Source organism: Emydura macquarii, unplaced genomic scaffold, assembly GCF_026122565.2.
Source record: "Emydura macquarii macquarii isolate MOO-44397 ecotype Brisbane River unplaced genomic scaffold, CSIRO-AGI_Emac_v2 contig_2897, whole genome shotgun sequence".
Taxonomy (NCBI): domain Eukaryota; kingdom Metazoa; phylum Chordata; order Testudines; family Chelidae; genus Emydura; species Emydura macquarii.
This window is the reverse complement of record NW_027133034.1, coordinates 19,105,613-19,249,791: the sequence shown is the minus strand read 5'-3', so window position 1 is coordinate 19,249,791 and position 144,179 is coordinate 19,105,613. Positions and strand designations below refer to the sequence as shown.

Below are 144,179 nucleotides of genomic sequence, written 5' to 3'. Positions count from 1 at the left end.
TTAAAATCTGGAAATACCTTCGATGTAACCTGGTGTGTGGCTAACAAAGTTACGTGCATACTCCATCATTAGGTAAGACTGGGACGCTGAATGTCAGGGTATATCTATAAATGTATGCAGTCCTGAGTTTTGCTGAGTGTATTAAATATATCAATTCCAAGCTGCACCTTAGCAACTATTTATAAAGTGAGTTTTCTTTTTATTTACTGGATGTGTTAGGCAGATGAGCATCCATATCTAACAAATCATTAAACAAGAAAAATTAATAAGCAACTATGAAATATCAGGGCAAAGAATGGTAACAGAGACATGCTCCCTAGAAATTTTGCCTACACTAACAAGATGCTAACTACTGTTTGGACACCTAGTGTGTCTGAAATAGGACAGACCAGAAAACAAGTTGAAAAATTTAGAGGTTGTGACATCTGTTTTATGGAAACAAAACCTAGACCTTTTGAAATGGGTGTAAAAACAAAGCCTGATCCACTTCAGTGATTATGGCACTCCCTTGAAATGTGCAAGGCTCAGGTTCATGTCCTTACTCTGTCTGATTGGGAACAGAGACTTAACCTGGATCTTCCACCTCCCAGATGAATGCTATAATAACGAGGTTATTGGCTATTCTGGGGTGTGTTTCACAAAATTCCATCCTGGACCTAAGAAACCTTTTTGATTTAAAAAAAAAATTGTCAAATTCCCAAACAGCTCTAGTTTGAAATACACCAACTGTCCACGCAAAATATGCATCCCAGTGGTACACAAGTGTTCACTCCACCGTTTGGACTGCACTTACAGCAAGCTAAGTTAGCCACCAACCACATCATCTACATCCACCAGGACAAAATACCAGAGCAGACAACAAGTGCTTGCATAATAACTCAGGTAGCGCGATTAGTCTTGTCCACACAGTGCACTTCATAGCAGAGCACAAGTACATGCTGCTTAGGGGACTTATCTGATCAGTTTTTATACTCTTCTGGCCCAATGTCACACTTTTCTTAAGCCCTTTACTTATACAAGTAGCAGAGATCTCATTGTGCACTATTTTTCATTGGTATCCACTTCTTTGTGATCACTGTGTGTTAGCAAAGCCACTTTTGTAGCATGTCTCAGAAGACGCTGTTGTATGAGCATACTGCCAGCTGCATGTTGGCAGACATCTGAGCAGTTGTGAATATGTAGAGCAAAGAGGTGATGTAGTCCCAGCTGAACTCTGTAATTTGGAGCATCCTGGCTTAAATGAGGTGTCCGAATATCTTGCCAAACAGGCTATCATTTATTCGGAAAATCAGTGCAGGGAGAAACTGACTGAATTGTAGATACACTATAAGAAGACCTACGGCACCAGTATCTGCCCCAGGGCATGTAGGTGGATTCTTTTGGACAGAAACAAGATACTTTTGGACTGCACCAAGGCACCAGGTTGCTGATGAACTAGCAGGAAGGGAGGAGAATGCTGCCACAGTGATCTTGTGAAAGCCAGAGATGGGGACCAGGAACTGGAGGACCTGGAGGCTCTGTCAGGATGCCAAATCCTCTGCAACAAGTCTCTGACTCTAGAATTAGCAGCTGAGAAGATGCAGAAGGAGAGAGACAAAAAGATTTCTTCACGAGGTATATTGCTTTTTCCTACCTTTACCAGCCAGTGGCTAGTTTTGTATTCTCAGTAGCTGAGGGAAAAGCTTTCTGAATATTTCTGAACACTACCATTTTGGTTGTGAAATGAGGAGATGCCTCATCACATGATAGCAGAAGTCCACTTTCCCCTCCAGCTCGACCAGCACAGCATAAGTGGCAGCTCCCCAACCCCTCTCTGGTTCCCATGGACACAGCAAAGTCTGTCAGCCTTTTCTGCACCCTTCTACCAGCACTGACCTTCCATAGTAGGCTGTGTGGCCTATTGTTCCAAGTAAAGCAGCAGTTCATAACAAGCTGTTCAGAGCAGCTGACAAATATGCCATATGACTGGTTTAAAAATGGTATCCAAAAATGGAAAAAAAATGTGTAAAAGTCCAACCATGAGCAAATATACTAAAAATCTCATAGCAAACTGTCTCCCAGCAACCACAGACAAGGCAAATAGGAGAGAGAGTGTTGAATCATGGCTATGTCCAACACCATGCTGACCGTGAGCAAATGCGGGGCAGCAATCTAATGGAGAAAACAACTTCTCAGATTTAATTGTCCTCCAGTCCTCTGGAGTATTCTCAGAAAATCTTTGATAGAGCCATTGCTTTAATTTGTCAGTCCCATTATTAGGTGATGCTAATTTTCCTACACCCCCACTGAAGTCTACAATAGTTTTCCTGTTTTGAAGTGTGTCATCTCATATTTGTGAAAATAAATTAAATGAAACTTATCAGCCGTGCCCCACAAATCACTTAAAAAGGGCCTTCCTTTTCCCAGATGGAGACATAGATCAAGAATCTAAAAGTTAACAGTACACACACATACCCCTCACTGATCCTCTCAATTTGATTTGAATATATTTTGCATGTTTTAGGTTTGGATACCAAAAGCAACCCACATTTTTTTTTTTGTTTGTTTTGTTCCTGGAAGGCGGTTGGCCCTTATGGCAGACAGGAGGTTTGGTCTTGTTCTTGGTCAATCTCTAATAGCATAGAAAAATCCCTTCAAGTCCAACAACAGTTGAGAGAATTGTTGTAGAGATTGAATTCCTAACAAAACTTAATCCAGATTTCTGTTAGGACTAATATTTTAAAACAATAGGCACTTAAGTTATGCCTGCTCAGAGAGAAAAATAGTTTCCTGAGTATGCAATTACCTATTTCTTTATGCAAATACCCATTATGAGCATGCAAGTATATATACTGTAGTTGTGGCTTTTTGCAGCATAACCCAAGTTGTTATTTCTTTATCTATACACACCAATACTGTGGATAGGTGTTTTACTTTGGAGAATACCATACTTTTTAAAATTGTCAAACTGTGAGTGAGCTTCCACTGCAACTGCCTGAGATATACATTGTAGTCTATAGGAATACGGTTATATCCCTTTAAATAGTTTGTGAGCCCTATTTTCTGAGTGGCGCTTGAGGCATTATGTGTTTTAGAAGAGTCTAGAAACTATTCAGAGCAGCACTATGCAAATAGGTAGGCCTTGCACGTTTGTGTATAGTTAGTGAACATTGTTTTTTGGAACTCAGCTGTGCCTTCATGGTTTCTTCATGTTCTTGTTGTTGTGTAAAGAGCAAAAGACACAGCCTTCTGTTTCATGACTCATGTTCCTAAAATCTCATATTTTAGGGCTTCAGCTGGTCTCCTGTAGGTGTTAGGAAGGGAATTTCTCTCCCCCACCCCAGTATATTCTGGAGGCTTTTTGTCTCCTGCCTCTGAAATATCAGCGATGCTTATGGTGGGACATTGGACAGGATGTGCCCATGCTCTGAGGTGATAGAGAGAATTCTCTTTCTCGGGTGCTTGGCTGGTGAGTCTTGCTCTCACGCTTAGGGTCTAACTGATCACCATATTCAGGTTTCGGGTGGAATTTTCCTCAAAACTAGATGGACAGAGACATTGGGGGGTTTTCGCCTTCCTCTGCAGCATGGGGCGTGGATCATTTGCTAGGATCATCAGGGTATATCTCACTAAATTAATTCCCTGACATTGCAGAGGGCTCAGGCATTGGTGCATCTTGGCCCCTCCTGTTCTCTGCCTGTGGCTGATGGTAATCTAGTCTCTTGTAGGCCGTAATACTTTGGTCTAATTCTGGTTGTTAGGCTTAGTACAGGGGTGGTTGGGTGGCGATTAATGACCTGTGATACACAGTAGGTCAGAGTAGATGACATGGTGGCCATGGTCCCTTCTGGCCTTAAACTTTATGACTCTATAACATATTTATTCTATGTACAAGCTGAACTTCAGTCTTCAGGGCTGTCATACATTCTTGCACACACATCAAAAGCACAAGTTTTAAAATTTGATCTAATAAAATAAAATCCACTGACACGTGAAGTTATGCAAATGAAACTTAAAACTAATAGGCTCAGATTCACATAATCAACTCCAGCAAATAAAAGCTGATCTGATTCATAAATATCCATATGCTGTGGTGGTGGTATTGCAATATCAAGGTCACCCAACAATTAACACTAGAATCACTGTGTAAATGGGTAACTTGTGGTGTGTTTCAAAATATCTCTGTGAAAAACCTCTTTGCCAGCACTCTTTTCCAAATGTGCTTATGATAACATAATTTGCACTTACATGATTTTCTTCTGTAGATCTACAGAGTGTTTAACAACCACTAATTAAGCTTCACAACGTCTCCTTGAAGTGTCAGGAGCATTTTGCAGACACATGTTCTGAGGTATAGAGAAGATGATGCTAACATTGTCAAAAGGGGATGATGCTAGCATTGTCAAAAGTGTCCATTAAATTTGGGTGATTGAATTTTTGGGTGCTCAGCTTAAGAGGCCTGGCACCTGACTTGCAGAGGTGCAGGACCGTGAAACTCTTATTGAAGTGGATGGGAGCTGTGCATTGTCCTCACCTGATAACAAGACTCTAGATGTCTGAAATTGAGCATGCTAGATTAGTAGATACTAAAATTTTGACACAAGTGATTTGCTTGAGGTCAGATAGTGGCAGAGCTGGGAACTGAGACCAGAAGTCCTTGCTCCCATCCCAGTCCCTGTTCTAATTCCTTTTTTCCTGGTTCCTATACATACCATTCTACCCTATAACTATAAGCATCATAATTAAAAAATACTTCACTTTATCATCACCACCTTATTTCTTGCTAAATGTAGATCATATGTCACCTCTAATGCACTCTGGGAACTCCCACAGATATCAATGGAAGCTCTACATATGGATCAAAAGCAGTATTTGGCTCTAAATGCCACTATAGTTCAGTAGTCTTTCTCTCAAAAATCCTGATTTGAAAGATTTCAAAAATCCTGATTTTTAATTCCTTATCTTTGCTGAAAGAAAGCTGCATCTATTTGCTCAGTGCAAAAGCCTTAGGGCTAAATCATGGCCTTGCTAGTGCAGCAGCAAAAAGGTGTAAGGAGGTACAAGTCTCCATCCCACATAGACTCATATCATGGGTAGCAAGAGGAGAAGGAAGCTCTACAGAGCTGCTGCTGCTTCTCCTCCTCCCAGGTGGTTGGCAGGGGTCAGGAACAGGGAAGAGCCATGGTGACATGTTCAGACACAGCACACTTCAGTCCCTTTTTGGAGTAGTGTGCAAGCAAGTCCCTGAGTCACGGTCGTCTTGATTGGGGACAGCACAGCAATGCCCTGCCCCTTACACTGGGGGAGGAGGGGATCATAATGTCATGATCTAGCCCTAAAAGTGCATGTGATGAGAAGCACTTATAACATTTAGGAAATGTGAATTATAATTGTTCAAGTTTTTAATTGTAATGATTATTTCTAAGCCACCTGTCATCTTGCTTAAAAGCGACCTCATCAGAGAAGCCTGCAGCACTGGGGCCCCCAAGGTCCAAAAATGCAATCAGACTATGAACATACAAGTTTAATATTTACTTAGCAGTTTTAAATAGAACATCTATTCTGATGTAAAGACACAGCAGAGAAACAAAGGGCGAACGCGTTTCCTGGGTGGAATCAATGCTCTGAGCAACATGAAAAAGGCTTAACTTTTATTCTGTAGTACTTCACATTCTGACTTTCAGTTTGAAGGACCATTGTTCAGCTTCACTCCTATATTACGTACAACTGTGAGTCTCTACAGGTACATACCTCCGTACAGTCACATTATGTTTGTAATAGACATATTTTTCCTTTTTCCAAACTGCTAGCCAAATGAAGGATGAGGGGAAGTATGTGCAATGTAATATGTCTACAGATTCCTAAGAGTTAAATAGGCTTTTGTTTATGCTTCTCATATCTATTTCAGTAATTGTTTGCTTGGAAATGAACCAGGGTTAGTACAATTAAAATACAAATATCATGAGTAGACACAACCACATATCCTAATTTATATCCTTTTCAGCTCTAAAGTTTTCGTGTATAATTATTGCTTTGGAACTTTATATCATTGTAGGTATTGGGTATTCTCAACATTTTTCATCCTCTAGATGACAAATATATGTTCCAAAATTTTAAAAAAATAGAAACTTAAATATAGGTGTCCTGAATGGGAGCCTATAGATGTAGTTTAAAACGTTGAAAGAAAAATAAATAAATATATAGGCCCTTAAATACGTTGATTTTCAAAAACGCCAAGTACTCAACAATTCCCATTGAGAAAAAGCATGCTACTAATTTACGTGCTTAAATATGGATTTAGGATCCTTGCTTTAGGCTCCTGTTTGGAAAATCTTGGCCACAAACATTAAAACAACCTTTTCTAATAGGTTAAATTAAATTGATCTCTTTTCTATATTCTAGGAATATGGATCAAGCTAATGTACTTTAATGTTTGTGGATGAAAATAAAATGTGTAATTTTTATTATAATTTGCATGCCATCCCATTTTCAGTATGTTATTATTAATAATCATCATCATCATCATGTTTATTACAGTAGTGCCTCAAGACCAAACAAGAATAGGGCCTTGTACACACACAATAGTAGTAGAAAGTCCCTGCATCAAACAGCTTACAATCGAAATAATTCTATTGCAAATTTGATGACATTATAAAATAGTGGCTAATAATTGTGAAGTCATTATAAAATTTTATCAAAATAATTGATACCATTAAAAGAAGGCTACATTATTTTCCATTAGCAATATGAACTTTGTTGCTTAATAGTTACATACATTATTTAATGATTATAATAAAATGTGATTTTTACAGTGCTTTTCATCCTGAATTTATTGCAAAACACTCTCAGATAAATAATTTCAGGGCTGTGACTGAACAGGCAACAGATTGAGCAACCAGTAGGTATTGCTCAGATTCACCATGTTTGTATAGCTTATATTTACATTGCGCCTTTCATCTTGGAGGATCCCAAAGCACTTTACAAATATATAAAACTGGACCTGAATCTGATGGAGAATGAGACCCACAAACTCTAAAGTGTGGAATCATTCTAGCTAGTCAACAGGAACTAAAAGTTTGCTCATTCCTCACCAAGCAGCCTTTCTGAGTGCTTGCTACTACTTCTGACAGGGTGTCTCCTATGTGCTTCAGCTGCAGGTGATTTTTCCATTATTTTATTCCATTCCATTCCATCTTATTTTAGCTTGTGTTCCTGTTTCTCTGGCTCCATCACCATTTGACTTGCTTTGGGTGGCTAGTGCCCCCAGTGTTGCTCCAGACATAAGTTCATAGATCTCAAGCTAATGTAGGTTCTCTTCTCTTCTCCCAGAATTGTTCTGTTTCTGAGTGATAATTCCAGGTCTTACTATGATTTCCATTTCTGCAGTTAGTTAGGAAATCATTGTGCAGCATATAAAGTGCCTACACAAGGATCTGCAAAATTCCCCACAATTTTCACCATTTGTTTTCAATGTCTGGTAATAAAGGTGTAATTTAGTAATGTTTTCATAGTATGAACATATGTCAAGAGACAGCTATGTCATCTGTATAAAAAAGAAGCCCCAAACACAATATCTAATAAAGTTCAGACAGGCTACCAGCTTTGTATAAGACATTGGGTATTGAAAATGTATTCCTGCCCTGTAGAATGTACAAACTCATGAAGCTATTTCAGAAATGGTTTTTATTTTAGAGTATAATATGAATTCTACTGTTAAAGATGACTATATAAGAATGCTGTCAGTATAGAAATAAAAAAGAATCATGCAAGATATATCAAGCTAATTGTTCACATTTGGGTCATAGCAATAGAGTTAGACTGACTCATGGTTCAGAAATCAGCAGAATACTGAAAAATACTGAAAGTTCTGCCTGAAAGAGGTATTTATAACTCGCTTCTTCTTCTGCATTTGTGATGGTTTGTCCTCTTCCTTTCACATGGAAAACAAACCAGATAGAACCAAAAACCCAGAGGGTGCAAATGCAAGACAGCAAATTTAGAGGTGTTTATGTACATGTATATGTATGCATGGGAAGGAGAGCATGACATCTGCTTTGGTAGTTGTGAAAACAGGTATTCAAGTGTTTAGCCATTCAGACCTTGATTCAGCAAAGCTGGTGAGCACATGCTTAATTTCAGTGGTACTGAAGCATGTGCTTGAAATTATGCATGTGCTTAAGTGCTTTGCTGAATCAGGTTTCTTGGTTCAACACTGAATTTTAACACATCTGAATTGAAACTGCATCTTTTAGAAGGAAATGTGCTTCTTATTTCACCATACTAGTTTTATTAATAGATCATTTTAGCACTGACTACTTATTTTTAAATGCCTTATTCTACAGCATTTAGGGGTTCATTCTGCTTCCACTGGAGACAATAGCATTGATGGATAGTGGGAGCAGGAGTTAAATCCTTCATCCAAGTTTGTAACAGAACTCAAGCTGTGTGTGCCTCTTTGACTTTAAATGTCATTTTCAAACAACTTACAAAAGCTGCTAAGCACTCACAAATATTGCACTACTGCTAATGAGTAAATGTTCCATATGATGTATGGAGAAACTGGTTACAGATCTCCAATTTTCAATAATATTATTGGGGTTTTATCTAATTCCTATAGATTCCTAAAAATGTGTTCCTAGCTGTCAGAAAATCCTGTCCCCAAAATGCTAATAATCAAAGTGCTTCAGTGCCAGAGAAATACTCCTTCAGCTGTATTAACCTATAAAGCAAATGACATCTGCTGGCTATTTATGATAATTATAGTTTTGAATTGCCGATGGCTACATCAGAGGATCTATTCTAGGCTCTGACTTCTATTTATAGATGGCTATCTTGGTAGTATCAAAAGCCTGTCCTGCTTAGCACCTCTAATATGTATGATATGAAGCCTGGCTCTTTTTGATCTGCTAGTCTAAAAATTGCCAGTGGTAGTGCAGTTAAATTAAGATTGGATATTTTTCTAAAGGATAGATCTAGTTCAAATAGGAATTAATTTAGAGAATTCATAAGGCTTGTTTTATACAGGAGGTCAGACTAGATGATCACAGTGGTTCCTTCTGGCTTTATACACTTTGAATCTATTACATTGGCTCACTCTATTTGCATATTTGGAATACTGTACTAATCTTAATGTAGAGTAGTCATTCATCTATGTTTTTTGTCAAGCCACTGTTGAGTGTGAAAGAAATATGTTAAATCCTCACTATTCTGATCACCGTTCTGGATGAATACTGTATTCTACTCTTCTCCTAGACTGCAGTGTTTTACAATGTTTCGTAAATATCAGTACTGGAACTAAGGGTGCCACCACACCCCTGGCTTGAAGTGGTTTTCATCATATACAGGATTTAGTTTTGTTCAATGGTTCTCCGCGCCCCCACTATGCAAATTGTTCCAACACCCCAGTAAATATTTTAGAATAGTTCTTGCCCAAGCTAAAAATTGTATTAAAATGTGAAATTCTTCTCCTTTCTTGGTGAAACATTCTGCCATTACATAAGTCAAATCTGCTCAAGTCCCATTGTTGTTACTGGTAGTTATGCTGAAACAGCTGAGGGCAGAATTTGGGCCTTGGAAATGACAACTTTCATTTTTGTTATGGTGAACAAAAAATCAGGCTGTTCCATTGGCTCAGTGATAAATCAACACCATATCACATGTAAATCCCAGTTTGGTACTTATGTTGGGATTTGTTTCTCCATTTGTGTGTTCCAGGAGCATCATTAAAGGGATTTTTTAAAAACTTCCAAGAGTAAGGAGAGGGTTAACATTAACATGTGTCCATCCTGGAAAGCTCCCTGACACTGATTGTAGAGTGCTATGGGCATAAGTAAGAAGCTGAATTGGGATTTTACTGGAGAAATAGTTATTTAGAATGAAAGGAAGCTTGAATTAGTGATAGTGGTATGTCAAAGGGTTCTGTTTGCAGTGGAAACCAATAGATGCTTATCTGAATTACCATAACTTCTTAAGACAGAAAGACTAGGCTGTCAGTATCATAATAGGGTTTCTTGCAAGATTTCTACAAATTCCTGTTTCTAGTGAGTCAGAAAAGAGTAGCCAAAGTCTGATTCAGAACCTGAATGTGTAGTCATGAAAACTGAAACAATGATTTTGAAAGGATTAACCAACCTGCATTTCAGAAAAGGTTCTGGATGAAAGTTCAGGTCAGTTTATATTTTACTCCTACAAGTTTATGCAACTCATTGCAGCTGAGCAAGGGGTCGGTTATGGGTAAAGTGGCTCTAATCCACCTTTACGTTTCCCCAGTCCTGGGAACACTTAATGCCTAAGGGCTGCTCTAAGTTACACAAACTGTAACAGTTCTCCCTGCTATCTTGTTATGCCCTTTCCATGCCTCCTACCCCTGATGGACGGTACAACTGAGGTTCTAACCTCAGAGCAGGGTGGGGACTACACCTGCTTCCAACAGAAAATATAAATTGAATATGTAAGAAAACAAGAAAAATACATGATATAACTGTGACAGATATTATGGACACATGGAATATTCAAAGACTATTGTATCAACTTTATAAATTTAGGAATTGTATTCTGGCTCCATAAAGGAAGTTACTAAGGGGGTGGGCAGGAAATTGGATAGACAAGTTTGCACTGATTTAAGAGGCTGGAAAACAAAGAAACTAAACGTTGTTTAAAAGTGATCACCCTGATTCAAAGGGACTTAGGTGTTGCAATGCTGTGCATCACAATGGCTAACTTGTAGGTGCCGAGGAAATCACAGGAACAACACTGGGATCCACAAAGCCTGAGATATGTTCCTAGGCTCCTCTACAATGAATGGGGAGAGATAGGTGCTAAGAATGCAATCCACAAAAGCCTGCATGCTAGGTGGGGAACCACCTTAACTAGCCAGTGGGAGATACCATGGATGCGGGGCCGTGGGTGTCCTAAGCCCCACTCCTTTCATGGAGACGAGCACCTATCTCTGCTAGCAATCCACAGTAGGGAGTCCCTCTTCTGGAGTCAGATGGCTGTGGGTACATCTACACTGCAAAAGAGATGTGCGGCTGTGAGTCTAAGAGCCCAAACCAACTGACTCAGCCTGCTGAGGCATGCACCATGAGCTAAAAATACCAATGTAGAGGTTCAGGGTCAGGCTGGAGCCAGGCTCTGAAACCAATGGGGTGGGACTCTGGAACCCAAGCTCCAGCCTAAGCCTGCATGTCTACACTGCTATTTTTAGCCCTGTAGTGCAAGCTCCACAAACCCATGTCAGCTGACCAGGGCTCTGCTACTTGCTGCCATGGGTCTTTTTTGCAGCATAAACATACCTTTAATCCATTAAGTCATCCTGGGGAGTTTAAGTGCCTATGTCCTGGTGCCTGCCTCATTCCACACAAAGAGGAGGAGTTGGTGGTGGTGTTGGTGCCCATCTTGTAACTGAAACAGCTTCAACGGGACAGATTCAGGGAGCCATGCCTCAGAATATCGCTAGCTTGGTGGTTAGAACACTCTCCTGAGAGGTAGGAGATTCTTGCTCAAATCTTTTTTTCTGTCAGGCAAAGGGAGGACTTGAACCTGAGTTTTCCACATCCCAAAGGAGTGCTCTAACCACAGAACAAGGTAGACATCAACTCCACCATCCTCCTCCTCCCGACAGATTTTGAATGGGACCCAATCTGGTAGGCAGCCTCTAAGCATGCCTACCAGATTTGGCACTGCACATAAGATAGGAGAGTGAACATCTATTTTCCTCTGGTTCCTGAATCACTTTGGGGCTTAGATGGGAGATAGGCATCTGAATGCCTACAGGGAGGAAAAAGTGCGCATGCCTGGAGGCAGAAACTTAGCGCCTAAGAAACGTATACCCTAGAGACGAAGGCACTGAGTGAATCTAGGCATCTACAGAGTTAGGCAGGAGTTTTGAGGATCACAGTGGATAAAACAGGGATTTGGGAACTTAAATCCCAGACTTAGGTGTCTAAGTAAGTATCTTTGTGGATCTGGACCAATAGCACTCTCACTTGATCCAAGAATTGACAAAGAGAGACTGATTCTGGACAGGGCCTGAAGTACTTTGTTCCTGTCAGGGTCTCCATGTGGAAGATGGATGATTGCCTAATAAGCTAGACCTGCATGTAAGCTGTTTATTGTTTTTAAGGTATGCTTTCTCTGCAATGATTTTGTTTTGAATAAATAATATTTTGCTTTATGAAGACTGGTTGGTCACTGGTTACCCTGGTTACCCTGCCATTGCTCCTGGGAGAACAGGACTCTGGGTGCTAAACTAAAGTCAGACTTGTTAATGTGATCACAGTGAATTGCAGCCTAAATTCCCATGTCTAGAAAGAGAGAGAGACGTAGGACTCTGCCCCAAGAAAGATGATGGTAAGAGGCCTGAAACCTAAGTGGGGTGCTCTCACGGAGGCCACAAAGGGATCAGAGGTGCAGTTACCTCAAGAACTGTGATCTCTTTAATATGCAGTATTGCCATGACAAAACCAAGAAACACAATACAAGTACTGGAAGCTAGTGGTATTGGAAGATGCTGTCCTTTTTGATTATTTAACAAGGAAATGGCCTCTTGAGATGTCTTGTTCTTTGTTTCAAGAATGTCCTTGAAAAGTGTTTACTTAGTGCAGAGGCAAACATTTACAAGTTCATTAGTATAGATAAAAAAGTCCGTAAAAATGTATTATGCACATATCTGTGAGGCTGATAAGAATATAGGGCCAGATCTAGCAAAATATATCTACCACGTTGGGGGTTGGATAAGCTCAGCACACCACCTGACCTGTCCAGGTGAACAATTAGCTAGACATGAAAAGGCAGAACAAATCCTAAAAGCAAAACTTTGACTTGAGGACTTGTGGAGCTGTGCAGTGTAGGGATGAGGAGGATGGAGAATGCCCATGCAAATGAGCTCTCCATTTCCAGAGCTCCATAGTTCTCTCTTCTGACCGTCCTGTCTTTCGAGGATTTATACAGCCAATGCAAGTTATGGCCAGAGTAACGTTGCATTTCCTCGAGGAAGGGAAAGAATAAAGGTGAACTCCTGACCCCACTGATGTCAGTGTCAAATCTCCCATTTTTTGTGGTGGACCCCTGTGTGAAGCACCTCTCTATTCTAACATGCAGGAGGATATGTGCCACTCCAAACCTCTACTCTCTGATGGTCTCCAAACCCCAGTATAGTAGTCCTGAGCTCCTTCCTTAGAGGGCACATAGTTAATAAGTGGGTGATAGCAGACAAAGTCTTATAGTTTGGTAAATTGGTGCAGCTTCCTGAAAGAGATGGGAACAGTGAAACTAAAGGACTCTCTGAGTTAGCCTTTTAGTTGTTTGGCTAATCCAGGTATTTTACCACCTTGGGGATAGGGTAGTTACCAGGGTTGCAGTTAGTAGAGTGGGACAGGCTCTATGCAGGGAGTGGGGATGCAGCTATTGGCATAGGGAGGTAGGACCAGATCAAGATTCTTGCTTAAAGTCTGTTCTGACATGATGTACCCCCTGCTTGAACCCCACAGCCTACTCCTTTTATAGGCTGCGGTACAGACATGTCCAGCATCCCCTGGTTGCAGATTTTAGACCATTTCCTCAGGCAGGATCCTGAAGCTGGGAGGCAGGTTGCATTATGAGATGAGGCCATATTTAGGGAAGAATCAGCATGGAAGTAGCAGCAGATAGATGCAGAGAATTATGTGTAAGGACTGCTCTCTGCCTACAGGAGGTTGTGTTTGTGCTGGTGGCTTGGTGTGAGAGCAACAGGGAAAGGAAGGGCTTCTGTTGATTTAAGAGGAAGGAGAAGGAGGGAAGGAAGGAAGGAAAAGAAGAGGTGGAAGCAGGTTTCCTTCTGACAGGAAAAGAGGGGGAGAGAGGGACTAGAAAAGAGATGTCTCTGAATCTTTTCCTGAGTAAAAAGCAGGAGTCTATATGTCCTCAGTGTAAGAACACACAGACCTAGAACTAAGGTCTGTGAGGTTCAAGGGAAGCACTGCTTCTGTCTCACCATCAGGGTTGGATTGCCACTAAGAGGAACAGGGAGACTGAGCCTTGCAGGACGTCTCACCCTAACAGGCCTGAGCAACAGCCCTCTGTGATTCCCTGATTGGCTTGCAGTCCCCATATAAATTAGGAAGCCCTTGCTGGGAGTAATGCAGACCTCTGGTGTGTTTCTTCCGTAGACCCTGCTTCTTGCTGCTACTTGCTGTGACTTGCCTTGATCCCAAACTTCCAATTCTCGACCTACGCTCAGCTCTGGTGATTCTGATCGTGGTTTCCTGTCTCCAGCTTAAGACAATTGTTGACCCTGGTGAAAGACCCTGGCCAGGCCTGACCCCAGTTCTTGCCTCATGCTCTCAGTTTGGTAACGTACTCTGACTCTGTGGTTTTGATTGGCCCCAGAATGATCTCTGATCTTTGGCACCAATACTGAGAGGTTCCCTCCGTGCCCACTGGCCACTCATGACTTGACCCTAACATTCAGTGCACTAAAGGTTAACACTATTCTCATCACTTGATTTAAGTACTGCAGAATCCCTTGTGATCATTTGGGACGTAGGACAATTAAACTTTTTCTTACTGTAGATAAAATCTCTGAGTGAAGTTCAGAAGACAACAGTGCTACTTACCAAACTGGTTATAACCTTCCGCCAAGAAGTATACCAATGGCATACACTATGGTAGTTTTCCAATACAATACTATTCAAGTCAATATTACAATATATATAACTAAGTAATGAAGAGTAATTTCTAATAATATTTAGCTAAGGAATCCTCATTTTCTTGCAGTGTCCAAGTCTGTTGGTCATAAAAACCAAACATTCAAATTGTCCTTCAGGTGGAGTCCAGCAATCTGTGATTGGTGGGAAGGTCACTCTGCTGTGGTGTCTTTAAGGGGGAAACAGTTTAGAGGGGAGAAAGTCCCTTCCAAAAGAGTAAGTTCCTTTGAGTTCATATTTCATAGGGAGATTTTTAATACAAAATACCTGTGATTTCTTTCCCCTTTTTAACAGTTATTGTCTATTCAGCATCTATATGTGTTTTGTTTGCTATATTTAGATGAACTATCTTTAAACTTGCTGGTGTGAAAAAAATATATTCAAGTTTAGAGACAGTTCTCATGAACTCAAGATTACATAAATCTGTAGACTTATGTAAACATACGTTTCAGATTCAGAATTAGATACAAGAATATCTACTAACAAGAAAGTCTATGTATCTCAAGAGAATTTGAATAGTGATTGTAATATTTCACATGTAGAGCAGGAGAAAAAAGATCAGCAATTGATTAAACAATCACATCTAGGTCTTACTTGATAACAAATTAGTTAGGGAATTTAGCATTGATCATTTTACACCCACAAGATAAATAAAGCAGCACTCTGACAAATTGCAATATTGGTTAAAACTGAATGAGATTAAAGACAGAATGATAGAAAAATCAGCAGGCTGAGACAGTTTCTTCTCTTAATACTGTTCTCTTTCTAATATCTACAGCATAGCTTGATTAATAAAAATAGCCCACAACTTTGACTCATCTCCAAGTCAAAATGCAGGTGATGAAATCAAGACAGTATTCCCAACTGTGTATGAAATGTTTAATGTACAATCTGACATTTGCCGGATAAAGTGTGAATTTTGGTACAGCTGGCTATTATATAAATAGGGACAGCAACAGCTGCAAAACTTAAAAAAAAAACCCCAAAAACTTGGAGACATGAATTGTCTTCATGGACTTCTTAACTTTCTGCCTTTGGCCCTAAGCTGTACTTCCTGTGCATATTGTACAAATGTCAGAGATAAAGCATAGCTTGTACTGTAGAACTCTTAACAAATCATATCTGGGTTTACAAGCGAAAGCTAACTTAAATGAGCTTTGATACATAAAAAAGGCTTTGTTCATCAGGAAGGTCACTTTGTTCACAAAGGTAAAGATTAGAGGTAATAAAATATTTGTAAAATTTTTCATTATTAAAATTTTAAAGGCTTTATTTAATTTAATTAGAAATTCAACTATTGTTTTTAATGGAAATGTCACCACAGTATGTGTTTCAAACAAAAACTGCCCATTTCCTAGTGAATATGGACCCAATTTTGGAGGAAAGGTGACTATTGTATTAAAAACAAAACAAAAAAGTCATCACAGGTTTGAATGAAGCAACAGCTGGGTTGAAAAAAGGGTGAAAAATTATGCAAACTATCAAAAATGTTAATATTGTGAAACAAAAAGATTTGTGGAAACAAATTTTATGAATTTCACACAACATGAGTGAGGACAGGTTTTCAGACAACTCCATAATAGGGTCATGCCTGTAGTAATTCCCTTTAATGTTCATTACACATTTAATACTATCTATGCTTGAGTCCCATTTGTGAAGATGACACTGTAACCCTTCATAAATTGATAGACCACTCATTTAGAACATAGTTGACAAATGCCAGATTTGTCTACACTTTATCAGTGACTCAGTGCCAAAGAAAGAGTGGAGTGACTTGTTATCTTCCAAAAATGGTAAACAAATGCATTACCTCATGTGATACTGTAAGAAAAGAAAACACCTGTTATCTTGTTGTAACACAGAAATTGGCATATCAATATTGTACCTAAATATAAACAGCTTGCAAATTGAGAAAAAAATGCTGAATCAATGTTTTAGCAAACATGCCATTTTTGAATTTCTATTTTTATTTTTTGCTTGCTGCAATATTGTTCAAAATGATCTTTTACTGAAAAAGCAATCTTCGATATGTGTTCATATACTTAAGTCACCATGGTGTAATCATGTGCCATTAGAAGTCAACATTTACCAGTGTTCCCACAAAATGGTGTCTGAGATACTGTAGTATTTAGAACAGGAATTAGCTGCTCTACTTTACATACCTCTATGTGATAAATAATGATGAATGTTTATTTTAATGGCAACAACTAAACGATCTCAGTTTCAAAAACTGAGCAATCTTGTGCCATGCACAAAATGTGTGTGAAGTCACTTAACTGATTTAAATTGCCACATGAACCTTATAAACAAGGCCCTTCATTTTCAGTTTTTATCTATTTATTTTTTATTTATTACTGAAAAATCCTGGGTTTTTCAAAAGCTATGATTCAGATTTTACCAATATATTTTCACCCAAATTTTGGGCCACTCAAGTACATGAAAATACTGACTGTGTTAAGAAAATTCACTACATTATGTATATGTTTTTATGTTACTAACAAATTAATCAAGATGTAAATGTGAGGCTGTCTTTTAAAGTAAGGAAATGTAGTGGAATACACACACACACATGCATGTATACACGTGCATATTTGTTCATCAGTGGTCAAGTCCTAAAAGAAGTGCCACAGCTCCTCAGACCTTATTCCCTACTCTGGAAGGAGAGATGGTGGCTCAGTTATCTGCACAGCCCAGGTTATTGAGTCACCATCTCTCCTGCTTGAATGGGAAGCCAGATCAGAAATACTCACACTTTCCTCTAGGTGTTGCTTTTTTTTCTGTCCTCCCATTCCCCCAATATTAACCCCAATATTTACCCAGAAAACTGTGGTGTCAATTTTTTGCACCAATTTTCACCATTTTTTATTTTTAATAAACTCTGATAGATCCTCAGGAAATCTTAAACAAAATAAAAACTGAAAATGAAGGGCCTTGGTTATAATTTCTGACTTTGGTGTGGGCAATCATGGTAATTGTATGTACAAATTGGGGATACAGTTCCATACAGCCCTGAGCATCAGTTCTTTTGAAAATAAGATTTGTAATATTTAAACAATAAAAGCATAGTACAAACCAAGTATACCCAAAAGCTGAGTGTTATTGGTAGCAGAACTCCATAATGCAACTCAAGAATTAAATTAAATCATCCAGAAGCGTAGCAAAGTGTAGTCTATTGATTTAGTTTTCAATTTATAAAAATGTCATACTATGGCCTTGTCTACACTACAGAGTTTTGTCAATGCAAGTTATGCCAATGATCAAAAAGCGCTATAATTACATCGCTTGTGCATGTTCACACAACTCTCTTTCTGTCAGCGGAGTGTATCCGCAGTTGGTCCGCTAGCATTGACAGTGAGAGCAGTGCACTGTGGGTAGCAAGCTCAATGTCCCATGATGCATGAAGTATATCATGAACTCCCAATCTGAACAGGAATCAGAGGTGCCCTTGACCTGCTGTGTGCCATGAAAAGTAACACTAGATTACTTTTGGCATTCATGGAGCAGCTACATACAGTGGACCATCACTATCGGCCTTGGGAAACAAGCACTGAGTGGTGGGATCGCATCATTATTCAGGTCTGGGATGATGGCAGCAGCTGCAGAATTTTTGGATGCAGAAAGCTACCTTCCTGGAATTGTGTGTGGAGTTCGCCTCCGCACTGCGGCTCAAGCTGCCCACTTGGTGGAGAAGCGTGTGGCAATCACTGTGTGAAAGCTACTACCAGTCAGTCACAATCAGTTTGGAGTTGGGAAATGCGCTGTTGGGGCTGTATTAATGCAAGTATGCAGGACCATTAATTGCATTCTGCTACAAAGGACTGTTACTCTTGGAAATGTGTGTAAAATAGTAGATGGCTTTGCAGCAATGCAATTCCCTAACTGTGGCGGGGCATTAGATGGCATGCATATCCCAATATTGGTCCCGAACCATCTTGCAACAGCATACATCAATAGAAAGGGTTACTTCTCTATGGTATTGCAGGCACTTGTGGATTACTGTGGGCATTTCACCGACATCAATGCGGGGTGTTCAGGGAAGGTGCATGATGCACGCCTCTTCAGGAACACTAGCCTGTACAGAAAGATGCAAGCAAGGACTTTATTTCCAGAACAGAAGATTCCAATGGGGGATATTGAAATGCCCATAGTGAGCCTGGGAGACCCACGTATCCTTTACTCCCATGGCTCATGAAGCCTTATACAGGAAACCTGGACAGCAGCAAAGAGCGCTTCAACAATAGGCTGAGCAGATGCAGAATGACAGTAAAATGTGTGATTTGGCAGATTAAAAGCACGCTGGTGCTGCCTTTAGGGCAGGTTTGACCTAAATTAAATATTCCCATATTCATAGCAGCCTGCTGTGCACTCCATAATATTTGTGAGTCAAACGGTAAAAAGTTTTCCCTCGGGTGGAGTGTGAAGGCAGTGCCTGGTGGTTGATTTTGAGCAGCCAAATATCAGGGCTATTAGATGGGCATAATGGGGCTGTTCGAACCAGGGAGGTCTTGAGGCACCATTTTGACAATGAGCACAAGTAATGTGTTTTTCTATACTGCACTCTGCCATGCTTTGTTAAGTTGCCACCTTCATGAAAATTTTGATGATTCCTGACCATGATTTATGGTTTGCAAATGATCCAGTTGCCACTGTGTATTAATTTCAGTAGGAACCATGTGTGGAGGAGACAGAGTGATTATCTTTCAGACTATGTTTTTATTAAATACCAATTAACAATACACACTAAACATTTGGGAGTGGGGGAGGAGAGAGGAATAACAGTGAAGGGCAGGGTAGGCTCTCATAGCTGTGTGTAAGATCAGCTATCATTTTGGAAGCTGTCCAAGAGGGTGGAGTAAATGGGGTACTGAGACAGGCCAGGATGTTGGAAGGAATGTATGGCAGGAGTTTGGGAAGAGCATGGCAAGCAGTTCTATATCAGCTGCAGAGAGGGGCACGCATGCATGAATTCTTCCTGAAGCATGATTAGGAACTTCAACATCTTGGTTTGGTCCTCCATCACTTTTATCATTTGCTCCTGGCCCATTAAAATTTGCTCCTGGATCTCCTTTCTGTCCTGCCTATCTATTTTATAATTTTAATTTAAAATCTCTCTAAATGCCCTGCATTCTTGATTTTTGGCTCCTGAAATTTGGAGCACCTCTCGAAACATGTTCTCCTTGCTTCTTCTTGGTCACTTCCTTATCTTGCAGAAGCACTCTGCCAGTGTGTAGTGGTTACCCCTGAAGGCCACATCTGCAGAAGCACACGAAACAATAAACAGAAGCATGATTGTTAGTGCATTCACAGCAGCGAATCATTATAGTAAAATACACCTCTTTTTAAATACAAATCAATTTCTTACTGTCCCTTGGCACGCACACATATCGATGAACGCCTTAAATATGGTGAGTTCAGCCTGAGGGAAGGTGCTCAAGATGGGGCAAAGGATCTAGGTGTTTTTTTAAGTGGATCACTGCAGGCAACTAGGGACAGAATTGTAAATTCTGTCACCATTTTCCATAAGTGGGAGTCACAAAAGCAGATATCTCACTCCTGAGGGTAAGCAAGGATGCAAGGGTGCATCTCCTTCACGCAAGTGACTTCAGACCAGGTCCATATGCTGCTTGCCTGCTGCTTTGGTCCCTGTACAAGTGATTGCCGATTGGCACAGGAGAATTTCCTATAATGGGGGAAGGAATAAAGTAGCTCTGCCAAAGGTTCTTTGGCAGAAGATTGATGAATCCTTCCAGGAAAGTTTCCTAGAGATCTCTCTGGAGGATTCCTGTGAAATCTTGGTGTGTGTTAACACACCTTTCTGCCACACTGCTTAGTTGCACAGAGGAATGTGAAGGACATGCAAACACAGCTAGTCTTGTACATTTCTATCCTTTCACCCACTTCCAGAATATAACGAAGCAAAAGACATCTCTACCTCATATAGCCGGGCAGCATCAACTCAAAAAGATCACTTACCAGAGTTCCCCTCTCCTGCATCATGTGCACCAGACATGATGGAGTGCTGGGACTGGGTCTAACCCTTCAGGGTCGAGAAGGGATCCGGGTTCCCCGTGGTACTGGATGACCCTGTCACCTGGTCCATCTCGTCCTCCAACTCAACCTCCTCGTTCACAACTTCATCCTTGGGGTTGAGTCCATTGTCCACTGTATCCAGCCACACTGAAGTATCCCTGGGACTCTTCAGTGTGGAGATTGAGTCACTGCTGATGATGCCATCCAGCTCCTCATAGAAGCAGCAGGTCTTTGGCACAGCACCAGAGCAACGGTTTGACTCCCTTGCTTTCTGGTACGCCTGCCTCATCTCCTTTATCTTCACATGGCACCGATGTGTGTCCTTTTTGTAGCCTTTCTCCAACATGCTACAAGAAATCTGACCACGGATATCGAAGTTCCTACAGCTGAAGCAGAGCTGGGACTGCACAGCCTCCTCTCTCCATCGACTCAGCAGATCCAATAGCTCCAATGTGCTCCAAGTGGGAGAGTGTTTGATGCGTGGAGCTGCTATGGGCAGCTGGGAAGATGTGATGTGAGCTTTCCATGCTGAGAAAACAGGAAGTGGAATTTCAAAAATGCCTGGGCCTTTAAAGGGGGAAGGGTGGATGCCGTGTACTTGGATGCAGGGCAGCTGAGTTCAAACTGCTGACCAGAGCAGTCAGGATGGGCATTGTGGGACAGCTCCTGGAGGCCATTTACAGTGACATAACCAAGCACAGTGTCTAGACTGACACTTTGCCACAAAAAATTCTACGCCTATCGTTGAGGTGGTTTTATTTTGTCAGCAAAGCAGTAGAGTTTTGTCGGCAGAAGGAGCATTACAGTGTGTATACTTCCACTCTTTTGTCAATGAAAGATGATTTTTGCCAACAAGAATTTGTAGTATAAACAAGCCTGTCTTTCATGCACAAGATACAATAAATAACTATAAAATCACGTACATGTGTTAATTGAATCAATATCAACTAATGGTTAAAAAAAATCGCTGTTAAAGAATCCCTCAGATCCACCTCTCAAGCTATCTATTCAGGAACAGCCTGAGTGGGAAAAAAAAATCAGTTTTGTAACATACCTAGAGACCAGTAAATTTGGGCTGCATCAGACCAAGGGGAAAAGTGAATTCTAATGATAAGTCATCAACACTGCAGCATTCTGAGCCTACCCCACGGACATAAACATCCAGGAAATGTTGGCTTGCTTACCCGTGCTGATTGCAACGTCCTGATTGAATTTAATGCATATTTGCATAAAAATTTAATTTCAATGAGACAATGAAAGCATTGTCTGATAACCTCTAAATATGAATTAATGGCATAATCCTGTTGGAAAAAAAAGCAAACATCATTCTCGGATGCATTAGCAGGAGTATTGTAAGACAGACATGAGAAGTAATTCTTGTGCTCTACTCCACACTGATTAGGCCTGAGCTGGAGTATTGTGTGCAGTTTTTGGCACCACATTTCAGGAAAAATGTGGACAAATAGGAGATAGTCCAGAGAAGAGCAACACAAATGATTAAAAGTCTAGAAAATATGACCTATGAGGGAAGATTGAAAAAACTGGGTTTGTTTAGTTTGGAGAAGAGAAGACTGAGGGGGTCATAACAGTTTTCAAATACGTAAAAGGTTGTTACAAGGAGGAGGGAGAAAAAATGTTCTTGTTAACCTCTGAAGATAGGACAAGAATCAATGGGTTTAAACTGCAGCAAAGGCAGTTTAGGTTGGACATTAGAAAAAACTTCCGAACTGTCAGGGTAATTAAGCACTGGAATAAATTGCTTAGGGAGATTGCAGAATCTGTCATTAGATTTTTAAGAGCAGGTTAGACAAACACCTGTTAGGAATGGTCACTCTAGATAATATTTAGTCCTGCCTTGAGTGCAGGGGACTGACTAGAAGACCTCTCAAGGTTCCTTCCAGTCCTACACTTCTATGATTCTATGCCTTTTATATAGTATAACATTTAAACTGTACCTGCCTATTTAAAACCTTCCTTCCTTCCACTACAGTCAGAAGTGTACCAATTGTAAAATACAGTGCTCACCAGCCCTTGTTCATCAGTCCATCCCTATTCAGCAAAGTACTTAAGCATCTGCTGAACTCCAATAGGTTTTATGAACATATTTAAAGTTAAACACACGCTTAAGTGCTTTGCTGAACAGGGTGGAGTTAAGCATATACTTAAATGGTTTGCTGAACTGTGTCTAGATTTGTAAAACACCATCTGATATGCATCAATTTATTTTAATACAGTTACACCTTTTGACTTTGGCAGTTAGCCAAAATTTGGGGTCCTGTGAGTTGTTTCCATTAGGAGGAAAAAATGATAATGGAGTCAGGTATGTCTATGATACAATCTTGTTTATTTACAGAGAATTTACATAAAGTCCTGTTTGCCTGACAGAATAAGAATTAAATAGGAGACTGTTTCTTTGCTCACATTTCTAAGCCTCTTTCCAGCCACCACTTTACCTAAAAGCTGTCTCCCTTAGGTTTTGCTTGAGATCATGCTAGAAGTCCTTCTCTGTCCTAGGCTTTTTGCTCCCTTCTTTCTCAGCTTCTCTGGCATTTCTGCTGCTCCTGTCCCACTCACATAGGCAGATTATCAGCAATACCTAATCTCTAGTGGAACCCCTCCACTCACATAGTTCAGATTTCATCATGTGACCTGCATTTTGGGAAGTGGCTTCTATTGTTTTAGCTGTATATTCCATAGAAGAGATTGTTTTTCCACATTTATGCTGAATAAAGGAAGTTATGCTCACCAGCCACAATGAAATTTCACCTAACTCTGAGCATGACAATACAGAATATTAAATAGGTTCTTGACCCAATAACCTGCAGCAGTATTGAGGAATTATATTGTGAGAATCACTACTTTTCAATCTGTCAAGACCCAAATTGCAGGAACATTACTGAATAAAGACCTAAAGTGACAGACACAAGCAAAAAAACAATACAAGAAGTGTAAAATAATAGATTATAATAAATAACCTTTTTATTATCACAGTTTGGGATTTGGAATTTCTCATGCTAATGACTTTCCATAATAATGAAATGTAATGGATGTAAGCTTGGTTCTAAGAGGAAGACTGCACCCTTTTAATGTGGGACAGTTAGGTAGACAAATAATGGCATACTAACACTTGTCATTATAGTGTCAATTAATAGCACCATAATAGTTAAAAGTCAATTGTCATTTTCATTGCAAAAAAAAAAAAAATCTTCAGCTACTCTTCCTGTGGATATCTACACAGAAACAAGAGGAAACCTATTGCTTGTTGGCAGACGCTGTTGATATATGAAGAGATAGCAGCAAGAAAATGTTTTGCTGTGGAAAAAGAGTTCTTAGGTTTGCTCATTTTGATGTGTTAGTTGAGAAGACTAACCAGGATTAACAATCGGAGGATGTCCAGAGACAGCTGTAGGAAAGTATTTCTTATACATTTCCTTCCAGCCTATGTCTAAGAGAATTAAGGAGTGCCTAAGATATTTGTTCCCTTTGGCATAGCAGGATGATAACAATAGACAGCAATGTGTAGGGGAGACGTTTGCCATATGGTTTTTCAGGCACAATTGAAGAGGGTTTTTTGTGAAACTGATACCCAAGCTTTACGGCTTGATATATAAGACAAAGAGGAGCTGCAATTATAGTAATGTTCTACCTAGTGGCCTAAACAAACTGTTTACAGTATATGTTGTGAAGGTATCCTTGAACTATGACTCATATGAATCAGCTAATAGATGAAAGAAAGGTCAATGGGAAACCAAGAGGAAGTTGGTGTACATTTAGTCCGTTACTGACCCAACTTTCAACAAGGGTAAAAATTAAGAATGCAGAACATATTTTGGTCATACCTACCAAAAGAATCCATGGACCAGATCTTGAGCACTTGCCAGGCTGCACCTGGACAATTCTCGATAGCTTACAGCCACATTTGCATTGCTCCATGGTTCCTGGTTGCAAAGTCACAATTGAACAAGATACCAGAGCCTCAGGACTGCCTGCTTAACTTATGTCTGGCTGCATCACCCATTCCAGCAGATGAACAGGTGGAAGTTGTGACTCTTTGACCATACTTTTTTTTTCCTCAGCCATATTCCCATGTGAGCAACAGGTAGTATATTTAGATACTATGTAAAAGTAAGATATTACAAGTATTGTCTGGAAACCTAGTCTCTTAACAGTTGCCTGTGCTAGATCATAGAAGGAGATTCAGAGATGCTTCAGAGGAAGGTAGAAGAAAGTTCAAAGTATCAATTTAGAATAACCTTGCTCTGTGGAAGATTCTTTTCCTAATCCATATCATATAGAGATTGGCTTATACTGTGAAGCAAAAAGGTTTATATCCCTTATAATTTTTTATTCCGTCTAATTTAACTCTTGACATTTAAATGTCTAAAGTTTGGGGGTTTTTTTGCTCAATCTTATGGTAATGAGGTCCACAGATTAATTATGCATGATGTGAAAAGCATTTTCTTTTATCACTTTTAAATTTTCTGCTTTTCAATTCCATCAAATGCCCATTCTCGTATTATGAGAAAGGATAAATAGGAGTTGTCCATTTTAACTTCCCCACCCCATTCATTATTTTGTATATACCTACTATGTCCCCTTTAATTTCTCTCCTCTAAATTAAAGAACCACAATCGTCTCAACCTCTCATTTCCATGCCTCTATTTATTTTAGCCATCTATTACTTGAAATCCTTCTCTATTTCTGCTATTTTCTTTTGAGGCAGTGTAACCAGAACTCAATGTAATATTCCAAGTGAAGATGTACCATTCATTTTATTTAATGCCATTATAATATTTTTAGTATTATTTTCTAACCCATCCATTATGCACGCTACACTTGTTTTCTCTTTTAACCATTTCTGCACATTGAAAAGCTGCCCTCAGTGACACTCAGATCTTTTTTTCATGACATGGTGACAGTTAATTTAGAATGCAGTATGTGTAGTTCAAATTATTCCTTAAAATATGTATTTGTTAACACCAAATTTCATCTGTCATCATGCTGACCATTCACCTAGCTTTGTTAGATCCTGAATTTATCCTAGAAAAGTTCAATGAAATTTTTAATGAATGGAAGGAAAACGGCTGTTTACCTTATACAGTGGACATTACAGGGCTTCTCTTGTTTGGAATGATTTGCCAGTGCTTTCAGTAACCTAGTGTCCAATTCTTTGAATGGATGCAGGTGAGCCACTACCTAAGCACTAAAATTCTTCAAAACTCATTTTAAAAAATAAATTAAAAAAACCTCTCAACTATAATATTTAGCATTGTTCAAGGATACAATAATTTACATAGCATCTAATCCTGCCAGCATATCTTGAGAGAGCCCCACAAAAGACATATAATTAATACCTGCAATACAATCTGTATTCCCACGATAAGGACTGAAAGCAAGGAGAAACAAATGCATTAGTACAAACTTATACTTTCAGCTTCTATTACTTAACTGCCTTTGGTATTAGTAATGTCCTGGGTTAGTCTGTGGGAGGAAGACAAATGTGGTACTGAAAACTGTAAGGCTATTGTATGTTTTAAAATGTGTATCTCCACTTACACACAAGAATTTCAACTCAAGCTGTTTTCTCTCCCCCATTATTATGTAAAGTAAAACCTTGTTGTCCTTGCTTTGTGAGACTGTATAGGTATAGATTTACATTATAGTCCTGCTTTCAACTGCATATAATGTTGTTTTTTCCTTTTATGATGAAATTGCTCATGTTTCATTTCACCCAAAGGAATCGTTCCTGCAGCTGGAATTCGCTGGGTTGTAAAAGAGCCCTGATTATACCCCCTTTTAACTGGCCATGCCCTCTACACCAGCTGCTGAAAGGTGTGGAGATACAGGAGACTATGGTGGCTTTACACTACCCAGGGATTCTATGCTGCAGGAAGCCAGCTAAACCAGATTTACAACTACTTTGTGCTGCCAGAGTTGTGCAAAGCTTCACCGGTGCACCAAAGCACAATCTTTTTTTCTTCCCCCCTAAGTTAATTAAAAAGTGACTTCATCTTAAAACTTCATACTTGGTATCTACATGGTCCTCAGTGAGGAATGCATGCTTTTCTAAATTGGAAAGTATTTGTTTGAGAAATATTGGCATTAGAAGAAATAAGGCCATGTACAATACTTAATTTTCCATAATGAAGACTCAAATCTTGGACCCTACACAAAGCTTTGGGGGCTAGGGAGAATCCGATTCCCCTGGCTGTGCTCTCCAAACACCTCAGGGCTACAGTAGCCTCCCTTCTCTCCTCCCACCTCACTCTACTCTTTACCATCTCTTAGCAGGCTGAAAGGAGAGGAATGGCCAGTGAGTCTGCATATTAACAGATCCATCTGATCCTGCTTCACATCTCCCCATTTAATGATGCTCCTAAATCTCCCTGCATGCTGGGCACGGAGCCCTGTGGACCTGTATTCAATGGTGTGCAAAGGATCTACACTCCCTGAATGGAATCTCAGAATCCTGACATTCCCCATACCCTCTATAGAACTGCCGAAGTCCCACAACACCTGGGGTCCTCCGTACCCAAAGAAGCCATGTGCAGGGCTTTGTGCCAAAAAAATCCCAAATGCCACAAATTGAAGTGCAGACACAAGCTTTAGTGACTAATAAAAGGACATTGCTAACATATAACAAAGGTAGTGCGTGTTGCCTCTTCCTTGTGTTTCACTTAATTTGAACAATTCACCTTCTCTTTTCAAATGCCTGGGAAAAATGATGAGTCTTGCAGCAAGCCCAGAAAGGCTATGTCAGACCAAAGGAGGGAAGCTAATTCCATAGCTGTAGGGCCCTTGCAGTCAATGCCCTGCCATCAGCCCCCTCATTTATACCATGGGGCTCCACTTTGGAGTCCTCTGTTGATTTCAACTGTGCTGGTAGAATAGGGGGAGAGAGATGGTCTTTTGGGTGCTAAGTCAAACTGAAAACTCTCAGACAGCCCGTGCAAGGCATGGAACACAGGTTGAATATGCTCACAGTCCGATACTCCATTTACCAAACAGGCTGCCACATCTTGCATCAGCTTTGGTTTCCTGATGGATGTCAGGTGAAGCCCTCAAATAGATTGCACTGCTATTATAGTATTATAGAAAAGAAATTCCTGGGAAAGGACATCATTAATCTCCCTTAAAGGACAACATTCAAACATAGTAGATGCATTTTGGTAATATCCAGATTCTTTTTAATCGCACCATTGAAAGCAGCCTGGTTGCAAAAAATGGCAAAAACAGAATATGTGTAGAAAAGTACGGGTAATGGAAAGCTAAAGGTATACAAGGACACATAAAAAAGCTTGTAGAAAACAAGCAAGTACCCTGAAACAAATTGTTGCACCTTTACAGCCAGCTGACAGTACAGCTTTCCCAAAGTGTTTCAGTCCAGAGGTCCTGTAGCAAGGCGCTGTGGCCTTCCTCAGAGCCTGGGCGGAAAGAAGGGTCGCAACCCCCCTGCTGGGCAGACCAGGGCCCTACAGGCCAAACTGCCTGGAAACAGAGGGGTGAAGCCAAGGCAGGACGGGACTATAAAAGGCCAGCCTAGGAGCTCAGTAGAGGGGAAGCTGCTGCTGGAGGCAGATGTGTCTTCCCAGAGGCCCAGGCCCAGCGGCTGTTTGGAACAACCACCCCACCGAGTAGAGCATCCAAAATCTGCTTGGATTGCTGGGCCCTAGTGACTGGAGAGGGCCGCCGGGCCCTAGTGATTGGGTGGGGCCGCCGGGCCCTAGTAGCTGGAATGAGCCACCCGAGACTCCAGGGTGGGAAATACCCCCCTGAGACCAGCCCTGACCTGGAGGAGCTGCTTGATGCCAGGGACTTCCGGGAGCTGACTGAACCCTGTGGACCGGAGGAACCCCTGGGACCTGGAGGAGCTGCCCTCCGCTTATGATGCAGAGGAGTTCCCGGACCTGCCACCGGTCGATGGGGAGGGACTTGTGAGTCTGCCGCTCGCAGTGTATCCCAGTGATCCAGAGGGAGACTAATGCCTGCAGGTACCCGGGGACAGTGTGGGAGGAAGTGGCCCGGGGACAGCCAACTAGCAAGTGACTGAGTCAGGGGCTAAACCTCGTCAGTGTGTTGTGGCTGGAGCTCCGCTGAAATAGGGCCCTGGGCTGGGACGCAGTGGAGTTGGATGGGCCTGCGTCCCCCTTCCCTAATCACCCCGGGAGTGCTTGATATTCTCTGCATGTGGCTGGCAGAGGATACCGAGCTGTACTGGCCCTGCCTGCCTGCAAGGCCGGGGGCTCCAGACTATTTTGCTAGCCCCGCCTGTGGGAAGGCCGGGTGCTATTGACTGCCCCATCAGCCCTGCCCGGCTTGTGGGCCAGGGACTATAGACTACTTGCCTGCCCCACCCTGCCTAAGGAAGGCCGGGGGCTATAGACTGCTTGCCTGCCCTGCCCTGCCTGAGGGCTGGGGGCACCAGACCACTGCACTAGCCCGCCTGTTGGAAGGCCAGTGGGCTACAGACTAGGAAGGAAGCCCACCCCACTGGGGGTCGGAGCTAAAGACTTGTAAACGGGCACTGTTTATTCCCCTAAAGGAGGGCGCTGTGGCCTTCCTCAGAGCCTGGGCCTGAGGAAGGGTCGTGACGCTCCAGCCGGACCGTGCCACTGGTTTACAGGTCCTTAATCATGGGATTTGACTGGCAATCTTTCAGAAGTGTGGTCCTATAATTAACTTCTTTTCCCTGGTGGCTAGGATTAGTTTAATCCAAATACAGGTAAATGGCCATATGACTATATGATAATTGATCAGGAATTCATCCAGTAATCTGGGAAGAGAAATACAGTATAACTTAATGCATTCATTTGAACAGACAACTGCAATAGATGCAAAGGACAAAACAAAGAAGACAATAGCAGAATATTAATACTAGGTGTGCCTGCCTTTGTAGTGGAACAGAAGGGAGAGTAGAAAGGGTGAATGTAGGGGATAAAAACCTGTGCTCCATACTCAACATCCTCAAGTTCAGGATATCAGATGTGGCCAAAATATACATGAGCCTCAGTCTCCATTTTGTTACACCAGTCTCACACCGATGTGACTCCATTATGTGAATGGAGTCACATCAACATAAAGCTGGTGTAGGGATGGAGGATCAAAACCATATAAAATAATGTAGGTGCAAATATTTATGTATTAGATTTTATTATTTAATTATAACAATGAGAGTGGAATATAATTTTCTTGAATATTATAACTCTTGAAATAAAAAATGTTTAAGAAACTTAGCTGTTCATTTAATTACATGCATCAAATAATGTATATTGGTAATAAAACCTTGACATTTAGATCAGTAACAAATATAGCCATTCCTCAAGGAAGTTTATGGATCTTTGAACTATTTCATACGTAGTGAACAACATATTTTCCTCCACCCACTCATTAGTTTATAATATGGCAAGTGAAATCTCATTTCCTTCTACTAATGAGAGCCACTTCAACTTTGAATATATTTCTGATTCCTGCCAACATCAAAACAAAATATATCGGGTAATAAGAAGGCCATTATCCAATACTGTCCTATTATTTTTCCATGTGTGCATATTTTTGACTCATTCCTTTGCTTTCTAACCTTCCAACCAAAGTTGGATTTTTCTGTTTTATAATCTTGACAGGATTTTGAAGCAACTCCCCCACAAGTCTTTAGCTGCATCACATTTTGAGAAAATATTTTGTATGTAATACACTGTGATTAAATATTATTTTCCAGAACTTCAGTTGTGCATTAATGCCATTTTGATTTTGAGATTAGTATGTTATACTTACATAATGATTTGTTCGCCAATTATACCTGCAATTCAGTATAGTCATAAAGTAAGTGGCAATGTATTAGAAAACATTTACTTAACTATTTCAATTGATACACCACTTTCTGAATTATTGTACAGTATTTCTGTGCACTGTTACATAACTGCTGTATTCCACCCCAAGAGGTAGCTGCATTTCATCCAGTAATGAATTAAGTCCTTGCTATATATTCCATGCAGTGTGTAAACTGTATCAAGTGTTTTAGGAAGAAATAAGCTACTATAAATGAAAAATGATATATAGTAATATTTGCTATTTGTAATAGATTATTAAATAAGTACTTTGGAATACTGTTTGACTTCTAACAGATGAGAAATTGATTAAAGTAATGTAAATTGAATTAATATATTACAGGATTCGTGAATAGTTCTGTATCATGACTATAATATGACTTGACAGGTTACATCTTTTTTATATATATATATATATATATATACATATATACGAAAACATTTGCTTATTTAAACCAGAAACAGGTGTTAAGCTACTGATAATAATAATTTCCAAATAGAAAAAGTTTACAAATGCCATAAGAACATCTGAGCAGTTCTTTTGAGGTGATCATGTGATATTTATGCCTGTTTATGTAAGATATATGGTGCAGAGATTTTTTTGTGAATGAGATCTTTACTGCTTAAAGGGAATATCATGCTATTGGCTTCAACAACTTAAGTCAACTATTCTGAGAAAAAAAATAGACACTGCTCCTAGGGTTTCTCCCAGATCTAGCTTGAGATTCTTTATTCTGACATTGTTTTCTGCATGATCCACTGTTTCTCAAGCTCTTATCCTTTGAACAAAGTCAAAATTTCACTGTATCTTAACATTATATTTTCCAGTTCAATTACTTTCTTTTATGTTCATCCCATGTATTTTGGAAGAAATGTCCTGCATTCTGTCTCTTATAATCCATTCCTTTCAAGAAGTACTGGAGACCTTCAAGAAATTTATAGACTAAACCCAAGATATGTGATGTAAACCAAGCTATGTGGATTAAGCCTAAAATATGTTTATGGACTGAACACAAGCTAAGTGAACTAAAATCAAACTATTTAGGTTCACTTCCAGCGAAGTCCTCTGGTAGACAGGAGTTAAGAAAGAATCAGTATCCACAACTTTTGAATCCATTGTGGGCTCTTTCTTACTACTACTAAAATTAGACATTTCTAAATCAGCAGATCCAGATAACTTGCATCCAAGAGTTTTAGAAGAGGTGGCTGATGAGATCAGTGGACTATTAATGTTGATTTTCAATAAGTCTCGGAGCCGTGGGTCAGTTCCAGAAGACTGGAAGACAGTTGTGTCAATTTTTAAAAAAGGTATTTGACCCAGTTAATTATAGGCCTGTCAGCCTGACGTTGATTCCGGGCAAGATAATGGAGCAGCTAATACGGGACTTGATTAATAAAGAATTAAAGGAGGGTAATGTAATTAATGCAAATCAACATGGATTATGGAAAATAAATTCTGCCAACATAACTCAATATCTTTTTTATGAGATTACAAGTTTGATTAATAAAGGTAATAGTGTTGATGTAATATACTTAAACTTCTATAAGGCATTTGACTTGGCACCTCATGCCATTTTGAATTAAAAACTAGAACACTATAAAATTAACATGGCACACATTAAATTGATTAAAAACTTGGTGCCTATTGTCATAATTCACACCTCTTTCTTTCGGGTCTATCATCCCAAATACAAACAGAAACAAACAGTCTATGCATTCAGACTTTTAAACAGCACTCATCACAGTAGTACTGGAGTACGTAAGCCGTTTTCTGTCACCTTGCAAAAAATATCTACTATGTTTCTCCTATAAGAGAAATTGTGGGTGTATTCTTCCTGGGAATTTCTTTTTATAATATTGTAATAGTAGTGCATTCTACTTGGGGACTATACCTTACATCCATCCGGAAACCAAAGCCAATGAAAGATGTGGTAACCTGTTTAATAAATTGTGTTATCTGACTGTGAGCACATTCAACCTGTGTTCCATGCTCTGTGCTAACTGGCTGTGAGTTTCCAGGTGAAGTTTAAGGTTATTGTTTTGACATTTAAAGTCCAGCAAAGCTATGTATCATGCAAACCAGTATCTTCAACCCAAAGAAGCCACTAGATTTCAAATTTGCACTAGTGAGAGTTTGTAAAGGAAAATAAAAACAACTAAAATCTTCATTTTCTGGTTTTATTTCTTGATAATACAGAAGCAGAAAAGTTATTCATTCACGCCTCTGCCTCTCGTCCACTGTCTAAGCAGAAACTGGTGACTGGTAGTGGGACAAGCTGCTGCCTCCCCTCCAAGTTTGAGGGTAGAAGGTGTTATCAGTGGGTCCTGCTTCATTCGTTCCATGGCTCAGGATGGTTGATGGGGAGAAAAGAAATAGAATGACTATACTTTCAAAATGAAAAATTGGGCCATAGGGAGAGGGGAGAGAAGGGAAACATCTGTGACATAGGAAGGAAAGAGGGATATCTTTCATACAAGGAGGGAGAGAATTGTACTGCTTGCATAGAAGGGATTTGGAAGCTGCGGTGGGGAAAATGATACCCACTCTACCCTCCTCAACCAGCCACTCCCTCCTTCATTTATCATTCACTCATACCCAGTGCCCACCCATTCTCTACTCATGCACTCCAGTGATATTTATTTCCTTCTCAATCTGACAGGAGAGCAGGTATGGAGGGAGGGGGACCCATCCTCAGAAGCAGAAGGGAAAAAAGGATACTTTTAGAGCTGGTCAAAAGAATTTTGTAAAAACTTTTCATACATTACAAAAATGGCTTTTTAAAAAAACTGAACAATTATATTGAAATGTTCCTTTTTTGTGAAATTTCTGCAATTTTTAAAATCAATGTTACTGAAATTTTCATAATTAAAAAAAAAAATCATTTACCAACACCTAATTTTTAGTAAAAGTCACATGGAATATTCCACAGAAGACAGATCCATTTTAAACCCTGCATAATGGAAACTGAATATTTTTGTGAAATTGTTTTACCATTTTTTTTGCCATGTCTAGATGCTTTCAAGTCAGTCGTAGGCTACGGCTATACTGACGAAGTCACTGCCATCTGATCGATTTCTCTGGATCGACTGAGCAGTCAGTGAAGACCTGCTCAGTCGATCCAGAAATCGACATACTAAGACCACTTCCACAAGTAGTGTAGCACTGTCGACGGGAATGCGTTTCCTGTCGGCGCAGTGCAGTGAAGCCAACGGAGCAGAGAAGAGGAGCAGAGAAGTTGATGGGAGTTACGCAAGTTTTTTGCGTAGCTTGCTTAACTCCCATCGACTGCCGCCGAATCTCAGAGGTAAGCGTAGGCAGGGTCTTAGGGGTAGAGTATGAAATCTTCCCCTATGGGTGGTGATTGTCTCTCTACTCAGAGGAAGACCTACGCATATTGCATGGAGTTTCCCCTTGAAGACAGAAACAACACACTGCCCATCATGGAATTGAGCTTCCTCCAAGTCCTGCTTATAAAAGGTAGAGTCAAGGTCTTTAATGTCAACAGAGCTCCTGTCGTCCAGTGGAAGAGGAGCAAAGACATCTGAAGATCTCAGAGCCCCCAAGGACTGGAAAAAGGAGAGGAGCAAACCTCTTGGCAGTGCCTGAAGACTCAGAATGAGGGGCCATCTTAACAGGCTACCTGAGCTACTTTTTCAGGTATGAGGAGCCAGGGCCTGTGAAGCGAAATGGGGAGACCCCATGCAGGCATTGGCATAGAAATGGACAGGGCCATTGGGACAGCAAGGGAGGCTGGGGATCAGCAGCCAGGAGATATGGCGGGGAAGAACTGGAGCAGGTGACTGGGAGGGTGACGTAGGTGAGAGCAAAAGGGTGAGCTGGTGCGTTGAGGGGGTTTGGAAGAAGCAAGCTTGAGTAAATGTGATGAGCTGGTGTCATGGTGCGTGGAGAAGCAGGCAGGTCTGGTAACCCTCATGCTGACACGGGGGCAGGCTCCGCTCTTTGCTTCAGGTGTCACACACCTGCACGACATCAGGTCTGCAGGGACTCCTCGCCTCTGCACCTCTCCCCCCAGCTCGGACAGACTGTCAGGCAGAGATCAAGACTTAGGCTATTGGACTCGTCACTCCTCCCCGCCACCGCTCAGGTTGCTCTCTACACCCTTGCCGTTCTCATCACCCAGGCAGCATGGGGCAGCTGCAGCTGGAGGGAGGCGGTGATCTAAAGGCGGTCGGGCTGTGAGGATACGGAGCTAATGGGGCTGGTCCGATAGGGGACGCACTGGCAAGAGGAACGAATGGGGGCACAGGACGGGGGAGAGGAGCAGAATGTCAGAACTGAGCCGGCTGAATGAGACACACTAACGGGAACAGGGGCAGCAGCGGGGGCATCCCCAGCCCCGCACGACAGGCCAGGCTGTCCCGGTTTCCGCGGTGCCCTCCAGCCCTAGCAACGCTCAGATTCACTCCCGGAACCCCCAGACTCCCACTGCTCAGCATCATCCCGACCTACCCCTCCCCCCCGTCTCCAGCTCCGAGCGGTCTCCTCCGACCCCCTCTCGGCCCGCGGGGACGCGCCCACGCCTCCCCGACCATCACCCTGAGGAGCTGCTGCGCCCGCGGCTCTTCTCGCGAGATTTGCCGCCGCGCCGCGCCGCAGCCTGCGGGCTGACAACTTTCAAACCGGCAGAGCGAAGGAAGGAGCGCGAGGCTAGGCCCAGGGGGCGGGGGCGGACGGACTGAGCCGGCTGCCGGCACTAACTGCCACCGCCAGGCCTGGCTGAGAGGCTGCTGGGGCAGCGCTCGCTCGCTCGCTCACTCGCTCGCAGCCTGCCTGCTGCCCTCCCCTCGAGGCTGAGGCGAAGGCGGCGGCGGCTGGCGTGGCAGACGCAGCAGGAGCGGCGCTAGCATCCGCTAGAGCGAGAGCAGGGTGTCTCCTCCTGCTGCAGCGCGGCCGGCGACGGGACGGGGCAGGAGGAGCCTCGGAGACAGGCGGCGCCCACCGCTGCCGCTGCCGCACCCGCCCCGGGGAAGGGAAGCGAAGCGAAGTGGAGCAAGGCTTGAGGAGTCCGAAGGCGAGCGAGTCCCGGTGGCCGGGCCGCCAGCAGCCCCCGGGAGAGGGTCTGGAAGCCACTTCCGCCGCCGCCGCCAGCCCGGCCTCGTGTTGCTTTAAAGACCCAGCCCCGAGCTGAGCCGCGATTGGCTGAGCCCGGCCCGCTCTGCCGGCCGGCTGCTCGCCGCGCGGCGCCGTCAGTGGCTCTCTTGGGGCCGGGCGAGCGCCGCTCCGCTTCCTGCTCGGCGTGTCCGTGCCGCGGCGTCGGGCCCTTGCTCGGGGTGTAGGTGCGGGGGGCTCGCTGCGCCGAGGGCTGCCGGTGTGGGGGGAAGCGGGCGAGTTGGCCCGCGGTCAGGCGGCTCTGTCGCGAGCGGGCACCGCGTGTGCCCTCAGCCGGGGCGGCCTAGGGGGAGCAGGGGCCGGGGTGTCAGGGCAGGAGGGGTGCTGGTGCGGGGCGCGCAGGAAGGGGGCTGGTGCTGCTCCTCTCTCTGGGGCCAGGGGCTTGTGGCGGGCGGGCGGGCAAGCGGACGAGACAGAACAGCTGCTCCGGCGGCGGCAGTAGCAGCAGCAGCATCATCACCTGGCGCTGCGGCAGAGGCGGAGGGAGGGGAGCGGCGAGGCGGGGCGGGCGCGGGCGCGGCGCGTTGCGTGGTCTCGGGGCAGCCCGGCTGCTGGTGGTTGGACGTTTAAAGCTGCGGAGCCGCCGCTGGGTTTCAGAGGCAGCCGGGGACGTCGCGGGGCTTGTTAGTTCGCTGCCGCGCGTGAGCCGGAGCCATGGAGGGGAGGCATCCGCACACGCCGGCCGGCTCCACCCGGCAGCAAGCGGCAGAGACGGCGGCAGGCGCTGAGGAAACGCTGCGGTTGCCGGCTGGCGTTGGGGATGCGCCGGCCGGCAGCGCCGAGCCCGAAGCTGGGCTGTCTCCCGCGGCAGCCGCCGGTGATGCGCAGTGCAGACCGCTGGGTCCCACCCCGAGCCAGAGCCGCTTCCAAGTGGACCTGGTAGCGGAGGGCTCTGGCCGAGCGGCGGCGGACGAGAAACCTGGAGGGCAGGGCGGCGCGGCGGCGAAGGGCAGCGAGGAAGCCAAGGGCAGGTTTCGGGTGAACTTTGTGGACCCATCGGCCGGTGATGAGAGCCCGGCCGAGCCCGGCGGGGGCCCGGAGGGTGGCAGTGTCAGCTTCCAGAACGGCGGCGACACGGTACTGAGCGAGGGCAGCCTTCACTCCGGGGGGCATCACCACTACTACTACGATACCCACACTAACACCTACTACCTACGCACCTTCGGACACAACACCATGGATGCTGTGCCCAGGATAGACCACTACCGGCACACCGCCGCCGAGCTGGGCGAGAAGCTCATCCGGCCCAGCCTGGCCGAGCTGCACGATGAACTGGATAAGGTAAGAGGCTGCAGGCATCTCCATTGCTCAGCCCAGGTGCTTCAGGGTCCTGATGGTGCCTATGCTTAGAGTTTCTCTGCTTCCTTCCTTTTCCCACGTGGGGGGCTAGATTCTTTCAGATTTGCGTTGAGCAGAGAGCCCCTGGTTTGAAATAGGAAGCCTTTGCTATTCCCCCAGGTCTGAATTTGGCCAACAGAGAAACACTTTGAAGACTTCTTTTCTTGGCATCTGTTGCAGTTGTCCACAAGTCTGCTTGAGATAAATGTAGATTTGTATTTGAAAGAAAACAGCAACTTGCCACTCAAAGATATAAAGGTGTGCAGGATTTGGACACGGAGGAGTGGGAGCCAGTCACCATTATGAATTTAAGTACGAATGTACTATCACAGTTCTATTACAACCGAGAAGAGAATCTATGCTCCTGCAGATAGGAAAAGGTAATTCATAAGTAAGAGATTCTCTCTTGATTCCCAAGTGTAGCATGCCAGTCGTCATTAAATCATCAAAGCTGCTTCTACTCTCCTTCCTTGCACAAAAAATAGAAAAGCCCACATGGAACACTCTTTACCCCCTGTTTTGAATTAAACAGTGTTTCGGTAGGGGAGGAGAAGGCAGTTCCATTATTGTAACTGAGTCTCTTTCTTGTTTACCTTCTTCACAGATTCCTTTAAATTCTATTGAGTACTAGATATAGGGACTTTGAAAACAAGAGTTAAACTCAGAACTGTAAACTTCTGCCACCTTTTGGAGTAGTCAGTATTTTGTTGGAGATGTAATAGTTGATATTTCTGCACAGTGTATAGATATGCTTTTCTAAAAGAGATACTGTAGTTCAAACAGGAATCAAGGAAAGTTCTATGATCTGTTCAATTCTGGGGTCAAACTAAAGTATAGCAATGGCCCATTCTGGTTTTATAATCTCTAAATATCTTCACATGCTGATTTCTTGCTGAATGTAATCCTGTCTCTTGGTTGGGGTGTGGATGTGGATTAGACTTTTTAAATTTTAAATACTGATTTAAAGACTATTTCTGGTCTAGGTAAAACTTAGAAAATGTGGGTTACGTTCTGTTAAGATTCTTTGGAGGAGATAAAAATAAGGGAACTTGGGTTTTCTGACCTCTTTCTGGCCCATTTCTCAATGCTTTATATTAGCAGTTGTGCTTAATTGCATTGTTTTGTCTTCAGAAACCTTTCCACCTTTGTACTACTGATTACTGCATATCATAAAGATGTAGTTGTATCTATTACCTTTTTTCATATATTTCTAATAGAATTTCACCTAAATTCCTTTAGGGCGCAGCCTATTTTAGATTCAGGCTGCATTGTATTTGATGCTAGCTAATATAGTCTGCATCATTGATCCACTTGCTTCTGAATTCTGAATACTTAATTTAAAAATTCTTATTGAATGCACTACATAACTCCTGCCAAGATTAGCAGGAGAAGCACAAAGGCTGAACGTACTATATGGTATAATTCTCAAGTCATAACTTCATAAAAAATAGTCAAATATTTGACCCAAGGCAGTGGAAAGAAGCAAAGACAGGAGGTTATAGATCCATAGATTTCAACAGGTGAAATCCTGATCCTATTGAAGTCAGTGGGTAAAACTCTCATTGACTTCAGTGGGATCAGACTTTTATCTTAAATGTTTTGCTGTGTTTCATGCAGTTAGAACAGGTTTGTTGAGTCCTGTTAAAACCTTGAATTTAGGGCCACTTAACTGGACCATTGTATCATCAAAAGTGCTGAAATTTCCATATATCAAATGTAAAAGTTAAAACACTTCTTGGAAATGTGATGTGTTTTTCTGTTTCTTTAATAAAACTTTATTTTGTTTGTGCTTTCTATCTTATCTGTAGTGATTACTGTTATTCCTATCATCTTTCTTGTCTTATCTCATTCATGTTTCTCTCCCTTAGAATCCTGTTTATAAATTTATGTGGAACACGAGTGGTCATTTACCATTGTTTTGGTCTCTTTCAGGTTTACTAGAATATATAGAGTATGTAAAGCAACATATAGAATGGGGGGAAAAGATCTTTTTTTGGGGGGGAGGATGGGAAGAGGGATAGTGCTTAAGTGTTCTTTCCATCACAAGCCAAGGTCATTTTGAACTTTAAGACTTAGAAGTTGAACCTCAGAGCTTCATCAACAGGATTCATGGCTTTGATTACAGCATAGCAATTTAATTCTAAGCCTCTGACTTCATGAACTTTTCAACTTTCTTAGACTACATTTTGGGCTGAAACTTTACATGTTGGTTCTAAACAAGCATGATCCCTTAAACATATCTTATTAGGAAGCTTAGTAAAACACTGCTCGAGTTATTATTCTGGGTGGGTGGAAGGCAGGAGAGATGTGTATAAGTAGATAGTACTTCACAACTTAACCATTTTTTAATTTTTAAAATGCTTTTTTTTTTTTTTTTTTAAAAAAGCATCTATCTCAAGCTTAGTAATTTTAAAACTTGTCACAGATTTGTTTCTTCATCAAGTAGGGTAGTATCTTCAGTTTTAGAGAGACCCTCACTGTTTCACTTTCCGCAAGTCTGACACAGGTGGTGTGATAAAGGAACTCACTCATTCTAAATACATATATATGTTACGTATAGCTGCATCTTGTGCCTCTGTCTTTACATCTCTATAAGTACAACAACAGGATGCTTCAATTATCTACCCATTTGGAGGCAACACACTGCTACCATTTCTTAAATCATTGGGGTGTCAAGTTTAGAAACAGATAGCACAACATGGCCATGTGAATCTCACCTGTTTTTGTTTTGTTTAAAAAAAAAAAAAAAACCCTACAAAAATAAATACCCTTCTCCCCCAACAACTGTAGGTGCTTTTGACATCCCGTCATGGGCTCAGACCATTAAACAATGCCTTTATTACATCTGCATGTTCAAGTGTGCAATCAGTGAAGGATGTTCTTCAGCTTTTTTAATACAAACAGGAGATTAATCTAATACAGTTAAAATTTAACTTTCTTATAATTCTCACAATATCTGTAACTATCTTCATATGCATGTGCACATGTCAAAAACATAGTAGTGCAGCTGGTGTAAATTGTCATATTGCTTTTTTGTATGTCTACACTGCAGCCTCTTCACTTAGATTTGCACTAGCGGAGCTTGAGCTAGCGTGTTTAAAAGTAAGTGTTGACATTGCTGCACTGGTTGAAATTCAGGCTAGCTGCCTGAGCTCAGACCCGGGGGACTGGGTGAGTCCAAGTTTGGGTGGCTAGCCTGAGTGTCTGCCTATGCAGCAATGACCACACTGCTGGTTTTCAGTGTGCAGATTTGAAACACAGTAGCACAAGTCTGTCTACCTGGGCTGGGGTGCTTGCTGCCAGCTATAGTGTAGACATGCTCATTGAGGTCATTATTGGCCTGTTGCTTCTAATTGAAAGATTAGTTTGGAGGGGACATTTTTGTCTTGTCTTATTTTAGTTCATTGTATTTTACAATACTTTGTATAGTTTTCATTGTATCCCATTTTGCTTATGTGGTTCTGATATCAATTACTTGGTGGGTGGAGGAAGACACAATTTAAAAGACCATTTTTGTGGTTTTTATAATTTCAGTGTAACTGGGGTAGGGGGAAAGGTGTAGTACCTGAAACTATTTGTTTAAAATTCATACCATTAATTTGAACAGTTGCACTGATGTGGCATCTGGATGGTACTTGAGTTGATCAAGATAGCGTTTTACTAATGGAAACAGGCTCAGCTGTAATTTAGAGATGTTTGAAGCTGGAAACAGCTCTATCACTGGGGGAGAGGGTGCTAGGAATTAATACATTGAAATAGATGAGTTGCTTTCTGATGTATTCAGAGTCTCATATTGAAACTGACATACAGGGTGCTACATGCTGAATTTGTCAGATGTTTGTGTTCAGATAATGACTGGTCAGAGGGTGAGTGAGATAATCAAGCTCAACTTTGGGTGGATCAGTCTGTCCTTTGCTGATCTGATTAGTGACTTGATCCTTCCCCATGAGTTACTGTAAGGTGCAAGAAAAATTACTTCAGTGCTGCCTGTTCCTATGTCTATCGCTAAAATGCTGCTTAGCATAAGTACCAGTCCCTGTTGAACAGAGGTCTAGAATTGGAATGAGGGGTTATGGGGTGGATGGGCGGGAGAGAATGTGAAGAAAACTGCAGAGAAATTCTGTTCTGTAAATCTATTTGGTGGTGTCCATTTTTCGCTGTGTCTTTTTTTAAAACCACATAAGAGCCAATGTGTGTTACCTATATGCCACTTGGGGGCAGGGGATTTGGTCTCGAAGAACATGGAGTGATGATCTAAATCCTAAGATGAAGACTTCATCATGCTATAATACAGTGCTTGATTAACCCTCTTCCTGAACTTGAACATTTCCAGTTAAGGGTACTCAAAACTAGATAGCATTGCAGGTGAAGGATTGCCATGACTATGTAAATATATTTATAACTTCACCTGGGGTATGTATAGATTCCATTGGCACAGCTATGGCCGATGTAGCACCATAGTGCAGATGCTATCTACATTGACGGAAGGGTTTTTTTTCCATCTCTGTAGTTAATCTAACCTCTCTGAGAAGTGGTAATTAGGTCAACAGAAGACTTCTTTCATCAATCTAGCCGTGTCGGCACTAGGGGCTAGGTCAACCTAACTATGGTATTCAGGGTGTGACATTTTTCACTGCCCTTTCATGATGTAGCCTTGAAGGCAATAGTAGGTTGTGAGCCAAGCCTCCTCCTGATAGCTGTTCTCTACTCTCTAGCAAGTATAAATGCTACTTTCTGAACATTCTATTCAGTTCTTTTGGTGAAGGGGCAAAGCTCTAAAGGGGGGAAAAAGCTCTAAAGGGGGATCAACAGGAAAGCAGAATTATGCCTATAATGAAAATAGTGTGGGGAGGGGAAAAAGGAAACCAGGTCTATGAGAGATGCCTCCAAACTCAGAGAAACGGTTGGGTGAGTAAATGGGAATCTAGAATTGTGATAGTATCAGGGAAGCAGAATTGGAAGCTAAATAACATTCCTCTCTTTGGAAGGTAAATAACATTAATCTGAGTGATGCTGTTATATCAACCAAACACCCAGTGTAGACAGTGCTGTGTTGATGGGGAGGGCTTCTCCCATCAACATAGCTACTGCCTCTCAGGGACATGGAATACTTATGTTGACGGGAGAAGCTCTTAGTGTCTTCATTAAGCGTGCTAGTGGCATAGCTGCACTGCTGCAGTGCTGTAAGCGTAGCAAGCCCTGAGACCGAGGACCATTGCTATGTAGGATTTTCACTTCTGCATGGTAAGAAGCATGAGGGATGTCTCAAAAGAAAATTGAATTTGAAACAGGATCCCCTCCTGGAAGTCAAAGCCAAGAAATAATGCTCTAAATGTATTAAGAGGACCATGTAACTACTTTGGAAATGTTTGTGTAAATACAGCTTTGAAACAATCCACAGGGGCAGCTTTGCATCAGCTCACTGAGCTTTAACACATAGCCTTCTAGTTTCAGGCCAGCCAGGTCATTACACCGTGAAGTACAATTAGACTTCTGTTTAGAGATGGTCCTCCTAGAAACATCATTGGGATGGGTGTGGAAAGAATGTTGACAGCACAGTAGGGTTGTTATCAGGGCTTAGATTCAGCTGGTATGCAACACTACAGCATACAGGCAACTCTTTCACACACTTTTTTTTTTTTTTTCTTGTTCTCCAGAATCTAACTCTTCTTAATAAAAGGGATGTGTACACTTTGCCGCCGTCAGATCGACCTTTCTGGATCAATTGAGCGGTGAGTGAAGACCCGCTCAATCGATCCAGAAGTCGACGCTGTAAAACTACCCCCTCAAGTGGCACAGTGCAGTGAAGACACCGCGCAGAAGCACAGCAGTCGATGGGAGTTATTGTGTCGCTTGCGTAACTCCCATCGACTGCTGCCGAATCGCCAGGTAATTGTAGACCAGGGCTGAGATACACTTGGGTCACATTTGAGACTAACTGATGAAGTGACATCTGCCTATGCTGTGAGTTGGTCTGTTGGAAAGGAAATACATAGGAGAAGACATTCTTTGCTAATATGGCTGTTTTTGGCTAGACCATGTTCTCAGTGTTGGAGTTCTGTATTCATAGTTCTTCGAGTGCTTGCTCGTATCCATTCCAATATAGGTGTGTGCACGCTGTGTGCACCGTCACTGGAGGCTTTTTCCCTAATGGTATTGGCAGGGTCGATTCTGGTTCCCCCTGGAGTGGCGTTCTCATTGCATGGTTTATAGGCAACTGTGGACCCTCAGTTCCTTCTTTTTGTCTGTGACAATCGCTGGAATGCTGTTATTTCCTGCTCCGCAGGTGATTCTCCTTAGTCGCTGTTTTCTGTAAATAGATTATAAATAATTGATTAGATCAAGTTAAATAGTTACAGTATTTAGAATTCTGCCTTTCAGGGTTAACCTGCAAGGCCCGGGGCATGCCTTGGTCCCAAAGCTTTAAACAATGTGCGATTTGCCCAAAGAAGATGCTGGTAAGCGATCCGCATGGCAGTTGCCTGGAGTGCCTTGGTGGAGGACATGTTCAGGCAAAGTGCCGAATCTGCAAAAATTTTAGATCAAGAACCAAGAAGGAGAGGGATTCTAGACTTAAATTTCTCCTAATGGAAACGGCACTTTGCCTCTCTTTGGAACGACAACCAGATTTGCCTCCGAGTACCTCCTTGCTCAGGAGTGCTCCGGCCTCTATTAGAGAGCCTCAGTGTGGCCGAGAAAGTCGGTGCCAGTGGCACGGCACCACTCCCCATTGTTGGTGCCCAAGCAGAAAACAAAAAAGTCAGACCGGGGGCACTCCCCGACAAAGATGACCACAGTATGAGTGAGATCCATGCTGAATCACTCAGTCATTATTCAGCCAACACTGTTGACTGTGGTCCAAAGCGAAGCGGAGCCTGGTGTGCATGGACTCCCCATTAAGAGTGAGCCATAGAGGAGACTCAACCCTGGCCGCTTCATCAAGGCTAGAGGCATATGGGGTGGCAAAGATTCTCCTAACCTTCCCAGTGCCTCCATCTCTCCTGGGTTGTGGCCTGCAGGGCACAGCTCAAGCAGCACAGGACCTTGCCACACGGAGACAAGTTCTGGTCCTGGGCAAGCCAGCAATAATGACAAGGCACCGACCCCCCCCCCCATCTTGTTCGGCTTCGAGGGGTTCAGTATCGGGAAAGCAGTCGAGATTGCGGTCATGACACTGATCGTGGTGATGGCACTGTTTTGATTCGTGGCATCATTCTGTGCCCGGCACCCCATCCCTGTGACACTGTCCCTCATCATGGTGCCGATGGGTATGGCACCCCCGTGGTCACACAAGAGTGAGTCTTAGGACGCTGCTTGTGAATTAGAACCCGAAGTGTCCCAAAGGAATAGATATTGGGTGGACCAGAAACATACACTTGGCATCCAAGGGGCCATCCCACCATCCTGGCCACCTTCCCAATAGCAGAAGCCACCCTAGTGGCAGTGTGGGCACCATGGGAAACTCATGCCCTCCAAGGCTCCTTTGCAGGGTACTCCCATTTGGTGCCCTCCAAGGTGAGAGCACCCCGACCATCCGTGTCAGAAAGTGGTTCAGTTCTAGGGGTGGAAGCTCTAGACGCCAAGGATACCCCTACAGGGGACCCACCAGCACCAAAGGAAGTGCAAGTCCCTGGAACAGCTTTAGCCACTTCATCCTTTTCTGTGGACGAGGCAGTGGTGAGCACATCCATTGAACCGGTGCGGGATGATTACAAGGCTCACCAGCTTGCTCCATGGCCACAGCAGTGGTAATGAAATTAAACTCCTGGCTTCAGTCATCAGGCCTGCCCTATGAAGTCCAGCGAACAGTGCAGGACCTGTTGTTCAAGGGACAAATCCCTCTATTCTGAACAGATGGATGTGCAGCTTCATAGTTTGAAAAACTCCTATGCAACCTTGAAGTCACTAAGCGTCCATACTCCGGCCGCATTCCGAAAACTCTTTAAGTCCCAACCTAAGGGCCATTTTTATCTGCCACAACATCAGCGGAGACAGGACTATGGGCGGCGGTAAAACGAGGTTTAGGAGGAGGCATATCCATAACTCTTCATCAGCCTTTATGTCTGCACCCACAAGACAAGCATTGGGCTCTATGCAAAACTTTTGAAGGCATGCCTGAGGGTGGCGCAGCAGTTCACAACCTGGATCCTATTCCTACATTTTAAGGACCTCTTATCCCATTTTTACCAGGCCTGGACCAGCCATCAGATCAAAGGTGCTCTGCATGGTAAAAGTGGGATAGATCCTTCAGTTTACAGTACTTCTCTCCCTCCTTCTGATCTTCCCTCCCCATCCTTCTTCAGGGACCCTTCTCATGAAAGACTTCTGACCCAGGAGGTGCAATTGCTCCTAAGGGTGGGAGCCATAGATGAGGTTCTGGCAGATCTAACAGGCACAGGTTTTTACTCGTGCTATTTCCTGATTCCGAAAGTCCAACAGGTATCTCAGGCCTATTCTAGACTTGCGAAACCTCAACAAATTCATGAAGAAACTGAAGTTCCACATGGTTTCCCTGTCATCGATTATCCCTTTCTTGGATCCAGGGGACTGGTATGCAGCATGGGAACTGATGGAAAGCCATGACATTGGGTTTTGATTATACTCTACCACTGCACTCAAAAGTCACATTCGAGAGAGTTAGTGCATGAATGATAGAATTTCCTTAAGGAATTAAGACTCAGGAGTGAGAGAATGTCTGAGAGAGTATCTAAGGTAAACAATATTTAATCTTACTTCCTTTTACTTTTTTGAGGGACCCCAGTTCTCAGTCAGCTTCCCATTCCTTATGAAATATCTATCTCTCCTTCCCAACTTTTATTTTTAAAAGATTGGAATGATCTCTTCTGGGCATGGATAAGTGCTTTACCCTTTGCGTGCTGCACTTATCTTTTTCCTTCTGAAGCCAGATTCTTAGCTGGTGTAAATTTCTATGTCCATTGACATCAGTGAACATCTTAAACAAGATGAGGATCTATCTGGTCCTTGGTTTTCACCAGTCTTGACAGATGTCTGAGTGTGTTCAGGTCTTGCTGTTTCATTCTAGATTATCACTCACTTTCTACTTGACCTCTTTTATGTGAGTGAACTGTTACATCCTTTTCTGTGTGGGAGAGAAACAGATGGTATTCCGTCTCTCAAGGGAAAATCCATCATCCTCTTGGTTGGTTGATAGGATCTGTTAATGAGCATTTAAATGGGCACTTTTCCTTATTTAAGATTTAGTGCTGATGGTAAAGAAGAGTAATATAAGATCAAGTTTCTCAGTACCAATTTGTCTTGGTATCCCACTAGGATGAATAGCAACAAACATTACTTGAGCCAAGGTTCTTAACTAATTGTGTCCACAGTTTCACCAGCTTGGTGAATACTTATTTCTTGGAAGAAGTGTGAATGGATATTTAATACTTCTAAAAACCGATCCATTTTCTTTTTAGGAATAATTAAATAAAAATGGCTATGAAATGTTGTATAAAATATAGCCTATCATTCCAAAACGAGAAGATCCTTAAAACTCATTCTATTAAAAATGGTATTGAGTTGTAGGATGCAAAATATTTGTTGTTTGCAGAGATGAGTAGTTGGTTAATCCTTAGATTGACTTAAACTTGAACTGTTAAATTTATAATTGCTCTTATTTCTATGTCTCTTTAAAATCCTCCAGGATAATGCAACTTTTCTTTCTATACCATTAGAGAAGTTGAAAAAGTTGCTTTTCTTGTTTTCTAGTCTGATCTGAGGGTCTGTTACAGACCTTAACATCAGTCTATAAGCATTCCAGATCCTGTATGTCTGAACTGACAATGATACCTGTGTATTTGTATTTTAACATCTTCCTGACTAGTTTAGTTCTAGAGGGGTAGCCGTGTTAGTCTGTATACAGCAAAAACAAGAAGAGATCTGTGGCACTTTAAAGACTAACAAATGTAATATTTGCAGACATGAGCTTTCGAGAGACTGCATCTGAAGAAGAGAGCTGAAGTCTCTCGAAAGCTCATGTCTGCAAATATTACATTTGTTAGTCTTTAAAGTGCCACAGATCTCTTCTTGTTTTTGCTGAGTAGTTTAGTTAGTCTATCACCCAGAAGATTGGCTTGCCTTTTACTGAGATGGAAACCATACATAGAAAGAGGCCCAATGTTCCATGAAACCAAAATCCTCTACTTTCCACTACTTGCATAAATAACAATCTACCTGCAGTATCTCCTGTTGTGTTTTTTTTCTTTTGCTGATGGGACAGGAAGGATATAAAAAATCACTTGTACTTTCTTTTCTTCCAGCCCTTTTAAGGTCCCATAGATATTGGAAGATCTTTCAATTGTCACCCGAAGCAGTGGGATTCATACCAAAGTTTATCATAACCAGTATTACTGAGCTTTGTTTGGTCCACTACGATTGTTGGGGCCCTTCCCATCCATTTACAAAATAAGAACACTTCTGAATAGTATGCCTCTTGTTGAAGTCATTTATGCAGCCCTTTTGGGGATTTATTAGAAAGACTTAAACTGCTCTAAAAGCTATTGCTCATAGGGCAGTTTTGAATGTCTGAATCTACTGGACAGTCTTTAGATCAGCAGTTCCCAACTTGTGGTCCATGGACCCCTGGTGGTCTGTGAGGCTACTACAGGGGTCTGCTGAAAGGAAAAATAATATCCTCACCAAAGAAATGTACAATTTCAAATAAAACTATTAGCATGTGGTGGTCCACAAAATGTTTGGAGGTTGAAAAGGGGTCCGCACACTTGAGAAGGTTGGGAACAGCTGCTTTAGATTATACTAGCTGGGGTTTGGGCTTCTACCCAGAGGTTCAGGATAAATTGTCTCAAACGGAAGCTACAAATGAATCAAGTAGACTGACATTTTGGTCAAAATGAAGAAAATAGGAACAGTTACTAAATCCCCAGGATTAGCACTCTTAACACCAGAATTGGCAGATATACAGAAGGAAACTGCTCTGCTGTGCCAATAATGCTACTGGCAGCATTACTAGCCTGCTAGGAAAGTTGGGGGTTAATTAAATATAGACTTTTGTTAAAGCAATACTGCTAAGTAGTTCAGAGGGCATACTCAAAAGCAATATAAAACTGCTTGTTCCCTGTAAGTCTTGGTGTACCTCTCTGAGAGAATTATAACAACTTCTATGCATTTCTGGTTGCCTGAATGTGCAACTAACTTTATATTGGAGACTGACCCACTTTTTCTGGGACTAGCTCCTACTGCTATTAGAATTTTATTTGTTAAAAACAATCCCATACTGGTGTGTCTGCATGGATCTTTTGTTACTCCCAACTTGAGATGTATACTCATCTAAATTAATAAAACTTGCAGGAAATAGCTTTGTTTTGCATTCCTTTATGTGTTCCATAAAGGCTGTTCACCTCTATTTAGGTCTTCAGGTTGGAGCTATGTCTGAATAGTTTATAAAAGCTTGGTCCAAAGAGGCAATGGTGACTTGTATCTTCTTTTGCCAGATTCTCTTCTGTTTGGTTAGTCCCAGCTGTATTAAAGACATCAGTTAGAATCAAGCACATTGTTACAAACACAGTCAGGAAATCAGCTTTTCTTTCGGGGGTTTGATTCCCGAGCATGGTGGAGTACAGTCTTTCTGATCAGGGTACGTGTTGTACTATTTAGTCTCAGAAGTGAAATGTCATAACGCACTGTTTCAGAACATCTTCAGACTTGAGTAATTATCCCAGGGAATTGGCTATCTTGGTTGACCATTTGCATTATATTTTTAATGGAATTCCTTTAAAATAATTATGCCTTGCTATTCCATTACAATAGATAGATATATCCAACCTAGACTGGAAAATTTACTAATTGGGTGCACATGGTTTTCAGGTTCTGGAAGTTTATTTTAATGTTTGCTGGAATTGCAGGCCTTGGAATCTGGCTCTTGCTGGTTTCCCTCCTTCTGTTTATTTAAAAAAAAAAAAAAAAAAAATTTGCTCTGACATAGGAATTTAATAATCCATTTCTCATACTCTTCCTAATCCTGTTTCGTGGCTGGACTAGAAGTATTTCAAAATGAGTTGGTGGAAGTCCTAGGCCAGTTATTTAAATAAAGATATGAAGTGGTAAATCTTGCTTTTATGTGGTTGGGCAAATCTAGCCTTTTTTATGCCGGAGAAAATATTTTTACCATTTCCTTGCTAGACAAATGACATACTGAAAGCAATATTCCCCACTCTCTCTAAGTTTGTATGGATCATCCGTTAGACAAGGGTCATTTAAACATACTAGCATGCCTCTTTCGTATAGATCAGGAAATTATAACACTTGAATAGGTTCAAACTTTAGAGGGATGACGAAGTAACACAAAGTATCCTATATCTGTTTGATTTTACAGTAAATTTCAGTGTTCTATGGTGAACATTTTAATACTTCACCCATAAACTGAATATGGTCTTTCATTTTAAAATACCTCCAAGTATTTCATTTTATTTTACACCCTTTCCCTTCCCCTCAAAACAGAAACAAACAAACAAAAACAAAAAAAACCCCAACAAACCCAAACTAGAACCTTGATTGGGGGGGATGCTAATGTATTGGTCAATATATCAGAATGGCTTTTTCACATGTAAAATGTCCAGAGCTTCTAACAATCAACTTCTTCAAGCTATTAGAAAAATTGCTTTACAAAAAATACATTTTAGAAAGTAAGCATGGAGGAGAAGATGGAAGGCTGTTCCCCTGTAGGGGAAGAATTATGGTTGTTTGAATGTCTTAATTGTGCCATTCCATACTTATGGAGGTTTGGGTTTCAATTTAAGTGTAATCTCAACTCTTGACATTTATTTTGGATTGTAGTTGTTTTATAACTGACTTTAAAAACTTCACGTTCTTACTGTACAATTAACCGAACTCCATTTTAACAACAGAATCAAATATTCTAATCTCAAATTATTTTCTTTCTAGTCACAACAGGATTTATTACATGACTAGCAGTGAATGTCTCACTTTTTTCCCCTCACTCTCTTGTAAAATATTTTAGAAAGGACTTTTTCTTCCCCTTTATTCACAGTTAATGTCTCCTTTTACTCTATCTTGGATTTTTTTTCTTGGTAAAAAGGTTCAAAGGGAGGAACAAGCCAATCAAGAATTGCTTGCTCATTTCCTTTCGGTGATAGCCCCTTAGTTTCCTTATAGAGGAATTGTCTGGAGTCAGATGAGTCCCTAAGACGCTTCCTTAAAGTGGAAGTGATTACTTTCTCTGAGACTTAATGGTGGTCTGAATTTTATGCAAATATCTGCTCTGTGTTTCTATCCTTGGTTCAGGACTGCTTGGTACTTATTCATTCTTTAGTTAGAAATGAATGTGTGCTGCTCTCAAACTTTCACTCTTCACTATGACTCATATTTTTATGCTGAACGCTTAGTTGTATTGTCAAAACTGATGGAGTGAGGGGGAGGCATGGCAAGATCTTGGCAGTGCACCCTGCAAAGTGTAGTAGGTAACTTGGGGATTTTGTTATTTCAGAGCAGTAGATTCTGGCAGTGTGGAGACAGCGCATCTCCCATCTGCAAAATATGGGTAGGCTTGGCAGAATTCTATTTTTTTTTTTTAAATAATTTTGACATATCAATGTTTGTTTTAAGCATTTTTTTCTGTTTTTATTGATTTAAATCTTCTGTTGTGGGAAATTATGGGAGGGCTCAGACAGTTCATTTAATGACAGTAGATGTTGAGATTCAAGAAGTTAAAACTTTATAACTGTTAAAATAGAAATTGTCAACAGCACATGAGGAAATATACAAGTATCCAGTAAATATCCTTATATATAACTCTAAATTCTCAAGTAACATTTTTCTTGCATTGTTTAGCTATAAATTTTGAGTATTATCAGTGAAATATTCTTTTGTTAATTGGTTGTGTACAGTGAAATTGTTTACTGACATTTACAGATAAAAATCTAATCCTTCCAATCCTAAATATGGTGTGGGCTTTAACTTTTTGTTTACACTCCGGCAACTGGTTTCCCTGATGCAAATTTACACAGTGTTGCCAATGCATCTAGCATTGATGAGTAAACATATCAACTAGATTTTTTTTTTTTCGTTGCTAAAACAATAAATCAGGTAGTTAACGATATTGACACTTGGATTGTCACAACTGAGCTCTAGAGTTGACATCCCATTAAGCTGAACAGAGATCTATCATGGCTTAGTCTTTCAGACTATGTTTTTTGCACACATGGATAGGCAGTTTTTGCATCGAATTCAGGCTTCAATGGCTTTCCTCTCAACTGTAAGGTTGGAAACATTATTTAAAAAACAAACAAACAAAAAAAAAACCCAAAACCCTAACCATACATTTTGCTGCAGTGCATAAACCAATGAAGTGATGTCTCCTGAAGTTTGCAGACAGTTCCATTTCTTTTGCTAGTACTCTTAGCTTAACTTTGCTAAGCAGTAGCACTGCTGTTCAGAACTCTGAGCACCAGTGAAATTATCTAATTTTACATTTAGTTCTGAAAATGTTTGTTTGCATGGTCAGTATGGAGTTGCACAGTCTGGGTCGAGTTCTGTGAAAACTGTTGACTTGCAAGCCTCCTGGTATTTAATCATCAGTTTTATTATTCCAGTAAAATATAACAGTGACTTGCCCTGGGAAGTCATAGTCACGAAGGAAGAGAGACTCTCAGGTAGTTAGTTAGGGTCAGTCTGAGGGAGGGTTCTGAATACTGGAATAGAGCAGTGGTTACCAAATTTTTTCTGTGGCACCCCTCCTTACCCGTAATGAAACCTGTCTGTGCCTTCCTCCGCTGCCTCCCCTGCCAGAACTGTGGTCAGGACCAAGAGTGTAGCTGAGGGCAGAGCAGGGCTGGGCAGCGCTCCCTCCTGGACCCCTGTGGGGGCTGGCCTTAGGCCCCGCCACACACCCCCTACCGTTCCTCCACACCCTACAGTTTGGGAACCACTGACATAAAGACATTACAATGCTGGTTCCCCTTTCAGAGTGGTGATGTGTTACTGAGTAGAATGGATGGCTAATGTCTTTTATACCAGTCCTGCTCTATTTAGACTGTTTGGCTTTCGTCATGAAACCATAGGCTGTGCTTAGCCCTGACCCGTATAAAGTTTCTCATTTAGTATTAGGCCACAGGCCTAGACTTTTTACAAGGGTAAGCCCTGTGATTTCGATGTCCTGAGACTGGGTCACTGACTTTAGCACCTATGTTACTTGCTGTGGCTTCTCCAGCAGGTCCAGATAAATTTAGATATCTGTTGGAGACTTACTCCTCCTGGGAGTCATGCAGGCAGCAGATGTTTTGCAGTGACACAGAATAGCATTTTCAAAACAACCCAGCATTATTAGTCAATTGGAATATAGTATGTTTGGGGTCCTTCATTTAGAAAGTGAAAGCAAAGCTACTATGCCTGGGTCAGAGATGCAAGTAATTCTGCCACTACGGACAAAGTGTCATGGATTCTACCTCTCACATTGCACACACCTCGGGTAAGATGTTTTCCCGGGTTCTGCTTCCCTTGGCTGTCAGTTGTTAAATGTTAATTTAAAGTAATTGGTCTTCCCTTGTCTCTCCAAGGTTACTCCATATGTTGACAATTCTTGATAATTCAGTTCTTACCAATTGATATCCCTATTGCTTTAGTCCTAGGCAAGAAATTAACCACTTCGATCCCAGTAAGTAACAATATAAACTGTATAGGGAAACTACACCATACGTACCTTTAATAAAAAGTATTACAGAAATTTCCCGCATTCTCCACAGCGTCACTGTTAGAGTTGCAATCAAGCTTGGTGGTCATGAATGTGTGGATCATTCTGGCCAAGTCTGTGCTTCATAGGATAGACTTTATAGTTTTCTGGTTAACCACAGATGGAGGTGGGTGTCTTTTTGCTGCTATGGCCTTTTTGCTCAGTAACAATAAGGGGTGCTAATCCCATTCCCCAAAAGACCTCTTCTCTCCTTCTCTTGTTTGAAAAAATGCTTGGTGCGTCTAAAGCAACCTATTAGCAGTTGTAGCCTGTTAAAATCCTCTTGTTGCTCTTTCTGTGGAAAATAGAGTAGTGACCAGCATGGTAACACCTTGAAGGACTAGAGTGAGAGATTGTATAAACAAATGGGAGACTTAAAATAAATCGGTAATCTTGTAATCTTAAAAATCATTTAAGTATGTGATTAAATAGAATATAATTGAATTCAGATGTCAAAGGCCTTTCCTTCACTTAAAGGTACCCTGTCAACATGAAAATTCTATTTGAATTTTTTTACCGAATATTTCTAAAACTGAAAGTTATGAAAAGATAGTGGGTTTTTGTTTTGTTTTTTGTCCTCCTCCTCCCTCCCCTTGCTTTGTACTTTTCATATTAAAGTCAGCTGAATATCCTTTTTTCTGCCTTAAATATGATGATGCTTCTACACAGTTGTGAGGGAGCTCAGCTAATTGCTGGTCCCCAGGTACTACATGATTATGTTTACCAGTAATGTATTAGGACACAGCTGCTGCTGTTGGAGTTGAGATACTTTCCTCGTTCCCTTCCTTTGGGATGAGCAATGGGTGTTGGGAGGGGTTAGTTTCAGGCAACTCCTTCACTCTCCAGACCTGAAGGACAGAGAAGAGGAGCAATGGGAATCTGGAGAGACCAGGCTAAGGGGATAGTACTTCACTGCTGGGGATGTATTTATGGGTCCTGAGGAGAGTCCAGTAGTTGGGAAACCGTATCTCAATACAGTTAAAGTTTGCAGGCAAGGGTGTGCATTGGTGGGTGGAGAGTAGGCTCAAGCATGTTTGCTGTTGTCCTCAAGCCTGCCCTCTCCTTTGCTGAAAGGACCTTCCATAAATATCCAGGAAGCGGAAAAAACCTTTACTTACGAAGTGATGTTTTTTCTTTTTAAAAGACATGCTGTGATCAAACTTCCTTTTGCTAGTACTCAGAGGTAAAACTTGTCACAGATTAAAATCTAGTTAAGGAATAATTGTTCGATATTCACCACAACAAAAGATAAAAATAGTGCTTATATATTAGAATCAGCTTTTAATATTGATCTCTGTAGTCTCTTTCCTGCTATGATTCTTCTTTGTGTCTGGGAGCAGGGCCTTCACATGGGGCGGCAAAAGGGTACACTTTACCGGGGCCCAGAATTCCTGGGAGGCCCGGCCCAGGCTGCAACCCCCATTACCATGAGGAAAATTTTTTCATGGCTCATGAGATTGTATGTATGGGATGAGGGATTGTGGTAAGTGTGTGGGAGGGGGCCTGAGTTACAAGTTTGTACTGGGCCCAAAAAAATTATGCTTGGGCCCTGTCTGGGAGATACGTCATTTAGTGTGTCAAAATGTAAAATTATTGGTAGGTTAGGCAGAAATGAATAGGGATCTTGTGCTGGAAAGTGTTGATGCATACCATCAACCCATTCTTTGATCTATAAACATCTATAGAAGTGCTTGAAGCGGTGGCTATGGCAAAGAGCTTGCTGGGGCGGCTGTTCCCCATTTTCTCCTTTTCTATCTTTCCATTTTTTCACTCCCAAATCAGTAGGGTTTTGCCCATTAATGCATAGATCAGTGATACTGAGACCACCGAGGCTTGCAAGCCGCAGGTGACTCTTTAATGTGTTTCCTGCAGCTTTTGGAGCACGTGATATTAACACTGTGATTTAATTACTAAGCAGTGGAGATACTTTTACTATGCTGTTCACCAGTTGTAGTTGATAAAATAATAATACTTGGTCAGTCATTTGCCTGAGGAAAGTATAATTAAATATTCCCCCTTTCATATTGTTTACGATAGCACTATATAGACACCTTTAAACGTGAATTCATTGTTTCACTATTGTGGCTCTTTTGGGTAATGTTAATTTGGCTTCTGGACCACTGAGGTCGGAGTATCACTGGCCTCGAATATTCCTTGAAATTTTGGAATTGATTGGATGTGATGTTCAAAAGTTATCTAGTTACAAACAGCCAGACAGAGAGATTGTTAGGTTGAGTGTAAGGTCTTTTCAAGCTTGACTAGTAATACGTTGCATAATTAACCTACGTACCTCAATGCCCCAAACATTAAGAGCTGAATAGGTATCAAAAGCTTAGAATGGAGGGCCTGTTCTCAGTTGGTCCTTTGGCACTACAATAATTGTAATTTTTTAAATAATAATTTGGAAGGTTTGGAAACAGACTTCCTTTATGGGCAGGTTTTTTATAACTTTCCAGGACGTCTTTTTTTTTTTTTTTTTTTAATACCTTCTTCCGAAACATCTGTCAATACCATTGTTTGAGATGGTATGATGGACTAGATGGACTAATGAGAGTGCTCTTGTATGGCAATCCAAGCTACTGTGTAGAATAACTTTTTTTTTTCTTTTTAACCGATCAGTTTTTTTTATATGTAGTTTCTTTTTAAATGCTTTCTCTAATCCAAGATCCTTTTTAGCAGTTAATGGAATTATCAGCACCAAGAGCACATCAAATTACCTGCAGAATTTTGTATTCTCCCTAGAGTAGTGCCTCGGAGGCTCAATGGATATGAGAGAGTGTGCAGAGGAGTGATGTTGAAATAGAAACACACCTATATGTGTTCTACTGATTTGAGAATCTAAAATCTTTTTTCATTTCACCTGTGAAGTTGGTAAAACTTGGTAAGATCTTGTTGTATGTGTAACTAGTACTATTTTAGAAACAGTATGGTACATAATGATGGAATGTGACCTTTAATAGTGTAAAAAAAAAAAATGTCTACACCTATTAACATAAAATGGAAAAATACATTTTCCCGGCCCTCTCCCCTATAAGCTTTAAGAGATAGGTGCTTTATGTACCTAGCAGAGGGCACATGGTTAGTTTATTGTGGTTTGTCTACATGGCAAATTAAATGCATGGCCAGCTGGTGCTCTGTGGATTCACACCCTGGCTTGCTGCATGTGAACTCACCCTGTAAACAAGCTCTTAATCTTTACCATGAAAAATAGTAAGCCTGAGCTTGAAGCCTGATACAGTGGAATTCTTTTGCACCCACAGACTTTACTTTCAGAATGTCTCACTGTTCTCATTTGTGCATTTATTAAAAAGGCACCCACTGGCACCGATAACCAACAATAACCTTTTAAACAATTCATGTACTTGAAAATACTTCCCCACAGAAGATTACATAGTGGAGAAAGACTAGACATACAGGACAAAGCCCCTATTTTTTAATTGATAGAACACATAATTTAGTGCTGATTTGATAGTTCATAACTAAAATAAATAATAAAGTAGCACAGTGAAACTTGTTTAAAAGCTAAAAGTTCTTAAATGTTCAGCTGTTTGTAGACTCTACCAAAAAGATGAGAAAGCTGTGGTATTGCTGTAACCCACTTAATTGTTTGTTGCACATAATAGTGATGAAGGGTATTTATTTGCTTTAAAAGGATACTGAGAATATAAATATGTGCAATAGATTAAATGTAAATTATAAGTTTTATATTGAACCATCTAGGACTAAATTTTGTGTGAGTGATAAAATCAAACTGTAAATGTAGGTTCACTGTACATTCAGGACAGAACTTGGTGATTTGAGCATTGTAATTGAATTTTCAGGATCTTTAAGTGTTTCTTCTCCTCTCGTTCCCCTTCCCTTCCCCCCAGGTCTTTTCAGTAACACTCTGTTCTTTTGTTTCTTCTTAGAAACTTGACATTGTCTTTTTTGTGAAAGCAAAAGATGTTATCAAATGTTGACAGTGCTCTATTGGCTAAAGCATAAAAATGCTTGGATAATATAAACACATGGGTCTTTTTATGTTTTGATTTTTAAAATCAAATCAGTTGCAAGTAGTTTGGTGCTTTTCTGTAGCAAAAGACAACTATATTGAGTTTAATTTATTTTGGCACAAGAGAGTATTTATGCATGGTAATTTTGGCAATCATGATTTCAGAGCAGGGATGGAGAGCATCTTTGTTTTATTCAATTATGAAAACATTTGTTCAAAAATCATCTTTAGGTATAGGTGGCTTTCTAAGCTTCATATCTGAGAGAATTAAAATACTAATGGGATCACTATTTTCGCTCAGCCTGCTCACTGCTGTGGTCTCTCGCTTTAATGAGGGGGCCCAAAAGAGGTCTGGGGAGAGAGCAGATTTCTGACACAGGAAATCTGGTGAAAATTTATATCAGGGCAAATGGTGACAACTTTCCCGGCCTTGTTTTATAGGATCCCACTCTCCCCATGACAAAGCGACATAGTAATTGAAATAAATACAGAGGTGGATTACATCAGATAATTAGTTCCTTGCTGTAATCAGTACAGAGTCTTCTGCTTTCTTAAGGGTATGTCTACACTGCGGAGTGAAGTCTATTTATTTTAAATTGACCTTCACTTGCCGAATTTTAGAAGTTGCAGGAGCATGATCATACCACGCTCGTTGTGTCAGGGGATTGCGTCCCCACTAGCCGTGCTTGGGTTGACAATCAAAGCAGTGCACCGTGGATAGCTATCCCACAGTGCAACTAGCTGCAGAGGCTTTTGGGAAGGTGGTTGTCTCCCATGATGTAATATATTCCCTCTTCCCTTCCTTTCTTGTCCTAATCCAAACAAACAGACTGTCGCCTTTTTGCACCATTTTTCTAAACCCTTCACTCTCTGCCGCACGCACACCATTGCCAGAGGGGCCTGGAGCCTGCTCAGCTCTGCACTATCACTGTGAGCATCACAATGCTTCATGTCTTATCCTGCAGCATTTTCAAGAGTGAGACGGGCCACAGCGCTGAAAATGGTGATGTTACTCGACGCCCTGCTACAAGCCATAGAATGAAACAATTCTCATTTGCTGCTGGCTGTCGTGCACCATCTGCAGTCAGTGGAGCGGGACTTCTGGTCCTGGGAAACAAGCACTGACTGGTGGGATCGCATCATTATGAAGGTCTGGGATGATGACCAGTGGCTGCAGAACTTTTGTATGCAAAAGGCCACTTTCTTGGAACTCTGTGCAGAGCTGTCCCCAGCCCTGAAACACATGAACACTCACTTGAGACTGGCTCTGACAGGGGAGAAGCGAGTGGCCATCGCTCTGTGGAAGCTAGCAACGCCAAGCTGCTACCAGTCAGTTGGGAATCAATTTGGAGTCGGTAAATCCACCATGGGAGCTGATGTAATACAAGTTTGCTGGACCATTAACAGACTTCTGCTAAGAAGGGTAGTGACTTTGAGAAACGTGCAGGACGTAGTGGATGGGTTTTCTGCAATGGGGTTCCCAAATTGTGGGGAGGCGATAGGGATGTGTGTGCCATCTATCTTAGCACCAGGCCACCTAGCTACAGAGTACATTAATCGAAAGGGATACTTCTCTAGGGTGTTGCAGGCCCTTGTGGATCACAAGGGACGCTTCACTGACATCAGTGTGGGGTGGTCTGGAAAGGTGCATGACATACGCATCTTAGGGAATTCAGGTCTGTTAAAAAAGATGCAAGCAGGAACTTCCTTCCTTTACCAAAACTAAATATTGGTGATGTTGAAATGCCAATAGTGATCCTTGGAGACTTTGCGTACCCATTGCACCCCTGGCTGATGAAGCTGTACACTGGGCACCTGGACAGTGAGAAGGAGAGGTTTAATAGGCTCAGCAAGTGCAGAATGGTCATGGAATGTGCATTTGGACATTTAAAGGCATGCTGGTGCAATTTACTCACTAGGCTAGACCTCAGTGAAGAAGAATCCCAGCAGTTATCTCTGCATGTTATGTGCTCCATAATGTCCGTGAGACGAAGGGGGAGAAGTTCCTGTTGGGTTGGGTCATAGAGGCAGATAGGCTGGCTGCCAATTTTGAGCAGCCAGACAACAGTGCAACACCGACAGCCAACTGTGGAGCGCTGTGCCTCAGGGAAGCCTTGAAAAATCGGTATTGCAGTGAGACCTAATGTTTCTGAAAAATCTGTGTTCTGTTGTCTCTCCACATTCCCCAGCACCACAGCACTGTGCTAGCTCCCCCACCCCCAGCGGTAATCTCTGTGGTCTCAATAAAGAAAGAGTAATGATCTTTAAAACAGTAAATTTTTATTGTTGATCATTAACAGTGGAGGGAAGGGAAGCTATTTCAACACGTTGCTCTGTGTCCCCTCATAGCCCCTTTACAATGCATGCAAAGTTTCACTTATATAGACCCGGCACCTCTTTCTGCTCCCTTCACCCATCGTGGAGTGGAGCACGTACTGCACCCTGCTTAACCTCCTCCTAGATTGTTTGGGAGGGGAGGCTAGGAAAAAGTGCATGAGTTGAGAGTTTTGCAGGGCCTGCAGAGGGAGTTTGTTCTCCTGCTGCTCTTTTTGAAGCTCAACCAAATTCCTCAACATGTCCGACTGATTTCTCATTATGCGCAGCATCTCATCCGGTGTTGCACGCTCACGTTCTTGGGCCACCTTCCTGTTCTCCATGCCCATGTTCATTTTCTCTGATCCTGAAATCCTCCAGGCTCTTAGCTCTTTGTCAGCAGTCGCGGAGGCATTTGTTATCTTGGTGAACATGCCATCCCGAGTTTTGGGGGGTTTTTTCCCGCCTTTTAATCTGTGAGAGATGGTCAGTGGGAGTAGTAGATGCTGAGCTGAAGGCCGCACTGTCCACTGAAAGGCAAGCAAAGCGCAAGGTATCCATTGTTAGCTGGCCCCACAGACGAAAAGCAATATTACAGTGTAAAAATAACTCCCCTTTATATTCCAAAGGGAACAGCAGACCCGCATACCGATCTCTACTTATTGCAGGAGTCGTAGTGCTGTTTCAGCCATAGTAAGTAAGGGGTTGGTGCATCCATTTCAGGGAAATCTCCATAGTGCATGCTTCATAAGTCCTGCTGGTTGGGGAACTGTGGATTGTTGCGACCCCCTGATCCTCCCAAAAATTGGTTTTTTTTTGGGGGGGGGGAAGGGGAGAGAGAGAGAGAGTGTGTGCGTGCATGTGTGCGTGCGTGCGTGAGAGAGAGAAATTCGCCTGGGCGAAACCATATGTGGGCACCCATCTCGCGACCCCTAAGATCTATCACAACCATATACTGTCTTATAACTTGCTTTTTATATACCCCAAAAAACCTCCCATGGCAGAGTATAAAAAAACAAACCAATTGTATGGAATGGGTACCTCAAATCTGCACCATCTTCCCTAGGTAACCATGAGTGATATCAGTCTCCTGAGAGTAACAGAGGCAGAAAGGAAGGATTTACTGCAAGCATCTGGGTACGGGCCTGGCCCTTAATATACTAATATATTTGAGAATTAGGGTCTCTTGGTTTATCAGTGAATGTTTGTGTTTAAGATCTGGTTTCTGTTCAAATCCTAGAACTTCTTCAGAAGATGAAGACAGTCTCTTTTCCAACAAAAGACTCTTGGTGGAGGGGGGCAGCAGGCAGTGTCAGCCATAGACACAACTGTGGTTTCATCCCATAATTTCCAGGTTTTTGAGGGTGCTCGAGTGTACTTGATCTAGACCACCCTTTTCAGTTTGGATTCTCAGGGCTTGGCTACACAGGGAAATTAGTGTGCAGTAAGCTAGGGTTTGAATTTACAGCAAACTAGCTACTCTGCACTGCCTACCTGTGTGGGACTTATTACTGTGCCTTAAAAGTGCCCTCTGAGGGAATTGATTCTGTCTTGGCTAGAAAGAGAATTTGCTTCTTTTGAAGGAATCTTCCTAGTAGGCACCCTGGTAATGTCTGTCTTCCCTTGATATTACAGGATTACTATTGTTGGAAAACAGAGCCTTAAGGTATTGTGGTCCAAGATAGCCCCCTATAGGTCTGAGTAATACTGCTTGATGTTATACTGGGATATTATCTATAATATAGATGCTAGACTCGGTGATTGTTTCAGAAAGACTATGGCTTCTTAAAGGAACAGCTCTAACGTGGTGGGGAAAAAATACTTTCTGCCATGTAATTACCTTTTTATAAAGAACATAAGGCTTAAAATGCCCTCCTCCCCTTTGGGTAATATCCTAGAATCACAGAAATGTAGGACTGGGAGGGACCTCGAGAGGTCATCTAGTCCAGTCCCCTACACTCAGTGCAGGACTAAGTAATAACTATGCCATTGCTGACAGCTGTTTTTCTAACCTGTTCTTAAAAACCTCCAATAACAGAGATTCCACAACCTCCCTAAGCAATTTGTTCCAGTGCTAAAAATATCCTAACAGTTAGGAAGTTTTTCCTCATATCCAACTTAAACCTCCTTTGCTTCAGTTTAAGCCCATTGATTCTTGTCCTATCTTTGGAGGTTAACGGGAACAATTTTTCACCCTTCATCTTGTAACAACATACTTTTTACGTACTTGAAAACTTATCATGTCCCTCCTCAGTCTTCTCTACAGACTTAAACAATCCCAATTTTTTCAGTCTTTCCTCATATGTCATGTTTTCTAGACCTTTAATCATTCTTGTTGCTCTCCTCTGGACTTTTTCTCATTTGTCCGCATCTTTTCTGAAATGTGGCACTCAGAACAGGAAACGCTTCTCCCATTGAGGCCTTATCAGCATTGAGTAGAGTAGAGGAAATACTTCTGATTTTCTTGCTTACAACACTCATGCTAATATAGCCCAGAATTTTCTTTGCCTTTTTTGCAGCTGTTTTAGGGCTCGTCTACACTACAAAGTTAGGTCAACGTAAGTTGCCTTATTTGGTTCTTATATGGAGGTGTACACACTGCAATGCTCTTCCCACTGCTTTAACTCTCCTGCTACACTGACATAAAACCGCATCGAAGAGATGCGTAGTGCTTAGGGTGATGTAGCTACAGCAATGAAGTTTCAGTGTAGACACTGCATTGCTTACGTTGCCCTAAGTGGTCTCCAGGAGGTATCCCACAATGTCCACTGTGACAGCTCTGGTCTGCTGCCCTGCAGCCAGATATATAGGTATGTGCCCCATCCCTTTTAAAGCCCCAGGAAGTTACTGAAATTGTTCTTCCTGTGTGCTTGGTGTGGAGAGCTCACATAATTACTACCCAGCTGAGCATGCTGGCTCCCTGCAGCAAATAACACTCCTGCAGGGACTATAGCGAGGAGGTGGATCTCCTGGGTCTGGGGGGAGAGGAGGCTGTGGGTCTCTGTCCGGGTCTATGGGGGGAGAAATCACTCTAGGGAGGCAGGGGGAGAGAATCACAAAGACCTTCCTTCCTCCTCCTGCCATTCCATGCATCTTCTGGGGCCGCAGCAGTGCCTAAGGCACTCCACCCATGGGAGAGTACACACAATGACAGCTGCACTTACACCCAGCAGTGAGATCCTCATTTGTATATGTACTTGTGAATTCCCTGTTCCATCCATTTAAAGATGCTTTTCCCTGCATGTATGAAGTTTACCTCAGCATTACATAGGTATGTTTGCATGGGTGTGGAATAAAAATCTACTTGTGGAAACTGAATTTATCTTTATTATTCTCGATCACATGGTGGCTGCTGCTAACATTCAAGGTAATAGTAATAGGTGCATATGCATTGTTCTAGATGGGCACACAGAGCAATCATTACAGGGTTCATAGCACAGTGCAAACAAACAATGCCAGGCTCAGCACACTACAGCAACACACTTTACTGTGGCTCAGTGTTAAAATTCTCCTTCAAGGCCTCTCTCAGCCAAAAAGCCCAGCTGTTGAGTGCCTCTTAGTCTTGTGTTCATAATGCACAGCACAATACTGAAGAGCAGTGCAGGATCCATGCTTTCTGACCGAGATGGCTGGCTTGCAGGTTACCAGGGCAGTTGAAAAGTGGCTGGAAACCTAGTAGGATGCCCATGGAATGATGGGATTGAGAAACCTGCATCATGTGATTCTGTACCTGCCCCCATGCGGCATTGCAAACCCTTCCCGAAACAGCGTGCAGCCAGTTGCACAGTGGGATAGCTACCCACAGTGCACTGCTCTCTTTGTCAATGCAAGAGCTGCTACAGTGGATATGCTCCATTGACAAGGAGCATAGTGTTGACATGCCATCGCCATAATTAAACCACTGTTGCTATATGTTGATGTAACTTAAGTCCATTTAACCTTGTAGAGTCGTCATAGCCTTACACTGTTAACTCATATTTAGCTTGTGATCATCTATAACCCCCTGATACCTTTCCGCAGTACTCCTTCCGAGGCAGTCATTTCCCATTTTTGTATGTGTACAATTGATTGCTCTTTCCTAAGTGGAGTACTTTGCATTTGTCCTTTACTTCAGTCCATTTCTCCAGTTTGTCCAGATCATTTTGAATTTTAATCTTATCCCAAAAAGCACTTGCAACCTCTCCCACCTTGGTATTGTCCACAAACTTTATTCTCTATGCCACTATCTAAATCATTGATGAAGATATTGAACAGGACCGATCCCTATGGGTCCCTACTTGATAGCCCCATTCTAGCTTGACTCAGAACCACTGATAACTACTCTCTGGGAACTGTTTTCCAACCAGTTATGCAACCGCCTTATAGTAGCTCCATCTAGGGACTTCTGCACTTTTTGAATGCTAGACAATAGTAAAAGACTTCTTTCCCTAGTTTGTTTATGAAGTTCTTTTGCAGGACAGCATCAAAAGTCTTACTAAAGTCGAGATATACCACATCTACCACTTCCCTCCCCATCCATAATGCTTGTTGTTGTGTCAAAGAAAGCTACTGGTTTGGTTTGACATGAGTTGTTATTGACAAATCCATATTGATTGTTACTTATCACCTTATTATCTTCTATGTGTTTGCTTTATTATTTGTTCCATAATCTTTCTGAATATGTACAAATTGGTTCATCTATTTATATTTGGTTCATCTATGTATATTTGAGTTTTTGAATTACTGTTTGAGGCTAAGGCATCTTCAACTGGAGTGGAGTAAGGGCATGCAGATGAGCCTCTGCTAGCAGCCAAGAGCCTGACATTAGCCAAGGGGCAATCGAGCCCAGCAGCATACCAGATTTCCCCATTAGTTGTTTTTGCTGAAACACTATTTACAACGTAGGACCATAAAGTACCTTTCTAGTACATGGACAAGTTGGTTCATTGTGAGACCCCCAACTTCCTGACCTATGTGTTTAAGTTCATAATGCTAAAGCCTTTTGAAGTTGAATGTGTGTTGCCTATATTAGGGCCTACTCCTATTCCTATTGAAGCAAAGGGAGTTTTGCTCTTGTCTTCACTGAGAGCAAGCCTGAGCCTATAGTTTTGTAAAGTGCTTTGGAGGTCATTTGGGATACAAGCTGCTTTATAAATACTGTATGACAGGTGACAGTGATGTTGCATAATATTAAGAATACTATTAAGGGTCACTTCTATAGTTGTTACCCTTAAACTTGGCAGTTGCCTAAGATAACTAATGTACCTCATATTTACAGTATTCCTTGGGTATTTCTTATTGTAAGCATAAGAAATATTGAAAGTAACCTTTACCTAGTTATCTAAAGCAAAATTATTTTCTTAAGGTGGTCACGCAACGTTCTTTTTGAATGCTAGGCAATAATGAAGAGCTCTGCACTGTGGGACTCACTGAATTAGATCTTCAGGGGATTCTGCAAGACCCATCTCTTATTTTTATTTAAAAAGGGCATTGGATGTGACTTAGGGGAGTTGATTTATTGTGAGGAAACACTCTTGGTATCAGATACCATCTTTTTATAGTGTAGGTAATTGTCCACTGGACAGACTACCAAAGGAAGTGATCATTTCATCTTCATTTTGTTAACTTTAAATCAATAATAGCTATCTTTTCTGAAAGAGATCCTCTGAGTTCATCCACAAGTTATTAGGCTCAGTTGTGTTCACTTATGTAGTAGGGAAGAATAATTCCCTCTGCTGCTGGAATATTTCAAGGGGTGAAATACTAAGGCATGTGGTTAGGCAAGAGGTCAGACTGAATGATAAGGGTCCCTTTTGGTCCTTTATGAGAAGCAAACTTCTGTGTTTCTTAATCTTTTAAAAAATCAGATTGCAGGCATATGCTCTGGGCTGTGTAGAAAGATGCAGTTTATAAATTTAGGAAAAATATTTGAATAACGTGCACTTGCACTAATGAGCACAGCAATAGATGGCATGATTACAATAGAAAAGGTTGATAGTAATTTTATTGTAACTACAGTGTTGGGGAAAACTAATTTTTGTAGGTACTGCTCAACTGCTGTTGTAGGCTTTCAGTGGCATGACTTAATCACTGCCTTAAGTAAAAACAGACTTTTTATTTTAAAAAATCTCTTCTATAGGAACTTCAAATATGCAGATTATAAAAACTACTGAAGTATGAAAATGTATACAATATCACTTAAAATTGTGACTAGAACACACTACATAGATGTAGTCTTAGAAATTAATAATTTGTTGTCTGTGATCACTTTTACTAATGAACTAATAATGAAGTCTGAGTCAAATTTCATTACTTTATCAGTTGTGTCCAGTTCTGAAATCACTTTTTGGTCACTTGCTTAAGCTTATAGAAGTTAAAGGATTTTTTTATTCACTTTCCCCCACTTCATAGGAACCTTTTGAGGATGGATATGCAAATGGAGAAGAAGGGACTCCTCCTGGGGAAGCTGATGCTACTTATGCTGCAGAGAGTAAAGGAATAGTCAAGTTTGGCTGGATAAAAGGTGTATTGGTAAGTGAATATGTGGTATTTCAAGCCTTTAAATAGATGTGACTTTGCTAATTACTTTACATTTTTTGAGTGGCTGTATTTCTTAGCAAGAAGAAAAGGTCAGTTGCAGATCTTTTTTGCTAAAAAGAATTCAATCAAAGATCAATAAACAAGTTAAAAAGTTTAGAAGGGGAGGTCTAGAAAAGTGATCTTTGTCCTACCTCTTTAGTGCTTCAGGATTTGAAGGGAGCATGACCATCCTCTTCCTCTTACTACTGTCCCATCATTGGTTTAGGATTTTGATGTTGGTGAATTATTTTCCCTTTTCTTCCTTATATATACCTCTTTGCGTCTTTAGAAATACTTATTCTTAATAATTATAAATCACTCTTACATTGGGGCACTCGATTCCTTACCTCAAAATTGTCCATCTGTTTGAGCCTGGGAAGATTATTTGGATTGAAATGGAAGAAAAATTAATTATTTTGATGCTAAGAAAGAAAGTATTACACAAAATATGTAAATAACCTATATTTACTACGAAAATTCTGAGATGCTGAAGTGGTTATAAAAATTTCATTCTCTGTCAAATTGTGTAATTTGAACACCAATTCAAAACAATAACTTCTTGACATATTCAGCTATATTAGAAGTAATTTCTTCATGTAAGGTGGGTTTTTTTTGTGTTAAATTTTGGATTTAGTCCAATGAACTTCATCCTCATTCCTTTTCATTAGTTTTAATTAAAGGTTATCCATTGTCTTGCTGATTTAAAGCTGTCACAGAGCTGATTTGATTTAAGCTTTGTAAGACCAAGGACCAGTTATCTGACCTCCATTGACTTTGCGAGCGATAAACTTAAATGCTGGTCTTCAAAGTGTGTAATATATTTGTTTACACCAAATTTCAAGTCAAGGTTTAAACTCCCTCTCCCACAAATACATCTTCAGAAAATGCACTTTTTCCTCATGCTTCCTCAGGCTAGATAGATGTTCCCCAGAAACTTTTAATTAAACGCTTACTGGAAGACTCACTTCTACATTCCACAGTGGATTAAGAATTTGTTTAGTAATCTTGGACAAAGTCCTCAGAATTGTTCACCTTTAGTGATTCTTGTCTACTTGAGATATGCTTCTCAGATGAATAGTTAGAGACAAGCTATGCATCTGTTTCCACTCCAATTACGTCTCACTGAAGAGCCTTTTGAATAGGCTTTCCAGATCTCAGCAAATCCCTAGACAAGCTTCTTGTTCCTGGAGCTTCTTGGATTTGAAGAGAGGCGCATGTCTCCCAGCCTATACCCATTTTATTTAATAAACTTTTCAGCACATTACCAAAAGAGAACAATTTAATGATCTGTTTTAAGATCTGCTACTAATTTTATTACTTAAATTCTGCAAAATAGAAATTCTTAATTACTTATACTATTCTGTTGAGGAGTAAAAAAACAAAAACAAAACCAAAACACAAAGATGAAAGGCAATAAAAACCTTTTTAAATTGTGTGCAGAACAGTAGGGTTCAAAACAAAATGTTCAGAACCACAGAGTTGCAGAAGAAGTGATATGGCCTGTTCCTGAGACCTTTCCAACTCTTGCCATAACTAAACTGTGCCTGTCCTTGTTTGAAAATGAAGGAGGAACAAAGGATATTACATAGAGCTGGGGACGTAAGCAGCGGAGGACTAGCACCAATGCTCTAATAGACCACTAGAAAGCTGGGATTGTCATTTTTTTCTAGTGGTTTACGCTGCAGTATGAATTTTGAACCCTCGTGAGCAAGAGAAACTCATTGGTCTCTGTGATCAATTTGGTATTTTTTTTATGGAATTGGTCTAGAACCAAAAATACTAGGTTTCAGTTCTTGAATCAGTGTAATTTTCCATCCCTGATCAAGATAGAGTTTGATGATAAAACAATTCTTAGTTCCCAAGGTTTGAAAAATCAAGAACTCCAGCCAACCAAGCTAGTAACTCTCATTACCTAATAATGTCACTCAGTCGCGGAACATTTGAGGAGAGAAAAGGGGGTCTTGCTATAGTAACTAATCCATTCAAAGTTTTAAGTATGAAAGCAGCTGTAGATTTAATAAATTGTTTGGTGTACTTAGCTGAAATAATTGTGTGTGTTAAAACCATGCAATATGACAAGATGATATGTCTTGTATTCTGTTCTCCTAGGTACGATGTATGTTGAATATTTGGGGTGTGATGCTCTTCATCAGACTGTCATGGATCGTAGGACAGGCTGGGATAGGTATGTGCAATTTTAAAAAATTTGACATCTTATTTATTTTATTTAATGCAGTTGTATGTATGGAGGCTGAGTAACTTCTAAATGAGTTATCAATGATTCATAATTGTGGGAGGGGAACCCCTTAATAATGCAGTTGTGTTGCCTGTTACTCAGCCTGGTCATAAAATTCATAAGAAGCTAATGAAAAACTTCTGCTGGAATACCTAATCTGACTCTGTTTCATAGTTCTTCACAGTGAGTTATATGTTTTAGGTTAGATCTCAAAAGTAGAGATTGATAGATACGGAGAGTGTGTGATAACATCTATACTTTTAATTTGGCCATGAAGGCTTAGTCTGGCACTGGACTACAGAAAGCCTCACATCTGTAGCAGGTTCTAGGGAGCATAGCTGCTATGCTATTGATAAAGAAGGTGCAGTGCATTCTCCCCAGCAAATCTGATCAGTTCTCCCTGATTGCCACTGTACCCGCCCTTGCTTTCTAGGTGGGGAGTGGTGGAGGAGAGGATGATAGAAATGGAGGTTTCTTGCATATCTGTATAAGAGCTATGCCCAGCCTAATGTTATCCAAACCTATGTTTGGAAAGTACAATCAAGCAATTTTGACACAAGAAAGTACAAGGCACATGTACTTTTATGAAGATACAATATGTTAAAAATCAAAGCTAACTTTTTTTTATTTTCAAAGGTCTTTCTGTCTTGGTTATTGCAATGGCAACCGTTGTGACAACTATCACAGGATTGTCTACATCAGCAATAGCTACCAATGGATTTGTAAGAGGAGGTAAAACTACTTTTGTAAATATTTCTTTGTATTTTAACTGTGGAAGTGGCTAAAACTATGCCTCTTTGAGAAAAGGTTCTGATTAAGTCTCTGTTTCTTCTCCCTACTCTTTTTTAAAAATGATAAATAAGTATTGATGGCATGAAGGGAACATAGCTAAAAGGATTGCCTTTCCAGGAAATGACTGTTCTGCAATGTGTTTCCCCACCCCACCTCTTTTTTTTTTTTTTTTTTAAATGCATTAGTTGAGTAACTGCATCATAGTTCTAAGTGGTAGCTCACCTTCCAAATTTTGCAGAAATGCTGCATTGTTTTCCCGCATAATTTTTTTTTTGTCAGGGGAGAGAGTGAGTCACTGCCTTGTTACTGATTGATACTATTTAAGTATAAATTTCCAAAACCTAGTTAGTGTTCTGTAATAAGAAATTAAGGGATTTTTTTAATGCAAAAAGTACCTTGGAAATAAAACTATTCAGGAATAAATCCATCTGCTCATATATTTGCTTAGTAATGCCTTTTTTATATAGTATTATTTCTTCAGTACTGTGTGTTGTTAATTATCCTTGACTTCTGTTACATGGTTTGGTTAAAATTGAAAGAGGAATTTTGACTTTTTCCTGTAGATGAATCCATTGGATGAAATAATGTGAATTTCCTGAATGTCTGAAAAGAACCAGAGTGTGGTTTTAAGTTTACAACTCCCTTACTATATATTAATCTTTCCAAACTCAGAGTTTAGACTCAGATTTTTTTTTTTTAAATACTAATTCCTTCTCTCCCATCCCATACCTTTATGCAGACTTAATCAATATCGCCTATTCTGAAGCTGACATATTACTGGAAGCAGAATATGCTGTCTTCAATTTACAACACCAATTATCTGCAACTCTGTGAAATTAATGGACTTCTGCGCTGTATTTCCCTCAGTCCCTCCAATTCTCTTGAAATGGAAATATGAGGATTTTTTTCCTTGCACAGGTTTTATTCTTTAAGTAGGATACAGCTTCTTTTAGGGTCTAAGTAAGTTAAGATCTGTATGAGAGGTTAGATTATTGCTGTTGAAAGCCATAAAAGAAATAAAAGTTCACATGCAGAGGACAATATTAAAATATAGCATCATAGAATTGTAGGACTGGAAGGGATCTTGAGAGATCATATAGCTGAGTCTCCTGCACTCATGGAAGGACTAAGTATTATCTAGGCCATCACTGAAAGGTGTTTGTCTAACCTGCTCTTAAAAATTTCCAATGACAGAGATTCCACAACCTCCCTAGGCAATTTATTTCATTATTATCAATTATCAGTTTATGCTTAATTACCCTGACAGTTAGGAAGATTTTTCTAATGTCCAACCTAAACTGCATTTGCTGCAATTTAAGCCTGTTGCTTCTTGTCCTATCCTCAGAAGTCAACAAGAATAATTTACTTGCCTTCTCTTTGTAAGAACCTATTATGTACTTGAAAACTGTTATCATGTCTTCTCTCAGTCTTCTCCAGACTAAATAAACCGAGTTGTTTTCAATCTTCCCTCATAGGTCATGTTTTCTAGACGATTATTCATTTTTGTTGCTCTTCTTTGAACTTTCTTAAATTTGTCCAACTCTTTTCTGAAATGTGTTGCCCAGGACTGGACACACTACTCCAGTTAAGGCCTAATCTGTGCGGAGTAGAGCAGGAGAATTACTTCTTGTATCTTGCTTACAACACTCCTGTTAAAACATACCAGAATCAGTTTGCTATTAGAAATATGACATACAAAAGCTACCTTTTGCTGATAAGGCCAGCATAGGGAGATATCACTAAGGGAATATGTATGTTGTTTGTCTGCAGATTCATTCTTAAAACATGGAATACATTTTTTTAAAAATACAAATTTCCGTAGGGTCAAACTTGTTAAATTGCCTTTTTTTTTTTTTTTTTTTTAAAGATGTTACTCTTCCGTCTAGCCTCAGATGCCCCATTTTCTGTTTAAAAGGCTTTTGTGCGTGGAAGTTAAGAGATAAAGAATATCTTTCAAGTTAGCTAATATAAAGAAACAGTTTTAAAACTGAATATTTGTCTTACAGCTTCTGATATTGGGTTGTCATGACATTCCAAGTAAAGTACAGAAGGATCCCTTGACAATATTTGAAAGCTAAAGAAACTCCAAATTGTATAGATTCAGGATTTATCATAAACCAAAGGATTTTATCAGATATAACTGTTCTCTTTCTTGTTGAATTCATATGTTAGTATGTGTTCTTGGATTGTGAGAATTTTTTTCCCCTAACCAGGGAACCGTTGTAACACAAGAAACAAATCATTCTGCACAATTGGTTTGACTCCTTCCTATCAAGTTGTGTGCTGTACCTGTCAACATTTATTTCCAGCATTTCGTATAGATTAGTTCCTGTTTAATATTAGAGAACTAAAGGGCTGGCTGATTTTTCAACAGATCTTTAAGAAATTATTTTATTGCAAATGAGGAGATATTCACTTAATGCCACATTTTGAAAATCTAGAAAGATATGTCAGGTCCATAGCTGGACTCCTCAAAATTATAGCATTTATGTTTTGAGTACAAAATGAATTTTCTGAGAATGTACAAGTAAAGTTAACATAGTTGGAGTTAAAAATGAAGTAGAGTGGGGAAGAGGAAGGAGGAAGAAAGATCCATAAGAAATGTTGCACCATGTTTCTTAATGATGATCCCAAATGATCTTAATGAGGATTCTTCAAATTTCCATGTAGTACAGACTTGCTGAAGTCTCATGCACTGGTTACATCTGAAGAACGATTTTTTAGGATTCATGATCTGCAGTTATTCTTCCTAATTGAAGCTTTTTTAAGAAATAATGTTATATTGCAGAGAATTTCATGAATATCTGTCCTCTTTTTAAAAAATGATTGTAATCTCCAGTTTTTGATAGCAATGAAACTTCAGGCTGCTGTTGGTAGCCAAAACTCCTTTCAGAATGGCCCTCGTTGTTCCCAATGGAAGTAAAGCTAAGCTGCTTTCAGGGTAGCCCTGGGCAGCATAGGGAGCAAGTACTTTGTAGCATGTAATAACTGATACAAGGTAGTATTTCTTGATTATATATGCAGGTTTATGCTTATCTTGAGCAATATACCTGGACGGATATTCTTTTATTTAAAAAAAAGAAGAAAAAAAAAAAAGCACCACACACCAAATACATAGATTTACAAACAAGTCATAACTTTTTCAGTGTATGTCAGAGGCACTAGTCCTCACTGAGGAAAAGTCTAGTTCCATGTTATCTAAAGGTAAAAGTTTATCCAAGTAACTTAGCTGGGGGAAAGCATTTAACCTGCCTTTATCCTTCAAAATAGCTTTACCTGTTGAGACAGGCAAGTATCTATAAAATTACAAATCAGTTGTGTAGTTGAACAATAAGACTGACACTCAGTGCATTTCTAGGATTTTAATGCATGTCTCAGGTAATGACATAAGGCACCAGGTTTAAGTAATTTTAGTAACATGAGAAAGTATAATCTCTAGAAATAAATTGCCAGTATTTCACATACTGCATTTTAAAACAGAAATAAGGAAAGTAGCTGACATTTATTATTAGTAGTAGTAGTAGTATGTATTATTTATATTATCATAGTGCCTAGGATTTAATAATTTGCATGATGCTAGTATCTGTGCTGTCCACATGAATAATTAGAGTTCTTTTGGTGTCCGGAGTTCTAAAGTGCTTTCATACAATTTCTTTTCTTTTAGGAGGAGCATATTATTTAATTTCCAGAAGCCTGGGACCTGAATTCGGTGGTGCAATAGGCCTAATCTTTGCATTTGCTAATGCTGTTGCAGTAGCTATGTACGTAGTTGGTTTTGCAGAGACAGTTGTACAACTGCTGCAGGTAAATGGATTACGTTAGCTAATTGTATAACTACTCTGACTTTATACTAATTTGATTAATTCTGGTTAACAGCGGCATGTATTGTTACAAGCTTATGATATGCTGCAATGTTACTTGTCATATTAATGCACTGTTTAATAATGACAAATTCAGTTTGTTCTTATTAAACTCATTTTTTTGCATTTTGCCTTTTTTAGAGTGGGACTAAGCTAAAATTTTAATAAAAATCAAATTGACCGTTTAGACAAAAGGTTGCTTGCTAATAAGCATCTTGTTGTTGTCAAGCAGTCGTTTAAAGTTTAAAATGTATGATTGTGTGGTAGAAATGTTTCCAAAATCCTTTTAACGGATTTAGAAAGATTTTAAAATGGGCAGAAGATAATAGAATGAAACTTAACTAAAAATCACAAGAACGATCTAATTTCCCTGGGGCAGAAGTTGATTGAGAAAAATCTTTAAATTTGTGCTTACTGGGAAGAAGAAAACTGGAAATTGGTAATGTGGGAAGAGACTTGGGAGTAATAGCGAACATGTCTGTACAGTAATATGGCAGCAAGAAAAGGTCAGTGTGTTTTTTGGGTTGTCTACATAGGGCTATCAGTACACATATGGTAGGGAGGTAATATCCTTCTCTGTATTGATCCTTTGATATAACCACATTTGGCATACAATAGATTATTCATTCTGGGGCAAATTAGGATATAATTCAGATGAGCGACAGCAGTGATTAAGAATTTAAAGAGCTAATGTATGTAATTTGGTAAATGACTGCTGAAGATCCCGGGGTACAGAGGTCTACAAATATTTGAAATGTGTAAACATTAAGTAAGAAGAGTAATTATTCATCATAGTTTGAGAAGAGTGGACTGGGGGGTATAAATGTTCCTTTTCTTAGTGCCATCTGAATACCAGCAAGAATTTCCCAGCAATAAATTGTATTAGCTTGTAGAATAGTCTCTGAAAGGAAGTGGTAGGGGTTTCATTGCTGGGGATATTTATCTTGCACTAGTAGGAAAAATACACTAGATGAATTCAAGTTTCCTTTGTCTCTAACTTCTGATTATGTGATTTCTCTAGCTGCTGCTATGTCACACAGGTTGTCATACATTCAGAAGTTGGGTGTTATATGGAGTTAAGTGATAGTAATTGAGTTCTTAAATATATTGGGCGAAAAAAGCTACTACTAAAGAGGTGCCTGAAGAAAAGCTCTAGAATCCGTGAACTCCCTGTCTACAGAGCAGTTATAGCATGGAGAGTGGTAGTGGCATGGTATTGTGGAAGGGTTTGCATTGTGTCAGCAGGGAGCAGCATGTGGATGTTAGTTCAATGACTGGCTTCTTTATGGAGCCTGTCTATAAGGTTGCGGGCTGATGTCCCTTCTGTTAGCTGAAAGTCATCATTGCCTGTTCACTCACTTGTTTGTGATGGGATCATTAGCTATTTCATTTAAACCTCTGAATATTCCTCATATGGACCTATTTTTTTTTTCTTTTGCTCACTGATATCAGAGGTTCAAACCAATGGTCTAAAAGAGGAAACTGTTTTTTATTCAGTTTCTAAACCACTACCCCCTCTCTGTTCTGTAATACAAAACAGACATTCTGCATTGTATGTAATGGTCTTTAAAATTGTTCTCTTCTAGGAAAATGATGCACTTATGTTGGATGAGATGAATGACATCAGAATTATAGGAGCCATCACAGTACTTATATTGTTAGGTATCTCCGTAGCAGGAATGGAATGGGAAGCAAAAGTAAGTAACTGTGATCTGAAATTTAAAACGGTGACCGTATTTATATGAAGAGATTAGAGGAGCTCATATAGTCTTATTATGCATATTTTCTTCTAGAATCTGTTGATACTTTTTAATATACATTTGTACTTAGTAAACACCAAAGCTTTCCTTGAACTTCTTTTCAAATCCATTTTATCTGATAACTGTATGCTTTCCATCCATATTGAGTACCTGCTCTGGATATCTGTCATAGGTTTTACATATTAAATTGTGACATTACAACCTAATCTCCCTATTCCAACACACTGAGACCTAGACTACCTGGGGGGAAGGCAAAACAACTCCAACCAGTGTCAGCCAATCTGGCAGTGAGGGGAAAATTTCCTTCCCAGCCTGCCCAAGGAAAAGGGGCAACTAGCATAATGTCCCCAGTGGGTCAAAAGGGAACCCATTCTTTTTGCCAAGTACGCAAGCAGGTGCTGCTGGCCCAGTCCTGCCAGTCTACATGGGGTATAAATATCTCCCCACTCTTCTGGACAGCATGAAGGGGAGTACAGTGACCTAGTCCTACCTGGCCCCATTTGTTTCCTGTCCTTCCTGTCCAGGCTTGTAATCTTTCGTCTATCTAGATACCTGCTGTAAGGGAGTCCTTGAAGGGGTAACACCCATTTTCTTCCAGCTGGACAAAGACCTCCACGAATAAAGGTTGCAGTTGGCATATAATGTGTATACTGTCCACAACTTGGTGGATAATGCAATTAAAGACCACATAAATTGTCCTCTTTCTCTCATATTGGACAGCTATTGATCTGGATGTTGTTCATGGGTTTAGACCTGCTCACTCCAGTACAATGGAACTTAAGAGGAAGGGGGAGATGAGAAGATTGCTGCTGCACCATACTTTGATCCTAGCTTACATTCCCTCCACCTGAAAGAGCAGTTTCAGACCCACTGATCTGCACAAACATTGGCATTGGAGGGAGAATTTTCTTTGACTGCTGAGAACTTCAAATGAACTAGATTTTTGGTAACTGGAGCACTGAATTTCCTTTCGAAGATCAACTGAGGATTCCATATGCTGAATCTACTTTCATGTATGTGGCAGGGGGAGTCACTGTGGCCTAGTCCAACCTGCCACTTTTACCACATCTTGCACTTTATGGCTTGCTTTATGGCTGATCAGTTTAGCACACCCTCCACTTTGCTTGTTCCCAGTGTAACTTCTGTATGCCTTCCCACAGTATCAGTGCAGCCTAGCCACCTGCCATTTTAATATCTTCCCTGAATCACTCAAGAAATGGTGTGATCTAGCTTCTTAAGCACAACAGAACTCAAAAATCAAATTTTTCTGGTAGGTGATCAGGTTGCCATTTTCTGTAACTAAGAAAATTCAGAGGAAACGTATTTGATGCGCATATTATTAGGCATACCCTCATTCCTGATATTGTTATCCAAGCTGATATAATCTTTGTAGTCCAGATGAAGAAAGAGGGTATTCACAGTACATTTAAGTAAATTTTTAGCAGTAAGTTATCCAAGGGAAGAGAATTTCTCTCCTGGTAGTCCAGTGGCAGTGCCAACAGCAATTCACAATTAATTAACTTCAAAATAAAACAACACTCCCCTCCCCCCCACACACACACACCTTAGTGTGTTCTCTGGATGTTGCCCATTTTTTAACTTCAATTTCTATTGAAAAATAGTTCTATTAATGTATAGAAACACAGTTTATAATCTTTGTTTTTCAATACTCTGCTCAGGTAGCCCCCAATGTCTGTTGTTCGTAATCATTTGTATTGTGCAGATACAAGTCCAGTGGACAATGTTGCACTCCTAAATCTTTGCCATTAACTTATTTCAGTCTCTGTTAGTGCCTGAAAACAGTTGGCAATACTTTTTTGAAGCCATATTCCTAAAATCTGTAGGAATATTTTCACATTGCACAGCAAAAATAATAATTGGACAGCAATGGCATGTGTATGCGTGCCCGCACGTACTGTTTCTGTGCCTAAGAGAGAGAAACTTGAATCACGAGACCACTAGAATCTCTCTCTTCCTGGAGAAACAGAGCCTGCTGTCAGAGCAACTTGCACCCTGGGCAATACTTACCTTAAGACCAGTTGGCTGAGTTACCAGAAATAGGCAGCAGACAAGTGGGAGCTAAACAAAATATTTTGATAATACTCTCTCCAAACACTTTTCATCTAAACTTGTGTGCAACTTAAAACAACAACAAGGTCCTAATATTTTGCTCTCAAGAATAGCATTCTGGTGCATGGAAGACGGCTTGTTTCTGTGGGCATCCATACTCTTTCTGCTAATTGCCAAAATGGTTTGAAAAATGCTGTAATCCTGATCACACTATACTGAATTCACAGATTCTAGTTCCTTAGGCTAATAAACTTAATAAATCTTAGGCAGATACCAAACTCCAGAATCTGCTTCTGAATGCTCTGCTTCACCATGAGACCTAAATCCCTCTGATGGTCCCAGATTTGATCTTACATCTTGAGAGTCTAAGTCACGAGTATGGGTACATTTGGGAGGTACTCTAACTTTCTTTTCAAATCCCTGAAATCTTCTGGCGCAAGCAAGAGGATTCGGAAAAATCATTTACATGGTATGTAGACGTTGGCCTAAATCCCTTCAGAACCTGTTGGAGAAATCTGACTTCCCATGAATGGAAATCTGACTTCCCAGGGAAATCTGAATTCCCTGAGGGATTAAACCTAGTTTATCTGAAGATTAATTTCTCCATTTTTGGGGTTGTTAATCAAAGACTTCTGGCAGCAGCTACACTCCCCACATCTCCTATTGGTTTACTGATCTTGCGCAGGGGAGACTAATAGAAAGATGGAACTTTAAACCTTTTTCTGCATACTTTTGGTGTAGCAAAATTCTGGCCATATTTTGGTGTAGCAGTTTAGTTCAGTTGTAAGGGTGAGTGAATTGGGAGCTCTGTCAACTTTATAAAACCCCATTATTCAATTCTTCTGTGGAAGAAGAGGTTATTTTAGTGCATGTCCTGACTGCATGGACTGAGAAATAAGATTTGAACAAAAGCCATCTTTTTCTTACATACACGGGACCAAGTATCATGAATAAACTTTGACTATTGGATGGTAAGTGGACTCTAAAGTTTGAGACCCCTTGTCTTGGGGATAAGATAAAACCACTGTATGCTTTTAATGCTAGATACACTGAAGTATATTCTGCAAAGAATTTATTAAAGTTTTGGACTGAAAGGCAAGACTGTTCAATGAGACCTGCAGTCTGGACACTTTGCAATTCTATCAAAACTACAAGATGGGCATTTTCTTCTTAGTCCTTCCAGCTGTCCTAGGTCTGAACAAAGCAAGCAATTAAAATTAAATCTGTAAAAAAGCAGTTTTCGTTCTTCATGGAGGGTTTTGTTGCCTTGTATTTGATTCTTCCTTCCATAGGATTTGGCTTTTTACTGCTTGCTGCTTTCCATGGGTAATGGCAAGACCAGTGGATACCAATGTACGAAAAGGAAAACTAGCTTCTATACTAGTAACTTTTATTTCTCATAATTGAATATACCCTTTGTTGTGGAGCAGGCCTTCACTGTACATCAGATTACTGTTTGTAGGACTGACCTCCACAAACTTTACTTTTTCTGCAGTGGTCTAATTTTTTAAAATTAGTTTCTATAGCCTCAGTTTCGGACGTAACCTTCTGAAGTTCTTGCATGTTGCTGCAGCAGTCCAGCTGAGAAAAGCCCAGCGCTGTACTAGAATGAGTGGGTCTTACCCTAAAACTGATTTCTAGATCAGATTGTGCTCTGTTATGAGAATTTAAAGGGCACAGCAAACCGTTTTACCTCTTTGCAATTCAACTGTAAAATTCCAAAACAGCATACTGCTGAAACCTTGCTCATTTTGGCTGTGAAATATTTTTAAAATAAAATTATTTGAACAATAAAAGTCATGCTGTTGTAAAGCAGTTTGTGCCCAAAAATTGACTTTTTAGTATCAGGTTTGTTTGCGAACTTTAAGTAGAAAAATGAATGAAAGCTGTTTGAATTCAAATCTTCCTCTAGTTTTTGCAACCCAGTTACATTGCATGAGAACCAGAAAATCAACTAGTCTGAATGGATTAAATCAACAAAAATACAACCAGTGTGATTAATCTTGATTTTGCAGTAATATCAAGTGTTGAAATCTCAAGGGGAAAAAAAACTTAATGATCGTTAACTTCTGTAGTCACTTAATCGCTATTTATATACATCAGCAGTTTTTTATTCCAAATGTGTCTTTTATAAAATTATATTACCACAATTTGGCTTGGAGGAGACTGTGGGGAAAAATCACTTGTTATTGCTTACACCTAGTTGTAGACATTAGGGAAGATAATTTCACCGTCTCATAATATTAGGACTATTTTTTTTTATTCAAGGCCAGTTTAATTTTTAATTTTGTCATACTTCTCCTTTTTTAGAAATCTGAGTTTCTGCTCACCCACCCTTCTCCTCTCCCCCAGCATAACCGTGTTTGGGGTTTTTTTGGTCATGTTGTTTTCCACATGACTTATCTGAATTTAATAAGTGAAAATGGACTTACAAAGTTTTTAAAATAACTGATTAGGACCAAGTCTTTCAGCTTACAGACTGTATGGTAGATACGTGACTTTGATTGTAACTTTCAAAATTTCAGGCACAGATTGTTCTGCTGGTGATCCTGCTACTAGCTATTGGTGACTTTATCATAGGAACATTTATTCCACTGGATTGGAAGAAGGCTAAAGGTTTCTTTGGTTATAAAGGTACGCTGCAACATTGACTATCTTGAATACAAACAACTTCATAGAAAAAATGAGATTTAAAATTCATATTTTGCTGTGAAATATACTTGTTATGTACTTCTGGTATTTCAGTATTGCAAAGTGAGATCGTTCTAACCCCCAAAAAGTCTAATTGTGGGTAGCCTGGGTTTTCCTAATTGCTCCATACACTTTTTTATGTATGCACACTCCTAAAACTACTTTAAACCTGGTAATTTTTATCAGCTTTATTTAAATTGTATTTACTATATCAAAACTAGTATTTTATTTTTGTTATTACTTGAAGAGATTTTTCTGTTCTACTTTGCTGATTACTATTTTGAGGCTGGAAAGACATTCTCAGGGTTTCCAAGTCTGTATATTGCTATTTTAGACATTTCTGTAACTCACATGCAAATACTATGATCTCGGGCCATGGCTAACTTGGCTGTTTTTACTTGCTTTCACATAACTACTTCAGGTGGAATTGGTAGATGTTGAGATTGTATACAAACACAGTATAGGAGAATACATTTTAAAAAATTCCTTTCTCTTAACAGCTGAAATATTTACTGAAAATTTTGGACCAGATTTCCGACGGGAGGAAACTTTCTTTTCTGTATTTGCTATTTTCTTCCCTGCTGCAACTGGCATTCTGGCTGGTGCAAATATCTCAGGTGATCTTGCAGTAAGTAGTATGTTATCGTATTGCTTCTTAATGTACAATTTGTGTATTTACTTGTACTGCTAGTATTCATTGAAATGTTTCTTTCAGGATCCCCAATCAGCCATACCTAAAGGAACACTGTTGGCCATCTTAATTACCACATTGGTTTACATAGGAATTGCAGTATCTGTAGGTAAATGGTTGATTTTTACTTATTAATTCCTGAGGTATGCTTTTAATATCGTTACAACACATATTGCTGTAGTTATATTTTTAGCATTATAGGCTGAATGTATAGTGATACCTATAACTAGCGTTTTCCTGGGGAAATTCACCCAAATTTGTTTGAGGTTTGGGATAACCACCTTGAAAATCATTATTTACACATGCAGAGTAGAACTTGTCCTTAACACTTTGAACATTCCATCTGCACTGGGCATGCTCCAAAGCCACACTGAGATGCCACTCTCCATCCCCTCTTTTCTATCCTTTTCCCCCATCCCCAAATCTTTTAATCTGAGGAATGGTCCACTGGGCTAGGAGTCTGGAGACCATGAGTTCAAATGCCTATTCTGTTGATTGGCCTTAATATTTCTGAGTATTTCACAACCCTAAATATTAAGCATATGGTCACTTCTGGCAAGAAAAAAAACAGATTGCTTACATGGCAGACCCAAGTCTCATTTCTTTATCCACACTGTCTTTCAGAATGAATGTATCAAATCTCTGATTGGATACTGCTGCTCTAACCACAAGATCACACTTCCTTCCCAGAGCTAGAAATCTTGGTACTCACCCATGGTACAGCCCTTTAAACTTAGACAACATTCTGATGACTAGCACATACCTCTGTAACTCACTGCCAAATTATTGTTGCTTTCTAGCGGCTGTTCAACATAAAGAATAATGGCCTACTACTGCTGTCTGTTCCTCCTTTTCAGATTGAGTGGTAGAGCTCTGTGCTGTGAATCTAAAGGTCTTGGGTTCAAACTCTTTAGATTATGTGATGGAGAAGGTGAAAGTCAATAAGGAAAATTTTAAATTTTAAAACTGGTAGCAATGAGTCTTAGTGCCTGGGTTTGCAGACTCAGGCTCACACTATGATGCTAAAAACACCAGTGTAAATGTTGTGGCTTGGGATGGAGCTCTGGCTCTGAAGCCCATCTCCCAGCCCTAAGCCTGAGCCCAAACGTCTGCATTGCTGTTTTTAGCCATGTGACAGAGAGCCCAGGTCTAAGGAAGCGGGCTTGAGACTCTCTGCCTCAGGTTTTAAAATGTAATGTAGTCATACCCTAAGGGTCACGTGATGATGAAATTTATGTTTTTCTGTTTCCTATTTAAACTAGGAAACTTAAATACAAGAAATATATTAAGACTGTTGTTAGCAAAACCAAACAATTAAGTTAGGAAATGCCAAAATTATGGTTGTCTAGGCAAGAACCCTTGCCTCAATCTGCATACAGATGGGTGGTGAATGAGTCAGAGCTTTGGATAATCATTGTCTAAAGGATCTCCCCATCCTCCCTGTTTCATTCGCTGTATGCCTTCCAACTTCTGTGAATGATGCAAGGGGAAACAAAGTGGGGAAAAAAAGCCTTTTTGGACCAGGACTCAGAACTGGGTTCTGTCCCTACCATAGGCTTCCTCAGTGATGTCACAAGTCAGTTCAACCAGAATTTTCAGAAGTGTCCAGTTTTGTTACTCACTTCCTGGATAATCATCCTGGCCTGATGATTCAGAAGTGGTGAGCACTTGCAGCTTGTAACTTCAGTTGAAATCAATGGGTGCTAAGTATTTGTGAAAAATCAGGTGGTAAGTATAAAATTGGGCAACTGAAATTTTGTCAACAGTCTTGTAAATCTTTGTCTTAATATCTATCTTGACTCTGCATCTCTGTGCTGGGGATGATACGTGTGTGTGTGTGTGTGTGTAGATAGTATTAAAACACATTTAATCAATGTGTGAGGCACTCAGGTTATATGGTGCTTAAAGCAATAGAAAAGTCAAGTAGAAAACAAAACCTACTCTGTATTCAGTGCAGCATTTGAATGGTGTGCAGTAAATAAGTCATTGGTCATACATTGAAGGAAGAGGACAAAAGGAAGTTAGTACAAGCTTAGGAGGCAGCTAAGTTGTTCATCTATCCTTGGTACTGAATGAGACAGGCGTTATGAGGAGAAAACAGAACATAGCCCTATTTTGAAAGGTGCATCATGCAGATTTGAGGTGGCAGGATTAGGCTTGCATAGGCAACTCTAATTCAGTCATTTCTTAATTTTTGAGTGCTTGATGGTCTTTTTCATGGTGCCCATCACTATAGTAATTGTGTGTCATAAACATTTTATTTAATTTGCACAACACCACTCTGATATGAAGAGTGATATTATCCTCATTTTACAGATACGGAGTTGAGGAACAAAGATTAAAGTTGCAAATATGCACTAATTTTGGGTACCCTATTTCAAACACCTAGGACCTGAGTTTTCAGAGTACATAGCATTATATAGTATTTCACATATTCAAGCACCACTTCCATTGGCTTTAGTTGCAGCTGTGAGCGCTTAGCGCTTCTGCAAGTCCAACCCAGGGTCTCAAGTTGGGCACTCAGAAAATGAGGAATACACGATTAGTGCTTACCTCTGAAAATTTGGTTTGTGACTTTCCCAGCATCACATCAGAATTCTGTGGCAGAGGCAGGAATAGAATAGAATTCTGCAGAGCGGCATTGAACTGCCTTAACTATGAGACCCTCCATTCTCTTCGTGCAGTCCCCTGCATCCCTTCCAACTTCTACAACAAATGAAGCAGTGATCCTACAAATGTGACTCCTTCACGACATAACCCTAATTGAACTCTAGTCCATCTTGTGCTCTGAATGAAGGAGGGGGTCCTGTGGAAAAAATATGTGATCATGTAATAAGACTGTCCTAATGCGTGCACACACCAAGGGGCCAAATTAACATTGTACCAGCAACCTTAATTCTGGTATTTCCTAAGTTTTAAGTGCTTGACTTTGCAACATTACTGTTTTTTTTAATGTAATTTTTGTGTGTATTTTTCTAGGTTTTTATAAAAGCAAACTGAGAAAACAAATTCTATCATGTGGCCACCACGTGGACCTGGTTCATCATGGTGGAAGCTTTTAGATCCACCGCACAGATCTGTGGCACTTAAGCAAACTGAGTAACTGATAGAGGAGGACAACCTACTTTTGCAATGTGGACCAGCACTAGAGGGGGTTGATACACACACACTTTGCTAGTGGACTTCATGAGTATTTGCTGACAGCAGGGAAGTAGTCAGGAATTATGGGTTCCATTCCATCCTCTGGAAGTGGAGATCTAGTAGTCCCAGACCCTTCTGCCCCCATCCCTTTCAGTTTGTCCCTGGCTCTTCCTCAGCCCTAGCTCATCATTCCAGTCCCATTCTGTTTACATAGCCAGTTCTAGTCTCCACTCGAATCCTTAGGCTTCTTGTCCCATCTTCTCCCAACTCCCAGTCCCAATTTACACTTGTTCCACTATAGTTTGGCTCTTGCCACCTCTTCATTTCAGTCAGGCATCTTTCTCCTCCTTGTTCCCTAACTGCCATCAGGCTGAGCATTGTGCATGCAGCAGACAATCTCCCAGGTTTCAGTTCCTATACACAAGCCAGAGCTGCAAGTGTAGGGAAAGTCCTGTTCAGCCCTGGACTTGGAGCATGCCCAGTGCAAATAAAATCTTTGGGGAATTCTGCTGCAAACATCTAACAAGTCTTTACTGGAACTGTACAAACTGATTTTATTTTTAAAGGTTTTTAACTTGGTGAACTTTGGGAGCATTTACCTGGGGATAGCAAAAGAGGCACATCTCTGATACAAAAGCCATTCTGCCAAATTTTGAGACCCTTATCCAAAGCATAGAGGCGCCAGAGCTTTTCAAAATAAAGAATAGCTACAAATTTTAATATGGTAAAACAGTGTATTTTTCACTAATCTCATTCTTCAACTAAAGTGTATTGGCTGATATCTTCCAAAAAAGATAGCCTGAGACAGACACTCAGCATGGAAAATTTCAGTCCAAATGTTTAGTTTAGCAAAGTGTCTTTTATAAGCAGCTGGAAACAGTCAGTCAACTTTAATATGCAGTGCTACGAGCCCTATCCATGATAGTTTTGTGTGTTGAAGTTTACTTACTTAATAGCTGCTTATAGCTGAATACAGTGTGTGTGAATTAGTATATATACAGAAATATTTCAACAGAAAATAAATTGAAATCACTCAGCATCATTTTAGAAATTAAATCTCATTCTGGCAACTTTAAGAGGTAATACCGTGGAGAAATATTTCCTTTTCAGAGGAGAAGTTACCTAAGCCAACAAATATCACATGCTATGTTTTTGTTCATTCCTAAAACGTTCTTGTCATTCTTTCTCTGAAGAAACTTGATCTGCAGATCAGTAAAGGCTAAGAGAATTCTCTTACTTCACTCTTTCAAACTCCTAATGAAATAAATCTGTTTTCCCTTAAATACTAGATACTATTGGCCATTATCCAAACTTCGTTTAATTTAATTTCAATAATTGTACCTAGAAGGCTAAACAATAACTATTTTACCAAAGATAAAAGAACTATAAACGTCAAAGGAGAGATTTGTATATTTTAAATAGCAAGGTTTTTTTAAACCGAGTTTGGATAGCTTAGTTTATTCTTATTGAACAGATGTCATTCCATTTTTTACCTGGATGCTGATCTGCATATTCTTTTACTTTCAACAATATTCCTTGTTGGCTTTTAGCAGTGGCATCACAAATAATTAATCATAATCCTGAAAGAATTAAAGACTACAGCTATCAGAGTCATGAAACTTTGTTAGAAAAAATAGTGGGTTTGTTTGAGGAAGGGGAAAAAAAACCCCAAAAAACCAACACACACACACACACCCCCCCCCCCCCCGGCGAACACTGATTTATTACCGTTACTGCCCACCAAATGTTTTTTTGTTTTTTGGTTTTTTTTTTGGTCAGCTGTGTTACTTTTAGTCTTACAAACTAGCTGGCCTGCAGTGGGCATCAGAACAAGCCACTTACTATTTACAGAATGTTATGGCATCCGCTGATTGAGTTATTAGGAGATGGAGAACTTGAATGATACATTTGTATTCAAAACAAGCAAAGTTTGAGGTGAGCATAGAAGAATGGCATTACATTTGGTGAAAGGAAATATTTTTTGAGCACGTGTCAGTGTAGAACATCAGATTGTCATGTCATGACATAGTACATAGTTTCAGAGCAATACAATATCCATAGTACCAGAAACTGAATTATGAGATAGCAACCTGACTAGCCAAAACTAATAGTGTATGAAGGGGGAAAAGAACACATTTTCAATAACATGACTAGACCACCTTTTTTAAAAAAAGGTAAACCTGATGGTTTAGAAAGTGTCTGTAAAATTTCTTGTTATTTATAACAAAAGTACTCATATAGGTGCCTCTTGTTTTTATTAAAATACCATTTAAAAAAAAGAAAAGCAGCAAAACTCTACCCCCAAAGCAACCCAATAGGTGGCACTTCCCACTTAATCTACATCCCTTTTGTCCCATCAGGCCAGTCTCCGCAGTGAAGGAGGAGAAAAAAACAAACCTATGTAAATTTATGTAATTGGAACAGTCTGATAAAACAGCATTTTAAAACATTTTATTTTCAAGAAAAGAAAATAGAAATTACAAAAAAAAAAAAATCAGAGATTTGAATGGTTGTGAAAAATTTGTCTCTGCCCTTCTAATATTAAAACTAACAAATGTAGAACAGCAAGAATAAAAATAAAATCAAATGTGAGGGTGTACAATACCAGTTGTAAATAAAAATTGCCCCAAGAAATTCATATGTACAGCACAGGAAAATAAAATAATATGGGAATTTTAAAACTGGTGTTTTTATAATCTAGCTTTTTCCCATGTTTTTTCCTTTACTTTTTATTAATTATGAATCAAATAAATCTTTTTATAGAATTTCTCTGCTTATTTCCGATGCAGCCAACAAAAGCACATTAACATAAGCAATGTATTAAAAAGCATTTTAAACATGTTTAAAATAGTATACAAGTGCTTTGTATTGATATTGCTAAAATGTTATGTAATAACTAATGTATGATGTTTTCTTTCCTGCTTCTTTGTCATCTTGCTTACTTCTCTGTCCAAGAAAATGAAGCATGTGTATGTTTGTTAAATATCAGAAGTAACTTAAAGGAAATGCTACTTTTAGGAAATATACTTCCTAAAAAAAAGAGAATTGAGCTGGACATAAATTTTCTTAACAGCCTGTTTCACTGCCACTGGACAACCTGTGTTGTGTTTGGGTCCACACTAGGTGCTTGTGTTGTTCGGGATGCCACGGGGATGATCATTAATAACACCATCATCACTGAACTGACAAATTGCACTACTGCTGCTTGCAAGTTAAAAGTTGACTTCTCATCTTGTCAGAAGACGGAATGTCCTTATGGTCTGCTGAATAGCTTCCAGGTCAGAGAAGCTTTAAAGCTTGATAGAGCATCAATTAAATGATTTTTTTTGGTGTTGATTGTGTAGCAAATTTTGTGAAATAAGCCTTGACTAAAATATAGCCCATCTACTATAAATATAAGGAAATCCTGTTTTGTTCTTTAGGAAACAAGCCTTTTTTTGTAAAATACTGTGTTTCATGTGTGTGTCTTAAAGGCTTTGTTTAGTGAAGCATTTTCATGATACTATATACAAGAACAACAAGGTACGTTTATGTTAAACAATTTTATTTTTATCTCCAGATATTTTAATTGGAGATCTCCATTGTCTACATGAGCAAATTGTATGGGTGGTAGGTTGTAGAATGTTCATTGTTTAACGTTTTGAGCCATTAAACCTCCTTTCTAGTGGATAGATAGGTGTATGCAACCTACTAATAAGGCTTTACAGTTATTAACTTTCTTAATTACCCCTTGTTTTTATCTTCTAACAAGTGAGAAGCATTTTGCTGTTCATTCCCTCACTGTTCTGAAGATAATTCTTTTTCTATCTTCATCCTTGTTCTTGGTTTCATTTAAGTTGTAACTCTTATTATACCATGCTGATATTCCTAGGACATGTTTGAGTTCAGGGAAACATTAAAAATGTGTATCCAGGATATCAAACTCTTTTTTTGTAAAAACTAACTCATACTTAAAGAGGAACCCATTAAACTGAAATCTAGCTTATGTGTTAAGAGGCTAGTTCTGTGCTTCCTATTCTATACAAACCAGTTTTTGTGACTTTACGATCATCTTTCCAGTTTGCTATATTTATTTCTCTCCCTTGTTCCTTTGTGAAAAACCCACAAACAGGTGAGACTCCCTATTGGCAGATGGTAGTGGCCTGTCGACACTGGGAAAACTGACCGACATAGCTATTCCAGATTAATTTCCCTGTGTGGACACTATATGCTAGAATACACGGCTATTTCTTTTGTGAGTGGCGTTGTTATTCTGGAATAAAGTTGCTTTTTTATTCTGGAAGAATATCTGCATTGGGAGCTATTTTGGAATGATGTATTTACATGCAAAACAATTGCAAAACAAAAGTTTGAAGTGTACATATTAAAATGGTTATGTCGCTCAACTTCCTCATATAGATCCTAAATGAAACACAGTGCTGTTAAATACACAAAATTGAAAATACAGACAACTTTCATTCTGCTAATCTGTTTGAAACTGTAATTTTATTGCAGGCTACTTTGCAGAGAGAAATATGACTTAAAATTTAAATTAATGGTGTCCTTTTTGAAATGGTCAGTAATCACAATAATATGCCTGATAGAGCTCTATTTTCCTACTATTTGGTCATCAAAATTACACTTATTCCATAGCCTAATTCTCTGTCTCATTACTACCCCCATCCTCCCGCTTGCCAAATGTCAAAGGAAAACAATGAACTGGGCAGTTTGTCTGGAATGTAAATAAATGTAGGTTTTGATGGGCATGGAAAAAGTGAATTTTAGGGTCAAGGGTCTTGACAGAGAATGCCCTGCCAATATTCCCTCTTCCATTTTGAACCCTGGGGACGCACCATTCAGGTACATCTGCCACCTACGTATGCATCGCTATTGCCTGAGGTCATTTTTCATTTAGCCAGGTCATAAACCTTTCAGAACTTTAATTTTTTTTTTTGCTGGTAGGCAGCTAGGTAATTTTGTAGATCATTGCTCTTATCTCAGCATGGAACCCGGTTTAGCAAGTGGACAGCCATATTCTTCCATAGCTTCTGATTCAGAATGGCTTCCACCTGTAGTTCCATGTAGAGTATTTTTACTGTAGATTAGTGATGAGATAACAGATGTTGATTGAAAGCAAGGTTTGAATCAGAAATAAACTGTTGCATTTTTCTTGCAATGTGCAAATGGAATAACGTACTCTTGGGTCCTGATCCCTGCATGCTGTTTCCTGTGGGCAGACCCTTGCATCCATACAGAGTCCCATTTGAAATCAGCAGGCTACTGTGTGGGTGCAGGAGTCTGCCCACAGGAAACAGCATGCAGGATTGTGAACGCAGTCAGTCAGCAACTGCTACTCAAAAATCTAATAGCCGTCTCTGATCTAACATGACCTCTAAATTATTAATGCAACTTCCAAATAGTAACTACTCATTTAGGAGTGTCGATATCATACTTGCCATTATTTTTTATTTGCTTCTCCTAACCTACCAATGTTATCAATCTGATCTGGATCCATTTTAAAATGGATATTAATCATCCAAGCCTTATTTCTTTCAAGTGCTGAGATGCATCCAAGAAACTAACCAGCAGATTATGACAAAGTTGTGGAATACTTTGAGGATATATACTCTTTGTATGAGGCCCAACCCCGCCTCCCCAGACTTTTGCTGTAAAATAGTATTACATACACAAACCACAAAAGCTAGGAAGTGCATAGGTAGATACAACTCACCCTTCTGTGGACAATACTTTACCAAACTACTCCTTTCAAACACTAGTAGTACCAAATGTATGGTGGAAGGGTGTAGATTGATAAAGGGGGTGATAGAAAGCTGGTATCCTTGGCCTGTAGAGGTATGGCTGTGGTATATGTGATCTGTTTGTATGATAGTTGTGGTAGTGGTAAAATGTGTGCCATGGATTGATAATTGGAAGATATGTGTAGTGTAAGTTGTTTAATTTTTTCATTTCCTTGCTTTTTGGTTGTGTTTTGTCAACGTTGTGATACAAAACATACCTTTTTTCACAAAGATTGTGTGCATTAATTTCCAAAGGGTTTTTATGGTTAAGTGAAAAGATTGAGCAAGGAGAGGGAGATGTATCTTGGTTGTTCCCAGAACTGTGCCACAGAAATGTAGCAGCTGATGGGGAGAAAAAACTGCAGATAAAACTTCCTCAGTTATAATAAAGTCTGACAAAAATGTTGCTACTGATGAAGATGGCTTTATGCATATAATGGTGAAGACTTTTAATCTGTCTGCTGCACATAAGCATCTAAAAATAGTTTTAAAAAACTTACCTGTAGCATCAGATGTACTCAAGATTGATCTCTACCCATTTTTCTGTTCATTGAAATCTTTCTAAAATATTTTCAGTTAATAAAGAGTTGGACTGTCTTAAATACATCACAGACACAAGTTTGGTAAGGTAATATCTTATATTGGACCAACTCCTGTTGGTTAGAGATTCAAGCTTACACATAGCTCTTCTTCAGGACTGGAAAATGAATGCAGTGTGTCAGATATATAGATGGTGGAACAAATTGTTCAGTATAAGTAGTCAACACACATACATTTAAGGGGCATGCAACCTGTGTGACATGTACACTGAAAGTCTACTTAAGTGTAGAAAATGTATGGCCTATATTAAGCCTACATCGTAACCAGACTTTATCTATGGAGCTACAACTGGTACCTCCATTTTATTTTTAATATAAATACACATTGCATTAAAAAAACTCTTAGACTAATATTACAGTTGCAAAATCAAGCCCTTGAAAGTTAGGGAATGGCAGTATTAAGGATTCTGTCTTCAAGTGATTGCTCATATCCATTCCCATTTAGGTGTGTGTGCGCTCCGTGCACAGTTTCTCGGAACTTTTTTGCCCTTAGCAGTCCCGGTAGGGTCGGCTCAGGCGCCCCCTAGAGTCCCGCGCCCATGTCACGGTACATAGGGCACTGCCGACCCCACCAGCCCCCAGTTCCTTCTTTCCGCCCGTTGACGGTTGTTGGAACTTTGCTTCTTGCTTGCAAGTCGCAAACCCTTAGCTCTTTTGTTATTCGCATCGTTATAAACCAGTTAGTAGAGAGTTTGGAAAACCCTCAGGGGTTCTTTCTCTTCGTTGGGCCATGCCTTGGCTCAACAGGTTTCAAACAGTGCACTGAATGTGCTAAGCTGGTCCCTGTGAGTGACCCTCACTCACGCTGCCTCCGATGCCTCGGGAAGCAGCACCGCAGGGACAGATGTAAAATCTGCAGGGCCTTCAAGCCGCGGACCCAGAAGGAGAGAGAGGCGCGGCTGAAGGTGATATTGATGGAGTCCGCTCTACGTCCGGACCCCGAGCCAGCGCGGTCATCTGCGGCACCGAGCGTCTCCTCGGTGCGGAGTGCTCCGCCGGCACCGACATCATCCAAGGGGCCGGCACCGAAGCGCCGCAAAGAGACAGCGCGCCGGGACTCCTCCGCACCGCCGTCCCGGCACCGGGGGAGTCCGGAGATGCCCCAGCCACGTGCTGTAGAGGTTTCTCCGGCACCGGCATCTCCACGCAAGGAGCCCTCCCCAACTCCTCGGAGTGGGGCAGAGCCCTTGCAAGGGCCGTCGATGCCGGAGGCATTCGCCGCGGCACGCGCCCTCATGGGCCTGCCCACGCCTCCGCCCCTCCCTCGGCTGAGGTTGGGGCTCGCGTCTCGGGGTAAGCCCGTAATGGGTGGGTGGAGACAGGAGTCGAAGTCTCCCCCCAGATGGTCGCGGAGGGTGGAGAGTGCGGGCTCCCCTCCCAGTTCCGGCACCGAGTCCAGCTCCTCGTCGCCACGGGACCTTGGACGATCGAGGAGCTCTCGAGGGACGATGACACCATCATCCCTCGACAGCCCGGCTTGGCACCGCAGCACCCGGCACTGGTCCAGATCCCCGACACCCAGTCCGGTGCGGATCCCGGAGCCTCCCACGATGGCACAGCCTGAGTCAACGGCACCGCCGCCACGGCAGACCCTGTCATCGCCGTCTGCGGCAAAGCCAGCTGCACCATCGCCGACTATGGAACCGCTTCCTGCGGCACCAGCGTCTTCAGCACCGACTTGCCGGGCACCGACGCATAGTCCATCCTGCGCTCAGTCCCGCTCTACAGGTCGGCACCGATCCAGATCCCGGTCCCGATCTTCTCGCCGGCACCGCTCCCGGTCACCTAAAGGGGGCAAATGCCGTCGGAAATCCTCAAGAGGAAGAAGACGCTCGGGCTTGAGCAACTCCTCCTCCCGTCGGCACCACTCGCGATGGCACCGACATTCGCCGTCGTCCTCCAGTTCCCAGAGCCACTCCCCCAAGGCCAGGAGCAAATGCCGCTCCAGTGGATCCGGGTCTAGATCACGGCACCGGGTGACCCACTCGGCACCGATGCTGGCTCCACAATGGCCCCAGGGACCTTGGCAGTGGCCTTATTGGGGCCCTTGGGGTACACAGGTGGGACAGGCGACGGTTTCCCTCAAATCATCTGGGGCGCCTCCGCCTCCAGCATCCCACAGGGAAAGGGATCACCCCTTGGACGAGGGATCCGATCCGGAGGAAGGCGCCTCCACAGGGCCCCTTTCCCAGTCCTCCACCTCATCCCCCGATGACGTCACCTTCTGGGGTCGCAAAGGTCCATGGCAGGACTTTCGAGCCCACCAGGACATCTTAAAAAGAGTCGCTGGTAACCTGGGACTAGATCTCAAGGAGCTCTCCGAGGAGGAGGACCCCCTATTTGGAGCCTCGGGGATGGTAGGGCCATCTAGGGTAACCCTCCCGATTCACGAGAGGGTGCTCAAGGTGGCCAAGTCCCTTTGGCAGACTCCAGCCTCGGTCCCTCCAACTGCCAAGGGGGCCGAGAAAAAGTACTCCGTCCCTGTGGAGGGGGTGGAGTACTTATACACCCATCCGGCACTGTGCTCTCTGGTTGTTGATGCTGTCAACCAGAGAGAGAGGCAAGGCGGTCAAGCCAACACCCCAAAAAATAAGGATGCCAAGAAGTTAGACCTCTTTGGCCGCAAGCCTATACAACAGCGTCTCTGCAGCTGAGGATCGCCAACCACCAGGCGCTCCTAGGGAGGTACAACCTCAACCTATGGTCCTCGCTGCAGAGGCTTGCTGAGGTCCTTCCATAGGTCCTGCCCCAGGACAAGACTGTGGACTTCATGGTGGTAATAGAGGAAGGGGCCGCGGTGGCGGGAGCGGCCCTGAACTCTTCCAGCGACGCGGCGGACGCCGCTAGTCAGGCCATAGCATCGGCCATCGCCATGAGGAGGGCCTCGTGACTTCAGTCGTCAGGTCTGTCTCAGGAAGCCCAGCGCACCATCCAGGATCTTCCTTTCGATGGAACTGGGTTTTTCGCGGACACCACTGACGACAAGTTACACGCCCTCAAGGACTCGAGGGCCATGCTGCGCTCCCTGGGGATTTACACCCCTCAGGCTGCGAGGCGTCAAAACCGCCCTCAGGGCCAACGGCAGCCTCAACAACCACCGAGGCAGCCCCCTAGACCTGCTCAACCCAGAAGGGGTCGGGAGAGGTTTAGAGGCCCTAACCGCCGTAATCGTTCGGGGTCTTCGGCGGGGACCCGTGGCTCGAATAAGGGCCAGAATAATAAAAAGTCTTTGATGGTGCGCAAGGGGGTGGTACTCTTACTTATCCCCTGCCTCTCGACCGACCCTTTGCCCACAGATTACGGCCGTACTACGCCCACTGGCAAAGTGTCACGTCGGACCAATGGGTCCTTGGTATAGTCCCCAGGGGCTATGCTCTACAGCTCACGGCCTTCCCCCTGGACTCCCCTCCGGTCCAATCTCCCTTCAGGGACCCACTTCACGAGCAACTCCTCACTCAGGAAGTCTGCTCCCTCCTCCGGCTGGGGGCGATGGAGGAGGTCCCACCAGGGGAAAGGGGACAAGGGTTTTACTCCCAATACTTCTTGATCCCCAAGGCCAAAGGGGGACTGAGGCCCATTCTGGACCTCCGCCGTCTGAACAAGTTTATCAGACGCCTAAAGTTCCGGATGGTCTCCCTGGCCTCGATCATTCCTCTCCTGGACCCAGGGGACTGGTATGCAGCCCTCGATCTCAAGGACGCATACTTTCACATTTCTATCCTCCCGGGACACAGAAGGTTCCTAAGATTCATGGTAGCTGGTATCCACTACCAATTTACAGCCCTGCCATTTGGTCTTTCGTCTGCCCCCAGGGTTTTTACAAAGTGTATGGCAGTGGTGGCAGCGCACTTGCGCCGCAAAGGAGTCCAGATATTCCCATACCTGGACGATTGGCTGATCCGGGGCAGGTCCTGGGGCCATGTCAGGAACAGCCTGGAACTCACATGCGCAGTGTGCACCGACCTGGGTCTGCTCACCAACGAGCAGAAATCCATTCTCACTCCGGTGCAGCGCATAGAGTTCATTGGGGCCACGCTAGACACCACCCAGGCCAGAGCCTTCCTCCCGAGACCCCGCTTCGAGGTGATGGCTGCCTTGATAGACGACCTTCACAGGTCCCCCATGACGACAGCCTGGCGATGCCTTCAGCTGTTGGGACACATGGCAGCCTGCACATACGTGGTGCGGTTAGCTCGCCTCAGGCTCAGGCCCCTTCAGAGGTGGCTAGCCTCTGTGTACACCCCAATCAGACATCCTCTCCACAGGATAGTCACCTTACCCACCCCAGTACTGACTTCCCTATGTTGGTGGAAGGACCTGAGGGAGGTGTTGAAGGGAGTTCTCTTCAGGGAGATGGTACCGTCGGTAACCTTGATCACCGACGCCTCCGATGTGGGGTGGGGAGCGCACATCACGGGCAACCTCAGTACCCAAGGGCGCTGGTCACCAAGCGAGATCTCCCTGCACATCAACGTCAGGGAACTCAGGGCAGTCCGCCTTGCTTGCAAGGTCTTCCTCCGGTTTCTCCGGGGCAGAGTGGTACAGGTCCTAACGGACAACACAGCAGCCATGTTCTATATGAACAGGCGGGGGGAGCACACTCCTCGGCCCTGTGCCAGGAAGCCATGTTGCTCTGGGACCTGGCGGTGAGGCACGACTTCCACATAGCTGCCTCTCATCTCCCGGGGGTCAGGAACGACGAGGCGGACTGCCTCAGCAGATCGTTCCTCCCCCGGCACGATTGGTCACTACACCAGGAGGTGGTAAATTCCATCTTCCAAAGGTGGGTGGTTCCCCATCTGGACCTGTTCGCATCGGCCTGGAACAGGAAATGCCCGACGTTCTGCTCACTCCGAGGGCGCGAACCGGACTCCGTTTCCGATGCGTTCCAGATAGAATGGACGGGGACCCTCATGTATGCTTTTCCCCCGTCCCCTTACTATCCAGAGTCCTCTTGAAAATCAAGAGAGACAAGGCAGACATCATACTGATCGCCCCAGCCTGGCCGAGACAGCATTGGTTCAGTATATTGCTGGACCTGTCCATAGCCACGCCCCTGCTGCTCCCGAAGCGTCACGACCTGCTCTCCCAGGACCAGGGTCGCCTGCTCCACCCAGACCTGGACTCCCTCCACCTGACAGCGTGGAGACTCTGTGGCTAACAGAGGGAGAGAGAACCTGCTCCCTACAGGTACAGCAGGTCTTACTTAACAGCAGTTGGTGTACAGGGCCAAGTGGAAGCGGTTTACGTGTTGGGCTCAGTCCCGGGGCATCCTACCGAGCTCCTCACCAATTCAGGCGATTTTGGAATACCTCCTTCACCTGAAGCTGCAGGGCTTAGCCCTGGCCTCTCTCAAGGTACACCTGGCAGCCATCTTGGCTTTCCACCAGCTGATGGAGTGGCAGATCCCTGTTCTCACACCCCATGTCATCTAGATTCCTTAAAGGGGTGGAGAGGCTATATCCCCAGGTCCGTGACCCGGTGCCTCCCTGGGATTTGAACCTGGTCCTCGCCATGTTGACGGGCCCCCCCTTCGAGCCCTTGGTGACATGCCCGTTGCTCGTACTCTCATGGAAGGTGTCCTTCCTGTTGGCCATCACATCGGCCAGAAGGGTCTCTGAGATAAGGGCCTTAACCTCAGAGCCTCCCTATACGGTCTTTTACAAAGATAAGGTCCGACTGAGACCCCACCCGGCCTTCCTGCCGAAGGTGGTGTCCCAGTTTCATTATAACCAGGATATCTTCCTCCCTGTGTTTTTCCCCAAACCACACGCTTCGGAGGAGGAGCGGAGATGGCACTCCCTGGATGTCAGACGAGCCTTGGCCTTCTACCTCGAGAGGACCAAGCCCTTCCGGAAGTTGACGCAGCTGTTTGTGGCAGTGGCGGACTGGACGAAAGGCTCACCGGTCTCCACCCAGTGCATCTCCACCTGGATCACCGCCTGCATCAAGACCTGTTATGAGCAGGCAAAGGTACCGCTTCCAGGGGCTGTAACGGCACACTCGACCAGGGCCCAGGCCTCATCTGCGGCCTTCCTGGGGAGAGTGCCCCTGCAGGACATCTGCAGAGCAGCGACCTGGTCGACGGTGCATACCTTTACGTCCCACTACGCCATAGTGCAACAGGCGAGAGAGGACGCCGGGTTTGGTAGAGCCGTCCTGGCCAGGGCGGCGCAACGCTATCTAGTCACCTAAATGGGAATGGATATTAGCAATCACTCGAAGATAGAAAACAGGGTTACTTACCAGTAACTGTTGTTCTTCGAGATGTGTTGCTCATATCCATTCCACACCCACCCTCCGTCCCCACTGTTGGAGTCGGCAGAAAGAAGAGACTGGGGGCCGGTGGGGTCGGCAGTGCCCTATGTACCGCGACATGGGCATGGGACTCCAGGGGGCGCCTGAGCCGACCCTACCGGGACTGCTAAGGGCAAAAAAGTTCCGAGAAACTGTGCAAGGAGCGCACACACACCTAAATGGGAATGGATATGAGCAACACATCTCGAAGAACAACAGTTACTGGTAAGTAACCCTGTTTTCCTGTCCATTCTTTAGTTTGGCCTCTTGTGACATATGCATTATGATAGTCTTTAATTACGAGATCACATACTATTTTTTCCAGAGGATCCCTGTGTTGGTGAACAGGTAATCATGGAATATTTCTCCACATTTAATGTGTGGCCCCAGCCCTTATGACATACACTATCCAAACATTTCATTGAATGCAAAATTAATTTCCTCCTGGGCATTTCGGTGGTGTTTTCACCAGAGTACTTGAGTGAGTGATTCATAACCATTAATTAATGTATCTTTATAACACCCCTGTGAGAGGTAGTACAGTATCCCTATTGAACTGGGAACTAAAGCGCATAGATATTAAGGCCAAAATTATCAACCAACTTTGGGTGCCCAATTTGAGGCACCTAGGATCTGATTTTTTTTTTTTTTTTCATTTACTTAGCATTTTTATAGCACTTGTATATTCGAAGAACAGCTCCTGTCAACTTCAGTTATAATGTGAGTGCTCGATACATGTGCAAATCTGGGCACCCAGAAAATGAGGAACACACAATTAATGGTCAACTGTGAAAAGCTTAGTTTAATAGACTTCTCTAGCATCACACAGGAATTTTTTGGCAGCAGAAGGGATAGAATTTAATTCTTCAGGTTGACATTCAACTTTCTCTTATACTAAAAACAAATGAGACTTTTACAATATCTAAGAAAAATATAAATATTTTCATGAAGTTGTTTAAAATTCCAAAGGTGTAGCTTAAACATTTCCCCTTGCAATGTTGGCATTACCCAGCATGTTCACTAGAAAATGAAACTGATTAGAATCTCAGTAAACAAGTGAAAATGGCTAGTTAGTGGTGGTCGTACTAAGAGAGGCAACAGTAAACAAGCACTATTTTTGTTTTTAACCTAGTTTAAGGTAAAATTATTTTCTTTAAAATTCTGCTTGTATTGTTCTTCCATTTGATGATTAATTTACACTGAAGTGTGAATATGAACATGTACAGAAAACTGTTTGAAGAGTAGACAGCTCTTTCAGGCACTTAAGCATACTTTCCTTTTTCCTTTTGATTCCTCAGAAATTCCTTTCATAGAAGTTGCCTAGAAATAATATCACTTTGAAAAAACATCTAATAAACTAACTTTAAATTTTTGACTATTTTTCCTCCATTAAATTAATCTTTGAACTTTTGGATTTAAAAATATTTTTTTTGAATTGTTGATTATTCAGATTTGGAATGGATTTCTAAATTCTTCTAAAAAATCCACACCTCTGACCGATGTAATTATACTGACCTAATCCTTGGTGTAGACAGTGCTGTGTTGACTGGAGGGCTTCTCCTGTTGACATAGTTAATGCCTCTTGTGGAGGTGAAGTACCCATGCCGATGGGAGAAGAGGAACTGTGCCACTTACGTGTAGACAAGCCCTTACTGTTTTCAACCCTAGGGTACAAATTACTGTATGGAACCAGTCTTTCCATAAGTATCCTGTAGATGAGTTATTTTGGGCTTTGGTACTTGTCTGAATTGGAACTCCTACAGGATACCAGTTAGGTCACATGTTTCTCTAGAGTTTTAAAAAAAATAATTAGGAAGGAGGTCTTTCCCTTGCTATGGAATCCTTGGTAGTTAGAGACTGGGCACTGCCTCATCATGCATCCTTATGCTAAATAGGAGTCGAAATGTATTTTAATAGCTAGGTGTTCTTCATCAGTCCCATAACATTTTATGTATTTGCACTGTGTGTAATGCAAGTAGCAGGGATTCTAACAGGAATATATATAGCATTAAAATGAGCAAAAACAAAATCAGTTGTATGAATGTATCAGAGAGAAAATTCCACCAAGTTTGAGTAAGATACAAAATGTCCAGTATTTAGAAGTAACGGGAAGTACACAGATGTAGGTAATGATCATAATTTGGAAAGGAACAGAAAATATGAGTAGACATTTTAGAACAGAATGGTATTGAATGCATGAAGATGTAGTATACTGGAGCCCTGGTATGTCAAAACAATACAAACTGGATGGAAAGAAATATGAAGATAGATGTACTCAGCATTTGTAAATAGATTCCCTCCCACAAATAACCTCTGGATCAAGGATTCATGGAGCAAATCCTTCCAGTGGATACTAAGTTTTCCTTAATACTGACTATCCTTGGTTTGTGCAATGCCGGTTTCTATGATGATTAAACATTCTTGTAATTCTGTTTTGTCTCTAACGTTACTTGATATGTATTCTCAACATTAACCCAGCTTAAAAGAGTGACTACAGAATGTGATTGTTATATGTGTAGTTAGTTTTGTGATGGTAAAAAAAACTGAAAAAAACAGCTTCATCCCTTACATACAAGAGTTTGAACAAGACAGAGCAATTCAAAGTGCCTAATAATACAGTAGGATAATTAATGAATTGCTAATATATCAGCAATCATTTTTTAATATGTTGAAGACTTCCTTGGTATCCTTACCAGTAAATATATTGGCACTTCCTAAGTGAGATACTTGATTTTTAATAAATTATTATTTTAATCTTTTTTCTTACAATGTAGAAACTCATGTTTGTAAATCCACTATTGATTCTCTAACCAATTTGCTGCAATATTTATTTCATCAACTTTCTTTTCCATGCAATTTACTGCCTAAACTCTATTTTCTGAGCTCAAGTGATAATTTTTGTTCTGGAACCAGGCTTTTCTAATTTCATAACAACTAAAGTGTCTGTCAGATTTACTATAATGACACTTACAGTAATCTTATGACTTGGTTGAGCATGGCAACTTCATTACTTACTAATCAAATTGCATTTCAACTTCAAGAATATCTAGTTTTAATTAACATGCTTATATATAAAAAATACTTTTTAATTGTGCATTAAAATATGCACAATGCATGAAGATGTTTTTCTTGGTCTTATTTCTTCCTTTAAACAATGGACTCATCTGGGTGGAGATGCTTCTAGTCTTCACTGTAAAATATCAGTGTAAAAACAATTACTACACTTGGAAACACGCAGCGTTAATATTGAAAGAGGTTTCCTTATTCTCCTTCCCATCTCACTGCACCCGCCGGTCACTAAACTAGGGTGAGGTTTCTAGGATGAAAGAAATATTCATTCAGTGCAAGTGATGCATGACCTCACTCTGACATTTGATATTGTGTTTTGAAAGGTACAAATGTTGGGTTTTGCACAGTGACTGAAAATACCAATCAGATTTTCAAAATGTTATCAAAGGTACAATAGTTTGTCTCTTGTGCACCGAACAGTAGTTCTTGTTCAGTTGTAACTATTCTTAAATATGTAGTTTCATACTTTAGTTTTCTTAGGCATTATTGTATGATAGCATGTGAGAGAACATATAGGAAAAAAAGTTCCTGACTTATTTACATTATTGTCACTTGCAATTTTTTGCCAGGTGTCATGACTGACTAGGCCTTTACAATAGCATCTTTTTCATAATTATTAACAAGGATTTCAAAAGAGCTTATTAAAATCTTTATATTACAAAGAGCATTGAAATAAAATTAGCTGTTTGCTATATCTCTGTTTAGACGTATGTAGGACTTACTATAATGCAGGAAATATGTAAATAAGCTCCAGTAGAAAAGCAATCTGTTGGGGAAGGAAAGAAAAAGCTGTTGTGTTTACCAAAGTGTGACCATATACTGGAGAGTAACTTGAGATCAGCCCAAGTGCCAGACTTCTGTTACAGTATGGAGATTTCAAGGGCAGCACATGAAAGATGTCTGATTTAACAGCACTGCATGTCAGAAGTCCTCCATTAAGCAATCCGATCACATGAGGATATATATTATATTCCTCTACAAATTTAATCTTTCCATATTAACACTGAAGTATTTCTAACTATGAACAGATGTCTTTTTGCATGACCTACTCATTGAAAATATTCCTTATTTGACTGAGGTTGCAAACAATATACTAATTGTGATGGTGAGTAGCTTGTGTAACTCCCGTCGATTTCGTAACTCCTCTTCTACGTGGTGTCTTCACTGTGCTACGCCATTTAAGGGGGTGGTTTTAACAAGTTGACTTCTGGATCGATTGAGCGGGTCCTCACTGACCACTCAATTGATCCAGAGAGAGAGATCTGACAGCAGCGAATTTGCCGCTGTCAGTGAAGACATACCCTAACTGTTGGTCACTAACAGTCTGTTTAAGCAATCATAATGTATAGTTAGTACAATTAAAAAACAACTTAAACTTACTCAAAGAGAATCTTTGCGTTGAGGGTATATGGAGTGAGAAACTTACATTTACTACTTTTCAGCTGTAAATGTTACTGAGTTTTACTTTGCCACCTTTTGTGCTTTTATCTTGGATGCACTGTAATAACTATCACATCCTTATTTTAATCTGAGTAGCAGTTGCTTAATTAAAAAGCAAGTTCTGGTAATGTTCTGGTCTTCTGTTAGGTAATATCCTGCTAGTATCTCCTTACTCACCTAGCTGACTAGGTACGGAGTTGTCTTTTTGTTTGGTTTTTTTTTTTTGGTCATACGTACCATCCTAGGTTACAAGGTTCCTTACTGGAAGCATTCTAGTAGAAGTGACAAGGAAGCAGAGAGATGATCACAGTGGTCCCTTCTGAATCTATGAAATAAATGTTTACAAGAAAATGTTGGACATTCCCTGAGGCTACATGCTCCTGGTCTAGGGAGGAGAATAATTTTTGTCTTCTTTGTCAAACCACCTCATCATACCACTCCCTTTTGTGGTATATAGTTAAAATATTGGGGTTGCTGAAACTGTAATGCAGACCAGCAACTGGGAGTGGATTTCAGGGCCACTAGAACACTATTCTTTCTTCCAGCAAATGAAGTATTAGATCTGGTGACATCTGGGGGTTGTCTCATTTTCTCTTCTTTCCCCTTCCCACCAAATAACAGACCCAGGGCCCTAGGAAATCAGCCCTTTGGAGAATTGTTTTTGTTTTGCTTTAGGTTTATTTTTCAGGAGAGAGTATAAGTTCAGGCTTTCTCTTTGTCCTCCATCCAAGTCTAAGTACCAGGGAACTACTGCGTATTCTTTGTCAGTGTTCTGCTCAGTTTTCTCTCTCAGGCCATGTAAGTGAGGCTCTAATTCTTTTGCTGCTCCAGTCAGGCTTCACTGTAATTTTTGGCTTTTTCTGTTGGCTCCCATATACAGCGGTGGGTGGAAGGAGGCAGGATTTGGTGTGCCTAATTGCCTGCATTAGTCATAACAGTCCTCTCTTAGCTACTATGACAACTTGATCTCTTAGCATACAGCACCTGGGGCCCTCATTTCTTGTTTAGTATCTCCACTGTTCCTGCTAATTGCCTGTTCCTCTAGCCTTAGCTGGAAACCGCTGTTGTACAGTGTTACAGACAGGTATCCTTCCACGCACAGACCTTCCTCCTTTTAAAGTGTTCTTCCCTCTAGTTTTTGGCAGCTGTGTAATCAGGAATGATCTTCCTGAGAAGGGTCGGGATAATTTCCCCAAGTCGGAGTCTAACTGAAACAGTTTCCCTAATTACAGATTTTAAGAGGTTCCATCACCAGGATGCTCCTTCCAGGTGGTGCTTCCACAGTCTAAAATCCGAGACTAATTTTTGGGAGAGCTCTTCAACAATGTGGCTTCCTCTTCCTCAAGATGTTATGTAGCAGAAATGGCGTCTGTTTGACAGAAATCTCAATGCCTGAAGCTACACCTTTTTAATGTACTATATGTTGTCAAAACAGCTAAAATATTTCTCTTAAAACTGCGTTCTCTTTTGTCTTATGATCACTCTTATTGATGTAATTAATAGGAAAGTGAATTCTTTCCTCATACCATTTTTGAGACTTTTTTTGGTGACACTTAACATTTCTAGTTGCATTGTGTTTGTTTCTAAGTTCATGCAGTTAAATTTGGCCCACCAGATTCTCTATCTGCAGAGCTCAGGTATCAAATATTGGCAGCTAATAGTCTGTTTTAAGAAATCATACATATGTCTTAAGAAAATTTGAGTTGGAATAAAAAAGCCAGCATTTACTGCCCTGAAACATTCTCCATACTTTGAACAGTAAATTGTATTTGAACAAATCCAGGAGTTGTAGAAGTAAAGAAACAAAATTCTGTAGACAGTGTTGAGTGAATGCTGTTGTAACAGTTTTGAAGGCGTTTAACTGAAAAATTTCTTTACAGAATTCTAGTTTATTTTTATTCAAGAAATCGTTTTATTTAAAGGCAGGTGTTTGTTCAGTCCAGTCTGTTTGGTACATTTAAAAAAATGTAAAATGTTTTTATCCTGTCGTCAGGTAATGAGCATGGTATCAGGATTTGCACCACTGATTTCTGCTGGCATCTTTTCAGCCACCCTTTCTTCTGCATTGGCATCTTTAGTGAGTGCACCTAAAATTTTTCAGGTAAGCATATATAATGTCTTTGTTTCATAGCAAAAGAGCTAGAATCAACTTTAAACTGCAATATTCGGAATAGGGAGCTTTTGTATATTGGTATCTTGATTCATATCACTTGAGAGCCTCATAATGATTCTCAGCTGTTCTACTTGGAAGTAGAAGACAATGGTGCTAATGTCTTAAAATGGAGATAGTAGATGTAAATTCAAATTCAATTGTGACATAAGGTTCTTCACTTACCTTATGTCTGGAATTGCCATCTGTAGAGCTGAGATTCTGTAGTATTTGGTTCTGGCCTGGAGTCAGTTTGGTGCAAAGAGACTCAGCCAAATTTTCCTGAATTACCAGATTCAGCAATTCCAGTCCATCTAAATCTGAGGTTCTGGGCAAAAAGGGGTCTGTTCCAGTACTGAGTATCATGTCAGCCTTTGCCTCCAGTCTTCATGGCAGGCCTGTTGAGCTACTGAAAGACCACCTCCACTATTGGTTTCCAATTGAGTGCTGAAGAAGAGGAAGAAGTAGAAGATCCATAACCATAACTCTTCAGTGCCATTATTAGAGATCTTTTTCTGTTTGTCATTGCCAGTACCTCGATAACAAAATCCAAGTAGTGACCACATGTCCATGGTCTCTGTGCAATTGGCACTGACTTTAGTGTTTTTTAAATAAAACATTTTGGTGCTGAGATGTTCTGTCTTCTCTTAACTTGGCCCTCTTGCCCGGTGCTGAGTAGGGAAGCATCTCATATTTCCCTCTTCCCCATAGGATTTTATGGTTCTATGGCATTTCTCAGTAGTGATTCATTCCAGTTCCTACCTCTGCTGGTGTCCAAGCTTTGCCAAGAAGCAACAGACTGTACTTAACTTCATTTTTAACAGTTTCACTGCCAACTGGACTGTGAATAGCAGCAGTTAAACTGAGAACAGTCTGGTCATTTTCCACTCTGCTGTAGGGTGGCAAAGTTATAAGTAGCAGCAGAGGCAATGGACCGGTCTGCAGACTCTCTCTAAGAAAGCACTACACGCAACCTTCAAAATGTGAACTCAGATTTTCTTTGCAACCAAATGGGCTAAGAATAAAAAATGAAGGCTTAAATTATGCAGAAGCTGTTGGCACTTGCTTGGGAAAGCATCCTGCTTACCACAGGTAAATGGAATTTTTTAGGTCTTCTTAAAATGTCCTATTGTTGAACAGCAAGGTAAGTTGTTAGTATGTGGAAGCAACCAAAGATTGATGTGGGTTGATCTGGAATTTAAAGAAGAAAAAATAATGCTACAATGAGATCTTATGCAAATTTGAGGTGCTGCTGCTGTTCAGACAGTCTCTTCTGTCTAAGTTTAGGGCCTTTAAAGTTTCCGATTTAAATATAAATCGGAAAGCTTTTACCTGCCAAGACTTGAGACCAGAGTTGTTTATTTTGCAGTAACTGATAACATAACTATTTAATAGTGCAGAGAAGTTTACTACTTTAAGTGGGATAGTGTTGGTGGTCCCTGCATAGAGGCCTTGGATTGAATTGATTAAGAGACTGTCACTTATCAGTGTGGTTCCTCTAGGTCAGAGCTAAGGGAATGTTGCTTGGCAATATAGAGTGGCTTACTCTGCTCTTGCTGTACTTGTTCTGTGGATAGAAAAGCTGATAGTTTGACATCTTTTAGTGAACACTAAATTAATTTTTAATGTTAGTAGTTGCATATCCTCCATATCTATTGGTGGTTCCTTTTTGGAACTAATGCACTGAAGTTAGTTGCAATTCAGAGTGCTTAAAGATACTGAAACAATAACTGATTAAAATTGTAGAATTGGTAAATCTTATTTCCCAGGGAACTTTTATACCAAACACTCAACAAGATTGTGAAATGGGTATTATATATCTTATATAAATTACATCATATTTGGTTAGTTGCTGTAGTGAAAGGTCCTGTTTTGTTACATATTTTTTCCTCTCATTTGTGGTGTTGAGGTATGTAATGAAGTGCTCTGTGTTTTTTTGGAGTTAAAAATAATGCCCTATGTGGGGTGGGGTGATGTGTGTGTTGGTTGAATAACTACAGTTTAGTTACTTCAGGAATGCTTCATGTTTTGAGGATCATGAGAGGTTACCATACACCTAAAAACAAAAACTAACCAACCCCCCCCCCCCCCCCCCCCCAAACCCAACAACAGGGAAGGGGTTAAGAAAGGTTTGATGCAAGCACTGCAATAAAGCAGAGAGAGAGAGAGAATAGCTTGGAGAATATTTTCCTATCTTGATGAAATTCCTGGTTCAGTGTTAGTGATTTTTTGTGACTTTTTTTTACTACTGTCACATGACACGTCAGTAATTGACAAAGGAGGGAAAATATGATCATTGTATTGATAGAGGTGAAAACTGAGGAATGGGAAGGTGTTACTTGTTCTAAGGTCATATGGTAATGCAAAGGCAGAGTAAAGAATAAAGTTAGCATGTCGTGACTCCCAACCTCATGCTCTAACTAGACAACACTACTTCTCATTGAATACATTAGCATGTATCTCATGTAAAATTTATCTTAATTAAACCTTCCTAACTTTGTATTTTCTTTCTTAGGCTTTATGCAAGGACAATATCTACCCAGGTCTTCTACTATTTGCTAAAGGCTATGGGAAGAACAATGAACCATTACGAGGATATATTCTGACATTCTTAATTGCTCTTGGATTCATATTAATTGGTTAGTTAATTTTAAATAGGAATAACAATTTTGAATGTACTCTTGTGTTATAAACCACTTCATACTGTCTCGTGCTTGGATGACAGGGTCCATGGAGTCTGGGGATAGATTTTTATTTTAAAAGTTCTGGGTGTTGGCTTGTCTATGGAAACCTGTTTGATGGATTGGGTTTGAGGATTGTTCTCCCACAACTTCAGAAGTTACTTCTGATTAATTTCAGTCTCAGCTACTGGGGAAGGTAACTGTTAATATCCTGATTAGCTAATTAGATTTTCTTTTAATCCTCTCCCAACCCTATGTATTGTCTTATTCATTTAACTTACTATATAGAGCTGTAGTATGATGTGAAAGTCTTTTATATTTATTTACAGATTTTTAATTAATACATACTAGACAATAAAACATCACTAATCTACAGTTCAATAAATGGCAAGTTTGCACAAAGAAAGGACTTTAATGTTTGCTATCCATTGAAGTGGAAGATTCTGCTGGTGCTGCCAGAGGTGGGGCCAGCCCGGGTAGTAATACATTCCTTGCAGACAGATAGAAAATCTTCCGGCCCCTGGCAGGACTACTTATGTTTAAAACTGCTGCTGTTAGTCTTATCTCTTCCCCACCTTCCTCATTTCTGCATTTTTGAGGGCTGTGGGGGAAGGAAAGACCAAGTTATCACTGCTGCCACATGTGGTCTGGAGGTTTCATTAGAATGAAGAGGGTCCTAGTGGATTAAAGTGGCATGTTCTTGATTTGCTGTATCTTAGATTTCAGTCCTTTGTGGTGGTGGGGAGTGACTAGTGATGGCTAATACTACTACTTTGTGTCCAAGTGAAAAGGAGAGCCCCAAGTTTTCCCTTTTAGGAAGGAAAGAGGGAGAAAAAGTGAGTTTCTCCTCTCTGTAGAGGCTGCAGCCCTCTGTTTGTCTGCAGTTGCACAGACTAGCTGCAGAGAGCCTAAATGCTGCTTCTCAAATTCCGCTCCCCTACTTGAATCTGCCAAGACCCTCTTTACTTTTGGGACAGCCTCAACTGCTGCAGAAGGAAAGATAAACCCCCCACACACCAAAAAAATGGTTATATCAGCAGTAACATTAGTAGCCTTGCTGCAGTTTTCTGTTAAAGTGGAAGTCAGGCGAATATGCTTCTCTATTTGCCCAGGGGTATATGATTTCACCTGTTATAGCTCCTGACAGACTTTCATTAGACCTCAATGTGTCTCCGTCTCCCAGTCCAACAATATTGCAGACTAATAAAAATTAATGTAATTAGCCTGAATTAGCAGTGTAGTCAGATACTGTTTGCTATCTGACTTCAAACAACTTTGGTATTCCTTAGAGTGCCTGCAAGTTAAATCGGAAATATTTTGATCAAATGTCTGCTGCACATTTGTTCATCACAAACAATTGTAACTCACATGAAAGCTTTGAAATATTTAAATTCAAAGTTTATTATGATTATGTGAAAAAAGAAAACTGAGACCAAATGTATTTCTTTGAGTGAGGAGGTGCTCTTTTTCTGTGTCTGAGGAAGAGAAAGGTAAAGATAACTGGTTGCCAACAGATTAAACTAGACTGTATCAAGGTATAATTGAATATATTAATATTTGGATTCTTGAGCTGAGAAAATACATTTTAAGTCTATTTGTAGAAAATCTATCTTAGTGTGTGATTGGAGACACAAGGGTGAAAGAATATTGGTGGCAGAATATGCTGTTTCTGAAATATTTTTGTTTTATGTTTGTTTTTCCTGGTAGTAGTTGAATGATTGCAGATAAATTGTTCAGAGCAGTTTATGGTAGTGGACCACTATATAGATCTGAATAAAATGCTAGAAATCTTCTGTTTCCACTAGAGAGAAAGAGACCCTTCTAGCAACTTTTGGCCCTGGGATTTTTAAAGCAGTTTGACAATAAACGTAATAACCATTTGTTTTTCTTTGTTTTACAGCTGAATTGAATGTCATTGCTCCAATAATCTCCAACTTCTTCTTGGCTTCATATGCCTTAATTAATTTCTCTGTATTCCATGCCTCACTTGCAAAATCTCCAGGTAGGAATTTCATATTTGGGGGTTTAACACATTTTAAAGCTACTCTAGAAACAAAGTATTTCTGCATAGCAGTTATTCATTTACTAATTGGAGAATTTAAAAAAAATAAAAGAAGCTTAGCAAAATTATTAGACTAGCTGAATCAAACCCCTAACTTTGGCTGACACCAAAGCAGCCTCTTGGTAACTGTAGGTTTGTGGTTGTAGCTTTCACAGCTTGGGAACCTGAATAAGACATCTTTTCCTCTGAATGTGCCTTCCAACAACTAATTCTAAACCACGAGTGTGGGTGCAATATGTAAAATGTGACTACAGCATTAATTTTTGTGCCTCCCTTTGTTTTGAAAACTCCTCGGTATTCCCTTAAGAAGTAAGGCCAAGATTTTCAAATAATAGGTGCTTAAATTTAGGCACATAAGGGCTTCTTTACATGGATAATTTAGTCCACACTAACTTTAGTGAGTACACACTCGAATGACCTGTGAGCACATGATGCGGAGGTTTAAAGCATACTAACTGGCCAGTTAATACGTATTTTATAATCCACTTTGAAAATGTTAAATTCACTGCATATTGAGTTAGTGTGGACTAATGTTCATGTGCATACATCACTCATTCTCACTAGTCTGGCAGTCCATCAACTGCTATCCGATGCTGCTTTCCATAACGCCAGAACTGACCTATGTGTGTGTTCTCCATTGCTCCGGGGTCATGTAGACCAGATGTCACCTCCCTCTTTAAATGCTGGAACAAGGCCAAGATCTGTCTATTTGCTCCTACTGTCATATACCTCAGCATTCTAGGAGTACTATTGTTGCTATTATTGCACAAAGTTCCAGCTATGTAGACACTGATAAATATTGAATCAGAAAAGAGTTGACTCTGTGTATGCAGTCAGTGCATACTATGTAAACATATCCGCTAGTGCACAAAAACTCAGTGCAAATTAAACCCTGTGTGTGGACAAGACCTATTTTCATGTTTAGGCACTTGAATAACTGGCTTGAGTTTTCTAACATTCTGAATATCCATCATCTCTCATTGACTTCTGAGAGTCCCCGTCTAATGTGTGTATGCCCCATCCTAGCCTGAACTACAAAGGAGTAAAACTTCACTAGGCAAAGAGACTGGGAGTCAGCCTCTAAGGGAACTGCCTTAAGGATCACGCCTGGTTGTGGTGGGGAGAGGAGAGAGAGACTGAAAATGCTGGATGGTTAAGCAATTGATGAGTGGAGTTCATGAACATGGAAGCCATAAGAAAACTTAAAGCCCTCAGTGAGATAGGAAGGTGCTCCTGGAAGGGAGTGATGCTTACTCCTAAACAAAACTTACTGTCCTTTTTATTTCCCTCCCACTGAGACTGGAAAGCACTGGGATTATGTGGCAAAACTCTTTGGAAGAGTTTTATTGTTCTGTTTTTAGTTAAACAATCCTGATGTAAAATGAAGCTGTTTGTAGAGACTACTTGCCCCTCAAGAAAAGAATTCCTTATTGTGTTCTTATTTGTTTCCTTTGCCCCAGGGCTTAAGAGTTGATGACCCCAATCATAAGAAATGGGGCAGCGAACTTAATACACTTCACTTTTTATTTGTATCGCTGAGAAAAGTATTGATATGCCTGTAAAAGAATTGTATTCAACATAAATAGGAATTTCTATTATTTCAGTTTTTAGTTTACTGAGTTTAGATGGAGCCTTTTAAAAAATCACCTTCGCTCTGTTGTTTATCTGAGGCCAAACTTGAAAAGGTGCACTAAGCTGCCTTCCATTTGTATTTGCAAAACCTTGTGCGCATATTTATTTTATTCTATTGTTTATGTGCACAAATGATAAAATGAGTATGTTGAAAGCCCACATACATATGTAAATGCTATTCCTATTTACAGTTGAGCCTGCTAAATTGTCTCTGTATTTTGAATTTTCTGCATGTCAAGCTGTATGGGTAGTGTATATGCAAATAAGCGTAAGTGTAGATCATACTGATGATGCAGTAGTGGCAGATTAGCCGTATTAAAAGACATTCTTGGGAGAATTTGATTTTTGTTTTTTATAATTTATAAAATCAGTTTATTTTAAGCATATTTTTAATTTTCATCATTTTAAAATGTTCAGTTGTGCAAAATTGAGTCTTATTAAGCATTTTTCCAGTTTTTATCAATTCAAATGTGCACAGTTGCAGGAAACTCTGCAGTTAGGGTCAGACAATTATTTAACGGCAGTACACATTGAGATTAAGAAGATAAAGCTTTGTAACCATTAAAACACAAATGGTCAACATCATGTTGAAATACACAAAAAGTGAATATCCTTAAATCAAACTCTAAGTTCTCAAGCAGTGTTTGTTTCTTTGCCTATCTGTACATTTTTGATGATTATCAATGGAAATATTTGTCAGTTTGTGTGTATACAGTGAAATAGATGTTTACTGATATCGACCGATTAAAAAATCTAATGCTTTCAAGCTTAAATATACTCCATTAGTCACTGCTGTCTTCATCAAAATAGATTATCATTGTATCTAGTCCTGAACAGCCCTTCAGCAACTCAGTGTCAAACTCTGGCAACCCCAGTACTTCTCTTTGACAGTTACACTTTCGGCCTGAATGTGTCTAGCTATGCTCTACACATGACACTTGTCCTTTTTTCTTTGAATGTTCTGTAGTTGCTCTTATCTAAATAAATGAAAACATTAAAAGTAGTTAACTAGTACTACTAGCTATCTTAACTGGAGTGATGATGCAAAACTAAAATAGTACCAACTAACCTGGCATGCAGTCATTTGCTTTGTGATTCATGCTGTATCATCTTCTAAAGATCTACAAAGTAAAAAATAAAACCTGAGTTAATATATGGACTTCTGTGCCAAATACTCCACTCACCAGGCTACCTGGAATATCTAGCACAGAAATAATTTCAAACACAGCTTTTAAAATGTGCCCTATACTTCTTGCCATATAATCCTTTCTACTCCTTTCCTTAATAACATGGATGTAGTTTTCTTTGAAATGTTGCAGGAAGTTGTTGGATGACCTTTAAGGATAAATGTGCCAGAATTTTTAATCTATTTAAAATATATATATATATTTTCTCTCTCTCTCTCTAGAAATGATCTTGTGTAACACTAACCATCAAATTCTTTAATTTTTCCTATTTATGCTTTGATTAGGTTGGCGTCCTGCTTTTAAGTATTACAACATGTGGGTTTCTCTTGTTGGAGCAATTCTTTGCTGCATAGTGATGTTCGTCATTAATTGGTGGGCAGCATTGCTAACATATGTTATAGTCCTTGGACTCTATATTTATGTCACTTACAAGAAACCAGGTGGGTATGTGTATTTCAGTTTAAAAAAAATGGGAAATTTGAGAAACTCTGATTACTTAATTTTTTTAAATGTTGTGTTTGTGTCTTTTAAAGCTACAATTTTATTTTCACGGTTAGTTACAGAAGAAACTATTTTCTCCAATTATTTTTCGGTAAGAGAAGGACATCTCAGATACATTAACTATATACTTTTCAAAAGGTAATGTACTCAGTCTGGTCCAAAGGATGTGTAAAAGAAATTGAGAGGAAGTAGTGTGTACTGCAGATGCATTTGGGAGGAGTTATGAGTGATATTTGGCCCAGGGGACCATGTAGGCTTGTTTCTGCAGAGAGGTAATGGAAAAGTAATATGCTTTTTTTGCTAGAGGATTGTCCACTATAGTTCTAAACTGGAATGGTATAAGATTAGGGATGGTGTCTTGATAAATCATCCCTACAGCTGTGAATGACCAGACATGTCACAGTGCCATAATAAAAACATTTTCAGAATAGTAGGGTTGAAGCTGTTTTTATAACAAAATGAGATGGAACAGATCTGGGATAAAGGGTTTTGTTAAAATTAGAAATAAGGAAATCATGACGTATTGGGCTTGAAAGTATGTGACGTTCTTGAATGATAAAAGTTCAGTTTCCCCATTCAAAACAGCTTTTATGAAAGTTAAGTGTGGGAGCAAATACGGGAAATAATTTTCTTTCTTGGAAAATTGAAAAGGTATATTGGAAGTTTTCAGAGCTATGTAAAATGAAGAGCTCAGAATAAGAATAAAATACAAAATGTAATAAAAGACTAAAAGAAAAATCTGCAAGTTAGTATATTGATCTAAACAACTAACTAGAACATAAGTAAAAAGCATTTGCTTGATTTGGCAGAATCAGGCTCCAAATTGAGTTACCATGTTACCTCTTAAAGGGATCACATAGAGGAAAATGGAAAATATGAATGGTAATACCAAAAAGTGTAAAGCATTGTGTTTAAGTTGCAAGTCTAAACAGTAGAAGCATATGCACTTGATATAGTTGTGATATTGTGTTTATATCCTGTTATTTGTGAGACTTGGACAGAGTTGTGGAAGTCTACTCAAAAAACTTGCATCACTTTTTAAAAAGTTTTGTTATCTTTAGCTCTGCTGGTCAGAAAACAGTTTTAGCTACAAGCCAGCACATGGCTTAAAGTTGGTTGCTAACCTTCATTGACTGTCATCTGAAGAGAAATAATATATTGCCCTATCACTAAATGTGAAATAAACAGCCATGGAGGCTGAAGTACATCCATTTGCCACAATGCGTCCTCCTGAAACAAAGATGACACACTGGCAAATGATTATGGGAAAGCACATACTACTACTGCAAATGTACTCATTGTAGGGAATAAATAGGGGAATTTAGTTTATAATGTTAACCTGACACCTTTTTAAAAGCACTGATTGTAAAGGGGAAAAACTTGAGGTAGGGGACAGAACAGACAGGGTGGTAGAGTGGAACTGCATTTTTCTATTACTTATGTATTTGTAGAGAACTCCATCCTATTTCACAGTCTCTTAAGGAGATTAAACAGAAAAAGTCTGTTAAGGTTGCAAAATTAAGCACACAAGTTAGGAAATGTCAGAAATAAGGTGGTCTGTGAATCCTTAATTCAACCCCCTTCTATGTATGCATTATGATACAGACTCTAATTACATGATCACATTTTTTTTCCTTGCCTCATTGAGGTCACTGGAATAACGATGCTCCCATAATGAACAGCTGTTCAATATTTTATTTTATCCAGTGTGTGGCCCTTGGCTTTATTTACTACACACTATTCAAACCCTATTGTAGAGACAGAATTATTTTTTTCCTTATGGGCTTTTCTGTTGAGCTCATCGGAAGAGCATCTGAGTGCTTCATAGACACTAATTTAGAGACTTGAGCATCCTCAGTGAGAATGTGCCCTTTGAGATTTTAGCTGCTGAAATCTAAAAAAGGTCTCTACTGAGCATGCACAAACTGTAATTTTTCCCTCAAAGGTTTTTTAACGTGGTCAAATTTGAGCAGATTTGCATGAAGACAATAAAAGGCACATTCCTGACCCCCCCCAAAAAGCAGCCACCTTCTGCCAAATTCCAAGCCTCTGCTCCTAAGCACGTGGTCACTAGAGCTTTTCATAGAAAAGGTAGGCAGAATTTAACATGGGCAAAACATTTTTCCCTAGTCTCATTCTCTGAGGTTAAACCATTTTGGCTATAATTTTCAAAGAATAATGGCCTGAGACAGACCTCTGGCATGGAAAATTTCAGCCCAAATAGTTAGTTTGGCAAAATTATAAGATGGTCTTATAATGAGAAGTGTCAAGCAAACTTAAGAGGTGGGATGACTAGCCCTGCCTATTAAACTTGAGAAAGTTTCTGTAATTGAAGTTTTCTGAATGTAGTAGCTCTTATAATCCAGGCTCATTCACTCTTCTGCTTGTGAGAATTGAAATTCTACTTGGTTATTATTTTAATTATAAAAATTGGACTGTGTGCATGAGAACATGGGAGACTAGATCTCTATAGCTATTTAATTTTAGTAAACTCATTACTATATACATTTTACTGTAGACATTCAATTTCTCTTATACAACAATCAATGATAATTTAAAAGGATAGTTTCTTAATGCAGCTTTCTTCATCATGATTAGTTAAAAGATTTTGCCTGTTGATTTAAAACTAATGCTTATATTGCTAAACTTCCTGTGCTGTAGAGTAGCATAGCTACATAGCTTTTGTCAAACACTGTAGTATTCTTTGAAATACTTAGAGCTGTTTAATGTCTAAATTTGACTGTAGAATATCAAACATCTAGTTATCTAGAAAACTTGATTTGAGTACAAAATTTATTCTTTTTACAGTAGAGTTGTTTTTTTTAACTTAAAAACAAGTTGGGTTTATTTTATCCTACTTTAAGTGGGAATGTTCTATGACTTTAATTTGATCTCACCTTATTGTCAGTTGGTGTTTGAGCTAAACAATCCAACACTGAATTTTTAGTTTGAGAAAATGGCTATATTAGTTAAAATAACTTGCATAATATTAAAATTTTTAAAACAAAATTTCCCACAGATGTGAACTGGGGATCATCTACACAAGCCTTGACTTACCTGAATGCACTGCAGCATTCTGTTCGTCTTGCAGGTGTGGAAGACCATGTAAAAAACTTCAGGTAAGAGATATGCTGATTCGGAAGGCATAGAACATATGTGTAGAAGTTAGAAAAATCTCTTTTCACTAAACTGTGCACTCAGCAAGGCAGGGTTTTGATGCTTCCAGCATCCACCACACTTTATATGACACTGGCTTTAAATCTTTCTAAATTTGTGGATATCTTGACGTATGCTTGGATCTTAGGACAATAGCATCCATCACAAGACTCTATTTTAGCATCCCTTTACCTTTGCCTGTGGCAGCATGTCCATTCTTGCCAAAGACTGCAATAGCAACACACCCTTGAGGGATTTGCAGCAATGGGCAGAAATCTGCCCATATGTGAAGGGAGCATATAATTACAAAATATCTGTTTTCTCATTCTTGAGTGGCTTCTGTGACTTCAGGGTGGTGAGATTAGAAGAATGCTTCAAGACTTATCTACGTGAGGAAACTGACCAGAATATTCCGCCATAGTTGTTTTGGAATAGCTCCTCATGTGGACGCTATTCTGGAATAAAAGTACATTACTACATTATTCTGGAATAATTAGTACATTTCCAAAGTGGAGTAACTGTTCTGGAATAAAAGGGGCAAAACAACTTAGATTTCCCTAAACTTTTTCTTGGAAATGACTCAACCATTGTGGCTTAATTTTTTCAGAACATATCTGTCTGATGTGAAAGATTTCCTAGTCATGGTGATGGATATCAGCCTGACATGGAAAATTTCAGCCCAGTTAGTTTGGCAAAGTTTATAAGCAACTGAAAACTGAGTCTTCTAATGGAAAGAGTCAGGCAAACATACTAATAAGCAGTCCAACTAGTCTCATTAACATGTTTTTGTTTTTAAAAAGTAAATATTAAAATGTGACTGTTAATGTACCTTCTCCCTGTGTGTTTGTTTCTGGTTACTGAAACTCTATCGCTGCTGAGCTAATATAGCTTAAAAAAAGTAAGTTGGCTACTATTCTGCCTTAAATATAAATAACAAAATTGGCAGCTGAGATTGTATAATCTTCATTACTGTTGAAGATGTAAGAGGTTTCTTGATGTACAAATCAAGATAATTTTATAACTATCAGCAATATGCAAACTGGATGAATTTGGTAGTGGAATTTGACTTTACACACCAGTTTTAGTTTTCACTTAACTGTCTAGATGAAAAATTTATTTCCAGCATTGGTTTCCTACTTGTGCTAATTTGAGAAGTGAACATAATTCTGCTTGAGTGGGCCTTTAGGATCAGATTGGAAATACTTTTTATGATTTTGTTTTCTAGGGTAGGAAGTAATTTTTCTTGTTTTGAATGCTACTTTGTTTATGGTAAAGAATGTTTTGGTTTTTAGAAGTGTCCGTTATAAACTGTTTTGCCTTCATATTAAAATGACTTTTACTGCCGACCAGGAGTGCAAACCCTGTATGGAAACTACTTCAAGCCAGGCGGTGTGGGAGCATCCCCAGCACCCATAGTTCCAGCACCTATGATGGCAGCCCTTGTTGTTTTGGTTCTTTAAAAAAACAACAAAAAAAACCGAACCTCAGAAACGTGCTATGTCTTGGCAAGACTGAGACTTTCCCACTTGATTTGATTGGGAAACTTGCTGGTTTGTGGATGGTGGATGTGATGATTATTCAAGTATAACTATCAAAATGAGGGCTAGCTAAATCCTTACACTAAGATTTCAGTGTATGAAAGTTACAATAAATATGGAGCCCAACAACGTTACATTTATAGCCATGTTTTTGAAGAAGCTGAGACGTGGCAGGTGAGAAAATATTTATTTTTACAGTGAATTGGTACTGGTATCACTCCTTGTGCTGTGCTCCTTTTTCCTACAAAAGGGAAAATGAAAGGTGATCTTATGACTGCCGTATTAATAGGCATTCATATTTTCATTTTCTTGTTCAGTTACATTTACCAGTATTTCTTATTCCAGCAGGTTTAGTACAGGCCAGCTCAGAGCACTCATGCTAGATGCGTCTGTATCCTGACTTAGAATTTTTGGATTTAATTTTTGAATGTCTTTCTCTTTTTTATTAAACATCTTCATTATTTATGTAAAAAGGAATCTGAAAGTTACATATAAACGGAGTGATTTTTTTCCTTACTGGTTTGAAGAATATTTGTTTCTATACTTGTATACCAAATTCAGTTAAACATCTATTGGATTTTTCTGCTTTAAGTAATTAAAACAGCTATCAAAATTGGATATATAATTGGAGATTTTTTGCAGCTCTCTGTTCATGATATAGGAATACAAACTGAGACCGTTTATTTGGGTCATGTTTAGGGAGGATAAAATCTTGTCACCAGACTTCAGTGATTATAATTTCAGTCTAATAGTGGATTTTGCCACTATTAGATAGATATAGATAGATATTGCCATTAATTGGTTTCAGAAGAATTAAACGGGGGACAAAAGATTGATGGTTGTTACAGATTGTCAATGCAATATAAATTTCCATAATGTAATTTAATATCACCCATTTCACACTCAAAAAATGCATTTACAATCCTGAGATCTGTGATATTTATCTTCACAAAATTCTAAAGTCAGTTGCAAATTACTTAAATAAAAGTTATTTTTCTCATTACAAAGGAAATAAGTGAATTCTAATTTTTCTTCTCTTAAATCTAAAATTTTAGGCCTCAATGCCTTGTTATGACAGGTGCTCCAAACTCACGTCCTGCTTTGGTTCATCTTGTCCATGCTTTTACAAAAAATGTGGGTTTGATGATCTGTGGCCATATACACACGGTAAGTATTTTTTCTGAATAAAAAAAATAAGCTAATGTGATTTCTTTCCATAACTGCTTTATTATCATCAACTGGAAAATGTCAAATTTCCCACTTCTCTGGAAGCTGAGATTTATTGATAACCTCTTAGTGGATCTATCTTTTATAATAGCACAAAATATACTGTAATTTCGTGAAAGTCTTAGAAATACTAGTATTGTGGATTAACATTTTTGAAGTTGTGTACATCACTACTGGATTTTTTTCCTCCCTCTGGAATAATTTTGTAACTTTGTAAAATGAACAGTCTTGGACGCATGATGCTCTAACAGTATGTGTTTTGGATTTTTTAAATGAGCACTATATATGCTAATCAAATTAAAATTTAACATCTGCAGGAGGGAAGCCTCCTGTTGGAAACATTTTGTAGCCCATCAAAGTGAGCCTCTTGTCTTATAGGCTGTAGCAAAGCTGTATGCCACTTAGTCCAGTGCCTATCTCATCATGTCCCCACCCAATTTTTTGGCCCTCCATATTCCCATCCCAGTCTCATATTCCCACCCCTGTCCTTACCACAATCCACATTTGCAGTCAGTGGCAAGTCAATTTATATTTATAAATATCTGCATTAGATTGTAAACCTAGTTCTGTATACATGTTTTAGTGTGGCTAGATCTGTAGCAGTGGATAATAGAAGTGGTGGTACAACAAAACAAGGAACGAAACCTCAGACAGCATCCTATCACTTCTGAGGCATACATCTCTGTGCAGAGCATTTCCTCATCCAGCCTAATGTAAGGGAGTCAGAACCAAGGCTTCCTCAGCCTGATCCAGAATAAGTCCCAGCAAGTAGAGGATGTAAGGTACCTTCAGCCAAGGGTTAAAAACCATTCCTAGCTTGAATAGTTTCTCAAGTAATAAATAGCCTGATAGTTTTGTGGGGTTTTTTTTTTCCTTCTTCTTCTTTGCTTTGACCCTGTGGCATGGGTAGCCTGGGCAAGCACTTCCTCTGCTTCTCCTCAGAGCCCCTCTCACAGCATTTCATGGGCAGTCTTCATGTGGCTTTTCCCTCCCTCCCTACTGTGTGGAACTGCAAGATGTTTTTTGTTTTAGAAAATTGTAATTTCTCCTGTAATCTACCACCTCACTGAAAAACAGTACTAAAAGACACTTTTTTTCAGAAAGGAAAACAAAATAAATGAAAGGGGGATTTTTTAGGCCAAGCCATTTTGAAGATACAAAATTTTTCAGAAGTGAATTTCAGGTACATTTTTCAAAACACCACAATGATACAATTGCCTTCTGTATTTTTAATATCCAAACTTCCCAGAAAACTCTGCACTCAGCTGAGGTGCAGTGTGAAAAGTTTGGATAGGTTTCTTTTGATAAAATTAAGAGGGTGTTTGAAAATCAGGCTTGTAACGGCAAGCAAACTTTACCCTTAACTATAGGGTGGCTACTGTTGCTACATGAACCGTTTCAAGATGATTGATGTACCAATGGAGATGCTATTTCATTTTTGGTAAATTAAGCATATTTGGACCAACTTTCTCTTCAGATCTTATCTTAAGGACAAACAAGATGATAGATCTTGATTTGGTTTAAGGTAAACAGTGGTCCAATTAATGTATAAAACACGAAGTCTGATACTTGTTAATGCTGGGAAGTAAAGCATGCTTGGCTAAATAAGTTTGATCTTTGCTTTCCATGTTACCCAGTTTGCTTTTACTTATTTTTTATTATAACATGAAAGCTTATTTTCTTCGTAAAGCAGAAATGTCTTAGATTATTTTTGCAAATCTTCATTTTAACTAGATATTCTAGTTTGTATAAGTCTAAAATTTCAGATCATTGTTGCTCAATATTTTTTCTGATTTATCTTAGGGTTTTATACTGATGTCCATTACGTAGAATCTGAGCCCCTTTCATATAAAATCCATAGCAATAGGAAAGTCCCTGTTGGACTTCTAGGAGTCTCTTCTTCCTTTTTATCATAAAATCTCTCTGCTTGGATTAGAATTGCTTATGATTTTAGATTTTATTAGTTTCTTTTGGGGGCAGGGGAGGTTTTGGTATGGGGCTTTATTGCGTCAAAGGGGGTGGCAATGACTGTATTGAATGCCTTTCTTATAGAGGAAAGGCCTTTTTGAAGAGTTAGTTTTTGCAGTATTTCATAAATATGATCAGACTGAATTTGCCTAATCTTCTCTGAAAGTTTTTTCCATAACTGGATCCTCTTGACCGAGTACACTTTGTCCCAGGTTCTCTCACATTCTCCTAAGCTTTGTGATCTCCATTGTCCCAGAAACATGCAATTGTTGGTGTGATACAGAGATCAAAATTTGGTCTTTTATATAGCTTTAACACTTTTTTCAGTCGTGCACAGAGGAATCAGTTGGGATTGGTTTTGTGAGGTGCTGTACAAACTAAAAAAGTCACATTCCTTATTCCATAGAAGTTATCACCTAATAAATCAGTTTTGATCATAGTTAAAATTTCTAATTTTGTTTTGACTACATATTCATATTTAGTTCTTTAAGATTGGGATTTTCAAAGCAGCCAAAGGGACTTAAGCATCCAAATTCTATTGAAATTCAGTAGGAAAAGGGCATCAACTCTCCTGAGTTTCTGTAAAAATACCAGTGTAAATTACCAAGTTCAGACTATTTTCTAAGATGTTTATTTTTAAATTTTGTTTTGTATTTGAAGTTTCTAACGAGCAACTTCTTATGCAGGAGGTACAAAGACTCCTAAGAATAGGTGCAGTAGAGGCAGTTCCTCAGGAACTAAGGGGAAAGGGATTTTACTACCAATATTTCCTAATCCCAAAGGACAAAGGAGGTCTGGCTTCCAGACTATTTACTCCATCATAGAGGACTTCAGATGGTTTGCTACCATGATGGTATGCTACCATACCATTTGCTACATGGCGTCCTGCACATATGAGGTCCATCACGTGATGATGCGCTCTGTCCTCTCCAGGCTTGGCTGTCATCAGCATACCAGCCAAACAGAGACAAACTAAACAAGGTAGTTTCACTTCCCCGCCGGAGCGAGTCAGTTCTGTGGTGGCTCCACCCTCAATCAGTATGTGCAGGAGTGCCCTTCTCTAGACGCTACCCATCATTGTGTCTGTACCCCCAGACATCAGCGTTGTGGTGGGGAGCACATCTAGGACCTCTCAAGACTCGAAGCCTCTCATCTCCAGCAGAGCTATTGCTCCACATCAACATCAGGGATCTGAAAACGGTTCGCCTAGTATGCCAAACACTCTGGTCCCATCTACAAGGCAGATGAATATCAGTCATGACAGACAATACAACGGTGATGTTTTATAGAAACAGACAGGGTGGAGCACGCTCCTCTCCCCTATATCAAGAAGCCCTCAAGCTGTGGGATTTCTGCATAGCTCACTCCATACACCTAGAGGCTCTTACCTCCCTGGATCCCAGAACGAGCTGGTCTACCATCTCCACAAATTGTTCTGCTGCTACGAATGGCCTATTCGCCCAGACATTGTGAACAGCATCTTCCCACAGTGTGGAGCTTCCCAAGTAGGTCTGTTCGCAATAAGACTCAACAGGAAATGTCAACAGTTTTGTTCATTCCTGAACCACAGCCCGGACTTGATTGGGGACACCTTCCTGCTTCCTTGGAAGGACCACTTGCTTTACATTTTCCTGCCTTTCCTGCTCGTTCACAAGGTTCTGCTCAAAATCAGGAGGGCCAAAGAGCTTGTCATACTGATCGCCCCAGTCTGGCCCTAACAGCATTGGTATATGATGCTACCGGAACTGTTAGTAGTCACTCCAGTCACGCTGCCTTTGATGCTGGACCTAATCACACAGGATTACAGCTGCCTCCAACATCCCAACCTTGAGTCTCTCCACCTCACGGTGTGGAAGCTTCATGGTTAAATCCCATGGAGTCTGCATGCTTGGGGCCTGTCAAAGAGATTTTCCCCAGTAGCAGGAAACTGTCCACCAGGGCTATGTACTTGGCCAAGTGGAGGACGTTTTCCACTTGGACAAGGCAGAAGGGAAGGAGGAGGTTTTCCACTTGGCCAAGGCAGACGCAAGCAGCATTACCTTTCATTTTGGACTATCTGCTGCATTTGAAGCAGCTAGATCTGGCACTGTCATCCATACAGGTGCACCTAGCGGCAATCTCTTACTCCATCCTGGGACAGATTGTTGGATCAGTCTTTGCTAATCAGATGGTGACCTGTTTTCTCAAGGGCCTGGACAGGCTGTAACCTCAAGTTTGCCGTCCAGTATCGGCATGAGACTTTAACCTGGTTCTCTCCAGGCTAATGGGGCCTCCTTTTGAGCCCTTAGCAATATGCTCGCTTCTTTACCTCTAATGAAGGGGTTGGCAACCTTCAGCAAGGGCTGTGCCAAATCTTTACCTGCCCCTCTCCCAGTGCTGGAGCAGCTGCCAGGAGGTGGAGGAGTTTGCAAGCCTGTTCCCAGTGGCAGTGCAGTGGCGGCGGCAAGGGTGTCTGGCCCTGTTCTCAGTGGCAGTGGCGGCAGCAGGCAAGGGATGGTGGCCCTATTCCTGGTAGCGGGTCTGTGAGCATCAGGATGAAGCGTCTCCCCGTGTCATTCTAGAGGATTTCATCATGGATCACATCCAGCTTGGGAATCACCTACTTAGAATCAATAAGCAAGCACTCAAAGAAGAAAAAGTGATTTACCTACCTGTTTGTAAATGTTGTTGTTGGAGATGTGTTGCTCATGTCCCTTCCAAGTTCCATCTGCCTTCCCCTCTGTTGGAGCCAGTTGGCAAGAAGGAACTGAAGAGGCAGTGGGTCAGCAGGGCACGGCACCATGGAGGCGCGACTCCAGGGGGCACTTGCACCAACCCAACAGGTACCGCTAGGGGAAAAACCTTCTGAAAACTGTGTATGCGGCACTCACACACCCTACTTGGAGTGGACATGAGCAACACATCTCGAAGAACAACAATTACGAAAAGGTAGGTAACTGTTTTTTCTGCTGCCAACTTCTTCATGTGTTGTTGAATCTGGCAGATAACAGTTAGTTAGATGCCACAGGACAGCCTCAGCAGTGGCTGAGATCTGGGTTTATTTAAGGTAGAGGTTGCCACAGTAGAGAAGACTAGCATCTTTATATGGAAGTTAAAGCAGAACACCAATTTCAGTTACATTTGATGGGACACAAGCAGCCACACAAAACCTGATGTGTACTTAGCCTATAGCTATGCCTATATCTGTTTTTTCACTATTAAAAAACAAAACAAAAATGCCCTTGTCATTTTTATGGCAGTTACTGGCTTTTATATCTGAGCAAAAGGACAAGCCTGTGCAGCCTGCTGGTGAAGCAACTGGAGCTTGAGAATTTTTGTCCCAATAAAGCATAGGAAGTGCGTATCTAAGAAAGAGAGACCTATTAGTGCTTTGAGTCAATTTTATTTTGTGTTGATACGTCTCTCATTTTGAAGTGACAAAAATATCTTTTGAACTTGAAGTGTATTAGGTTTGATTTCTGGGTTAATTATCAATGCATTCATGCAACAATACAAAGGAAATCTATTTTTCAGAAAATAATTAGTAGTGATTATTCTAAAATGTACTTTAGACTAATAGCAGTACATTTTTTTTTTTTAAAAGGGCCCTCGCAGGCAAGCTATGAAAGAATTAGCAACCGACTTGGCCAGATATCAGCGATGGCTTATTAAAAACAAAATGAAGGCCTTTTATGCACCAGTCCACGCAGAGGATTTGAGAGATGGGGGACAGTATTTGATGCAGGTACACTTTTGTTGTGATTTTGTTGGCGCTAATGGGTGGTTGGCCTCAAAAATACAAACATTCTTGTATTTTATATTTTACACTTTCAAGCATATGTATTGAAATGTAATTGTTATGCATGCTACTATGATTATTTTATTTAAAAAATAGTTTTGCACAAGTAAGAAACATTTTTTTAACCTTCAGTTAATATGATACTTTTTAGTATTTTTAAAATGCTTGATTGGCTTTGTTCTTAGGCTGTTGGTCTGGGTCGAATGAGACCAAACACTCTTGTTGTTGGATTTAAAAAAGATTGGAAACAAGCTGACATGAGGGATGTGGAAACCTATATCAATTTATTTCAGTGAGTATAAAATGCAGAACTTAGAACTGTTCTTTTTACCGAATATAGTAAACAAGAATATGTAATCGGAAGAACTTCTTGTACCGCTAGAAGAATTTAATAATCAAAGCTTTTAGATGAATATTTTGAACTAGTGACAAACTGTTTCCAAGTATTTCCAAACATGCTGTTTTCAAATAATTAATATTGAAATCTCAGTAAATGTACAAAAATGGGTACATCATCTAATACTTCAGTGTTGTTTTTCAATGTGGGGTAGGTATTATTGATGGTCAGCTATTACTCTATTAAAATCAGTAGCTCTAGAAGAGTCCTTTGTGCACAATGTGCACAAGGGTTGTGACTGTGCTTGCAAGTGTGTAGGCTGGTATGTGTTCTTAACTGAAGTGAAAGTTCACATCAACAGTGTACTTTGTGGGAGTGATGAAAAGATGTCCTAGAAGTTCTTGTGGCCTCAAATGATGTGCCTTACAAAATCTGAATTTAGCATAATACGCTTTTAAAAACTTTAAATACATTAAAATTTTACAGTAATCACATTTTTTAGATTCAGAAGTAGTTGAGTTGTATTTCTAAGGGTTGAGTTATTTTTGGAGCTTGAGCTAGTGGAATGTCTTATTTGTCAACCCTTTGAGTGCATTAGAGTATGTACTCCATTGAAAGCAGAGTTTTCCTTTAATTTCTTATGCAGTTTAAACATAAATTTTGATAAATCTACCTATGCTAAATGACTCTTAAAACTTCTTATGCCGAATTTATATCTTCAGTACTAAACTTTGTATTTGCTAGTAGTTACAGTATTTCTTGTAGATTTTAGTACAGTAAAGGGATGACATAATTTTTTATTTGAATTTTTTTAAATATCTTGTTCCTGTGTGTACCCTAAGACTGTCAGAACCCTGAATAAGGTGATATCTTACAAGCTGCTGGAAACAGGAAATTCCTGGGTAATTTGTCAGTTCCTTTTATAAGGTTAATTCTGGCTAAGGGAAAGCTTTAGCACAGAATAACTAACTGGTGCTGCAGGAAAACTGCTAATATTAATCTGAGAAATTTAGATGTATTCCATGCACTGCAGCATTTGTCTATAGTCATACTGCTCCTTTGGCTTTTCAGCTACTTTGTAGGAAGTGATAATTATAGGAGGGGATGTTAAAGATTGTAATTAAGACAAATATGATTTAAAAAAAACCAGGAGCACCAAAGATTATGAAAAAAATAAACTTTTTGTTGTCCACTATTTTGGTTGAAATTGCTTGTGGCTGAAAGAACTCTTCTATTGGAATAGAGGATCATGTTAACTTCTGCATTTGAAATAGAGAAAGTAACAGGTGAAACACATTTAGAGACAAGAGTATAATAGAATAATTATATGTCTAGAGTTTTAATTTGTGAAATGTACTGACTCCAGAGTTGAAAGTGATTTCTAATTGGCAATAATATACTCAGCTTGTGGCTTCAGGCTTCATATCTGACTATTAGTCACATTTTCAACCCATGGGTCAATAATCTTCCTGGGTGAACTAAGCTCTAATAATAAATGCAAAAAACTTTTGCCACCTTAATATTTTTTTAACCTAGTCAGAAATGTTAAGAGTTAAGGTTCCAGTAAAGAAAATAAGTGAAATTCTAATTCCATTGACTTCAGCAGGGCAATAACTTATTTACTACATTATCCTTAGACCCTAATTCCTCCTGTGCTGTAGACACATCAGGTAGTCAAGTTCCGACATTGACTGTGGTTGCTCACTAGTTATGATACTTTTTACCAAGTGATGCCAGCCCCTAGACTTTTTTTTAATGCAAAGAGAATTGGTGATAACACACTCTTGTCTAATTCCAGACACAATATCAAACCACTTACCCTGACCTGTAACTAATCTTCTTCTTCAAGTGCTTGCTCATCTCCATTCCATTGTAGGTGTGTGCACGCCTCCGTGCACGGACCCATAATGGAATAGACATAAGCAATACATCTTGAAAAACAGCAGTTACTGGTAAGTAACCCTTTTTTACTGCACATCTATTTCCATCATATAAATTCCTTTTATGCTGATCAGCTTGTTTGGTATTCCATAGCTTTTAGCAATACTCCATGGAGTCTCTATTGAATGCTTTCTTAAAGTCGATAAAGTTGATTAAGATAGATTTTTGCCAAGCAATAGCTTTTTCGGTGATCTGTTGAAGAGTGAATGTGTTCATAACATTATCCTCTTGAAGAGAGCCCCAAGCCCGTTCTTGTAATGTTTAATCCACTTCCTCGTTCATTCTATTCAGCGTAATGGTAGCCAATACTTTTGCTTGGGATGGATTGTAATGCAATAACTCCCCAGTTCATGCACTGAGTAAGATCATCCTTTTTGGCAGTTTCACAATGATACCATCCTTCCAGTCTTTTGTGGCACTTGTTCTTTCTCCCATATTTTGTTAGAATTTTGTTAACTGCTCAAACAGAACTTTGCTTCCCACCTTTAGTACCTATGCTTGAATTTTGTCAACCCCAGGAGCTTTCCTCCATTTGAGGCCTCTGATGGTGGCTTTAATTTCATCAGGTATTGTTGATCCCTCTGCTATATCTAACTTAGTGTTAACATTTCTCTTGAACCTGTGCATGATGATCAGCTGTAGACAGTTTAATATAGAATGGAAATCTTCTTTCCAGCCTCTGGGTTTTTCGTCATGCATTTTCAACATCCGTCCATGGAGAGTTCCTCATGGACATCACCTCTGACAGTCTAGTTCTTTGTGGGAGACCTTTCACCATTGTGTAGCATTGCTTATAGTCTCCCTGCATATAGTCTTCTGCAGCCTTCTTCTGAACCCAGTCATTTCTCTTTTGCCTGCATCTCTTCTTTATTTCTTTGTCATTTTCTCTGTATCTTGCATCAGCCTTGAAGAGTTCTACTGGTGTCTTGTACTGTTATGTTTTTACCTTCAGAGCTTTCTTTTCATCAGTTGTTGCCCATGGTCCAGATATAATCCATGCATCTTTCTTCTGCCCTCTTTGGTGGCTTACCATATCCCCTGCTATCTCAATGGCCATCTTCCATTTTGACCATGTGTCTTTCAGACTTTCATCAGCCTGGTCCTATTAAAAACACTCAAACAGTTGCTAAGTGGAATCTGATATGCATTTCTTTGCTTTCGAACTGCTCTATTTCTATGATGCTCTTTTTTCCATCTTTCTGATCTTTTTGACTTTAAGTTGCAACATGGCCACTTAAAGATAATGATCTGAGCTAACATTTGTTCCTCTGCTGACTCTGACATCCCTCAGAGAAGATGCCCATCTCTTAGATATACAAACAAGCTCTGTCTGGTTGATGGTCACATTGTCTGGTGATTTCCACGCGAGCTTGTGAATCCACTTGGGCTGGAAGAAATTGCCTTCTATCTTTAGGATGTTTCTGCCAGAGAGATTCAAGAGCTGTTTGCCATTATTGGTTGGATGTTTTCTGATGCTGTGACACTTTATTTGACATCAGTGTTAGAATATTAATACAAAATGTGCAATATGGGTAAGCTACTTTGTTACTGGAACTTTGATTTGGCCTCTCCTGACTTGTATTCAAACCTACCGCCTAATTTTTTGTTAACAAAGTTTGTCCTCTTAATTTCCTTGTTTGTTTGTTTTTTTAAGGAGAGAATTTTTTCCCTGTAAGTTTCACATAATGGGAAACCAGAGTTAGCTAGAACTTGTCTTGAAACCTAACTTCTTTATTATGAACACTATAATTTGTAAATATAGTTACCATTAAATTCCATGCACATTGCATAAATTATTGTTACTTTGTATATTTTTTCAGTTAAACTTTTTTCAGTGCTTACAGTTTTCAGAGACTTCTTTGGAATTTGTAGTTCTCAAGTTAGGGGGTCTCCTTATTAAAGTACTTTTGGTGAAAAGAATTTGTCTGTACTACTCAAAAGGATTAAATGTCCCACACATGCTTTCACCTTTCCCATGGAACTCAGAATGGTTTGTTTGTATTTCATTTCATCGCTGTTTGCAATATAGAAAGAAAGTGAAATTGAGACAGTTGCTGTCCATTACATTTCAGCATATGGTATTCATTCAGTCTTCTGAAGTGTCTTAATAGTTTGGGACTTGAAATCTGAGATGCACCAAACAATTTATGTGCATGAAGCTTAAGCCCAAGAAAAATCTCAATTGCTATAGTTTTGGGATAAAGAAATAAAAATAGAACAAGACAAAAATGCAACTTTTTAAACTCTTTTACAGTGATGCCTTTGACATTCAGTATGGTGTAGTTGTCATCCGCCTAAAGGAGGGTTTGGATATTTCTCACCTTCAGGGACAAGGTAAGATTTATTTGGCCTCCTATAAAAGGGAAAAATAGAACAGTCAAATTTTACAGTTTTCTGGACATCATTTCAATGAATGGTTATGTATTTCTATAAACTATTATGCCTCCAACAAGTATAGAGATTTGGTGTTTAAAATTACTTCTAATATTTTGTCAATTTTAAAAATGCTTTTGTTAATCTTGTACAAAAGAAAATTAAATGGAGTAGGTGTGACTTCTGTTACTGATGAGTTGATTTTAATGATGTGTTCTATGCTTTGTGTTGTAATTTCTTTTAGAAAAAGCTCTACATATATTGCTTACTTCTCAGTTTGCAACCACCTACATACTTAAATTGCTCCAAGAATTTAATATTTTACTAATACATGTTCAAACTCAGATGAGGTCAGAAAATCAATATTACATATTAGAAAACTATCCAGTATAGAAAATTAAACTTCATTTAACAAAATGTGCATGATCAAAGAAATTTGGGGTTCTTTCATGGCAATTTTTTGCAGACTACATCATTCTAGTGATATAAAAAGGCTGTAGATGGTATATCCATGTTGGACAAATACAAAACAACAAAGGAAATACATTTCTAATGCAAAAGCTTAGTGGAGATTCAAAGAACGTAGTACATATACTTAGTTTTTGTCTTTATTAATCATTATCTTAAAGGAACAGTATATGGGTAGCAAAATCAAACACTTAATTTTAATTACATGATCTAATACTAGCTTATCATGGAGTTGCAATTTTAATTCAGACATGTATTGATTTTGTAACCTTAATCATGTTCTTTTAATGTAATTCTCAGATGTATAATTTCCTAGGTTTAAAAAAAAGAAAATTGAAAAAACAAATTTTATCAGGTGGCATCATACTGACACCTACATTTGTCTTTAGCAGAGTTGGAATCTTTAGATGTGCCACAAAGACCTCTGCCACTTGTGCTAATTAAGTAACTGATAGCAGAAGTAGGCCGTCATTCTCTACGTGGACCAGCATTAGAGGGGGGATAAAATATCTTGCTAGAGGGATTCCCAGATATTTCCTTGTGGGAGAAGAATGGTAAGACTCAGGAATCTTGGTTTCCATTCCAAACTCTGTAGTGGAGTGTGCTCTAGTGAGCACAGCGCTTCTGCCTATTCTCCTTAAGTGTGATCCCTTTTGCCCCATCACCTCCAATCTCTCCTCTTTCTGTTCTCCACCTCAGGTTCCACAGCCCGTCCTGTGCTCCTCAGCTAGCCAGTCCCAGTCTCCAGTCCTCAGGCTTTTCATCCCAGTCTCTTTGACCAGCCAGTCCAAATTTTCACCCCTCGGGGCTCCCAGCCTCAGTCTACTCCCCAAACACCCAGCTCCTTCTCCCTAGTCTCCTTGCCTAACACATCCTAGTCCTATATGAGAAACGTTAAAAAGACTGGGACTTTCCGCTTGGAAAATAGATGACTAAGGTGAGGATGTGATAGAGGTCTATAAAATCATGAATGGTGTGGAGAAAGTTAATAAGGAAGTATTACTTATCCTTTCACGCAAAACACGAACTAGGGGTCACCTAATGAAATTAATAGGTAGCAGGTTTAAAACAAACAAAAGGAAGTACTTTTTCATACAATACACTGTCAACCTGTGGAACTCATTGGCAGGGGATGTTAGGAAGGGCTGAAACTATATAATGGCTCAAAAAAGAATTAGATAAGTTCATGGAGGATAGTTCCTTCAATGGGTATTAACCAAGATGGTCAGGGATGCAACCCTATATATGCTTTGGGTCCGTAGGCCTCTGACTGTCAGATGCTGGGACTGGACCACAGTGGATGGATCACTTGATGATTGCCCTATTCTGTTCATTTCCTTTGAAGTATGTCATTGGCTGCTGTCAGATTCTGAGCTAGATGGACTCAGTATGACCTTTCTTATGTTCTTAATCTTCTCTCCTGCCTCCTGGTTTCATCCAGTTTCAGTCTTGCCCACAACCTGCTGGGTTCAGGTCTAAAGCAGCCCAGAGATGCATTGTAGGGAAAATCCTTCTCATCCCTGGGCTGGAGCATGAACTTAGCAGCTAAATTCCATGAGGTATGTGTTGTGCAAACAGATTTTTTTCAGAGGCTTAAAAAAAGTTGACTGGATTTGGGTGAATTTTGGGAGAACAGCAAAAGCAGATCCCTGACAAAAAGATCACCCACTGCCAAACTTCAAGGCCATTTCAAAGCAGAGGGGCACTTTTCAAATAAAATCTTGACAAAGTTAACATAAGCAGAACAACCATTTTTCCTAGCCATAGTGGCTGAACCATTTTGGCTAAAACTTTCCCAAAAAATTCAGCCTGAGGCAGACAATTGGCATAGAAAACTTTAGCTCAAATAGTTAGTTTGGTAAACTTATAAGCAACTGAAAACCAGGGCTTATAATGGGAAGTGTTGGGCAGTCTTAATAGGCAGTTCTTCAGTACAATACCTTATAGCAGGGATCATATGTTCCTGACAGCTTTAGCACCAGTCTCAAATTTAAGGCAGTCTTGACAGTCTGGACCCATTGCTGATTTAACTGATAACTTCTGGGCTGAGAATTTAGTTTTTGACCATGTTTTTAGCATTACTGTATCTTTTTCTATTACAGCAATACTCAACTAAATTTGTTAGTGTTTGTCCTCTTCTGTCAAAAAAGGCCTTTGCCTGAGCTTGTCTGCTGAAAGGAGGTGTATTCTTATTTGCTAGATTTTGAACTAGCCACCTTCAGCAAGCAACTTTATACAAATGTAGTACTGTGATTCTTAGTATTTTTGGAAGAATGCTCAGCTTGGGATAGAAATTGATCATAGATTTTTAGTATCTATTTTATACCAAAGGCCCCAGGTTTCAGTTTCCTTCTTGTACTAACAGTTTGGATTTAAACCCCTTATTTTCTCCAGCTTCATAGAGATGGACTAGCTCTGTCTGTACAGAGTTATGTAGTTCAACACCTATAGAATTTGAAGAGGTATAATCAGGGAAACTAAATGAGAATAATTCCATGCTTTCAGAGGTAGAATTTCTGTGTATCTAGCATGTTGCTGCTGTTCATTAAGTTGTACTTCGGAGAAAAACAACTATTTTATAATCTGTTAACGTCATTAATTATCCATAACATTTTTACAAGCTAAAAGTATGTTTGATGTTTAATATTGATATAAATTTCTTATCTCCTCATTTCTCTTCACAGAAGAATTACTGTCCTCTCAAGAGAAATCTCCAAGTTCAAAGGAAGTTGTAGTAAATGTGGACTATAGCAAGAAGACTGAGACACACACATCTAAGGCTTTTTCTCCACCATCGAGTGAAAAAACTCCTGGTCTGCATAAAGGTAATTTTCTAGTTAGGTGTGAGATTGAACCATTCTTTTTACAGAATTGAATTACAAGTTATTGTTTTTGTCTTGGACTTTCCAGGCATTTATACTCTCTGTATATTATTTGAGTAGTCACTTTGGAAGTGTAAACAAAAATTTTAAATCCTTGATGCATAAAGTTAGGTTTCAAGATCTTAGGCTCCTAAATAAGAAGCTTGAGTTGTTTTTTGTAGAGATAGTGAGAACTGTAGGCACTAACCACTATTTGAAACGTAGGCCAAATCTTTATATGCAAGCTTAACTTTAAGACTACCAAGGTTAGGAAATGTTGACCTTAAATTAGAACATTTTAATTAAATGCACATTAAGAACACATTTTAAAATGACTTGACACGTTGCATTAATTTATGGAGGAAATGGGTTTTAATTTTTTTTTTAAGACAAACCCTACGGCTGTGTGAAGTATTAATACATTTTAAGAGTTAATCCTTATTGCAGGAAATGGTAGACCTCATCCATATTGTGGTTATTTTCTCATGGTGTGCTGCTTCATTTTATGCCTCATTTTCCAAATGTATACACTACTTGTATCTTCATTAACATCACAAAAGATATTAATCTTTATTTTGTATTTTTTTAAACATCTTCCAGAGGAGGAAGAAGATGGCAAGACTCCAACACAACCACTGTTGAAAAAAGGCAGGCATTTCCATCTTTTTGTTATAATCCATTTTTTCCATACTGCTACCTTCAATTTTCTTTTTTCTCACTCCTTAATGTATAGAGTGTCAACCTTTGAGGTGGTACCATGGGTGTCTGTTGAACTTGGAGTAGAAAATTCAGGGGTCAAATTGTGGTGGTTCTCTGTCCTCCCATGAAATAAGCTCTCTTCACATGAGTTGGCAGAAACAGTCACTGCATCTAATAGGTGTGCATATGTTCAGAATATGACTGTGCATATTTTATGAAGTTTCCTGAACTTGGTTCTACCTCAGTGGGGTTTGAATGTGTCCATGAGGTCTGCTGGGTTCCTTAATGACGCTCACATGCCTCTCTGTGCTCCTTGATTTGGGGTGAAAGGAAGGAAACTTTCTGAAATGCTACTCAGTTCTAGTGCCAGAATTCTAATTTATTCCTTTCTGTATAGGTTTTTAATAAGATCATCACTATAGCATCTGAGACATCACTCAGACCATGCAGCTCAGTTCATGCTTCCACAAGCAATGAAATGGTTAACTATGTTATACTCAGTTTATCACAATTGAGCATCTTAGTGAATAATTCACAGAAATGAATGGGGCTACTCACACTTTTCAGTTATTGTTCCAGGCTCTCCACAGATTCAGGCAAACATTGCTTTATCCATTATCCTCTGTTCACATTTGAGGTTTTCTTCACAATTATAACAGCTGGAGACTCTTATCATTTTTTAAATGAAAGCAGAGATTGTGGAGACAAGATGGTGGCTTGGGAAAAGTGCCAGTATGCTGTACTATTGTGTACTGACCAAAATTTATATAAATTTATTAATTCAGTTAATTGTAGTCCAAACTAGGAATTTAATTAAAAAAAAAATCATACCTTTTGGTTTATGAACTAAATATCAAGTAAACTGTCTGCTGTATCCAAATCTAAGTTTGATTAAGAAGAAGGGGGTAGAAGGTTTTTTATCCATCCATCTCACCTGTGTCTGTTAGATTTATTCAGTATGTCATTTAGTTTCTTTCTCAGTTTTATATATATAGCTTCACTATCTTAACTAAAAATGTCACCTTTTTAATTGCAGCAACTAAATGTTCTGTAAAATTTTTGTAAGCCCCGGGACCTACAAAAACAGTCTTTATTCTGTACGTAAAGTACTAGACAAATACTACTCCTGGGGGAATTCTGTGCTACTGTGCAATGCAGAATTTGTGCAGAATGGTCCATGCAGAATTTAATTTTTCTCTGCAGAATTCGTGCGGCAGAGCTGCTGGCTGCCACTAGGGGCCACTGGACCTGGCAGAGCCCAGCTCCCTGGTTTTCAAATAGAAGACACTGTGGATGGGAGGGGGAGGGAGCTGGAGGGTTCCTGGCAGCTGCAGTTCTTCGCATGCCCTGAAGGAAGGAGGGGGCATGCTGGAAACTCTATACAAGTCTGGGACCCAGCATCAGTTTCTCACTCTGGATCCCTGGACTATGAGGGGTGGGTGTCTGAGGCCAGAGGGGCAGAGGTTTCCCCCAAGATGTGCACAGATGGCACGTGTCACACACCCAGACCTAGGTGCCCAACAAAAGCATAAAAGAGAGATAGGAATAGGGTTGTCGTAGGGCTTCTTTAACTCTTCACTCCTGGGGGAATCGTTTGTTGTCTGTATTGTTATAGACATGCTTGCTGACAGGTACTTTGAAATAAATTACCAAAATAATTGAAACTGGTGTGATTATGTTGTGTTATTTTGACAAATAAAATATGAAGAATTTTTGCAGAATTTTAAAATTATGCACAGAATTTTAAATTTTTTGGTGCAGAATTCCCCCACGAGTAAAATATTAAGCATCAAAATGGACTCTGTTTACAACCTTACTTTTTTTTAAAAATGCAGATGCATTAAGGAAGTTAAGAAATTAAAATAATATTTCAGAAGTGGTGTTTTCTAAAATATTTTGTCTTGGTAAAAAGCTTGAGACAATATTAAAGAACCCACAGATGTGTTTTGGTGAAAGAAGACTAGCAGGTCTCCTCTTCAGTATGAGATACACATGGAGCAGCAACAGTACACCCACTGTTGCTCTGAAGTATGTTTTTGATGTTTGGACCAGACTGAGGGACCCATAAGTGGAGAGAGAGAGAGAGAGAGAGAGAGCCTTGCAAACTGTGCTTATCCACCAAAGGTCTGCGTGTTGATGAGGTCTGCTGAGTTTTTAATCTCTTTCAGAACAGCTCGTGAAATCTGCAAACTCCTTAAGCTTATCTCAGTATACATTTTTACAAGTCCATTTAAGCAAACTATAAGGTCTGAAAATAAATATTTCTAAAGTCAGATTTCTTTTAACACAGAAATATTGGAAAACATAGCAATACTACAATGCTGAGTGTGAGATTGGGGGGATTAAACAGTTTTTCTTAAATCTTTTACAAATTCTTTTTTCTCAATTTGCTAGACTCAAAAGGTCTACATGCTCCTTTAAACTTGGCTGACCAAAGACTTCTTGATGCTAGCTCTCAGTTTCAGAAGAAACAAGGCAAAAATACTATTGATGTTTGGTGGCTTTTTGATGATGGAGGTAAGATAATTTGTAATGATGAAAAAAGCACTTGGCAATGGGTATCAATCATGCCATCCATAAATTGTGGATTTGCACTATTAAATAGAAAGTTAACATTACATATTAACTACTCAATGTATTCCTAAATATTATGGTCTAATGCAGGTTTGACATTGTTGATTCCTTATCTTCTGACAACCAAGAAAAAATGGAAAGACTGTAAGATCAGAGTATTTATTGGTGGAAAAATAAACCGGATAGATCATGACAGGAGAGCGTAAGTTAATCTTAAATTTTAAATGAAACATTTATGATATTATGGAACTTTGTAATCATGCACAACAAATGCTTTTCTTATTTAATAATGACCTTTTTCTGTTACACTTGAACTGGGATGCTAATACCTGAATTCTAATTTATTGGAGCTAGTTAATATAGCGTATGATCATGTTGTTGGTTAAAATAACAAACAACTTTTGAAACATTTTACGCTACTTTGTGATTAAATCTCTAAAGCATAAAGAAAATTTAGCCTTTACTAATGTTTTTTTTTTAATTTCGCAAATAGTTTGTGTTTTTGCTGTTTTTAAAAGGAGCTGAAACTAATATGACCCAACCACAACAGATTATAAATGTTGACTTGCATCCACAAAGCTAAGTCTAAGAACCATTATGATGTGTTAACTATCCCACTTCTGCAAGGTTAGAATACTCTGTGAGGTTAGAGTAACACCTAAATATCAATAGGTGTTAGGTGCCCAATATCTCATCTAATATAGCAAAGAAATAGGGACCCAAATTGGCAGTCTTTACTCACCTTAGTAAGAAAAGGCTACAGAATTGGGCCATAAATTGACAGGTCTACTGAATGGTGGGATATTTATACTTTTTTTCCTCATCCTTTCCATAAAAAGTAATACAGGACAATCGAGGGTAGTTACAAAAGTTTGATTATTTAGTTTAAGATGGCACGTACTTATATATATTAAAAAAAAAGTGGTAAATTTTGCACCCGTACTGTATACATCCTTAAACAGAATGAAATGGCATTTAGGAAACTGAAAGTTACCTTTAGGATCTTAAAGATCCCTCTTATTGGAACTAAGGTGTCATTGATGGCATACCTTAATGTTTCCTTCATAGGTATCTGCAAGGCTGCTACCTGAAATTCTGTACACACATTAACACATCAGTATTCTCTCTTGATGTGGCATTTAGATCTGAGGTTTACTTTTGAAGAGCAGTTCACCAGTCCTTGCTTAAACTTAAACAAGTGGGAATAGAAAGAGACCACTTGAAAGAAGAAGAAAATTACTATAGTAACTACAGCTCCTCAAGAGTCTCTACATAATCACAATTCTCTTCCATCTTCCTCTTTTCCTCAGAGTTCTACTAATAGGACTCTTGGGTTTAGCAGAAGGACTGAAGAGGTTGAGACTACAGTCTTTTTATAACCTCTGCTCCAAATATTTGGTGCCATGCAAAAGTATTTATATGGCCGCAACATGTACTGTATTCCATACAGTTTCTGACACTTAGGTACATCCTGGTATGATTATATAAAGGAAACTAGTTGTGTGTGCACACGCACACTACAATTTCTTTGTATATTTAAAGTTTCCCTGGTTACTTTTCTGAAAACCTGAATACTTAAAGTAAATTAAGGCTGCATTTCTAGTGATGGGAATTCAAAGTTTGGAAAGCCTGTTGGTTCAGTTCTGTAAAACAGCTGGTCAGTATACAAATAAGTTATGACATATGAATCTTTTGGCATAACTAGAATGATTCCATTGTCCAAAAGTTGGGTTGGCTTAAGTACTCCTGTATCCTCTGAAGCAGTATTTCTGTTTGAATGACTCTTAAACACCTGGAGATGGCATTTAATTTTTGTTGCAGGAAATCCCAACTTCTGGTGTTAAACAGATAACAAACTAAACATTTCTTTTGTGTTAAAATGCCTCAATTTTTTAAGGGCAGTTTTCAGTACAGGGTTCAATTCCTTAAAAACTTTGTGTCTTTTTTTTAAGCATACTTCTAAATGAGCCATCAAGACATGCCAATGTCTAGAGTATTTGTATGATTTTTGCTGAAACTGTTGTTGTGCCTCACTCTCTTTTTATGCTTACCTGTGTAATTCCAAATTAGATTGTTTTTAGAGTCCATCTCTGTTCTGTAAACAAATCTTAGTATGCTTTTGAGTCCTATAAAAATGTTAATTGACAAAATATACTATACAACAACATATCTATATTTTTTTTACATTTAGGATGGCTACTCTGCTCAGCAAATTTCGGATAGATTTCTCAGACATAATGGTCCTTGGAGATATTAATACAAAGCCAAAGAAGGAAAAGTGAGTTGACAAAAATGTTCCAGAAAGACACATCATTTACTAGTTGCATTCTTAATTTTCTTCTGTAACATGAAAAGCAGTATTTAATTCTTCTGCATAAGTATTTTGATAACTAAGCTAGATGGTTACAAAGACTAAAGCTTTCAGAGAACAGTACAGGAGGTGAGCTCCTAGTGCCAAGCAGTATTGGTTTAGACTCTCATAATTAGAGAGACACCACAAAAATGCTAGATTCTAATTTCAACAAAATGAATTAATATCTAGAGTAATTCTACCCTAATGGAAAGAGGGGTGAATTCACACAAACTAAGATAAAACTTGTATTTTCTTGTTTTATCCATATTCATATACATCTCTAAACCCAAAATCATGATGTGCATATCCTGATCTCTAAATTGTGTTTCAGTTAAATTAGCTCAACAAATGCATGGGAAAATCCAAGCCCTGCTGGAATTATCATATCCAGAGAATCATATTAAATATTTTACACTTCTCAAGCTTGAACAATTTGGCTGACTACAGCTGATTCCTAATACTACCAGTGCCTAGAAGACCTAACACATCAAAAGATTGAGCATCATCTTCCACCTGTAGTCTTGTCCAGTATATATAGAAGATCTAAAATATGTGTCCAAATGTCTTTGAAAATTCATGCAGTAGAGTAATTTGAACCAGTTGCTTTTCAACAAAGCCCCGCAGGTGCTGGAAATATTTGTCTTGAATTCCTAAATTGAGTTCTAATGCATATGTTCATAAATTTGATGGATAAGTATTGCTCATCAGAAACTTTTTTTGATAAAATATTTATACTGAAACTATACATTGTAGATGAACAAACTAAATAATAGCATCCTAGATTATCTCTGGTGTTTTGTCTTTTAAATATCCTGATTGATATGACAGCTGTTAGAGGCAGGTAAAGCATTTTGAGACACATGTATAAGATCTTCAGGGACTTACTGCAGAAATTGGCACAAAGTGATACAGAATATAACTGCAGAGTCCTAAAATGCAGCAGTGGGAGAACTATTCAACCCTTCTGAAAATCAGGCCACTTAGATTTCTAGCTTTCACTGTATAGTTATGGAAATTTTTGATATCAGATAAATTTGATCTGCATAGTAGGCATGAGCTTTAGGTACATCTTGAGCAAATTTCCAAAATGGTCCCTGCATCCCTGCAGTATGACCCATCCATGATAAATGTAGTGGGCCAGGTCTTCTGCCTTCTGAAGTCCCATTTGTGCCTGTCCAGTAGCACAAACTGGATTTAAAGTTATCCTAGTGAGCTGCTGGGAATTATCACAAATGTCTGGATGGTGTACAGCTGGCTGTTTATCACCTTTTCATGGCCCCATGGGGTAAAAAGCATGCTCAGGGCAGGAGTGAGTGTGTCCAAAGTGTGCTGAGTTCCACCAGCCTAGGTGTAGCTAGGATGCATGCTGCTGTGAATTTGACTACATTGTGAAGTATCTAGAGAGAGCTTTTTAGCGCAGAAATAGAGTTCTAAGTGACTGCAGGAAAACAGAAATGGATTTTTTTTTGTTCCCATTTAATACTGGTGACCCATCGAGTTAGTCTGATTTCTTCACTCTGAGATCATGTGTTGTGTGATCTATGTGGAATGATAAAAATGTATTTATCCAAAACTTTTGTCATCAAAACTTCTTTGAATTCCAATTTCTCTCAAATCTGCTTGAGTTAAATTGATGGCTGTTGTTTACGCGTCTTCATTTTCTTTATCAGAAGGCTGTTACTCTCCCTCTTGAAGCTTGTCATTTTTTTTTTTTCCTTTTTAAAAATGTTTTCTTACATTTCTAATGGAGTGAAACCAGCATAGCGCATTCTTCTTTGTTAATGATCTTCAGTCTAGACCATTGTTGTTAGAAAAAACAAATCAATTCTTTATATAGCTTTGAAATCTAAAAGACACTTCCCACAATATTTAAGTTTGAGAGTTAATATCTGCTTAAAAATATTAACATTCATAGGTGCTATTTATTAATTTATCTTTCACAAACTAGCAGGTTTCTAGTATCAAAACATTTTGAGGTCTATACTACCCTTAATATATGTGCATAACTCTTATACATGCATAATCAGTACTCAGTAAAAATATATCTGATTCTGTTTATTGAAACCAGTCAGGTCATGTCAAAAACTGGTTAGTTCAACTGCAAATAAAGCATACATTTTTATTCCATTGAAAGCATCTGCATGGTGAAGTCCTTTAGAGAACTAAAGGATGGGTGCAGACAGGTTAGCGTGTTTAAAGTTTTGTATGTGTATGTACTGGTACTGAATACATTTCTAAACGCAAATATTATTCACTCTGTCCTTAGTTAAAATTTCTAAGAATGTTATGTGATCATGGGATAGAATATAATATCCTTATTAATTTTGGCATTAAATGTAAAATTTGATTGCCAGTTCTTTTAGCTTTAAAATGTTGGGTTTGGTTTTTTTGTTCAAACTTAACTTTTGAATAAGGACATGATTATAAATAACTAATTGTTGCCACTAGCATGTAGAATATGGTCTACAAGGCAATAGTAATGCAGAAGTTCTGCATTTGTCGAATTTTCTGTAATTGGCTAAAATGGTGTAATAGTCAATTGTTGTACAACAAACTACTGAACTGAACTGATGTGTGGTTGTACTTTTCCATTTTAGATGTGTTTGTAAAAATGGCCAGCCTGAAGTTCTAGGGGCAAACCAAAGGAATGAGAATTTCAGTTGACATTACTTCTGATAATTAGCCACAAACCATACAAGAGTTGTGAAGAGTTTAGAATATTTTTCTGTTGTATGGAAAATCACAGCTGACACAAACTCTTTTCTGTGTACCAATATCTATTTTTTAAAATGTCTATTGGTTAAAAATCCTTCTAGTATTGCAGCTTTTGAAGAAATGGTTGAGCCATTCAGACTCCATGAAGACGATAAAGAACAAGACATTGCAGATAAAATGAAAGAAGATGAGCCTTGGAGAATAACAGATAATGAACTTGAGCTTTACAAAACTAAGGTACCCCTTCTTATCTTTTAATTATTGTGTTGATTGATGTTGACAAAGAGTGCTGATCCTACTGTGTCCCATATACCCCATTTTAATGAACTGATTTTTTTTAGCTTCTTTGTTCCATTACTGAATGTGAGTGAGAGAGAGAGACTTGAATAATCCATTGGCTCACTCATCATTGTACAGTAGGAAATGCTCCTTCAGGGGCTTAAGTCATCAGTAACTGCAGAAATTAATTTAAAAGGAGTTTTTGGCCCCTATAAATAAGTACGAGTATGGACCAATGCAGTGTTCTTTTCCTGAATCTGCAGCCAGCTTGATTGCTTCTGCAAACATAAACACAGGAGACTAACAACTCTTAAGGTCTACTGTTGCTGTTCCAAGCCCTATTTAAGCAGAGCAAATACAAGAATTAGGAAAACTTGACTTTTGCAGAAGCAAGTGCTGGAGCTGGAAGAAGAGGAAGAAGACCCAGAATGGCACCTTGGGGAAGGTGTAGATTAGTATAGGAGTTTTGGATAAGAGGCACAGGCCTGCACAGCAGTATCTTGAATGCTGAGGGAGGGTAGAATAGTGGAACCTCACAGCAGGAGGGTCTAGGATGTGGGTGTGAGAGGAGGTATGGGGGAATAGGAAGGAATCTTCTCCCTTCCAGCAGCCAGAAGTCCTCCAGGAAGAGAATTTCACTTTTATAACAGCTGCTAGCTAGAAACTGACATGAGTGTTCAAGAACAAAATCTGGGAAGGAATCCAGCAACCTCTCTTGTTCTGGGCAACTGAGGAGGTGGAAGATCTGGGCTCTTCACAAAAAAAACCATATCCCTGGACTCTTTTTCTGATGGGTTTTCCTCTCACCTTTTTGGTTTAGCTTTTGTTAACATTAAACTTAATCATCTGGCTTAAAAGTGTGTCTGGGTAAATTTTTTCAAACACTGAAATTTGGACACTAGGATATAAGCTTGCTTTACAAACCTGAATGATTTATTAAAAGTTGGAGGGAGGGATACATTATTTATAAACAACACGGCAATCCATTTTGGCACCCTATAGCTCATTTCTTGAATAAATGAAAATTGTATTTGATTCTGGATTGTTGAAATAATGAATAGATCTTCTTAACAAAATATTTTGGTGTGGTGTGTGTGTTCCATTTTAATTACAGAGCCATCGCCAGATTAGGCTAAATGAGTTGCTGAAGGAACATTCAAGTACAGCTAATATAATTGTAATGTAAGTAAAGGTTGAATATTTTTATGGCTTTTATACTATTTACACTGTGATACAGTAACACTATTACTATATGAATTAATAGATAATACAATTTATTTTGTGTATTATCCTAGGTACAGTCTTTTAGAGTGCAAGGTAGAATTAGAGAGAGTGTTTTGTAATTTAGTTTGTGACTCATACAGGCATTCTGCTGCTTTTATATTAATTGTTCTCTATCTCCTTGAAATTCCTCTTTAAAAACAAAAATCTTCCATGAAGCCTTCCATCTACAGTTATCATGTATCCCGTTTGCTCATACCTGCCACTACATATTTTTTGTACTGTTGTACCCATCCCTACAGTACAATTGGATTGCAAACTCTTCAGTGTAGAAATTCTTTTTAATTTGACACATCCTGCTCTTTGAACAAAACTGTGTAAGTTGTTCAATGCTCTCTGAAGCAGTAAAAAGATGATGAAACTTGAGCAATACAAATAAATATTTTATGGGTTCCAGTGAGGCAAGAATTGAAGGATACTGCCAATATGGAGGAAGGGGCTGGTGGGCAGGATAATATGACTGTAGACTGTGAGACTAAGTGAGGAGAACCATTCTGCCATATGAGTGAAATGCTGTCCTGTCCCCGCACCCCCCCGCTCCTGCTGAAAACTCTTGGTGCAGAGGTTAAGATTTTAGGAGTGGATAGAATAAAGGTGAACCCTGATATGTCAAAAATAGATTACAGTTGAGTCCATGTACATTTTTAAGACAATTTTGGCTCAAAACCAATTAATTTCTTAGCGCTCAGAATTGTGAACTGACTTAAGTGTAGTCTTAAAAAAAAAAAAAAAAAATGAAATGGGTTAGAATTAAACATTTAGTAATTTCCACCTTTTCTATGAGTTTAAATTGTATTTTTCTATTTATGCAGTACTACTACTAGTCTGACTTACTTTTAAACCACTCTTCATTTGTTTTCTTCTTTGTTCTGCAAATTGTAGGAGTTTGCCAGTTGCACGAAAAGGCGCAGTATCTAGTGCACTATACATGGCCTGGTTAGAAGCTCTGTCAAAAGACCTGCCACCAATCCTCCTTGTTCGTGGGAATCATCAGAGTGTTCTTACCTTCTATTCCTAAACACATTGCGCAACATGCAGCTGTGATTAAATGGTACTTCAGTGCCTGGAGGAGAGTGACTAAGATTATTAACATCACAAAGGCAAAAAGTGACTCTTCTTTCGCTATTCCACTGACTTGAAAGCACACAAGGAAAGTCACTGTATTTCTAAAGTTGTGAAATCTTCAGTTTTATTCAAATTCTTCTGTAACTTAATCTTGCTTAATGGGGAGGATTCCTTGTTAGACTGAAGAACAAGAAAACAAACTTTTTCTTTGCTACTTGAATAGCAGCAATAAAAGTGTTTTTATTTTTGATCAATGAAAGGATTATAGATTTATAAAAGCCTTTTAGCCTTGAGGTGCCTTCTGAAATTAACCAAACTGCATCCATACACCCTATTTTTGGTAAATTTATATAGAATGTCAAAATCTGCCTTCAACTAAGACTTTAGTTCAAACTTCCTTTAGTTTCTAGTCTCTTCCATCTTACAATAAAATGAATGCTGCTTTTCAGTCTTCCATCAAGCTATTATTTTTAGTACTGTATGTTTTCTATTCAGAATTTTTTAATATCTGTTAGATTTGAAACAAAGGTGGGGACAGGTCAGATGGAATAAAAAAAAAAGTTATTGTCCAAGACTTTGTACTACTAAACTTGTACCATTAAAGCTAATTGTGCTAGACACATAAGAGGATCTTTGGAGGACCCTTTTCTCAGGTTTGACAGTGTCCTTCTTTCAATTTAAAATTTGTGATCCCTATAACTTTGATGAAGGTTATTGTGTCAGCCTTCACTCTGTAGCTCTAATATGAAGCTGTACTCCTGTTGTAGACTGAAGATAAGGTCTTTTTTTTTAAAAAAAAGACCTGTCTTAGTTCTTGGCCTTCAGATATTGGTGTCATTTAGTTTATTTGACGGAAGGCTTGAAGGAGCAAATATGAGCTATGTGATGCCATCTAACAGAATACTGTAAACACTATGTGGAATCTCTCTAGGCCATCCAATATAAAATGTAAAAACTAAAATTCTGAATATTTCATCAAATGGTTAAATGGACCGCTAGTTATTAGGGGAGATGTTTTTAGGTCAATTCATTCAATTGTCAAACATTGCATTTAGTCTTAATAAATAAATACTCAGGCTTAATCTAGAAATTTAGACTTATCATACATGATACTTTAAACATTTTTCATGTTTAATAAAAACTGCCAATTTTTGTGCCCTTCCAGTGTATGTTTTGACTACTTTACAATTTAGTCTCCTAAATAAAAAACTTCACTTGAGCCTTTATCCAAAGGTGAGTAAAGTGAACTATTTTTTAAATTCCTATATATTTTTCAGGGAAGGATTGCCTAAAACATTTCACAACCTCTAGTCTAGATATTGGTATTTGGCATGTCACATTGCTAGTGCTTCAATGATTTTCATTGAAGATGATCCATAGAAAAGATGTATTTTTATGCTTTACATAGCATTATATTAAATGCTCAGTAATCGTTCCTTTTGAAAGACAAAGCTATTAATCATTGTGAGGCAAGATACAGCTTCAAGTAGTTACAATTGGAGATGTGTTCTATGCTTTATCCACAGTGCAGTATATGCTGTCGTCAGGTCATTGGTAAGTCACAAAATAGTCTCCATTTTTGCAGTTGATGTCTACCAATGTGCATCTGAATCAGTTAAATTGTTTCAAATTTTTTAAAAGGCAGCATTTTTTCCTGCCAAGTACGAAGTAAATTAATGCTAACGTGGGCCTAGTTAAGACACAATTTGTAATCAAACAAATTCTAATAAGTGCTTTTTCCTTCCAGAAAGAAAAACAAACAAACTTGTGACAGCATCATTGTGTCTGTTACAGGTTTTGCAGTGCTTGTTGAGGTAGGGTTGTCACATTATTCCGTGAACATGGAATCATTGCCATGTTTCGTTCTTTGTTTTTTAAACAGTTGGACAATAAAGCATGAACTTAATGCTGCTATCTTGAAAATATGCACAGGTACACTTATTTAAAGTTTTGCCCATTCAGGAAATCATTGCTTGTTATCTGTAATGCAGGAACCAAATGAAGTGTGTGTATACATGCATATATGTGTATAAAATTATATAAAATATATCTAAATATGCATTTGGGAATAGGGAGGGAATTGTAGTCTGTGAAATAATGTAGGATGCTTTTCACATATGCACTCTCAGAACTTCACTAATACTAGACACCAGATCAACAGTTTCAACATTTGTTGTAACACACTCTAATAAACTTCAACAGTTACTGGTACTTGTTAGCCACAGATGTTATATAGTGACATAGTCATTCCAGTTTCTATTTAGTCTATATAAACTTTGATTTTGAAGCCAAATTTTTTTTTAAGTTCCAATCATTGTTAATGACTTGAAATATAAAATTTCTCATTGACACATGGCAATTTCATTATTTCTGTAGATGAAATTTTTATGGGTTTAGAAAGAGCAACAATTGCTGAAGAAATCAATTATTTATTTGTTTTATGTTCATTAATGTTTGACTGTATTTAGGTTTCTTTACTTTTACATACATTTCTTTTTATATGCTTTTCTGACATTACATATTTAAAAATGAACTATGGAAATAATTTAAAGATTTGAGCTTGGGTGGGTATTTAGTTATCCACTGGGTTTGAAAATGTAATATTTTGATAATACTGTACTGTAACTGTCACACAAATGCTTTTTCTAATGTTTTAACATTGAATATTGCAGTTACTACTTTGTATGAGGGGTCACTGCAATAAAAGGAAGTGAATTCAATAAAATTGTCTAACATAGCCTATTTTTATAAAAAAAAAAAATTGTTTGCAATATTTTCAGTCCCTTCCTGATGCATGGCATGTGATTTCTGATACATGAATTTGTGTACTTCAGTTCTGTGACCACTATTATATTAAATATAACATTTCTTATTACTATCTAGCCAGTGAATGGTTTGGAAAAACAACTGGTGCTGCTGCCAAGTAGCAGACCTACCCTCTACCAAATTAATAATTGTGTCTGCTGGCTTCAAAAGGAATAGCATCTAAATTTTCTTAGCTGAATGCAGAACCTTTGAAGGGAATATATGTTAACACAACTCCTCTCCCTGTCCCCCCACAAATACTGTCCATTCCTCAGAGTCCACAAGAAAGAATGCAGACCTACCAGCAATATATAGAATATTTATTAAATGTGATATTAGATACTTGAAAATGTACTCACAATAGGAATGCCATTTGTTTCTTTGCCTCTCAAAGTATTAGATGCAACTCCTAAATATTTTTCTGACAAACTGGAAATTTTCATATGGCATAGGCAGAGTCCTTTGGGAGTAACCCCCAACATTTCCATTTTGACCCCTCTATGTTGTGTATTAAGCCTATATTTTTGTTGCTTTCTAGTGACAATATAGCAATAAGA

The 144,179-nt window shown here is 39.8% G+C and overlaps 1 protein-coding gene across 2 annotated transcripts; it reads left to right on the top strand.

Moving 5' to 3' along the window:
• The first annotated feature begins 36,037 nt into the window (after nt 1–36,037).
• SLC12A2 (solute carrier family 12 member 2) lies at nt 36,038–143,554 on the top strand. Of its 2 annotated transcripts, XM_067569259.1 has the most exons (27): nt 36,038–36,929; nt 65,402–65,521; nt 67,679–67,754; nt 68,442–68,537; nt 72,262–72,401; nt 74,044–74,154; nt 78,813–78,921; nt 79,479–79,606; nt 79,694–79,778; nt 85,934–86,088; nt 101,986–102,093; nt 104,657–104,780; nt 106,723–106,824; nt 109,988–110,143; nt 113,224–113,323; nt 115,954–116,065; nt 121,677–121,817; nt 122,057–122,163; nt 126,404–126,483; nt 129,675–129,815; nt 130,452–130,499; nt 132,945–133,067; nt 133,215–133,326; nt 135,316–135,402; nt 138,294–138,429; nt 139,586–139,653; nt 140,635–143,554. In XM_067569259.1, the coding sequence occupies exons 1-27, from the start codon at nt 36,303–36,305 to the stop codon at nt 140,768–140,770; spliced, it is 3,528 nt and encodes a 1,175-aa protein (XP_067425360.1). In that variant the 5' UTR covers nt 36,038–36,302; the 3' UTR covers nt 140,771–143,554. The 2 variants fall into 2 exon arrangements, with proteins under 2 accessions (XP_067425360.1, XP_067425361.1); XM_067569260.1 differs by lacking the exon at nt 130,452–130,499.
• The last annotated feature ends 625 nt before the right edge of the window (nt 143,555–144,179 follow it).

Bases quoted from the DNA above. Each gene is read 5' to 3' on its own strand.
- SLC12A2 (XM_067569259.1), top strand. From the start codon at position 36,303: ATGGAGGGGAGGCATCCGCACACGCCGGCCGGCTCCACCCGGCAGCAA. The intron at 86,089-101,985 runs GTCAGAGAAGCT...TCCTGTCGTCAG, and splicing joins GTCTGCTGAATAGCTTCCAG to GTAATGAGCATGGTATCAGG. The intron at 135,403-138,293 runs GTGAGTTGACAA...AAATCCTTCTAG, and splicing joins ACAAAGCCAAAGAAGGAAAA to TATTGCAGCTTTTGAAGAAA.